The sequence below is a fragment of the Populus nigra genome, chromosome 3 (assembly GCF_951802175.1).
Source record: "Populus nigra chromosome 3, ddPopNigr1.1, whole genome shotgun sequence".
In the NCBI taxonomy this organism is placed as follows: domain Eukaryota; kingdom Viridiplantae; phylum Streptophyta; class Magnoliopsida; order Malpighiales; family Salicaceae; genus Populus; species Populus nigra.
Window position 1 is genome coordinate 25,731,773 of NC_084854.1, and position 139,816 is coordinate 25,871,588.

General features: G+C 33.7%; 18 protein-coding genes, 1 long non-coding RNA gene, 1 other non-coding gene and 1 pseudogene across 29 annotated transcripts in view; 10 read left to right on the top strand and 11 right to left on the bottom strand.

Annotated features, from left to right (window-relative positions):
• The first annotated feature begins 7,021 nt into the window (after positions 1–7,021).
• Positions 7,022–8,744, top strand: LOC133687854 (pentatricopeptide repeat-containing protein At4g16390, chloroplastic-like; annotated as a pseudogene).
• A 3,474-nt stretch (positions 8,745–12,218) lies between these two features.
• Positions 12,219–16,335, bottom strand: LOC133688335 (microtubule-associated protein 70-5-like). 2 transcript variants are annotated; one of them, XM_062107788.1, is made up of 11 exons: positions 15,891–16,335; positions 15,325–15,410; positions 14,969–15,034; positions 14,701–14,871; positions 14,426–14,596; positions 14,183–14,338; positions 13,907–14,053; positions 13,660–13,731; positions 12,969–13,577; positions 12,733–12,880; positions 12,219–12,579 (listed from the first exon to the last, which is right to left on the bottom strand). In XM_062107788.1, the coding sequence occupies exons 1-10, from the start codon at positions 16,006–16,008 to the stop codon at positions 12,746–12,748; spliced, it is 1,731 nt and encodes a 576-aa protein (XP_061963772.1). In that variant the 5' UTR covers positions 16,009–16,335; the 3' UTR covers positions 12,219–12,579; positions 12,733–12,745. The 2 variants fall into 2 exon arrangements, with proteins under 2 accessions (XP_061963772.1, XP_061963773.1); XM_062107789.1 differs by lacking the exon at positions 15,891–16,335 and adding an exon at positions 15,683–15,844.
• Positions 16,336–29,088: 12,753 nt separating this feature from the next.
• On the top strand, positions 29,089–29,713 carry LOC133688225 (uncharacterized). The gene is made up of 2 exons (XR_009841120.1): positions 29,089–29,251; positions 29,358–29,713. It is a non-coding gene; the product is annotated as an uncharacterized LOC133688225 (long non-coding RNA).
• Positions 29,714–32,461: 2,748 nt separating this feature from the next.
• Positions 32,462–32,849, bottom strand: LOC133688161 (uncharacterized). Its single transcript, XM_062107561.1, has one exon. It carries the CDS (start codon positions 32,801–32,803, stop codon positions 32,468–32,470), a length of 336 nt encoding a protein of 111 aa, XP_061963545.1. The 5' UTR covers positions 32,804–32,849; the 3' UTR covers positions 32,462–32,467.
• A 5,907-nt stretch (positions 32,850–38,756) lies between these two features.
• LOC133688819 (TPD1 protein homolog 1-like) lies at positions 38,757–41,312 on the top strand. The gene is made up of 4 exons (XM_062108435.1): positions 38,757–38,971; positions 39,110–39,234; positions 39,837–39,944; positions 40,885–41,312. The coding sequence occupies exons 2-4, from the start codon at positions 39,129–39,131 to the stop codon at positions 41,217–41,219; spliced, it is 549 nt and encodes a 182-aa protein (XP_061964419.1). The 5' UTR covers positions 38,757–38,971; positions 39,110–39,128; the 3' UTR covers positions 41,220–41,312.
• A 68-nt stretch (positions 41,313–41,380) lies between these two features.
• LOC133688818 (uncharacterized) lies at positions 41,381–42,212 on the bottom strand. The gene has a single exon (XM_062108433.1). The coding sequence runs from the start codon at positions 42,097–42,099 to the stop codon at positions 41,503–41,505; it is 597 nt and encodes a 198-aa protein (XP_061964417.1). The 5' UTR covers positions 42,100–42,212; the 3' UTR covers positions 41,381–41,502.
• Positions 42,213–44,634: 2,422 nt separating this feature from the next.
• LOC133689294 (uncharacterized) lies at positions 44,635–50,131 on the top strand. Of its 2 annotated transcripts, XM_062109106.1 has the most exons (7): positions 44,636–44,973; positions 45,129–45,491; positions 47,130–47,224; positions 47,309–47,425; positions 47,593–48,411; positions 48,747–48,963; positions 49,079–50,131. In XM_062109106.1, the coding sequence occupies exons 2-7, from the start codon at positions 45,188–45,190 to the stop codon at positions 49,615–49,617; spliced, it is 2,091 nt and encodes a 696-aa protein (XP_061965090.1). In that variant the 5' UTR covers positions 44,636–44,973; positions 45,129–45,187; the 3' UTR covers positions 49,618–50,131. The 2 variants fall into 2 exon arrangements, with proteins under 2 accessions (XP_061965091.1, XP_061965090.1); XM_062109107.1 differs by having other exon boundaries at positions 44,635–45,491.
• A 603-nt stretch (positions 50,132–50,734) lies between these two features.
• Positions 50,735–56,146, bottom strand: LOC133689295 (transcriptional adapter ADA2b-like). Its single transcript, XM_062109108.1, has 13 exons — positions 55,581–56,146; positions 55,227–55,282; positions 54,580–54,758; positions 54,150–54,215; positions 53,917–54,042; positions 53,755–53,830; positions 53,305–53,368; positions 53,165–53,220; positions 52,954–53,067; positions 52,250–52,472; positions 51,742–51,952; positions 51,264–51,530; positions 50,735–51,020 (listed from the first exon to the last, which is right to left on the bottom strand). The coding sequence occupies exons 1-13, from the start codon at positions 55,631–55,633 to the stop codon at positions 50,829–50,831; spliced, it is 1,683 nt and encodes a 560-aa protein (XP_061965092.1). The 5' UTR covers positions 55,634–56,146; the 3' UTR covers positions 50,735–50,828.
• A 9,631-nt stretch (positions 56,147–65,777) lies between these two features.
• LOC133688963 (uncharacterized) lies at positions 65,778–68,730 on the top strand. Its single transcript, XM_062108638.1, has 5 exons — positions 65,778–66,466; positions 66,549–66,767; positions 67,579–67,674; positions 68,037–68,141; positions 68,260–68,730. Exons 1-5 carry the CDS (start codon positions 65,939–65,941, stop codon positions 68,485–68,487), a joined length of 1,176 nt encoding a protein of 391 aa, XP_061964622.1. The 5' UTR covers positions 65,778–65,938; the 3' UTR covers positions 68,488–68,730.
• Positions 68,731–69,659: 929 nt separating this feature from the next.
• On the bottom strand, positions 69,660–71,615 carry LOC133688878 (uncharacterized). The gene is made up of 3 exons (XM_062108512.1): positions 71,467–71,615; positions 70,589–70,745; positions 69,660–69,837 (listed from the first exon to the last, which is right to left on the bottom strand). Exons 1-3 carry the CDS (start codon positions 71,467–71,469, stop codon positions 69,791–69,793), a joined length of 207 nt encoding a protein of 68 aa, XP_061964496.1. The 5' UTR covers positions 71,470–71,615; the 3' UTR covers positions 69,660–69,790.
• A 1,271-nt stretch (positions 71,616–72,886) lies between these two features.
• LOC133688070 (protein NAR1-like) lies at positions 72,887–77,717 on the bottom strand. Its single transcript, XM_062107457.1, has 11 exons — positions 77,434–77,717; positions 77,233–77,300; positions 76,523–76,676; positions 76,241–76,427; positions 75,844–75,970; positions 75,178–75,349; positions 74,993–75,042; positions 74,717–74,888; positions 74,365–74,491; positions 74,153–74,244; positions 72,887–73,512 (listed from the first exon to the last, which is right to left on the bottom strand). The coding sequence occupies exons 1-11, from the start codon at positions 77,566–77,568 to the stop codon at positions 73,360–73,362; spliced, it is 1,437 nt and encodes a 478-aa protein (XP_061963441.1). The 5' UTR covers positions 77,569–77,717; the 3' UTR covers positions 72,887–73,359.
• A 1,533-nt stretch (positions 77,718–79,250) lies between these two features.
• Positions 79,251–83,525, bottom strand: LOC133688738 (CASP-like protein 2B2). The gene is made up of 3 exons (XM_062108334.1): positions 82,566–83,525; positions 82,327–82,459; positions 79,251–79,846 (listed from the first exon to the last, which is right to left on the bottom strand). The coding sequence occupies exons 1-3, from the start codon at positions 82,787–82,789 to the stop codon at positions 79,595–79,597; spliced, it is 609 nt and encodes a 202-aa protein (XP_061964318.1). The 5' UTR covers positions 82,790–83,525; the 3' UTR covers positions 79,251–79,594.
• A 2,002-nt stretch (positions 83,526–85,527) lies between these two features.
• Positions 85,528–86,422, bottom strand: LOC133690208 (glucan endo-1,3-beta-glucosidase 4-like). The gene is made up of 3 exons (XM_062110433.1): positions 86,263–86,422; positions 85,927–86,178; positions 85,528–85,817 (listed from the first exon to the last, which is right to left on the bottom strand). The coding sequence occupies exons 1-3, from the start codon at positions 86,372–86,374 to the stop codon at positions 85,783–85,785; spliced, it is 399 nt and encodes a 132-aa protein (XP_061966417.1). The 5' UTR covers positions 86,375–86,422; the 3' UTR covers positions 85,528–85,782.
• A 7,811-nt stretch (positions 86,423–94,233) lies between these two features.
• Positions 94,234–94,913, top strand: LOC133688005 (NADH-ubiquinone oxidoreductase 20.9 kDa subunit). The gene is made up of 2 exons (XM_062107372.1): positions 94,234–94,483; positions 94,580–94,913. The coding sequence occupies exons 1-2, from the start codon at positions 94,330–94,332 to the stop codon at positions 94,741–94,743; spliced, it is 318 nt and encodes a 105-aa protein (XP_061963356.1). The 5' UTR covers positions 94,234–94,329; the 3' UTR covers positions 94,744–94,913.
• An 11,342-nt stretch (positions 94,914–106,255) lies between these two features.
• On the top strand, positions 106,256–110,271 carry LOC133690040 (scarecrow-like protein 13). Its single transcript, XM_062110185.1, has 2 exons — positions 106,256–106,364; positions 108,173–110,271. The coding sequence occupies exon 2, from the start codon at positions 108,420–108,422 to the stop codon at positions 110,058–110,060; it is 1,641 nt and encodes a 546-aa protein (XP_061966169.1). The 5' UTR covers positions 106,256–106,364; positions 108,173–108,419; the 3' UTR covers positions 110,061–110,271.
• Positions 110,272–111,034: 763 nt separating this feature from the next.
• Positions 111,035–114,216, top strand: LOC133688755 (uncharacterized). 3 transcript variants are annotated; one of them, XM_062108361.1, is made up of 7 exons: positions 111,035–111,243; positions 111,651–112,044; positions 112,118–112,276; positions 112,451–112,558; positions 112,625–112,729; positions 112,852–112,954; positions 113,943–114,216. In XM_062108361.1, the coding sequence occupies exons 2-5, from the start codon at positions 111,693–111,695 to the stop codon at positions 112,714–112,716; spliced, it is 711 nt and encodes a 236-aa protein (XP_061964345.1). In that variant the 5' UTR covers positions 111,035–111,243; positions 111,651–111,692; the 3' UTR covers positions 112,717–112,729; positions 112,852–112,954; positions 113,943–114,216. The 3 variants fall into 3 exon arrangements, with proteins under 3 accessions (XP_061964345.1, XP_061964343.1, XP_061964344.1); XM_062108359.1 differs by having other exon boundaries at positions 111,043–111,243; positions 111,690–112,044; XM_062108360.1 differs by lacking the exon at positions 113,943–114,216 and adding an exon at positions 113,246–113,610 and having other exon boundaries at positions 111,043–111,243; positions 111,690–112,044.
• A 3,697-nt stretch (positions 114,217–117,913) lies between these two features.
• On the top strand, positions 117,914–118,003 carry LOC133690390 (small nucleolar RNA SNORD96 family). The gene has a single exon (XR_009841424.1). It is a non-coding gene; the product is annotated as a small nucleolar RNA SNORD96 family (small nucleolar RNA).
• A 520-nt stretch (positions 118,004–118,523) lies between these two features.
• LOC133688031 (pentatricopeptide repeat-containing protein At5g64320, mitochondrial) lies at positions 118,524–122,969 on the bottom strand. Of its 3 annotated transcripts, XM_062107408.1 has the most exons (3): positions 120,502–122,969; positions 120,132–120,274; positions 118,524–119,296 (listed from the first exon to the last, which is right to left on the bottom strand). In XM_062107408.1, the coding sequence occupies exon 1, from the start codon at positions 122,681–122,683 to the stop codon at positions 120,509–120,511; it is 2,175 nt and encodes a 724-aa protein (XP_061963392.1). In that variant the 5' UTR covers positions 122,684–122,969; the 3' UTR covers positions 118,524–119,296; positions 120,132–120,274; positions 120,502–120,508. The 3 variants fall into 3 exon arrangements, with proteins under 3 accessions (XP_061963392.1, XP_061963390.1, XP_061963391.1); XM_062107406.1 differs by having other exon boundaries at positions 120,132–122,968; XM_062107407.1 differs by lacking the exon at positions 118,524–119,296 and adding an exon at positions 119,579–119,647 and having other exon boundaries at positions 120,132–122,968.
• Positions 122,970–123,569: 600 nt separating this feature from the next.
• On the bottom strand, positions 123,570–126,247 carry LOC133688656 (thymidine kinase-like). Its single transcript, XM_062108226.1, has 4 exons — positions 125,736–126,247; positions 124,612–124,756; positions 124,211–124,332; positions 123,570–124,050 (listed from the first exon to the last, which is right to left on the bottom strand). The coding sequence occupies exons 1-4, from the start codon at positions 126,050–126,052 to the stop codon at positions 123,795–123,797; spliced, it is 840 nt and encodes a 279-aa protein (XP_061964210.1). The 5' UTR covers positions 126,053–126,247; the 3' UTR covers positions 123,570–123,794.
• Positions 126,248–133,810: 7,563 nt separating this feature from the next.
• Positions 133,811–138,044, top strand: LOC133689567 (heterogeneous nuclear ribonucleoprotein 1-like). Of its 4 annotated transcripts, none has more exons than XR_009841320.1 (6): positions 133,811–134,148; positions 134,254–134,283; positions 134,642–134,864; positions 135,885–137,079; positions 137,518–137,677; positions 137,788–138,044. XR_009841320.1 is itself a non-coding variant. In XM_062109469.1 (5 exons), exons 3-5 carry the CDS (start codon positions 134,643–134,645, stop codon positions 137,799–137,801), a joined length of 1,431 nt encoding a protein of 476 aa, XP_061965453.1. In that variant the 5' UTR covers positions 133,813–134,148; positions 134,254–134,362; position 134,642; the 3' UTR covers positions 137,802–138,044. The 4 variants fall into 4 exon arrangements, 1 of the variants encoding a protein (XP_061965453.1); XR_009841318.1 differs by having other exon boundaries at positions 133,812–134,148; positions 134,254–134,362; XR_009841319.1 differs by having other exon boundaries at positions 133,812–134,148; positions 134,254–134,362; positions 137,518–137,637.
• A 1,209-nt stretch (positions 138,045–139,253) lies between these two features.
• Positions 139,254–139,816, bottom strand: part of LOC133689492 (uncharacterized) — a 1,502-nt gene continuing 939 nt past the window's right edge. Inside the window, exon 4 of the mRNA XM_062109346.1 lies at positions 139,254–139,598. Within this exon, the coding sequence (XP_061965330.1) occupies positions 139,254–139,598 (345 nt within the window). The remainder of the gene's footprint in view (positions 139,599–139,816) is intronic.

The following is a 139,816-nucleotide window of genomic DNA, read 5'->3' on the forward strand; positions in this document are numbered from 1 at the left end:
CGGTTTTTTAGGATAAAAACCGGTTCAAACCGGTTTGACTCGGTTTTTTCCGGTTTGGCTCAATTTTTTTGTTTTGGCTCGGTTTTTTTCCGGTTTGAGTTCGGTTCGATTCGGTTTCAGGCTTATAAAACTGAAACCGAACCGGTCGGTTTTTTTAAAATTTTAATCGTTTAAATCGGTTTATCCATATGATATAGTGAAATTTGGATTATTATTTTATAAATTAGGATTGGACTTGGAGAGAAGAATTAATAATCCCTTTATCAACATACATAATAATCGAAGACCAATTTCCTTTTCATGTAAAGCTCAGCCATGCCTCATGATCCATGTATAGTCTTATGTGAAGCCATGTAAAGGTCTTAATCTACAGATTATCATTGGTTGACGTTATTTGACTCGTTTCCTCCTTTACACATTAATTAATTGGTGGGGATGACAGAAGAATATGCTACCATGGGATAGGTTAGCTTGCTGTCAATGAAAATGTAAGGAAGCAATGGAGATTTTGAAGGGGTTATGGAAATCTCCATTGACTTGTACGGAAGGAATAGTTGTTAATTATACCCTATTGGTTCATTCATAAAATTTTTGATTTAAAGATTGACTCGGTCAAGATGAAGAAAAAACAATATTGATGTGACTAAACTTGATTAATCCGACTATGTTTTTAATAATTTTAAACAAAAATAGTTTTGGGTACCGAACAATGTTTTCCATGGCCCGTGGAGGCAAAATATTTCAAAGTAAAATCACGTTCTTGCACGGTGAGGCCGCGACACTTAGAGCGTATTTGGCAGTGTGGTTGCGGGTGTTTTTCAAATAACTTTTCGTGTTAAAATACATGCTAATGATATTTTTTTTATTTTTAAAAAATTATTTTTGACATCAGCACATCAAAACGACCCAAAACATACAAACCATATTAAATTTTAGTAAAAAAAAAATTCAAATTTTTTGGGAACGCCGCCGCAGCCGCGTTCCCAAACGTAGCCTTAGTATATTTGGAAGTGTGGTTATGATTATGATTGTTTTTTAAAGTATTTTTTTATTTTGAAATGCATCAAATAATATTTTTTTATTTTTTAAAAATTATTTTTGAGATCAACGTATCAAAACGATCCAAAACATATAAAAAAATAATTTTTAGCAAAAAAATTGATCTTTTTGGAAACACGAGTTGGCTTGCGTTTCCAAACGCACCCTAAATTGATAATACATGTAAATTGACAATAATAGGCTATGACGTTGGATTGATTGGATTTTTTTTCTTTTGAAAAGATATTAATTTATTATTTTAAAATTTATTTTAATATTTTGATGTGTTAATGTTAAAAATAAAAAATAATTATTTTAATATATATAAACACAGCATAAATATTAAACAAACACAATTATATATAAAAAAATTATCATTGCATATGAATTCAAACCCATTATCATTGCATAGGAATTCAAACCCAATGATGAGTATAACAACAAAGGATAAGGAATTAGGGTGTGTCAAAATTTTAATTTTTTTATTTAAAATTAATTTTTTTATGAGTTAAGAATAATTAGGAGGCTTAACCTATTGGTTAGCCAATCTTTTTTCTATTTATATGTGTAGGGTAATATACAATAGTAATGGTGATAATTACAACACATAAATATGACTATAATATTTTCTATATAGGTACATTCTATAATATGTCCCTTTAAGTTGAGTGTGGAGGATCGACCTCAAGCTTGAATCAAAAAACAGTAAATAGAGCAGTAGGAAGTGACTTAGTAAAAACATCTACAAGTTGATTGTGAGAGGAGATAAAGGGAATCTAAATCTCTTTCTTCGCAACCTTGTCTCGTACAAAATGATAATCAACCTCAACATGTTTAGTGCAAGCATGAAAGATAGGATTTGCAGATAAGTAAGTAGCGCCTATATTATCACACCAAATAAAAAGAGTAGATTTAGAAAGAATCTGCAGATCTCTCAATAGATACTAAAGCCAGATAACCTCAGCAATGCTATTTGTCAAGGCTTTATACTCAGCTTCGGTGGAGGAGCGAGCAACTGTGTGTTGCTTGCTTGATTTCTATGAAATCAGTGTTTGACCAAAGAAGACAAGATAACCACCTGTAGACTTGCGATCATCAATACTACCTGTCCAATTTGTATCTGTAAAGCAATGTAGAGCAAATAAAGAACTGCAAGTGATATGTAAGCCATAAGTGGCCATATCTCATAGATAATGCAGAATGCATTTAACGACACCCCAATGAGAATCTATAGGAGCATGCATAAATTTTCAGACTATGTTAACAACAAAACAGATATCTGGTCTCATAAAGGTGAGATATTGAAGAGCATCCATAATTTGACAAAACCTTGTAGGATTAGAAAACAAAGGACCTGATAATATGATGATTTTAGAAGTAGAGATAGGAGTACCAATCGGTTTGCAAAAAGTCATATCTGTTTGAGTGAGGATGTCAAGAATATACTTGTATCAGCGTAACATCAGACCTATAGCAGTGGACTGAACCTCAATACCCAAAAAATAGTGATCGACGCCAGGGTCATGAAGCTTGAACTCTTAACTCAGTAACTGTATTAGGCAGTGAAGCATAGCAGAGTTGTTACTCACAAGCAGAATGTCATCAACATAAACTAGAAGATAGAAGATATTAGCACCAACATACACAATAAATAAGGAGATGTCAACCTTGGAAGCATGAAAGCCAATAGAGATCAGAAAATCACACAAACGAGTGTACCATGCCCATGGGGCTTGTTTTGAACCATATAAAAACTGATGCAACCGGCACACATGAGAGGAAAGAGCAGAGTCAACAAAACCTAGAGGTTGTTTAATGTAGACCTCTTCAGCAAGATCACCATTGAGGAAGACATTATGAATATCAAGTTGATAAATCTTCTAATTACGCTAGACCGCAAGGAGAAGACTAATTTGATTGTAGCGTGCTTAACAACCGGACTGAAAGTTTCAGAATAATCAATGTCTTCTTGTTGAGTAAGCCTCTAGCAACCAAACGTGCCTTATACCGCTCAACACTATCATCCACACGATGTTTTATCCTGTACACCCACCAGCTACTAACAACATTCATCGAAGGATGAAAAGGAACCAAAGACCAGGTGTTATTAGAGCATAAGGCCTGAATTTCATCACGCCTAGCATCGTGCCACACCTCATTCTTGTCAGCATTAGAGAATATAAGGGGCTCATAAGCAGGAGAGGACATTACCTCATAGTGAGAAGCAGCATAGGTGCTTGCGGATGCTGTTAGGAGGGTAGTCTTTGGTAGTTAAGGGTAAAGAACCATCTGATGTTAACGAGCAGCATATCGAGGGGTAGAAGAATTTGAACTAGAGAGCTGTTGAAGAGGATAAGATGAGAGATCAATAAAGAGTTGCAGACCTACAAGAGAATATGTCGAAGGACCGGAGCTCGCAGCAGTAGATGTAGGAGAACTTGCTACAGAATTATAGTTGGCTACAGTGACAGACCTGGAAATATATAACTTTGAAGGAGGTGAACTTGTTCCTTCATAATAATCATTAGAGAAACATGCAGATGGTGACATAGAGGTAGGGCTGGGTGGCGTTGATATGGTGGCAGATAAGGGTGGGGGAACAAAGAGGTTGTCTGGGTGGAGCTGAAGGGGCGACAGATCTGCTAGGTGTGGTGTTCGGCAGGTCAGCAGGTAGAAAATTTAGGGAGGTAATTGATAAGGGAAGTTTTAGCATGTATATTTTCCACTATTCATGCTTGATTTTGAAATATTTTGGATGTGTTGGACAAGTTAATTAGAATTTTGGATCACTTTTGAACTAATGACCTCGTGGAAAATTAATGAGTTTTCAGATACTAAATTACTGAGTAGGCAGAATCCGGCAGTAAAACTGAACATTGATTGATTTTGGGCTGCAAAGGAAGCTATACAACTCAGTTCTAGACATTCGTCATAATTTTCAAATATTTGAGATGAAGGTATACAAAACATATGAAGGGCAGAGAACTCAGTTTTGCTGTTTCTAAGCCCAAAGAGCCAGTCGAAAAACAGGGATTGAATCAGACCCGAACTTCCTGCACTCTAAATGTTATCTCGGGTTATGGCCTATATCTCAAGTCTCAGACGTCCAAAAATTGCAAGATTGGTGTTGTTGGAAAGAAGATTTGATTTTCTACAATTTCTCCTGAAATAGAGATCGTTGAATTTGCACGTTTTCTGCCTCAAATCTGGCCCGCCATATTGAGAAAGGAAAGGAATACGAAGCAGAGAAGGAAATTTTCTTCTTGGCAGCTGAGGGATAAAAAGGCCAGAATATAAAAGAGAAAAGAGGTGTTCAGCCAGGGAGACATTGAGACATAGAGAAGCCACATAATACACCAAAAACAAGAGAGGAGGCGACACAAAATAGAGGCGAAAATAGATACAAAACAGGAGATAAAAAGTAGAGAAAACAAGGGATAAAAAAAGGGATAAAAATCAGAGAAGATTGGAGGACACCTATCTATTCTACTACCATTCTTTACTTTTGAGTGATGTTCATCGTATCAAGTTTGTTTCTCTTTAATTTAACTATGGAGTAGACTTTATTTTAGGATTTTTGATGTAACCTTACTATGAATATGTGAACAATTTCTTTGATTGAATTGTTACATTAAGTTGTTGAGTATTTCATTCTATGTTTAATGTTGTGTATGTTTGGCCAGCATCTACATGATTTAGAATTCAATTTGAGACTGAGAAGTGAAAATTGTTTTAGCTATTTTTTGAAATAGCTTAAAAAATCTATAGGATAGAGATATCCTAAGAACTTTTGTAATCATTAAAGGTTTTACGGTACTTAATAAATTTCAACAAGTTTAGAACTTTCGTAGAGTATATGAAGTTTGCTTGTCAAAATAATTCATTGATACTCGAGAGAGATTAATGTTTAAATTAGAATTCTAAACCTGATTATCAACGCTAGGAGTAATTAATTCAATTGAGAAAGTTCATATAGGAATAGTTACGGTAACTTAGAAATCCTATAATCAATAGAATTGAATTCATTAATATTTAATCAATTGGTTGTTTGTTTTTAATTATTAATTTTTGTTTCATAAACTATCTCATTTGATTCCTCATATAGATCATAATTTAAAAGACTTTGGTAATTAGTAGTAATTTTTACAAATCCTCGTAGGACGATACTCTACTCATCACTTTATTACTTGTTACGATTCGTGTACTTGTGAAATTAACCAACAGTAATTAAAAGTACATAGAAAATCATAATTAGGAGTATAATGAAACAGACATTCAAAAGGAAACTGATTTTGGAGGACAAGAGTAGGCATGCGATTGATGAGATATACTGATGATTCAAATGCATAATTCCAAAATCATAACGGAGCACTACATTGGCCTAAGAAGGTAAGACCAGTTTCGACAATATAGCGACGATGACGTTCAACACTGCTATTTTGCTCATGCATATGAGGATAGATTAACCTATGATGAATACTAATAGTTTGAAAGAAACTGTTAACTTACGATATTCACCACTCCAATCAGTTTGAACATATTTAATTTTGTGGGAAAACTAACACCGAACAAACACTTGAAAATGTTGGAATATAAAAAACACATCGGATTTTGCAATAAGAGTATATATATATATATATATATATATATATATATATATATATATATATATATATATTGTATGCACATCAATAAAAATAACAAAGTAACGAAAACCATCAGAGGAAAACATAGGAGCAAGGCCTCAAACATCACTAAATATTAAATCAAGTAGGGCAACAGTGACAGGCGTGAAGACTTACCAAGCGGACAAGCTTGGCACTGAGCAAGAGAAAGTTTAGAAATATACATTATTTTATTTTTGGAAACTAACAAATTGAAAATATAGGAAGTAGGATGACCCAATCGATGATATGAGCAGAAGCAGTACCAACAATAAGATAGGCAGAGGGCTGGTGACCGCTACTGTGAAACTGAGGACGTTGTGGGGTTGTGTGGCTGAAGTACAAGTAGAAGTAGAGTTGACACTTGACGTTCTGCTTAAATGGCCGGTGAGGAGACCACTGCCCAAAACCAGCAGGCCGTTTGGTTTGCTGCCAATGGCCCTACTTCCAGTCCGTGGTAGCAGAGGAATGAGAACCACGAAAATCAGACATGTGTTGGTCGTTGTACCTATTGCTGTTGGAGCGCTAGTTGCCGCGAGAATGACCTTTGTTACCACTAAAATTGAGGTTGTGCTGCTGGTGGGCAAGATGAGCATAAGGCAGCAGAGATGGTATGGGCAGCAAAGACGGATTTGCATAGGATTGAAAGGAAGTCTTATGTAGAAACTCATGAGTAAGAGTATGCTTGTGAAAGTTACAATATGACAGTCGTTAATAACATGTTTGGATAAAGAAATGATTTTTATTTTGAGAATGAAAAATGTGTTGAAACCAAGTGAGTGGGCTAAATTTGCTTGATTTTTTAAGTTATTTTTTACGCATAGCACAATTAGCATTCTTCAAATCAATTAACATATTTAGTCATCGATCCTTCAGATGGAGAGATGGTTTAAACCAATTAAAATCAAGAGTAAAAGGTGGAGTATTTTCGGTTTAATTCGATCTTAGATTAAAAAAACTAACCGAAATAAATTGAGGATTGTTGGTGGAAAATGATGAAGGGTTTTTTTATCTCATTGATGATGCCTGGATTCAATCCTTGTGTGACGATCGCAAGCATAAAATATTTTTTTGACGAGTACGTGAACAAGAAAACTACAATGAAAGAGTTTGCAGAGCGAGAAGCACAAGGAAGCTTTACGGGAAAGAGAAAAGGAAGAAGCTCTTGCTGATTTTAACACATGGAGTAGGAAAACCATCTTTGAAGTCTCCATCGCCATTGAAAAACAATCGTGAACAATCAATACTTACTTTCGAGATCTTCAAGAAGTTCCAAGCTGAAGTTCTTGATGTTATTCCTTGAAAGTAAAAGGTGAAGGCACAATCTCGATAGATATTTAAGGTTCAAGATTTTACTTTGAAAGAAGACTTTGCTATTATCCTGCACAACACAAATTAGAGAAGAGGCATGTTTTTGAGATTGGAGATGGGACTTTGCATATCCTGCACAGCAAGAATAAAAACTATGCCGAACAACTACTTGGTTACAGCACTGCGATAAATTTGGTAAAACAAGAGAGAAGGTAGATAGAGAAGGACGCTGCCACCCCTAAAATATCATTCGTGCTGCTAGTCAAGTTGATAAGGTCCCTCTTCTTTCCCTCTCCAAAACCAAAACACAGACACACAAATGGCATACAACCTCTGCTCTTCACCTTCTTCTCTCTATAAACCTCTCTGCAACACCCCTTCATCTTCTTCAAGATACTCAAAATCAAGAAACCTAAACAACAACTTCTACCATTCTTCGAAGATAAACACTCTCTCTTCTCAATCAAGAGCAACCTCTCTTCAAATAACCAATGTCTCATTGCAAGACGAAGAAATACCACGACAAGAGACCTCAAAAGATTCAAACTTCAAGGAAAAAACTGGGTCTTCTTCAAAATCTTACATCTGGGTCAACCCCAAAAGCTCTAGAGCTTCAATTCTCAGAAAACGTTCCTACGATGCCAAGTATACTTCACTTGTTAATGCAGCTAAGTATCTGAATTCTTGTAGCCCAAATAAACATGATGTCCTTAATGTTTTGAGTGAACTTGATGGTAAATTGTTAGAGCAAGATGCCGTTGTTATTCTTAATAACATGTCGAATCCGGATTCTGCTTTGTTGGCTCTTAAGTTTTTTCAAGAGAGGTTGAAGTTTAATAGAGGTTATTGTTTACAATGTGACTTTGAAAGTTTTTAGGAAAGGAAGAGATTTGGATAAAGCCGAGAAGTTGTTCGATAAGATGCTTGAGAGAGGTGTTAAGCTTGATAATTTTACGTTTTCGACAATAATTAGTTGTGCTAGGTTGTTTAATTTAGCTGATAAGGCAGTTGAGTGGTTTGAGAAAATGCCGAGTATTGGGCTTGAACCTGACGATGTTACCTTTTCGACTATGATTGATTCGTATGGGCGGGCTGGTAATGTTGAAAAGGCATTGAGCTTATATGACCGTGCTAGAACGGGGGAGTGGCGGCTAGATGCAACGACGTTCTCTACATTGATTAGGATTTATAAGGTTGCTGGGAATTTTGATGGGTGTTTGAATGTTTATGAAGAAATGAAGGCTTTAGGTGTTAAGTCAAATTTGGTCATTTACAACATTTTGTTAGATGCCATGGGAAGAGCCAAGAGGCCTTGGCAGGTGAAGAAATTCTATCAGGATATAATTGACAATGGGTTGTCACCAAGTTTTGTGACATATGCAGCTCTTCTGCATGCGTATGGTAGAGCTCGTTACGGAGATGATGCGTTTAAAATTTATTAGGAAATGAAGGAAAAGGGGTTGGGATTGATTGTAGTTCTTTATAACTCCATATTGGCTATGTGTGCTGATCTTGGCCACGTGGATAAAGCTGTTGAGATTTTTGAGGACATGAAGAGTTCTGGAATCATGCCTGATAGCTGGACTTTCTCATCCATGATTACCATTTTCTCATGCTGTGGGAAAGTTTCCGAGGCAGAGAATACGTTGAATGAGATGTTCGAAGCAGGCTTTCAGCCTAATATTTTTATCTTGACATCACTTATCCAGGAAAAGCCCAACGCATTGATGATGTTGTGAAGACATTTAACAGAATTTTTGAATTGGTTATAACTCCAGATGATCGGTTCTGTGGCTGTCTTCTGAATGTGATGACTCAAACACCAAATGAAGAGCTCAGCAAGCTTGTTATTTTTCCTCCTCCTCGTCTGTTTGTTCTTCTCTGTTTCTCTTCGTATTCTTTGTTCTCTCTCTCTTTCTGGTCTTTCGCCTCTCTCTCTTCTCTCTCGTTTTTTTTTGTTTTCCTTCTCTCTGTTCTGTTATGTTTCTCCCCTCTCTGTCTCTGTTCTTCTCCTCTCTTCTTTCTCTCTATCCGCCCCTTGTTTTTTTTCTCTTTTTTCTCCCCTGTTTTTCAGTTCTCTCCTCTCTCTTTGTTTTCGTTCTCTTTTTTATCCTAAAATCCCCTCCTCCTGTTCTGTTCTCTTCTCTCTATACTTTCCCCCATTCTTTCTTTTTTTCCACCCCCTTGACCCTCTCTCTCCCCTGGTATTTATAAGTGGAAAACGAGCTATTATCCCTGTCTAGTTATGGCACAGGGTAGGCGGCTGGGCGGCCACTAGGCAGCCACTTCAAGGCCTCTCTGTCCCCTCTGTTTTTTTTATCTGGTGATAGGCTACAGTTCAGAGTTTAGGCAAGCGGGGGTTATTATCGAGTTTGTCTTCGGGTTTTAGAAGAGAGAGAGAGGGAGAGGAGAAAAGCAGGGGGACAAAAAGCTTCTTTTTCCCCTGCCTTGCGCTTCTAGAGAAAGAAAAAGGCTCACAGTATCGTTCAAAACAACAATGTTTTGACTCTTTTTTTTTTTTAATAGTGAATGAAACAACACCGTTTCATTTAAAAGAGAAAAAGCACTAAAATATTAATTTTTCAAATCAATCCCTTTATTTGTGCGCTTTTTTTTTATTTGGTTCTTGGTTTTAGATTTCTTCAATCAAGTTTTCAATTGGCAATTAAATTTTAATATTTATGCAATTAAGCCCTTGATTTGACCAAATCAACTCTCAAAAATTATAATTTGACCCAAAACTTTAATTTCTTTCAATTAAAACCCAAATTGGCTTCAAAATCATTTTTTCTTGCAATCAAACTCTTCATCAACTCAATTAAACCTTTAATAAATTTAATTAAGTCCATAAACATTTGATTTTGGACATTTCTTTTTCAAATTGAATTTTCTTTGTCAGTCAAGCTTTCATCAGTTAATAATATATTATCAAATTTCAATCTTTGTATTTTTAAACCTCCTCAACCAATTTTTAGCCATTTTCTGGGTGCTTTGGCATTCTCTTCTTACTGCTTATTATTTTTTGGTTTTTTTGTATTTTTTTTGTGTGGAGACCCAAAATAGGTTACAACACATAATCTAAACTTTACTTATCAAAAGAAAACCATTGAAATAAAAAATCACCTGTTTTTATGACTAGAATCGGTTTCAATTAAGACTATTTCTTTCTACAACCTGAATCCAACCACTCTTCCTCTTCTCTCTTAAATCAAGAACCAAAAAATAAGAAAAATAAAGTTTGGGATCGAAATTGAATTTCATAAATTATTAGGAATTGAAAGCTTATAATCTAAAATGTTGGAAGACTAAAGTGTACGTTTAGCCCTAATTTTAGCAAAACTATCTTTTTTGCTGTGTTTTTCATTTTAGTCTCTTATTTTTTAATTTTTCTCTTCCTTAATAAAAGAGTTTTAAATGACCATCAATTTGGATCTATGAGAGTGTAATAAAAGAAAAGAGATCAAAAAAATTCATTAGGGCAATCAAAATGATTTATTTCTTGGTGAACAGTGCCGTGGGGAATATTCCTACGCCTTTTATTAGAATATTACTTAATAGCATTTGAATTTTTGGGCACCAAATGAAAAAAAAAAAAAAAAAAAAAAAAAGAAGGGCAAACCTAAAACATGCCCCCGACTATTTAGGCAGTCTTGATTTTTCCCTGCACAAATTTTCTGTCAACTTTGTCGCCTAAGATTTAAAATTCTCGATCAAGCTTATATTTGATCATACCTTTTTTTCTTGGAGGTAAGAAACGACATCGTTTTATTGGAAAATCAACATTTTTTATTAAAAAATTCTAATAAAGAAGATAAAATTAGGTGTTTTCAGACTCTAAAGTTACAAACATAATCATAGAAAAATCTAGTAAGATTTGAATAATATTTTTTCTAATAAAAACTGAAACACCCCATGTATTTATATTTTGAACAATGCAGGTGATGCACAGACCATTGACATTTTTAAGATAATATTATCAAAATGATATCTTTCCTTAGATGTGATGGCCTGCACGTCAAATTGTCTCCAAGATGAAGTCAAATAAAATCATACTATAAATTGAGGATCATCACAGTACTAGTTCAAAACATCATTGTATATTGCACAATGGGAAACTGCATTGATGTTCTGTCATATTCATCTGCAGAGAGGAGCAAAGTTCTCATCCATAATGGAGGAGAAAAGCAGTTTAAATCCTCAACGCGGGTTAAGAAGATCACATCCGGCCGCTACGGTGGTTATATGTTGGTGCATAGTGCGCTACCTTATGTACCATTGCCGCCTGACACCAGGCTGGAACCTGGGGAAGTTTATTACCTTATGCCTTCCCTTGGTCAACCTTGTAGACTTGAGGTCTCGTCGAAATTGGCCGGACAACAAACTTGTGCTAGCAGGAAAGTCAAGATTGTGGTGACTAGGCAGCAGTTGGAGTTGCTGCTGAGAAATTCAAAGCAGTTCAGGTCAAAAGGAATCGCTGTTCGATTCTCTGAAAGTTTTAAGGAAGGAGAACGAAAGTGGCGGCCATCTTTAGTTACCATTCCAGAAGTGCAGAAGTTTTAAATGGTGGGAGTTTTCCAACTCTTCATTTGCATTATAATTCAGTTTCCAAAAAAAGATGGAGCGATATAGAATATAGCTCTGCCGTAGCCTGGAAAGTATATGAAAGTATAGTAGATGATACATTGTAGGCTCTCAAGAAACTGGAGAGGTGTTTTTGGATTTATTTTCTCCATGTATTGCACCCTCTGGTTTTGTTGTTTTAGAGCAGTCTGTGCTACATGCACATTGTGGTTGTAATCAATCAATAATAGATTTCTTAGATCTTCCTGTGTTTTTTGAACCAAACTAGGAAGATTACTACCTGTACTTGCTATCAGGGGTTAGCTCAGGTGGTAGGAGGCAGAGGTTTGGTTAGAGATACGAGGCTCAAGCCGTAGCACTCTCGATTGTAAAAAAAAAAAGGAAAGAAAAAAGAGTGAAGATCAAGAAATTCTGTACATGTCAAACATGCTGTTCATGTATTGATTTATTTTGTTCAAGGCAGACACGATTATGCAAGTAACCAGTCTCTTAAGAAGGGCATAAAAGTGTCTTGCTTTGAAACTGCAGCAAGACTGGAATTCTAAGTCTTCTGTGATGAACATTTAGAATGTGCAAGAAGGGGGAGTGGAAAGGGAAGATGATGATTTATAACATTTGTTGCAGTTCTTCAGACAATCTCTGCTTTTTTATTTGGATCCAATTTCCTTGATTACAAATCCTCAGATGTTTGCACACTTCAACTTTCCATATACACAAAACCAAAAGCATTCAGGTAATCTCAAGCAAAAGCATTCAGGTAATCTCAAGCAACAATGAACACAACTTTCAGCTCTATCCTAGGATGTTACATTTCAGAACTCCTCTGTCCATTGACTCAGAACTTTATTTCAACTAGCTAGAATCAGTAAAACAGTCCGTATTTACAACGAAGAATCATAAGACATGGTTGAAGAATAAAATGAATTTCGGGTAGGTAGCCTTCAGCTATATCCAATCCAAGCAGTCTTCAAGATGCTCGGTTTCCCTGCGGTGATCCGAAGAACTAAAAGGGTTATTATTATCACAATATCGAAAACTCTATTTCCAAGTACAGTTACTTGCAGTAATAAATGATCGATAGAAATTGAAAAGATTAAGCCTAAAAATATATCATAGTTTTTTGGCAGGTTTTACCAACCTTTTTGAGTAGTTTATACTCCAAATCTTTTTGGTTTATTTGGTTTTGCTGATACAGCTTCTTTTTCTCTAGCAGCCGCTTCTCTCTTCACTTTCCTGGACTCTACTTCAATGGATTTTGTTAGGGCATCAACCTTCTTCATGAGCATCTGAAAATAATTTTCTGATACAGTCAACACCTAATAGAATATGGAATTATGGATTTAAGCCAGAGAGAGTTAGTTGCTATTACTTCACCTGAATTTCTTGATCTTTAGCATTCAAATTACTTTCTTTAGTCTCACAATATTTTCTTAGATTTATGACCTCTTTTTGAAGCCTATCATATAGGAATCCTGAAACAACATCCTCGCTCGAAGAAATGGTACCTCCCTTGTTTTGCAAATCTTCATTTCCACCAACTTTGTTCTTCGTTTCTGCTGAACTTGTTGTATCGTTGTTCTTGTGTTTGTCGATATACGAATCTGTGTTTGTCTTCACTTCTGCATTTTCCTTTCCTCCGCTATCAACAACTTTACTTCTAGACACCCACATACCTTTCCTCAACAAGTTTTCTCCAGAACCACTCTTCTTCTTGAAGCAATCAGCTCGATTTTGGATTCCAGCAGCGTTGGCATTTTCAGTTTCAATATTTGGCTGCTGGAAAGGAGAACTTCTACTGATGGTGGAACCCCTTGGCTGTGATGCAGACCTCTTTCTAATTCCTCCATTGCTTGTTAAAAATCCTAGTATGTTACTGGTTTTTCCTGGTTTAGGGGATCCACAGGATGCATTAGGGTTCACAGAGAAACTCGATACATGCTGTAAGCCCTCTTCCAATGTCTTTAGCCTCAGCTTCAATTTTTCCTTCAGTGACAGAAACATTTCAATTAATAGACCAAGATACAAGACGACATTAACAAAATGGAAGAAATGTCAAAAATTTTACCTTCAGCTGTGCTTCTGCATTAGCTGTTCTCTCTGATATAGCTAGCTTATCTTTTAATCTTTGCATCTCCGCCTACAAATAAAGGGATGGAATTAGAAATAGTACACAAGCAAAATGAATTTAACTTTGTCAAGATTTCATTTTCCGCTGTCAGTGCCAGTGCAAATGTCTAATACATGCTCTACTCTTTCTTGGCGATCACTTGTGAAAACCAAAAACGAAACCAAGTTTCTGGTTATTGAAATACCTGCAGCAGCCTTCTCTCTTCAAGCCATTGCTTGACAGGCATGACCTTGTCATTTTCATCCTTCCACTCGTTAGCCACCACAGTTGCAACTCGGTTTGCTGAAACTCTGGCTCTGGCTAGCTCCCTCTCCAGAATCCTCTTCTCCTCCTGAAAAGTTGAGCAAGTAAAGGGCAGATATCTAAATCAGTCGGGATATGGAGTTTAACAATCAAGGAAGAAACAACAATAATTCTGAACAAAATCACTTAGATGAACTCATATAAGAATGAAACATACATTTAGTTCAGAAATCTGTCTCCGATAGTCACGGATAGTATTGGCCGCAGCTCCAGCAGCTAGAATTGCCTCCTCAAGTTCATGAATGGTCTGGCTAAGCTTTTCAACCTCCAAAACTTTTTGGCGATTCGTCTTCTCTAGAATTCTGTTCTCCTCCTGCATGTGATATACTTCCACATCCGCATCACGCAAAATCTACATAACATATGAAAACAATTAACCAAATATTTTACAGAATAGTACCTGGCAGATTTCAATCTGTCTCTTCAACTCATAGTTTTGGTTCTGAACCTCCTCGACTATTAAAGCCCTTTCTAGAGCACTTCGCAAGATTCCCTCTGCTTCAAGCAGAGCTGATTCTTTTGACTTGGTAAGACGCTCCATTGCCTTCTTATCCTCCTGCAGTACTGCAATCTGGAAATACCAAGAGGTAAGAAAACTACAATCCATGTAAGAAAATGTATGGCGTTCTCATACTCTATTGATTCTTTGAAAACAATCTCACTTCATTACCATACCTCATTTTTATACATTTTAATCTCTGCCTCAAGAGGAGCAATGACCGACTCAATAGGAGGAGAATCGTCATCCTTCTGATTTGCATGGACCCTTCTAAGAGTTGCTTCCGCAGCATACTGTGCTGCTAATGCATCTTTCTTTTCATTTGTTATCTTCCTGATTTCAAGATTCTGCAATGAATCAGGTTTGAACAAAGGTCATTTTAGTCCCACAGATCATGATTCTTTACACCTAACTCTATGAAATTTCAGGAGGAACCTAGCATACCTTGCTCTCTACAAGATTTTCCATGACACCAAGTTTTTCTTCCAGTTTACCAACTCCATTCCTGAACTGGAAAAACCAGGAAACCTCAGAAGTGTCAGTTCTATTAAACTGAACAAAAAGAGTTTGAAACTTGTTATTTCTTGTCAGACAAGATTCCAATTAAACCTTTGATGGAAACATAATAGAAGATCATGTAATGGAATCATTACTTTCTACAAAACATTATCTAAATGGCATAAACTACAATCTCTGACACAGTACAATATAAAAAGCCATTTCATAACAGATGTATGTGCTTTAAATACCGCATGATAGAGATAAAATTTCCAGGCTATGTAGCCACAAAACTTGCTTACCTCTTCGATAGCCTTATCCTTCAAAGCTTCAGTTGCCCTCAAAGCCTTAATTTCTCCTTGTGCAGCCCCCAGCTCTCTTCCTTTCTCTGAAACAATGATGAAAAAAAAAACCATCAGAAGACATTCTAATGCTTATTTTGGATCACAAGAAATGCTAGGAGACAAGAACAGAACAGTTAAAAGAGCAAAAAACAAGAAACCTCAATGGCACTAGAACTTTTACAGTAGCCTAGAATGATAAAAGTCAAAATGCAGGACTTCAATTTTGACATCAAATTACACTTAAATCTTATGATAATGTGCTGTCATTTTCCAAATTACATGCTCCTAATTATTTACACAGGTGAACAGCAATTACCTGTGGTGAGAATTATTACCATAGGCCATAAATTCAGAACCAAAAACCAAACCCCGTGTCATTTTTCACTTCATGTTTTCACAGAATTTCACGACCCCAAAAGAAAATTCAGCCTAACTTGAACTGATAAACTCAGAAGAACTAAACATGTGCATGTCAATGCATGTTTTCATGAACTTAGTTTACTTTAGGATAAGACATGGCAAACCTTTGAGAAGGTTCTGTAATCGGTTGAGCTCTAAGACAATAGGGTCAGGGTGAGAAAGGGAGAGATCTTCACTTCCTACTCCTCCAAGAACTTGTTCTTCATTACCATACCCCACCATCTTTTCCCTTTCTTATTACGACCTTAAAGTTTGAAACAAAATGAAAATGTTTAACAATAATAAAGCACACAAGCTCCAAGAACAACTACAAGATGAGGGGTTTTATTAGACAACATAAGAGGGTTTTGTTAGAGATAAACATAAGATACAGAAAAAAAGTATGTCACTCAAAAGAGTCCATCCCTTTAAGGAATTGACCGCAAAGAGAGGATTGGAGCTTCCCTTCGTGTGAAGCAAAATATGAAAACCACATTTTCCATCACAGGCCGGCCTAGTCGGCTTTCATTATCTCTTCATTCATATTTTGATTGTAACCGTTACTTTCTTTTATTTTCAAAATCCTAATTTTCCTTAACTAAATCATAATCCCATCCCATACAACATTATCTCCTATATATATATATATATATATATATATATATATATATATCTTTGCATTAGTTGTTACGTCTGAAAACTAAATTGGTCCAATTTAAATAGAAAATCCATACATTACACGATGCATTCACGGGTTTTGATTAAATTATAAGCTAATATCTGAAGTAAGTATTATTTATTCTTTTTTCTCTAATATTTTAAGTAGAAAATCCATACATAATTCAAATATGAATCTCTGTAACGAGAGAAGCATCCACATTTCATTAGGGTTTTATATATATATATATATATATATATATATATATATATATATATATATTCAAAGGAGTAATATTTTTTGCTCGAAGTAGGTTTGATTAGTGATGTTGAATCTAAGCTTTGAATTGCTAGAACTACATATCGGGATAACAGTTTTGAATCTTTATACCACCTAATCTTTGACAAGTACAGTTAAGATTGGTGATAGATATGTGTACAAATATTTAAGTAAGGGCATTGGTTGTTGGTGCCCTTTATTCACCATACTTCGAACCCAGAAACTGGCCAATATTAGTAGGAGAAGTGGAAACTAAAGCATGATTAATTTATTAAGCATATATGGTAGGTGTCCTATATATATATATATATATATATATATATATATATATATATATATATATATATATATATAAAAGAGAGAAAAAGGGTCCTGTAAGCTTGACCAACTCCGGCTCCTCACATTACCAAACCATCAATGGGGTTTTTCAAACATAACTTTTGGACCCTATCTTATAGCTTTATTAGGTGGAAGACACAGTTGATTAGCAACACCGATTGTAATAGGTTTTTGTGTTTGATATTGTGCTGGACGGTACGTTTTTAAGTGTATTTTATATTTAAAAATATATTAAAATAATTTTTATTTTATTTTTATATACTAGCAAATCAAAACCGTCAAAAATCATTAAAAAAACATTAATTTAGTGTTTTTCTCAAGTGAAATGTACAAAAAAATAAAAGCTATTAAACCCCGGAACACTCGATATTTTTATCGCAAGAAAGCCGAAGAAAAAAGAAGGTGATGTCTCGGCTAAGGTTCATAACATCTTATTAATGTTTTTCTTAGATTTTTTTTTTTTCTGGTCTTGTCATCGTCAGGTTATATTGATAGAAAGCTCAAGTTTTGGAGATAGTTATTTGCTTAAGCGTTAAACATTGCTTAAACCATGCCCCTTTTTCGTTGCTAGTGAAAGCCACTCAAGGGATTTTGAAAGGAAACAAAGAAAAATGAGGTCTTGATGACTCCAAATCGAAAAGGACCAACTAAAGTGGCTTCGAAGAATAAATATATTTATCATTTGTGTGTCATCTTTGCTTGTAAGTATGATTGGATACAAGAAAAAAATACATGAAGATCCAGCTGTTATTTGACACTCTGCCATTTGGCAATCTTTAAGCTTGTTATTTGGTGTTTCCATTTCATTTTTTCATTAGACGACGAAGGAAAGAATCCACCCCCACCACCCCCATTTCCTTACCACCACCACCACCACCAAGCTAGCCCTAAAAAAATAAGAGAGGCCATGACCAAATCCTACATACAACCAAAACTTTCAATTGGGTTTTTCATTAACTTAATGATATTGTTGGGTTCTCAATTGTTAATTATTACTTAACTGAAAAGGAGTATTAAGCTTCTCATACAGCTTGCACTCTGCGCATCGCTTGTTTTGCTTGGACCCTTGAAATAGGAAGTTCTGTTCTTTCTTTTCTGAATGTATAAGAGGTGGAGATCATATTGGGCTAGAGGCTGCTAGATTTGAGCTATCCAGGCCCCAAATGGTGGAGAGGCTAAGGTAGATGCAGGCCTCTGTATTAGTGAAGTGGGCAGTTTCATTAGACATTACTTCAACAGGTTCTAAGAAGAAGGTCCAAGTTGCTAGGGGAATGGTAGTTTACTTTGTTTTTTTTTTCTTTCTTAGTTCAAATGATGCCCAAATAAAAAAGCACAATAATGGACTCAACTTAGGTGCTTCATAGGGGATAGCTCAATGTAAAATGATCTTTAGATTTAGAGTCAGACTAGTAGTATGGTAGTTATTTTTTAAAAAAAATTTTACTTTAAAATATATTGAAATAATATTTTTTATTTTTTAAAATTTATTTTTGATATTTATATATTAAAATTATTTAAAAATACTAAAAAAAAATTAACAGGGTTTTAGATTGAATATTTTCATTCTTGAATAGCAGGCAAATGCTAGAAAGCTTCATTAAGTGATGATTTAAAGGGTTGAACCTAATATTGAAAGGTTGCTATAAATTAAAACTAAAATAACTATTTAGCATAGTTTTAAAAACTCGGATCGATATTACATATCAATTTAAGATCCAAGTGATAAAGAATTGGAATAATTTGGATTGAAAGAAATAGAAGAAGAAAAAAACAAAACTAACCCTCAACTTAAAAAAATAATAATTAAAATAATATTATTTTAGTTATTTTTATATTTTTAGTTAGATTAACCTCATCAATTCATAACCTAATTATTTTAATATTTTTTTTATAAAAAAAAAAAAAAAAAAAAACTGTAAACGGCAAAGTCCGGACCAGATTTGATCTCTGGCTAGCTAATCTGTTCTTGAAACCCATGAGCACATGGGAGGAAAAAACTAATAATTGCTCTGTACACTAATCTTTTTTTCTTGAAAAAAGTCATAAAGTAGCCGACCAATTCAAGAAGCGGACAAAGAACATATACCAAAACATTCTGTCGGTTTTGGTGGTAATGACCAATGTGCCCCTTTGCCCTTGGCACACCAACTATTTACTGTTTAGCTCTTCATACGAAATGAAGTAAAAACAATTTTAACCCATTAATATATAAATTTCCAAAATTTTAACTGCCCACAAGTGTCTATTACCTTAGGGGATAATTACATTTTTAATTTCTGTATATCTAAATAATATTAATCTTATAAGATTAATTTATCAAAAAAAATATCAATCATGGCATGGGTATTGCTTACATTAAATAAATGAGTTTTATTACAATATTTACAATATTTATAAGACTATATATTATATTTACATTTTATTTATGTCCATAGTCTTAAAACCTAATATGTAGTAAGGGTCAAGTCTTAGATTGATATTAATTTTTTTTAAATAATATTATTTAATTAAAAATCAACGAGTTAATGATTAAGTTTTCATTAGATTAATTAAGTTTTTTATTTTTATTTTTATTTTCAATGTAAACCAATCTAGTTCATTAATAAATTGAATCTTAAATAAAACAATGATTATAACCACATTTAAGATTTAAAACAATAATTATAACCCTATATAAAGAATATAATGGTCAACTACTTGAAAGCTTGGAGTAACATGACAATCAAATACTAACAATATATTTTAGCTAAAAAAAGTAAAATGCCTTTAATTTGAAATCTGAAAACATTTTTGGCAGATAATTTAGCTAAAACTAGTCTGGTGATGAGGTTATTTCAGTAATTAGAGATGTATGAAAATGAGAGAAAAACTTAAAGGCTACAGAGAGGATGATTATTTGTGAAAGAAAAGGAATCTCCCTTTGACAATTATTCTCTATCAATGTGTGAATGCATGAATGTTGAAGATTATTTCAATTAATTTGCACTTGTATCAAAACAAGGACAAAACCATTCTCTCCTTGCTTCCTCCTACTCTCTGCCTCTCTTTCTCTGAGCACTTTTCTTAGTAAATTTTCTGGCCATATGGATATCCCAGAAAGGCTTTTGCAATATAGACATCACTTTGCTATAGCAATCACCGCTTCAGTTGTTCTATCTTTATTGTTATATGCTGCTCCTAGGCTAGTCACCATTCTTGCTTACTTCTGGCCTTTATTGGCCTCAACAGCTGTATTCTTGATATTGATCTTAGTCTTTGGAGGTACTGTTACACACATGGCTACAGATTCTCATGGTGATCAAAAAGCAGGCGAAGGGCTTCTTGATTATGTTGCAGGGCAACCAGAAAACGTTGAGCAGTCCCAAAAATACGAGTAAAAGTTGAGGTTCTAGTCTTGATTTCAAGAGCTGGAGGATTAAGGTCTAATCTGGTGCTTTTTGATCTCTATCAATGCATGAGTGTTTATGCATAGGTTTTCTCATGAAAGTTGGAGAAGAAAAATGAAAGCGGCTTCGAAGATGTAATATCCAATAATAATAAATTGTAAAGGATGTTTCTGTTTATATATGTATATATCTTTCTTTTCACTTCCTCTTTGAATTTGATAGATAAAGATATGACTCTAGATATCGTTAATTAATTATTATCATTTTCTCCATCGAATAAAAAATGGATTTGTGTGACGTTTAACAAGCAAGAAAAAAAATACTGCACGGAATTATAAATAATTTTAGTGATTCTTTATTTCAAGTAATTGAATGTTGAGGAAAAAGAGAGAAATTCTTCAAGAACGGGATAGGAGAGGGAAAGTATTTTGATCAATTGGCTACATTATGTCCCCAAAAGAAATCAAATCTTGATGTCAACTGGCTTGTTTTAAAAAGGAAAGTTTAATGAAGTTGGTTTTGCCTTTAAATCATATATTTATCGGGGAAAAAAAAAGACTAAAGTCTATAAATTATTTTTTTTAATTTGGTTTGATTTTCAATTTTCAAAATGATTTTAGAATGGTTTGGGATTGAAAGTGAGTTTATTAATGTTCTTATTATTGTACGTGTATGGCATCACGATGAATGTTCTTCTGGTATAATCCAAGTGTATGTGGTGTGGGGAAATAGATAAGACAAAGAATTCTTATTCTTTATCGATGCAAAGAGAGAATGAGAGTCATTACCTAATATTTTTATCACTAGAAATCCTAATTGATCTCAGAGATCGGGTACGGAGACTAGTTACGTAAAGAAAATATATTAACATCTCTAATACGTCTTATCTAAGATAAACTGTATTTTTAATTGTTTGATTAAATTAGTTGTCTGATTGTTGGGTTGTTTATGGTTGAAGACAAATTCTTCTCAGTAAAGAGATCCTTATTTTATTAGATAAAAACCTAACCGTTCTAATTAATGTCAATAAAAAAAATACTTTTTTAATATCAGGAATAAGTCTTACGTATAAGTTCGTAATTTCAAAAACTAAAAGAAAACAAAATAATTTTTTGCTATTTTTAAAATACGGATCTAGTTCTCATGATTTTAATAAACTAGTTATTAAAGCTCAAAATGCATGCTAACACATTTATTTATTTTTAATTTTATTTTGTATGAAAATAAGATATGAGATATTTTTTATATTTGAAGAGATTTTGCCATATGCATGAAAATAAGGTATTTTTTTATTTTTTCATATATTGTTTTGCAACATTTCAGATAAATCAGGTATTTTAATACTGAATTTATATTTTTATAGTATAAAAATACAAACCAATATTAATAAAAATTGATAGAAAAATATACAAGAAAACCATAAATTTTTTTTTGAAAGGATTTTGAAATTTTTTCAGAATTTTTTTGTTTTTTGTTTCCTTTTAATTAATTTATTTTTAAATTTTAATTTACATTAATACTCTTTCTCTTATTTTTTTTAAATTATTTATTTAAATTGTTTCTATATAATAATTAGTCTTTTAGATTGTTTCTATGATTTCATTGTACCCTAAATAGATTATTGTAATTTAACTTTATATTTTCCCTATTAGATTTTAGTTAGAAAAATTGGATTTGTATATGATACATTTATAGCATACCTCTATAAAAAAATTAAAAAATTAGTAGCATAACTCAAAATAAATTTTATATTCACCATCTAATCCAATTATTTGCAAGTCTCGTTTAAAGAGTCAAGGTGCAGATAAGATTATCGAAGTTGATCCATACACACACACATATAGATATAAATATCATGACGTTTTCCTCTCTTTTTTTAATTTTATAAAATATATATCTAACATACATTATTTTAAAATATCCGAAATTGCCAAATTAATGTGCAAAATCTGGATTATTTGTCGAACATGGTTGCTAAGCCTCCACGAATCCTATCTTGAATCTTGAAGTTTTTATTTCTTTTAAATTTTCTCCTTGTCTTTTTCAATTTTTATATTTTAATTATAAACTTTATTTTTATCACAATTCACTCATTAAATGTTAAGGAAAGAGAAAGAAAATCTTTGAAAACTAATTAGAGAGAAAAGTTGTTTTAGTTAGTCACATTCTATCCATAAAAAAATCAAATCTTTATTTCAATTAACTTGTCTTAAAGAGAAAAATTTGATGAAGTTGGTTTTGCTCTTTAATTATATTGGTAAAAATAGATTGAGATTCATAAATTTTTTTAATTTAATCAAATTTTTAATTTTTGAAATGACTTTATGATGTTTTAATTAGAGTTGAAATTGAATTTATTGATTTTTCTATAATGTTTCCAGAGTTTTTTAAATAAAAATGAGTTGAAATTTGAGTTCTTGCAGTCCTAAAATTCAAACTCTAATTTTTCAATCAACAAAAGTGATCCAAGAATATACCAACGAGTGATACGTTGTATATCTATATTTATGTTTAAAAAATAATAATTTGTTTCTTTTTTTTGTTTTTTTCTTTTAATTAATTTATTTTTAAATTAATACCTTCTCTTTTATTTTTTAAGTTATTTAGTTTAATTTTTTTATATATTAATTAATCTTTTATATATATTACTGTCACCAATGCCACAGACAAAAATGTTGCTCTGACTGTTCATTGCAAATCCGGGAACGATGACCTTGGTGAAAAGCTGCTCCAACGCGCGTGGAGTCAGTCACATTTGATTTTTGTAAACATATCTCTGGAAAAAACGTTGTTCTATTGTACTTTTACATGGCAAGATTCACCAACCTTGCATTGGTTCGATATTTATGAAAATGGAAGGGATGCGGACTATTGCGATTGGTCTGTAAAGCCATCTGGGCCATGCAGGTAGCTCTGAAATTTATTCCTTCTTATATATGTTTTGAATTAATGGAATAAGTAAATCAGCTACTAAATTATATATATTGTTAAGTTTTAATTCTCACATTAAAGCCAAAGTTATTATGTTAAATGTGCTTTATATAGGCAATTGAAATAGTAATAGCTTTATTGCTAAGTTCAATTCGATATGAATTTTATGCACTCCATATAAGATCATAAGCACGAATTAAAAGGCAATGTTTATCTTCGATGGAGCGTGGAGATTAGCTTGAAGTGAATCTGAACTCGTTGAATATTGTGAACTCTTTGAATTAAAATTGGCAAAATATATCAAGGATTACATTGCTGGGAATGCATGCGATCGAAACCTGCTAAGTTAAGATATCATACAGATTTTGCTCTAGGAATAACTTATTTATTTTCTAATGAAGTTATCGTTTTCCCTCTTGATGAATGTAAATGGACGTGGGTGTTCATCCACTGTAAATTAACGTCATGGGTTCTTTAAGGCTATAGAAAATGAAGTTTCGAGGAAACACAGTGTTTCAAAATGATCACTACCAGATATGAAAGTGTTGGATCATGTTGATATTTTTATTTTTATTTCCAGCTTGCCCCAATCGCTTCACTGATCAAGACACAAAGTGTTAGAGAGATATCCTCTGCTGATTGTGTAACTGAAGAGAGATTTCCTCTTCTCAATCAAAACTGATTGAGTAACCGAAGATCAGTTTTGATTCTTAGTAATTATAGTTTTTAATGCTATTTATAATTCTTGTAACAGTCAAACAAACTCTGCTATATATATAGCTGTATATTGTAAACAGAGGCAATAAGAAAAACCATTTTCTACATGGTATCAGCCTAAACCTAAGATCCTCACCTATTTCTCTCTTCTTTTAGTGTTTCTCTTCCTTTTCTCTTTTTCTTTCTCATGGCCACCATCTCTTCGGTTCTCTCTCAAAATACTGCTCAATTCACCAAACTTACTGAAACCAATTATCTCACCTGGCTTCGGCAAATCAAGCCCTATCTTCACGGTGCCAAACTTTGGGGATATGTTGATGGCACCATTCCTGAACCATCTCTCACCATCCTGACTACTGACACTCAATCTGCAAGATCCATTCCTAATCCTGATCATGCTAGCTGGTTCATCATCGACCAACAAATTGTTAGCATCCTCACCACCACTCTGACAGAAAACATTGCACAGCTTACCATTGGTTTTGACACATCAAAGGCAATTTGGGACTGTCTTGAACGTCACTTTTCTCAAAAGTCTGTAGCAAGTGCAACCAATCTCAAAATGCAACTTCTTGATCTCAATAAAGGCACTCAATCTGTTGACACTTATCTTCGTCATGCTAAATCAATTGCTGATGCTTTGATTTCTATTAACAAGCCTGTTCCTGATGAGGATTTAGTCATCGCCACTCTTCATGGTCTTGGCCCTGATTATCTCATGCTTCGTACTGTCCTCACTCAAAATCCTCCTCTCCCAGATTTCACTGAACTTCGGGCTCGAATTCTCTCTTTTGATGCTCAACAATCTCGTCCTGCTGATTCTCCTACAGCCATCGCTCTTTTCAATCACAATCACACTCCTTCTACCCGTCGTGATCACCGCCCTAATACCAGCCACCAATTTCCCACCAGTGGTCGTCCCAGTAATGGTCGCTTCAGACGTGGTCGCTATTCTCAGCAGCGCACCACTCCACAGTCACAGGTTGGGTCTTCTTTTCCTATGCAACAGCAACATGTGCCTTCATTGGGGCCATTTACTTCACCAGCTTGGGCTGCTCGTCCTCCACCAAATGGTATTCTTGGCCCAGCACCTCAATGGTGTCCCAATTGTCACTCGAGTCACCATGGACTTTCTCAATGTCCACATAGATTTTCTGGTCCAAACACTGCCACTCCATTTGCTGGTGTACATTATGCTGCTGATCCAAACTGGTACCCGGACACCGGTGCAACTCATCACATGACAGCCATGCCCATCAATAATTCTCAACCTTATGGTGGGCCGCATAATGTCTATATGGGTAATGGGGACTCAATGTCTGTTTCCCATACTGGTAACCTTCCTTTTTCATTAGGCTCTTCCACCTTCACTCTACAAAATGTCTTCCGTATTCCATCCATTCGTAAAAATCTTCTATCTGTTGCTCGTTTCACTAAAGATAATCATGTTTTCTTTCTCTTTGCACCTGACTTCTATCAAATCTATTGCTTACGCACTGGATGTCTATTGTTTCAGGGCCCTTGTAAAGATGGTTTGTATCCGCTTAATCTATCAAGCGTCTCTACTTCTCCACAAGCCCTTGCTTCCGTTCACTCCTCTATCTGGCACAATCGTTTGGGTCATCCGTCATCAAATGTCTTCGCTCGTCTAAGTCCTACAATTAATTCCAAATTGTCCTTTCCTTCTTTTTGTCGAGACTGTGCACTTAGCAAGTCTCACCAATTACCTTTTAATTCCAACAAAGAGACTGCTACCACTCCTTTTCATATTATACATAGTGATGTCTGGTCCTCCTCTACCATTTCTATAAGTGGTTTCAAATATTATGTTCTATTTACTGATGAATTCTCACGCTATACTTGGATTTACCCCATGCGTCGCAAAAATGAAGTCCTCACTCATTTTCAAACTTTAGTTGCCAAGATTCAAAACATATTTCACCACACCATTCAATTTCTTCAAAGTGATAATGGGACAGAATATGTCAATAATGCCTTTTCTCATTATTGTAAAGCCTTGGGAATTCAACAAAGATTTTCTTGCCCCCACACACCACAACAAAATGGCCTTGCCGAACGTAAGCACCGCCATATTGCTACAATGACTCGCAGTCTCCTTCTCACTTCTGGTACTCCACATAATCTTTGGGTTGAAGCTGTTTTGACCTCTGTTTACCTTATTAATCTTCTTCCTACACCCACTCTGGATTGGGATACTCCACATACTCGTCTCTATGGTAGCCCACCTTCCTATTCCTCTCTTCGGGTTTTTGGATGTTCCTGTTTTCCTCATCTTGGGTCTTATGTCTCTGATAAACTTTCGAGTCGTAGCATTGAGTGTGTCTTTCTTGGTTACAGTTCTCAACACAAAGGTTATCGTTGTCTAGATCCTACCACCGGTCGTGTCTATATTTCTAGGCATGTTATTTTTAACGAAACAATTTTTCCTTATAAACAGTTGCAGGCACATTCAGTTTCCGATGCTGGCTCATTGGAATTCACACTTTTGTCTAGCTCAGAACTCCCACAGCTTGCTCCTTCTGCTCCACATCCACCTGCTGAGAACAACTCCTCTCCTTATCTTGTGTCTCAACCAGAGCAGCATGAAGTGGGTATTGAATTCCCGATTACAGCATCATCGGCTCCATCCCAGTCTCTGGCGCCCACCGCTGCCCCCATCCTCACTTATCAGCGCCGACGTTCATTACATCCAGTTACTTCACAGATAGAGTCCACCTCTCTTCAGCCATCTGCCCCTGATGCAACTATTCCACAGCTGGTCTCAAGTGATCCTTCTCCTGTCTCTAATCCTCCAGCAACATCCACATCTTCATCACCTGCTCCTCCGTCTCTTCCTGCGCCACCTTATTCACCCAGGAGGACACGTTTACAGCATGGTATTGTGCAACCTAAAATTCACACGGATGGAACTATCAAATATCCAATTCCTCGTGCTCTCCTCACTGCCATTGAAACTACAGAGCCTACATGCTATACTCAAGCTTCTAAACATGCGATATGGCGTGCTGCAATGGCTGATGAAATCAATGCTTTGCTGAAAAATAAAACTTGGACATTGGTTCCTCCTTCTTCCTCTCAAAATCTTGTTGGCTGCAAATGGGTATTTCGAGTAAAGCATAACCCAGATGGCACAATTCAACGTCACAAAGCACGACTTGTGGCTAAAGGATTTCATCAACAACAAGGTATAGACTATACAGATACCTTTAGCCCTGTTATTAAACCTGCAACTATTCGTGTTGTGCTTTCTCTTGCTGTATCTAGAGGCTGGTCACTTCGTCAATTGGACGTGAAGAACGCGTTCCTTCATGGCCTTCTTAAAGAAGATGTCTATATGACTCAACCACCGGGATTCATCAATCAGTCACGGCCATCTCATGTTTGCAAGCTCCACAAGGCCATCTACGGCCTCAAGCAAGCTCCTCGTGCATGGTTTCACCGAATGACATGCTTCTTATTATCAATTGGCTTTGTTCAGAGCTTGGCTGATTCATCTCTGTTTGTTTTCCAACACGAGTGTCATACAATTTATTTTCTCCTCTATGTTGATGACATTGTGGTCACCGGTAGTGATGATCGACTTTTACAAAGTTTTATTGATGCTTTAAGTCGGGGCTTTGACATCAAAGATCTTGGAAATCTACACTACTTTCTTGGTTTGCAGGTTACATCCCACAATAAAGGTGTTCATATCAGTCAACTCAAATATGCATATGATCTTCTCGTGAAGCATGATATGCTGCTTAGTAAACCTATGAGTACTCCGATGTCAGCAAAGGATACTCTCACTTCTAATGATGGTGCTCTCCTTCCCAATCCATCGGTCTTTCGGGAAATTGTTGGATCTTTACAGTACTTGACAATCACTCGCCCTGACATTGCCTTTGCTGTTAATTCTATTGCTCAGTTCATGAGTCAACCACGCATCCCTCACTTAATTGCTGCTAAGCGCATACTTCGCTACATCAAAGGCTCACTTGACCATGGCTTGTTCTTTGGTCCTCAGCACCATCCTACTTATCTTGCTGCCTATGCGGATGCTAATTGGGCTGGTTGTTCAGAATCTCGTCGTTCAACGTCTGGTTATCTTGTTTATCTTGGCACTAACTTGGTCTCTTGGTGCTCTAAAAAGCAACCTACCATTGCTCGTTCCAGTGCTGAGTCTGAGTATCGTTCTCTTTCCCATGCTAGTGCAGAGACTACTTGGTTAGCCTACTTGCTCTATGAACTTGGTGCTTGCATTCAGTTTCCCATTCTCTTGCATTGTGATAACCTCAGTGCTACGTACATGGCTTCTAATCCGGTATTCCATGCCCGCACCAAACATATTGAACTTGATTATCACTTTGTTCGTGAGAAGGTTGCACTTGGAAGCCATCGTGTTTGCTTTATCCCTTCCATAGATCAGCCTGCCGATCTGCTCACCAAGCCTCTTCACAAGAATCGTCATGTTCTTTTTACTCGCAAACTTGTTCGTGCAGGCCCGCCAAGTTTGAGGGAGGGTGTTAGAGAGATATCCTCTGCTGATTGTGTAACTGAAGAGAGATTTCCTCTTCTCAATCAAAACTGATTGAGTAACCGAAGATCAGTTTTGATTCTTAGTAATTATAGTTTTTAATGCTATTTATAATTCTTGTAACAGTCAAACAAACTCTGCTATATATATAGCTGTATATTGTAAACAGAGGCAATAAGAAAAACCATTTTCTACACAAAGTATCTAGCTACTGTGAACAAACGCAGATAGTTAGTCTTGGAAACTGGTAATTAATGGTCTAAACGTACAGACCATGTCAATAAATAATACAAGCATCTTTATAGGCACAATACATTATGGTTCATGCTACGATGGTATATCAAAGGTGCCGGTGCGGAAGCACATGCAAAATCACCCCGTTGCTGATATTATAATCCATCGCGATGCAAACAGCTTGCAGTTGCAGTATAAATAGGACCTCGCAGAAAAGGCTTGAATGTACCCTTCCATATATATACATATTGTTGTAAAAGCAAAGGCAAATTAAGAAGATGATGAGAAAAGAAACTCTTCTGGTTGCTTTGACATGGTTCCTGGTGGTTGCATCCATTACCATGTGTGCAAATGCAACAGCAGGTGCTCGTCTGCTCGCTTCCGAGCAAGTGGACTATCCTCAAGGTAAACTAAATTTATCGTGCTTTACGGGTCATTTGATTCTGTATGTCTTTAATTAAGCTTGTTGCACTGATATTATGAGCCATGTATAATTCATGATTTTTTGAAGGTTGTCGCTGCTGCTTCTTTATCGGAAGGATACCGTACATGACATGCGGAAAAATGTGCTGCAGTAGTCCCGCAGGAGAGAATTGTTGCATCGCAACATAGCAAAACAATGAGGTTGTGGATTTGGCAGCATCTACGTGCTTGCTTACATTGTCTTCTGTTGCAGACGAAATAAATTTACTATATGCTACAAATAATTTGAGGAATATTGGAGCATCATTCTGCTAGCTAGATGCAGAAGTTCTTCACACTCTTCTTTTACCTTTCTGAATGAGAGGCTCTATCATTTGTAACTTTACCTTTTTGTAAGAGTTTACCCTAGTAATAATGAAGACCTAATGCAAGGTGAATTTCCAATGGGAGGTCTCATCACATATAAAATGGTTTAATGCTTTGTACTACCCAAATTATCCCTTCTCCAAAATTTTATAAAATTTGACGACGAAAAATGGTTTGAAAAACCCAGATTTGTTTCCAAATTAAGAATGCTAACCTACCGACCTAAGAAATTAGACAACCAAGTAGAAAAGGAGAAGTTTAAGAGCGTGCATGGAACGGTGGGGGACATTGCAGAAATCTAAATTAGAAGAAAAGAGAATGATAATATTTGATAATTTAATTATATGCATATATATTGCATTAATTAACTCATATATAGAGTTTATATACAGTCATATATACAACAAGATCTAAATTTAAAAACCGACATGCTTATTAATCAGCCCAAAACAGAATCATACAATTTTTATAATTAACAAGTACTTACTAATTAACAAACACAATTTTCTTTTTTCTTTGTAATTTTTTTCAATGAAATTTCTTTTTCTAGATTAAGTATATCAACTATAATCAGACGTCCTTTAATTGCAACGAGTTTGAGTAGGCTTTTCATGTTGATTATTTTCTCATTAAATCTCTACAACTTATTTATGGTTTTTTAGTTGGTATGTTCATGCTAAAATGAGAGATGATTTTGAAGCAAAAATCATAAACTTCGAGGATGGAGCTGCGCTAAAAGTTCAGAAATGGCGTTAGTGTCGGTGTCCTGGTATGATAGGTACTTGCGATGGCCTTAAATCTCTATTTATACCAAGCAAGCCACATGCTTGGTAGAAAAAAGGCTTGTTGATATACATGGGAAGAGTACACAACGTGGACACTTTCTAAACATTTAGGGGAAGAGTAAACTTTCCCTTTTGAAAGAAAAAGTGGGGTAAATTATAGATTCATCAAAGTTCCACTTCGATTCCTGTAGATTTCGATTTTTGAATATTAACCTTTTAATTTTAGAAAGTTTCAACCTGGCTCCAAGCATTCAATATTAGTAAATGAATATTGATCATGGAGAGCTCCTTTTCTTTTTCTTTTTCTTTTTTTCATTTTTCATGTTATTTTGTTCCTTAGAAATTAACTTATATATACTCGTGATAAATATATCCCAAAAACACTCTTAAAAACTAAAATAAATGTATTTGAAAACGGGGTTCGTCGAACCTTTGGGAAACTAAAATATTGTTCAAGTTATAGGAACTAAAATCCCAAAAGTACTTTTGCAAGAATCAAATGTTACGAAATGCAAGAACATACTTTCAAAGAAAAAGGACAAAAAGAAAAAGGCACGGTGATCTCGTGGTGGATTATTTTTTGTGCTTGCATAGATTAATATTGTAGATGTAAAACCCGATTTAAAGTTAATTCAGGCTAAGATTCAGGTTATAAATAAAAAAATCAACTAAAATCGATTGTTATTTTAAAAAAAAAATGAAAAATTCATTATCTCGACCACTATTTTTTTTGAAAAATAATCAACGAGTTTATATTCGAGTTTTGATTAAATCAATGGATTAATTTAGGTTTCTGACCAAGTTAATCAATCTTTTACTTATAATTTTTTTTAATCTAGATTGATCTAAACTTCAAATTAATCGAGTTTTAAATTAACCTGCTAGACTAATTCAAGTTTTGCAAACATATATGGTCAAGCCATTACATAGACTACTAGATTCATTATGCACAAAAAAAAATAACAATACTGACAAAGTGAAACAAGTCATTTACATTACAATAAATTTAAAAAATAGAAAATCGTTTACAGCTAATTAGCATTCATGATCAGTTGTTTACTCATGTAGGTTTAACCCTTTTTTGTTTTTAGTAATGGCCAGCTTGAGTTAGTTAATTATCAATTAATCATGCTGCTGATTGCATGCATGTATCTTGTTTGTCAATATTTCTCTAATCAAGACTCGATTAAGTGCGATCCAACAATATCACTAATTAACCTTCCGAAACGATTCTTGTTTTGTTGTATGAGAATTTATGGCTTCTTTTTATTTTATAAGTGGCACTTTACCTAACCTGGCGAAATGATTTTATTTTTTTTACAAATTAATTTGTGACTGCAAATTTAGTCATGAATTCCCATAAAAAAAAATCAAAATTGTAAATTTGTGATTGGTTATAAATCTTAAAACAATTATGATCCAGTTCAGTAACCCATGTTTTTTTAATAAATGTTTTTGGTTACAAAAACGCATCTGTGACAATTTTTTTGCTATATAAGAATGGTTTTTTGGAAAAAAAACAAAATACTAAGGGATGCCAAATTTCAGTAGACGATGATATGATCATGACTTCACAAAGAATATTCTTTCGAAAAATCTTCTTGAAGAAAATCTGTAAAGGATTCAAGTAATTAAACATTCCCAGGGATTGATTGATTAATATATATATATATATATATATATGTTTTACTTGCAATAAGTAGAAGTTATTGCAAAAAAAAAAAAAGCAAAAAAAACGAAAGAAAGCAAAGCATATATATGATATTTATTTATAATCATAGAGCCATTTTTCTAGCTAAATTAAGTGATTTTACATACTCGAGCATCGAAAAGAGAAAAGAAAAATAATCTTCTGCTCTCCTTACGATCCAAGGTTTGATTTGATCCAAAATCTTTCCCTTCAGATATATGTGCCTCAAGAGCACTTATAGGACCGTATATTATATATAATCAAGAAATTAGATCAAGATCATAATATTTATAGCAAATATATATATATATATATATATATATATATATATATATATATATATATATATATTCATATTCAGTATTGATCAGGCCACAAGAATGCACCCATCGCATATGCCCTCTTCTCTTCAAGATTGCCCTTGAAACTTATCCCGTATTCTCTAAGCAACATGTCCACCTTCCACTCCTCCATCTTCTCATAGTCAGCCTTTGTGTAACGAGGGTAATGAAGAGGCATTTGAAATCCTGTGCAGGGATTCATTTCCAGCCTTGAATTCTTGATCATGACTCCATTTGCATGCTCATTAGGGCACCCTACAACTTTGTTACGTGACGACTGCATGTTATTGTCTTCGTTAGGGTACCCTAAGACATGACATGCTGAGTGAACAAGCCATCTCAAAGCCGCCATCGATCTCCCTTCCTCTCTCCTCCTCTCTTTCTCTTAGGAGAGAAATATTTTCTTGAATTTTAAAGCAAGGTGTAGAAGGATGTACATGTCTATATATACAAGGGTTAGGCATAAGAAAGGACAAAACTTTGCCCTAATAAATGCGCATTCGGCGAAATTTAGTAAATTAAGAATCCCATACGATTGTTCTTGAGTTATTGTTCTATGGTGATTTGGCATGCCAACGAAGGCCATTAGCTTTCTTGCTGAAGTTATGTGTCTATTTTTCTTAATTAGACCTATATTTGAGTTGCGTGTCGATGATATTTTAAGGTGTTTGATGTCATGATCAATAATGCTGTGTAACTTTACATGCAAGTTTTCCAAGACCCACTACATGCCTAATCAATCAATTGGAGTGTGACTCATCATATTTATTTATTTATTTATTTATTTATTGAGCCAGGCCTTGCTAGGCACTTAGTTATTCAAAAATTAAGATGGGTTTAGAGCAATTCCAAAGGTTTCCTACATGGAAAGACAAAAATAAAAATAAAAAAATATTATGTTGATTTTTCATTCTTGTATGTTTTAGATACTTCAAAGGTAGTGCTAATAAAATATCAAAATAAATAAGACCAATAAAAAAATAAACCAATTAAATAAATTCATATAAAAAAAATAACATCAAACTCATTAAAATAAAATAAAGCATTAATCTCTCTCTCTCCAATACAATTTACTTTTTAAATGATTTTTTATTTTAAAGTATATATAATAATAAAAAATCATATTTATTTATATTATTCAGAATGCTATTATACTCTTCGTGATAGCATCTTCGATGCTGTTAGTGTCAACAATTAAGTATGGATACAAATGTAAGAGGACAAAAACCTCAGTCAATAATACAGATGCGGGTCCTGAAATTCATGGTGTTTGAGACTCAGTGATTTACGCGAAAGCTTATTTATTGTAAACCATTCTACAAGTTTCAATGTATTGCATTGTTTAGGTGCTTAGATGGGATATTTTTGGTTAGTGACATGTGCTTTTTTTTTTAAAATATTGGTAAAATAAAATAGTTTAATTTTTTTTATGAAATAATATAGTTTATACATATTATAATTGAAAAATACAATATTCAAATTTGTTGCTATTCAGAAACATAATATTTTAAAAAATTTATAAAATTGACCGTATAAATTATAATAAAAAAAAAGACTTTAGAGGTACATTGAATCTCTGATCATGACATCATTGATATCATCAAAAAGATAATGACGAGATAAATTCAATGATATCAAGAAATATCATTAATGGTGACCCATTATTTTTTTGGTATTGTTAGATTTATCTCATTAAGATATTTTTTATGATACCAATAATGTCGTAATTGAAGTTTTAATGTGTCTATAAAGTTTTTTCTTTATTTCTTTCTTCGTCTCCCTAATGTAATTCGTGAAGCTCATTTCATATATTATTTTCTTAAAATATCATGTTTCTAAATGATAACATAAACAATATTATTTCATCTTTTTTTTTAAATTGTGTTATTTGTTAATATTTAAAAAAAACATGCTAATTTGAAAAAAAAAATCATTTAGATGTTACTTCGAATTTGTTTTACATTTCAATTTAAATTTTAAAATGATCATCATTAAATGAATATTAAATGAATGCACTCAAAGTATGGGTTGTCAATTTAAAATAATAGTTTTAAAATCCAGCCCAACTCAATGAATTGACCCAGAATCTTATTGATATGGGGTTAAAACTGGGATGAGTTTAAAAAAAATAAAAAAGGCAAAAACCTAGGTAACTAATTAAAAACTCATGTTGACATGATTACCTTGGAAGACCCGGTTAAAAATCTATATACAATTCATTGACTATTTATTTTTTAAAACAAAATATCATTTTGTTTTATAAAAAAAATAAAAGAAAAATTAAGGATTAATCTGGAATGATCTGGTAATTTTATCAAAACCTGGTAACCTAATCAAAACCTATGACTCGGGTCTTGAGCCTGGTTGATCACTGAATTTGGTTAAAGACTATATTTAAAACTTGTGAAAGGGAATTTAGATTTGTTTCTTAAAAAAAGAAAAAAAACGAAAGTGAATTTTGTTTTAGTGTGTGAAAATAGAATAAAAGGTATGTTTATTTTAAAACCACGAGAAAAACAAAAATCAATATGGTTGATTTTGCCAAGTAAAAAGTTAGAATTATTGCTTATACTGGAATGTGGGCTGAGCAGTCTCTAAAGCCCAATTGTGGAATTCCGAATGCACATATCTAATTGATTTTTAACTGGATTTCAATTGAGTTCCAAAATACCATAATTACTAAAAAAAAAAAAAGATTTTGATTCAAAGCTTTGATAATGTGAGATTAATCCCACTCAGAATTTTGGAATGGACCTCTACAAGTTTTTTTAAAAAATTATTTTTAATGGGCCACTAAAATGATGAGCGATGCGTTTTATAAATTGTCTAAAAAGATTTAATTTAAAGCAGACACACTCATGCAAGGATATGGGAAGCTAGAAGCTCAGTGGCCACGCACTTCAAGATTAAAATCTACGAACATGACTGGCCCTGCGGTCCAACCTTATCCCTGCCACGAATGAACCTCGAGGTGTGTAGTGTGTGCAAATGCCCTAAATGCTGCCAGTCTACCTGGTTCCGAGCTTAGAGGGTGTTTTTACCCGTGTTTTCATATATTTTAAAAGATAATTTTAAGTTAATATTTTATTTTGTGATATTCTCTATTTATTAATGTTAAAAATAAAATAAAAAATAATATATTTTTAAATAAAAACTATTTTATACCATGCACACATGACACCAAATTCAAGTGCAAGCGAGCTACTGAATTAGAGACCGGTGCAGTGGGAGTGCAGCCTTTTGGGGAGAGGATCTGTGTTTAATTGATAGTGTTGATTAACATTAACTAAAAAAAAAAATTCCATGAAAATCAATCAATTGATAAAGAAAAATAAGCAACGAACTAGGAAGTGGCTAACAAAATTAAGTACACGGATTAGATTTAATTAGCTATTCGTTAGATTAGCTTAGAAAGTTACCTTTTCCATATATTTTGATCATTTAGAGTTCGACTGGATATGATGTACTGATAAATGTTTTTTTTATTCGACAATATGAAGTTTTTGTACATTGATTTGCGCATCAATTGAACGTAAATATGTTTAAAAAATCCATTCAGCTTAAAAAATTCATTAAAAAAAACTCGTTTATGAGCATGGAATGAATCTCAAGCAGCTCCTCTACGTACTCTAGCATGATAAGAAAATTTTAAAGCTATAAATATATAGTGAACTAGGTAAAAGATTTATAATTTCTTTATTTTTAATATTTATGTATATATATTTTTAAAGTATCTTATTATATTTTTTATCATTACAAAAAAAATATTTAAAATATTTAAAAATCTAAGTATATTTCTCAAGTCACAGGCATCATCTGCATACAATAAAATAACATGTACGTAGACCCCTAGCTCTCTACCGAAAAAACCACAATTTACATACCGGCAAAGGTTTTTCAGCAACAATTTGCCAGTTTTTCAGTCGCAACCCAATCCCAACTAAAATAATTAAACATAAAATACATCTACATCCATGTTATATAATGTAATCAACACAAAATTTCAAGCTTCAAAAATAATTTTATATTATTTTTTAACAAATAAAATGGGATATACATGGCGCTCTCATTTTTTCTAACCACTAAACATTTGCAAACAAAATCTTGATTGTTGTTGCTAACGAGGCAGAGAGAGATAAACTGATGAAGTTGTGGATGGGTGGTGGAGCAGGGGTGGCGCCACCAGAGTGGGTGGACAGACAGACAAGTCAATAATAAATAACGCCGCTCTTGAAAAGCCACCATTTCTTGCTTTTCAATGGATCTCTGTGTATGACTTGTGTCTTTCTCAATTCTACAAAAGTCTTTCCCTCCTTTCATTTATTCCTTAATTATACTTCTGCTTCTTTAGATTACCGCTGCAAAGCTTCTGTCCAGTATTAATTACTGACTCCTCTTAATTAATAGCCCTAGCTATGATTGCCTAATTCAACAATAATTTCTTGAAAAATACTAAAACTTTACCCCTCTCCTCCACTGCAAATTAACTGTATTCGTATCACGTTGGCTTTACCTGCAAACATTTTTCAATTCAATCCAGCGGTCTAACTTGAATCAATACTATGCTAATTCCATTGTTCGAACGTTTTACTGGTGAATGAGTCGGGTCTTAGATTAATTAAATTTGACCAGGTTAGTTTCTAATTTAATTCAATATAAAATATAATCTTGGTCAATTATGAATTAATGGGTCATTGAAGGTGTATCAAGTTATAGATTAATTAAGTTAATTTCTAGTTCAATTCAATATAAAATATAAAATCAACAGTTTATTGAATTGGCTAACCGAACAAAGCCAAATTTAGTAACAAATGGCTAATTGTGTTATTACAGGCTTCCCCAATGTTTTTGTTGTCAAAACTCTTAATGTTTTAGAAAAATGATAAATAGCAAGAAAAACAATTAAAAAAAATAAAAAGTATTTAACAATAATTCGGTTATAAATTCAACAATAGATCTTACTAATGTAATTGTTGGTGTATATCTTAAAGTTTTTTTTTAATATTTAGTACCATATCTGTTTTTTTTAGATTAATGTGGGTATGCGGGTCAACTTGTGTGTACCTGACTAATCTTACGGGTTTTGAAATTAAAAACCATATAAACTTCCAGTAATCTATAAGATTAATAAGACTCGAACCGGTGAGTTTTAAAAGGTAAATGCAATACTTAACCAATTAAGATATATTTCTCAGAAATAAAAAAAAAATCCAATGGTTTTCTTAACACCAATGGTTATGGGATAGAAAGACAACATTGCATAATCCAGCTCCAAAGCATAATTAATTATTTTTTTGATTAATTCATGAATGGTAAAAAATCGAATTTGGATGGACAATTAATTAGTAGCCATCATATCGAAGTCTAAAATTTACTAATTGAAGTGTAATGATGGAAAGGTGAAGCCTAAAAAGAAATAGAGTGCATGGGGCGAGCGAGTGGAGCATCATTTGATGTGACCTTAATTTCCTCCTAAGTTTCATTAACATTGTTTCTAGCATAATTGCACCTTTCTCATCATTATTCAACTTTAGTAACATGATTCCCATTTTGGCTCCTCGTCACCATAACCTTTTTTTTTTTTTTAAGTTTAATATAATCCATTTCTAAGAATAATCTAATATAAAACCTCATCAGACGATAAATTTGAAATAAAATTAGGATTCGGTGAAATGATTAGCCTTAAAAACAATTTAAAAAGGTTTAAAATGATTTTTTTATTAGATTTTACTTAAATTCATTGACTCGCGGGTCCATCTGAATTTTGAATGAGTTCACCAGATTATTTATTTTTTAAAAAAAAAATTGGATTAAAAAAATCCTGGTTAATCCCTTATTCTTTTCAACTTGAATAATAAGAGTCCTAGTTAACCCACATGGCTAGCTTTAATATATGTTATTGGACAAAGGATTACCTTAAAAAAATTATTTCAAGTTTGTACAAAGTAATAAGTTTTCTTTTCATCAATTAATTAGCCAATTGAAGTTCCCTGCTTTAATTTTCCCAATTTTATACAGACGATTAAGAGTTTAGTTAATGGAGACATTCTAAGAAATTTTGTGCTGAACATTGGCTCTGGTAACTCAAGGTCTCTCTAATCAATTACACCGCGTAAGGACTGGATTCACGTTCATATAATATAATGAAATATAAACCAATCTTTTTTAATGCATGATTCGAGTAGAAAGCCATTGTTTTCATACAGCTAGTGAGGTATCTTCGGATTGATTTTGGACTCTGTGTAAATACTGGCGTGTTATAAATTTGGTTCAGCTCCCTTAGATTCACGTCCTTTCCATCCCACTCTACCATGGCTGTAAATGAGCAATGTTGTGTGTTCCCCAGGCTCAGACACATCAGTTCACATCATAAACTCACTGCTTGCTCTATGCTAGCTAGCTCTCTCACATGTTAACTTCTTGCTTTATTTAGTACCAAAACGTCGATCCTGAACCCAACTCAACACTCCATTTTGTCTAAGTTTTTAAGCTAACAATTCGATCTTGATCTTCCTTAAGGGTGATGTTACTTATCCATGCAGGACCTTAACTTCTTCTTCTGATCTTACATAGTACAAGCATATACTACGTATATCTAATTCCCCATATAGATTTCTTCTATGGACTTTCAATTGATTTTATATATATGAATATGCAGGCTCTTGGTTTCAGCATATATGGAAGGAGAGCTCAAAATGAGAGGTGGTGATCTGATCAGGCCAGGAAGATCTTGCATACTCTCAGTGGCTACCATTAGTAGTTCTTTGCTTGCTGTGTTCTTTGGTAATACCAGCTTCTTTTCCCTCTTCCATGTCTATATATACATTTACACATATAATTTGTCAAATAGTGTCCCTAAGCCTAAAAGAATTTAGAGCTCGTGCATGTTATGTCAGACAACAATTGGGAAAAGGGATCATGAAACTTCTGGGCATGCAGGTAGTTTCATTCGCAGAATTACTTCATTATAGCCAGAATGCTCCTCTTTTTTTTTTTGTTTACAGGAGATATCTACCATAGTAGCATGCACGCAAGCAGCCTTGTAAGTCTTTTATTAAACCCGGTCCAAACCCAGTCATGTAAACACAAAGAGCTTTTTTGTTTTTTTTAAGAAAAAAAGAAGGGACACTATTTTAATAAAAATAATTAGTTTAGGTTAACAACTACGATTTAAGAAGCCTTGCTAGTCTTTTGTTGTTCCACTTCCATTGTCTTATAAAAGCATGTCCTGTGTCAGAATTAAAGAGATCGATAAAAGGGCAGAAAGAATAACATTTTTAATTCATTACCACCCTTAATATCTTAATGTTTTGGTGAAATTAATTTTCACTTTTTGTTCTATATATCTAGATTTTGAATTGTGTAACATTTTCATGACAATGCAGTGACTGAGTTGTTTCATTTGAAAGCTGTTAGTGAAATTGGCTCTAAAAAACCAGTCTTCTACAAGGAAAACAACACCAATTTTGCCAGGAAGCTACTGCAGTTACCTGGTAAAATGTCTCCTCCTCTATGTCCCAATCCTAATTTTCTACTCTACTACAATTTTTATTGCTGTTCTGTTCTAATCCAAAGAGTTAGACCATTCATCATTTTTTTGGTGGGATATTCTGATCAGCACATTTGTGATAAAAGTATAAATCTGGCTCAGTACATTTACTAGCCTACAATTAATTATAGCAGCAAGCTACTCAATAAATTTACAAGATTCATGAAAGCATGACTCAACTGTCAATCAAAACGACATCAATTCATTTTTTTAAAAAAAAAAAATCAATGGTTTTGATATGGTTAGATTTGATTATATCATCCAGATCATCTGTCAACCCTTAAAATATTCAAGTTTGGTCAAGTTAATATCAAACCAGTTCAAATTGAAATATTTTCAGCCCGCTGAGCCGCGTGAGGTTTAATAACCATAGGAGATTTTCCCTTTTTATCCTATTTCTTTCATTCTTTTTTACCATGGAGTGTTAGAGATTTCCGTTTTCTCTTGTGAAAACAAAAGGTGTGTTTCAATTCCCATGCCTACCTTCCTTTTCTTCCCTTTTCGTTTTTTTGGTCAGGGGCTACTGTGCCCTTTAATTACAATGAAATAGTTTAAAATCTAGGGATAAGTTACCTTGACTTATTTGAAAATCTAACAAGTCAAGGCATTTAAATTGTTGGGTTTCATCGGTTCAAAAAAAGAAAGAAAAAGGAACCAATGGTTTTCAAGCCCCCAACTAGGCTTATGCTTGAGGCCTCTTAAATCCTCAAACAAATGGTGTCTTTAGACAGGGCAGGCTCTTTCATGGAAGCCCAGCATCATTCCAAAGCCTTCACCGTTAAATTTGGTCTATCATGTGGCTTTACTGAGCTAAGCAAATAACATCTTGATGAACTAAACAAAACTCAAGTGACAAATCTCTTGCAATTTGTTATCTTAAACAGATGCTGGGAGTACGAACCGCATAGGCGCAGCTTGTTCAAAGGATGGCATTGATATAGTTCAAGGCTCAACAGCTCCTCTTCCAAATGGCATACCATCATACACGGTTCAAATACTGAATGTTTGTGTCTCCGGTTGTAGTATATCAAACATTCATGTCAGTTGTGGATGGTTCAGCTCAGCCAGACTGATAAATCCTAGTGTGTTTCGACGAATTTACTACGACGATTGCCTTGTTAATGATGGAGAACCTCTTGGCCCTGGAGAAACCCTCTCCTTCCAGTATGCTAACAGTTTTCTGTACCCATTATCCGTCTCTTCTGTTGCCTGTTGTTAAATCAATGGATTGAGTGTGGAATATGTTACTTAATTTTGTTTTACTGTGGTATTAGCCTTCTTTTCAATATAATTATCGTGTCTGATTGTGTCATGAATGAAGCAAACGATAAATTGGGGCGATGCTATAATCTTTGATGAAAGATAGTGGATAAAAATGTGTTTGCATGAGAAGATGAGGTTATTGATCAAAAGATAAGGTGAACAGTGCAATATGAAATCTCTTGAAGTCAGAAAGATTTTCTCATCTTCGTACAATTCAACAGAAAGGAAAACCTGTCAATCTAGTATGAATAATCATAATTAAATTCAGAGACACCAAGCATGACAGAAAGCACTTGAGAAAGAACATAGAAACTGCCTCCAAAGATAAGAAGAATGAGCACTGCAGTAATGGGGTTCTTGAGCAATTCCCCTATAGGTTCGAAGATTGTGTAAAGAGCACCTGTGCTTACAGTTAATGCATAAAGTGCATACCTCCTCACGTTCTCCCAAAACTCTTCCATTAGAGGCCCTTCAGGACCTAAAGCCAATGCCTTCTGATCATCCATGGCCATCAGAAACCACACAATTCCAACAGACACAGCTCCCAGAACAAGAAACCTTGAATGCTCAATTTTTGGGAGTTCCTGTTTTATAGGTGTGAATTCAAGCAATACTGTTGACTTGTCTATGCGCTTTGTTGCAGCATAATTTCTCGTAGGACATGCTAAAGTTTTTCTTGATGTACCTGCAGCTGTTTTCGCAAGTATTACGGATGGATACGTGGGATGCTGAAGATGGGGTTTGGCTCTGATTGGAATGAAAGCCGGAGAATTTGAAGTTGGGTGGGTGAGATTGGTGCATCCCAGGAGGTGAAATTTGGATCTCATGGTCTTCATTTTCCTGATTTTTTCTTGAACTTTAGACCGTACTGCTATGCAGCCATGGAAGACTACAGAGCTCTACAGTAATGCAGCATTGAAATTCTAGTGTGTGGCTGTATTTATTTATGAACACACCTTATCCACTGCAATCTCTTATGGCTAGAATGTAGGGGTCCAAATCCAATGTGGATGCTAACATTTTTACACACCTAGAGCACCTATCATGTATTTGTCAATTAAAGAAAGGGACTATATATCATGCCATTAATTAGTTCTTAAAAAAAAAATAAAAGTCATTCGGTTTTCACTGTTATCTCAGAATCATAGAATTGTGGATTGGAAACAGTGTTATAATGTCTAAGCCTTTCTTCACGAAACTTAAAATGTTGCTTTTGAGGATATTTTTGTATTTTACAAGGATTCAAGTGGCATTTTTGAATTTTTTGGGGGCAGATTAATCTTTACATAAATTGTTTGTAGAATGTAATGATTTTTTAACCCCAAAAAACAAAATAATTATACCTATCACTAGGGGGTATTCTTTGCGTTTTAGATTTGATTGTGCAACGCCGTGCGGCCAAGTTATGTGCCCAAATGATGGCTTCCAAGGCGGTGATGAAATCCTATCGGTGGTTCCTACCTGACCATGCAACGCGTGTTTGTTCTTCATCTCTAATTTGTTGTTAACAACCGTTTCTATTTTTTTTTTATTTTTTCTCTCATCCTAGAAAGCTCAATGTCCATAAAAAAAATTCAATCCATCCTTCTAATTAGTTTTATCTTCATATATGGTCCCCACTCCCTGATCTTTTAATTATTATTTTTTTATTTTAAATAATTTATAAAAAAATAAATTCCTCAATGAATTTTTTTTATCTTTAAAATTTGATCCTTACAAAATTCAATACAACCCTTAGTTATTTATGTTCGATCTTATTTTTTAAAATTTTTTAATTAAATTAATTTATCTTACTCTCCAATATTAAATTTGTTTTCTATTGAACTTTTTAGTTGAGTCTAGATGTAAAATTTAACGGTTTGTAGCTTTGAGAAATTAATTTGGGTTTAGAAAGTTTACCCAGATTTGTTTGGTTTTTTCCTCTTTTTTAGCTCATTTTTTTAATTTTATCCTCAAATATTTTTATTTTTGAATTAAATATAAGCATCAAATATTTTTTGTCACTTGATGTAATTTCTTTTGAAAATTAGGTCATCCTAAGCCCTAGATCCTCTGAATCATGAGTCAACTTGTCGAGTCAAGTATAGTTTTAAAATAGTGTATTTTGAATTTTTTTTTCAATTGTTTTTCTTTTTTTCAAATTGTTTCCTTCACTCTCTTTGTTTTTATCTTTATTTTGGATTATTTTTGTGAAGTTGTGGCCTTAGGAATTTTTAATTTTACCATTCAATTCAATATTTGAGATTTTAATTTTCAATGTTTTGATTTTTAATTTTTATTCTTCACCTTTTTATCAATTTTTCATTTGTTTTTAATTTCATCGCTAGATACATAGTTTTGATTTTTTTTTTCAATTTCATCATTTGGGTATATTGATATCTTTTTTCTAATTTTATGTTTTGATTATTGAGGATTGACAATTGTTATTTTTTTTAATTTTTTTATAATATTAATTCGTTATTTTTTTCAAAATATACTTACATTGGTTAAGTATTTTTTTTTTACAATTTAAAAAATTAATCTAACCAATTACGAAGAACATGCAAGTTATCTAATGTTAACTATATTAGATTATTATGAGTTACTACGCTGATAATTTCAATTTCTAATTAAGATGTTGAAATTTGATGAATGTTTTTTCAATAAAAAGTGACTGTTATTCAACAAAGCCTAGTTGAGTTGACCCAAAAACTTAAATGACTTATTCTCTAACTTTATTGTTTTTTTAAAAAAAATTAAATTAGAGTTAATTTAATTTATTGACTTGATAGTTCAATCCATAACTATATTATTTTGGTCAAATCTCTTTAAAAATTTTTTTAAAATTTAAATATATTATTTTTTTAAAAAAAATTGTTACCTTGAATTAATTGAAGTTCATCGTGTCAATTAACATTACCAAAATCTGAATTCCTCCCCCATCTCTCCCAGCCTAGCTAAAGGAAAGGGCATATCTTAATTAATTATAGTAATCAAAACCAATAAGGGAATTTGAGAGGTCTAAATTACTTTATATATATAAAGTGAATTATTATTTATCTCTTTGGTTTTGGAAGCTCAATATTAAATCTCTATATCTTTATATTTTCTTACACGGTCATTGCATTTTTTTTCATGAAAATTTAATTGTTTTTACTAATCAATTTAAAATGCATTTTAAAAGGGATAAATTATATATATATATATATATATATAAACAAATTAAGTTGGCCAGTGAACTAACTTATAATTTTCAAAATAAAAGGACTAAATTATAAAATTATTAAACAACAGTGATTAAATTATAATTCACTTTTTAAAGGGGATTTCCTCGGGTTTAAATAAAAAGTGTTGACTTTTTTTTTCTCCCAATTACAACGACATATTACACTTGTCTCTTCTTTTATTTTTTCATCAATTTTGTTTGCACTCTCAAGTCTCTTCTTTTACCCTTGTTTTTTTAATCTTTGCATAGCAATCTTGAACTCGTCACTTCCTTTTTTGGCTGCATTGGTGCCCCTGACCCTAAGCTCTTTGTAGCTTCTCAAGCTGAGTGAGACCGGCCCTCTTTGTTTTTTGACTTGGGTTTAGGATTTAAAACTCTAATCTTCTCTTTTTAGTCTCTTTTAAGCTGCTTTGCTTGCAACCCATTTGCTGGCTGCTGTTTGTGTGCTTGATAGAGAGGATAGTTTGGATAAAGTTTGTGTCTTGTGGGAGATTTTTAAGCAAAGGTGAGTTTTTTCTCAAATGGGTTTGGATTATTTTGTGTTTATGTTTATTGTCTTTAACTGGTTTTTTAAAGTTTTTTGGGTGGCCATTAGGGTTTTTTGAACTGTGTTGGTTTAGTTAGTATCAAAGATTTATCGCTTGAGTTGGTGAATTTCAGGTAAAAATGTTGATAGAAACTATAAAGTTGAGATTTTGAGCTCTTTTGGGGGGCTATTTATGGTCATTATGTCTGTTAGTAATGATGTTTTTGTGGCTTGGGAGGAGCACATTATATGCCATGAACGTGGTAGCCGTGTGGTTCATTATCACTTGAAGGATACATTTGGGGGTTTAGTTCTTGCTGTTATAGGGACTGAGAGGAGTATAAGGCACATGACATATGTAGTTTCTGACGAGTTTTTGGAAGCCTATGGGTCCAATGAGTCCATCAATGCATCTACGAAATGGAGAGCCCGGCGAGAAGTTGTGGACTGGTTGACATCAATGGTGTCAAATGAAGGATCCCCTCTACATGTTTCAAGTACGTACTCTATGTGTTACTGGTTACTGGTTATGATTTTGTAGGTTTATATGGAATGATATTGAGGGATTACAGTTCTTATTTTGTAGTTGTATTTGTAATTACATTAAAAGCATTGCCTTGCCAATCTAGTTTTGAGGGTCGAGTATAGCTTTGGGAATAGACTGCATGTGATGTTCTGCTTTACTAATGACACCGGCATGATTTGAATTTCATCTTTACATCTGTGTTAAGTCATTGGATTATGTCCTAGCCTTATCTATTTTGTCGGAGTTGGTCAAGCATTGCCATTTTTGGAGATTTAAATTGCACATATTGCAACTCAATTTCTCAAGGTGGAAAACTAATTATGTTGAGATTTTTGTTAGTCATTTGGAAGTACCCTGTGATGTAAACCAATTTTGCATTTTATACCCAACTGGAGCATAGGAACCATGTGCTTAGTTTATCTATTGGTGTAGCCAATATCTTAGGCCATAAATGTCCATTCTCTGCCTTCACACCAGGGTGGATATCATGCCCTTCTTTTAATTGCGCATCCAATTTTTTTTTTCTAGATTGTGTTACACATGTGCTAAGACATATAGCTTTATGTGTGCGTGAACTCACTCGCACAGTCAAAAAACAAAATAGCTCGATTTGTCATGAAGCTAATGGGTTACTCTCATAAAAAGCAGTACTCCACTACTTTATGAAACTTTCAATATAATTACATTCAAATGGTTTGTGAGCAATGACTTATGGAATCTGAACCATTCAATTTAAAATTAGTTATGTTATGAAACTTAGATTGCCAGCACCCTACTTCCAGTCTTACGAATTTAACGTATTTGGCATGACAAGGAAACTGGCATCTTATTACCTTTTTGTTATGGAAAGCTGAATTATAACAGAGCATCTTTCCATATATGCAGAGGTTGTCTTTCACGTGTCTTCATGTGTTTGTTTTCATAAGCTCTTCTTATAATCCCATTCTCCATCACATCAGGCATCTCTTTCTTTTTCTTTCTCCCCTTATCTGTCTCGATTGATTTCACGTCAGGGTGAATTCAAAAACTAATGGAAGGCTTCTCAGGTGAAATTATTGTTTTATGCTTCAGAAGTATTCGTGATAGCTTATGTTAAGATTTTTTTTTCCCTGTAATTATGTTTTTTTCACTGAATGCACATACATCCTTGAGTTAATAATGAGATGTTATAAGAAAAATTAGATGCCATAATTATGGGCATGAGTGTGTGATTCTGTGTTGCTTCGTCTAGTAATTGTGTGTATCCATGAAATGGGTAAAGGCAAATATGTGGAAATCACATAAGCATAGGCAGCCCCTCACACACTGTATATGATATTTGTAAAATAATGCTGTTTTCTGGATTGAAGGATATAATTCTCTGGTCCTTGAGTTTGCGTAATTCATGCCTGTCTTTTGTTTACTAGTTTTGATGTCCAGAGCACAAATTACCATTCTCACTTTTAAGCTCTCCATCTACATATGGTCCTCTTGGTGCATTTTCTTGCATGTATCTAATTCTTTTAATTTCAAAGGGCTCGAAGAGTTTTATAAATTTTCTCAGCAGTGGTGTTCACTTTCAACTGTTGGATTGGAAATTTTTGAGAAATGCTAAAATCTCTTATGGCAGATGCACAGATAAATGGCTCAGCTCAAGGTTCAGGATCTTTTGGAGTATCAGTGACTGGATTCAATGCTTCAAAAACCTATTTGCCAGTTCGGATGGTATCCACTTATTGTAGTTGTTATGCATAGTTTTAGATTTTTCAACATTCTTTGTAGTTGTTAACTCTGTCACTTTGAATTCAGGCTCGAAGCAAATTGAAGGTTCAGAATTCACACATTAAGTGGTTTGGTGCGGCATGGATATGTGCTAAAGAACTCAAGCACTACCCAGCCTTTTTCAGAAATGGGACTACCATAACTGTAAGTGTTAACCCATTGGCTAGTTATTTCTTTATCTAGTTGCAAACTTATCTTTGTTGAGTGGTGTTACTTTTCTTCATCCTTCTGCACATTTGTCCTCATAAATTATTATTATTATTATTAGCGGTAGTGGTAGTAACATTTTTTAAACAAAACTTGATGGTTAGGTCCATTCCTTCGTATTTATAATGGCTGAAGAAAAAGGCCGCTACCTTGGATACCTGGAAGATATGTATGAAGACAAAAAGGGGCAGAAGAAGGTAAAGGTGCGGTGGTTTCACCATAACCAGGAAGTCAAGGGTGTAATTCCTCAACTGAATCCACACCCCCAAGAAGTTTTCATCACACCTAATGTCCAAGTGATCAGTGCAGAGTATATTGATTGCCCAGCAACAGTCTTGACGCCCCGACATTATGATAAATGTATGGCTGGTGTTTCACATACATCAACTTCCGGTGTCCACATGTGCTTTAGGCAGTTTAAAAACAACAAGATCCAGCCGTTTGCTCTAACTAAATTGCATGGATACTTCAATCAAGCAATCCTCTCTACTTTGGATGGATCTATTGTCCCTAAGAAAAAGGTTAAGTACGATAATCTGTACAAGGAAGACGAGGAAGAATTGACCCATGATAACCCTACCAGTGTAGGTAGCAAGAGAAGTAGAACATCCAAGGAGCAAGACAGACTTGAGAGTGGATCAGGTCTCAGAAACTGGGCCTGTGGAAACCAGATAGCAAAATGTAAATCAGGATACCCGAAACTGAAGCTACGGTTATCAAAGGTTTCCATGGGAATTGAGTTTGTTATACCCCAGTCCAAATGTTCTGCTCCTTTCAAAGTGAATGAAAAGATAGAGATGCTCTGCCAAGATAGTGGGATTCGAGGCTGCTGGTTTAGATGTAAGGTGTTGCAGTCCTCTCAGAAGCATCTGAAAGTTCAATATGAAGATGTCCAGTATGTGGAGGGATCTGGAAATCTAGAGGTATGCAAAGTCTCTTGTATCTCCTATTTGATACTGACAATCAGTAAATTTTGGCAGTGGCAGGTGAAAACATTTGGTAGGATCATCGCATTGCCTAATTCTACACTTCTTCCTCGAAAGAAGAGGTTGTATGTTTGAAATTTGAATCTCCCTCCCCAAATTATCAGAACTTTCTATTAGACCCATGCCTTCGAGTGATCATCAAAAAATCATTTGATTCTTTAATATTGTCATATTGGAGTGCATTACTTGGTCATAAAAATCATAACATTTTTCATTCTCTTTGAAGCTAACCTTTAATGGACTTAATTTTTGGAATTTTTATTGTGTCATAGGAATGGGTCCCTGCTTCCAGAGTGGCTGCTCCTGATAAACTTGGCATGAGATGTTTAGGTCGCAAGACAATCCGGCCACATCCTCAAAATCATTCTACTGACCATATTTTTGAGGTTGGAGCCCCAGTTGATGCATGGTGGAGTGATGGATGGTGGGAGGGTGTTGTATCGGGAGTTGACATCTCTGGGAGTGATTGCCTGCAAGTTTACCTCCCTGGTATGGTACTGTATGGCAATATTATTCATCATCTGGCATGAGATGCACTCGCTCATGCATTTGCAGTTCTATTTTAATTATGCTTGTTAGTAACCATGGTTAATGATGCTTTTAGGTGAAGGCAAGTTCCTGACTGTCCCAAGGAAGAATGTGAGGAGTTCCCGAGATTGGGTTGATAACAGATGGGTTGATGTAATGGCAAAGCCTGATATACTCCATCATCTATCTGCAGATGCCATTTCTATTATCAAGCTTGAGGCACGAGGTTGTGATACTGCTGCATCACTGGAGCACAATTTTGTCAAAACTTCCAGACTTGAAGCTATTGAAGAAGATGAACCCTTACCTGGTTCAGTTGTGTCTGGTGATCTCAAAAATGTTAAGGAGGTCTATTCGAGACAGAGGCATGGTGTAAATGAGAAGGATGAACTAAAAACACATGGAGCTGTTGATGATGATGATGTTGGTGGTGATTTTCATCATGAGGAGAAAACGAACAATGTTGCTATCGCAGCTTATGTTGACAATGGTGGTGAAGATAGCTCTGGCAATAACACACAGTTTCTTTTGGACGAAGATCTTAAATCTGTTAACAAGATAAGTGAAGCAGCAAAAAACTTTATAAACGATCACCCAAGTTCCATTAATAGATGACATAGCTAGAGTGAAGTTTTTACTGTGAAGGTGGGTTAGATGGCTTCCTGTGTATAAAGATAGAGAAAGGGTTGTCACAGCTACAAGAGTCAGATGACCTGCAAGTCTTCTCCAACTTCTAGAGAGTTGGCAGGTATATAGTAATATGAGTACCAACTTTTACTGAAATCAACTTAGTGTCAGAAGATGTTGGGTTTAGAACTTTGATGGAATCAAGTCAAGCTAGACAGTAGCTCAGTTCAATCATAGGATAGATTATGAGTTGGTTTCAGTTCAATCTTAAGATAGCTTTAAGTGTCGGTTGGCACCATGCAGTGAATGCTGGTGATGTATGTGCAACTTGAGAATTGCTCTTTTGTGTCGTATAGGCGTATATTACAGTATGTGTTTGCAACTTTATGAACTGCATTTCAGTCAAATAGGCTTATGTTTTACAGTGTAGTTTTTAAGGTTTAGCTGTAAAGGTTACAAGGTTGTTTTTGTTTGGAAAAGAAATAGAAATGTAGTTATTTCACCTGCCTTTCTTCATATGTTTTTGTCTAGGCATTTGCTTCATTTATTTTGTTTATGATACCCAAAAACCCATTCCAGATTTTGCTGTCCAGTTAGCTCTCTAGTCCATGTTGAACGAGAGAACGGCTTTCCAGCACTGCTTGGATAGGCCTAATTGGGTTTACTCCGTAACCTTCTCAGCACTGCTTGGATGTGAAAAAATGCCCTAATGTTGATTTTTTCTTTTCCCTAATTATTGTCGTGTGCGTTTTTAATCCTTCATTTTATGTGATGCAAGGTTAATTTTGTCGGTTTGGCAATTGAGAACATAATGATAACGTAGCAACATTCGTAATCTCTATTTATTTCCTCCATTTTCAAGAAAATTGTACTCTCTATTTTGGCTCTTTGACCATGATGTGCTGTAAAACTTTTGAAATGAAATCTTTACCCATAACTGAGGGGGAATCAATATTTTTATGCAATTGATAAGAGTTAGTTAGCAAATGACTATCATGGAATTAAGCATGATGGGGGTATGGTTTTGCCTTCCAGAATGGTATGAATTCCATGAATTGGTACGCTAGTCTACATGGTACACGTGCACTGGCGAACTTGATGCAAGTTTAGAAAGGCTAAGGTAAAGCATATTTTTATTTCTTTAAAAGAAAATGAACACAACATAATTAAAGAAAATTGAGGACAAGCATTAATGAGCATCAAGGTTGAGCAATCCCCTTCTTCACAAGTATATCATACACCCTATCAACTTTGCTTGCTTCAATCTTGAACAAGGGGTGAGCATCCAATTTCTTAGTGATGTTACCGCTGAAGATCTCTTTGGTCATGATCTCTTGCATCTTGAGGTAGACAGGAGGAGGTAGGTGAATCTCACGGCATAGCCGTTTTTCCTGCCGATGCATTAAAGTTAGCAACCTCAATGGCAATCCAAAAGACACTATACTTGGGAATTCACAATGAAGCCTCAAGGGCAGTGCATGACATCGTTGGACAATTCTTTTGCCATTTAACTTGAGGAATGATAAATGCTCAGCAATAAAATGTTTGTTGTTGGTGCACAACAACGAACCAGATCGGGCATTGTTTACAAATGTTGATGAAGAAAAGCTACCAACCAGGGATTTGATACTTACAGTTTCAGATAGTAGCTGCGTTTCATAAAAGCCTGTTGTGTCCAAACCATTGGCATAGCTAGCAGAGCCCTGTCCTACAGGTCTAGTACTCGAATCCTTCCTAACAGACTCTGAAGGAATAAATGCATTGGGAGCACCATGATTGCTAGGACCAACCAGAGCATTGTCTTTCAGTCTACTGGAATTTTCCTCGGCTTCTTTTTTCCTCTTCTGCTCAAGGTACCTGTCCGCCTCAGCTGCTGTGCGGCAACCAGCTGCTTGAGCTTCCTGCATAGTTACAGCAACATGGTTACAATTAAGCATATTAATCATTCACATACAGAAGTCCATGTTCTTCAGTGCGAGTGGCAATTTTTCTGTTCAAATCGGTGCCTGCCAAATCCTGTTTATACAGGACATAGCAGCCGGTATTATTTATTTCAAGGGAAAAAGTGAATCAAGTAATTATAAAGGTGCATTTTCGGAATGAATCAAAAACCTTCAGCTCTTCGATCCTTTTCAGCATCCGATGCTCTTCGACAACAACCTGAAGCAATTCCTCATGCTCTTCCTTGGAATGAAAACGCATGAAAGGGTCATAACGCCGACATAACGCCCTCTCTTCTGGAGTCAAGTCCTTTTCAAAAGGACTTGGTTGCAGCAGATTTCTTTCTAGTATGAAATCTTTTCTGCGCTTTCTCTCATCGAGCCTGTCAATATCCAGCAAGGTTATATAATTGTGAGATGAAATTAAACAGAATGACAGATATATTTGGTATAAGCAAGCAACTTGGCAGTATATCTTTTAACATTCAAAACAAAAATTCAGCATTAGAATTGTAGGTCAAATATGTTTGCTCTGTGATTTCATTTTCATTCCCCTTTAGATTATGCACCTTTTACCTTTATGCCTATATGTATAGCTCCCTAATCCTCCCATGTGAACAAGCATGATGTAGCAAAGTTCATTCCGACTAACAAACATTGCCAATTCGTTTACTACCTACCGCTTTGAATATATATGCAGCACTCGCAATTTCAGCTCCCGCTCTTCCTCAGTGTCAGTATCTTTAAATTCCATCTCAGCTAGCAACTGCTCAGCATCATTATCATATTCGGGATCAAACTCCTGCCTCTTGGGGTTATAACCGCTCAACTCCATTAAAGATGGACCCTCACTCCCAGAGGAATTCGGTTTCTTCCCTTTAGCATTTCGGTCCACCTGAGGATCTGCCACCAACAAAAACCATGATGACTAAGAATATGTTTGGGAACGCGGTGCAAACCGCGTTCCCAAAAAAATTAATTTTTTTTTGTTAAAATTTAATATGGTTTGTACGTTTTAGATCGTTTTGATGTACTGATGTCAAAAATGATTTTTAAAAAATAAAAAAACATCATTGGCATGTATTTCAGCACAAAAAGTTATTTGAAAAGCAACCGCTACCACACTGCCAAGCACCCTCTAACTGATCCTCCATAGAATTGTTCACACATTGAGTAAGAAGACAATAACATAGTACTATCCTACAAATTAGAAGTAGGGAAGCAACAAATTTCAATGAGCAACAACATCCAAATCACATCAATTTCAATTATATCATATGAAAGAGATTATTTTCAAAACAATCAAGCATCGAGAGGACAATGACAACAGCAACAACAATCACCTACTAAAAGCAATTTGGATAAGAAAAGTCATGTATCAAACCTTCCACTTTAACAACATTAGGTCCATCTTTAACCCGAGCAATGCTAGATGCCTTCTTATTAGCAGCTGTTGCTGCAGAGTTTGTGGTAGTAGGACGGCCAGCAGATTCTACCTCTGAAGGTTCAAAAAACAAGGATTCATTGCAGAAATGAGATTATTTCAATTCATCTTCATGAAACATCTAGTTATTTGAGATATTATTCAAACGAACCTGAGTTTAATGTTGATAATCGGCCAGAGGAACCTCCTTTATGCATATCTTCGACTCTAAGTTAATCAAGGAAATTGGTAGAGGCATGTTTAATAGGTGATCAGATATAAATTATTAAGAGAGAAGAATGGAAACCGTACTTCACTCTTGAAGGAGAAAATGGAGATTCTTCCTTCAAAGTAAGATCCCCAAGCATAGCAGCACCTATAAATCATACATAATTTGTGATTAAAATTTCTTTTCAAAAGGTCATAGTTCAAGAATGTGTATAGCAGCAGTAAGTAACACAAAATGACCGCAAGTGGCTTGTTCACCACTGAAGTAGGTTTTGCTTCCTACTTCAGCAGAAAATCCATTGCTTTTATGCTAGGAAATAACAAGTTGAAACTAAGGCACACTAGAGCACCCTGCACAATGTATATCAGGAACCACAGTTACAAAGAAAAATTCTAACCAGTACTGGGGATCAAAATATTAGCCTCACACCAAAGAACAAACTAAAATAAAGTTCCACCAAGGAAGCAGAAGTAGAAGAAAAATACAAAAACAACTATTGTTAGAGATATATAATGGTAAGCATTAACACAAACCTTTTTTGTCCTCACTATATCCCTTGGCCATAGCAAGAAGTTCCTTTCTATTTTTCCCAACAACAAGCGACATGTCCTGGAAAGAAGAAAAATGTTCAATTTTATCTTGTTCTACTTAAATCAGAAACAGCTTGAAAAGAGAAGAGTATTTCTATATCATACCGGGAGAGGGAAGTACTGGGATTGCATGTAAACACTATTATAGTGTTCAATACATGTGTCTTTACTCTTTGTCCCCACGTGCTCAGCAATTTCAGCCCAGTTCCCCAATCCATACATTTCAATTCCCTAAAGATCAACAGCATATCTGAATTACCTTGCAATGAACACTAAAATTCCAAACTAAAAAAAAAAAACCTTTAAGAAATTGAAAAAAAGAAAGTTAAACCAAACACCTCTAGAAGCAGTATTTCTTCATCTGCATTCCAATCAGGGCAAATAAGCGGGAAAGATAAATTATCCTGTAGAAATGAAAATACATAAAAAATCATCTTGCCAGCTTTCTAATGTTATAGGTTGAACGCTATGCCCACATAAGAATTGAGACTTATAGGCATTCCAACTAATTAAACCATGAAGAAACAAATGCAATAAATAAGTGAGCATTTGCTAACATGAGAAAGAACAGTTCAAGTATAGTAGAGTTATTAAATACTAAATAGAGATGCAACAGGAAAGCCAAAATTTCCTAAATATTTCATCAAACAAACCAGTAAGGTTCCCATGCTGATACAGGGACAAGCTTAATGCCAGATTAAAAAGGAATAATGAACAGAACCATGCAAAATAACAAGTTGGCAAGTTGTTAGAAGGAGAAGCACTGACCATAACCCTGTAAGGGTGATTGCTTTTATGAGGTGTAACCTCAGCTCCTACAGAGAAGCACTCTAAGCATAGGTCAAAATCAGGGCACATAGCGCATTTGATACGGGTCTTCCCTGTTATATCTTTATTGCAATAATTGCAATGGTATAATGCCCTTTTCCCATCACCACTTCCTTGGCCTGGGCACATTAAAAAGTAAAGAAGAAAACAAAGAAAAAGGTCATCAAGATGAGGAGGAAAACAAAATCAATCATCCTTTGGATGCATAGAGATCATATGCATGATGGTACTTAGAAGAACAAAGAATTTGAGTAATAACAGCAGCATCAATTTTCGTGACGTCTTTGAAATATTATTCTGTAATCAGTACCACCTTAACTATCCAGAAGTCTCTGTCAATTACAGTTTTTAAACCCCCTATTAGATAACAACTACAAGACAATCATAGATTTCATGTTCAGAATAGGACTCTAACTTGTATTTTCTATTCTACGAACTGCTCATGAAGTAATTAAAGCTTTAGATGAAACAATTCTGTAAGATGATCTATTATACTGTGCTACAGGTAATCATGAAAAAAATTGCTGTGAAAGTTCAAATCTAAAAAAGTTATCATTTTTAATTTTCCAAAAGGATGGAAAAATTACCAGCCAATAAAGATTCGGAATTATCTCCACTTGCCGCATTCTTCTTCCTTCTTGATCTGCAATGCCAACAACGAAATTCAGGATATACTACACTCATATAGCCAAAATTGATACTCAGTAATCACATAAACAAAAGTAATAAGAGACCATCTACATTAACCACCTTCAATTATGCAGAGACGAATTCTACATTACTAAATTCTATCAAATGACACTTCAAATTCATTTCCATTTTCCATCGTACTAATTAACATTACAAAACACGCAAAAGTAACACCAGCAAAAACAGAAAATAAAACAATCTAAAAACTGAATCAGAAACCAAGAAAGCAAACAACTTCAAAAAACACAAACCTCTGAGAAGGGTCTTCATCATTAGAGTGAAAATTCCCTCGAGAACGACCCATTTGTTTCTGTAATCGAGTAAGCTCACGAGTACCTGTATATGTATTGGTATATAAAACAAGACAGACCAACCAAAAACCTGGTATTGATAGACCCAGAAAAACCCTAACAGTGTACACCTCAAAAAAGGTTGAACATCCAAAATTAGCAATGAAAATCAAACATGTAAGGATAATTTACGAATGGGAAATAATGGGTTAGAATCAAAATTGAGATAGCACAAATGGGTTGGTGTCAAAATCTAAACTTTTTCAGATTTTTTGCATTTTCTTGAGGATTTTGGATAAAGATAGTTCTGATGATGATTTTAAAATTGTGGGCGTTGTATAGTTTGGTAAAATCTGGATAGTCCTTGCCATGTATGTAAGAAAAACAGCTTGGAATAATCTGTGAGTGTTGTAAGTGAGGTCTACTATCAGTTCTGAGGTTGTATTGCTATATATTTGCAATACTGGCAACTATGACAGGTCTGTTTGTTTCGCGAGAAAATTAAGTTGCCGGTCGAGAGAGAAAATAATGTGTGCTGTGTGTTTTTTTTCCCCACGCCTTTTCCAAGGTGGGGTCTACATGGTCTGAAAAAACTATTATATTATAATTATAATTATGTTATAATTATATTATAATTTATATTTTGCTTTTATAGGAGTAAATTGATAGAAATTTAAGATTATGTTTGTTTTTGTGCTTTAATTATATTTTTAAAAAATTAATTTTTTTTTATTTTTGAATTGTTTTGAAATGTTGATGTCATAAATAAATATTAATTTGATGTATTTCAAGTAAATTTTTTTTTTTAAAGCAATTCAAATACGTTTTAAATTAAATTGTGAAGAAAGAGAAAAGTCAAAGAAATAGAACTAAACTAGAAAATCATAATACAATGGGAGGCATTTTTAAAATTCAAGTGAAAAGTTGACTTTGATCATTTTAATTTTAAATTAATATATTTTCAACCCTCGATATTTTAAAATTTTAATTATTGTACAAAACTTCATTTAAGTGGTCAAATTTTGGTTGTAGAGAGAGCTTCAATTCGATTGACACGGTCTTCTATTATAAAAAGATCAATTTTAATGTCAATCTGTTTCATTTAATGAGAAAAGTTCCACTTAGGTATTATATGTCTTTCTCATCGTCTACGAGGATAGATTTGAACTCAAAAAGTCTGTTATTTCAAGTTGATTTTAGATTTTGGGACTATTTTTGGGCTATTTGAGGTCATGGAAGGATTTGTCAATGTGTGTAAGGTGTTTTTCTAGGTATTTTAGGTTTATTTTTGGGCAAAACAAAACTCATGATCTGAATTTTTAGTCTTTGGTCACCTAAAATTGATCTGACAAGTGACACGTCACCTGTTTTTTTTTTTAAATAAGAAGCAAATGACAGGTCTACTGTCTCTTGAAGAAAAAAAATTAAAACACAGCCTAGGCACAAGGACCCGAGCTTAAAGGTTGACACGCCTGGGCTTTTCTAAGTTAAAGAGCGTTGAGCCACCCAAGCCAGGCATGTGTGACATGATTTTTTTTTTCATTGGTTTTTTTCATTTTATTCTTCTTTTTCAATTTTCATCCTTTGATGTTGGTTTTTTATTGGCTATGTTTTTAATTTTGATAATTTTTTAACAATTTCTTATGATGTTTTTAATATAATATGATTTAATTTTTACTTAGTTTACAAATAAGATTTCAAAATTTTATATATATATTAGAAGACATTCTTTCTACGTGGCAGCACATGAATGTTTTTCTTTAATTTTATGCAATTGTTTTCCTGGGTGTCTTTTTTTTATGATCGTTTTTAAATAAAACATTGATTCCAAGAAATAAAGCCATAATCAAGACTATAACCCATATTTTGATATTAAATATCTACATTCATATCCATCTCTCAATTTTTTAACTTTTTCTTCGGTTAAATAGCGTTTAGTTTTTACTTGGTTTTTCATATAAATTGATAACATTTTTTCTAATATGCGCAACCTTAAATAATATTTTTTTTTCTTTGATCGTTTTTATATGTATCTATTTCTATTATGAATTGATCTAATGAAAATTTGATTCTAATAAACAAAATCATTAAATACAACTAGATACATGGTTTGTATTACGAAATCAAATATCTTGATTCACATCCATCTCTTAATGTTTTCAGTTTAGTATTTAGTTATTATTTTTTTGTATTTACATGGCTTTACTATCCGAATATACATTCAAGAGGACCACACACTGTCCAAAACAAGGACAAGCTTCTTGTAGACCTTTTTTTTTTCATGGTGGTGGTTATTGTATTAGACATCCTAATACATACATGTACTAATACTACTATACAAGGATTGTATGCTCGATTTAAGCCATTTATGTTTCAGATTATCTTCGTCATGCCCCTAAGCATAAGCTCTTGGCTCTAAGTGAAGATGCTTATGTTGTATTTATTTGGCTTCAGGCCATTGCCTGGTGTGAATTATCTAATCAATGGATCACAAGCTACGTTGATTTTAGCCAAGTATATGTAGTTAGGGATAACACAAGTGGAAATTTAGTTCATCCGGTACCAGCTCGAGTCGAGTTGGATGACATTGAACCATTAAGGATAGATCATTGAGGATAAGTGGTTATGTGGCTATGCACCTGGGTTCGCATTGAAACAATTGTTAAGTGAATCTTTTTTTGAATTACCATAAATCCATTATAAACACGTGAAATGGAAAACTAGTTCATGTCATTTGCTTTGCTTATTGGTAGCACCATAGCACTAAAAACCATCCAGTTACGTGTTCAATGGGTCTAAAAGCACTACTACTAGCCACTTTGAAGCTTCCACCAATGTTGGTTATAGTGACGAAGCTAGATTTGCTTCATGATGGTGAATTTGAATATTGTAAGGAAATGGAAAAAAGCTGGCAAGGAAGTTGAGGTTTTGATGAATCATAGAGTGGGTCATACATGAGAGGAATATGTAGCAACTTTGTGATGAAATGAAAGAATGTGCTTGAGATGTGTTAAATATTGTTTTTCAAAGTATTTTTCACTAGGAAAGATATCAAAATAATTTTTTTTATTTTTAAAATTTTATTTTTAATATCAACATATCAAAACGATAAAAAAAAAAATTTAAACCTAGAAAAATTTCAAAAAAAATACAAAAGCACGATCCAACCACAAAGACAAACGCGACCAAAGTTGTCATCTTGTAATGAAAGGGATATATGCATCATTGACACTATGTTTCTATATAGGGCATATATGAGATAGCATTAGCATACAGATTGCAAGGCACATCTAAAACTAACAACACAATTAACAATTGCATTTCTGTAGAGCACAAACCTAAGTGGAAACAAAACAAAGTAAAAAGAAAAAAAAACAAATAGAGGGAAAAAATGGAAGGACTGGCAGGTAAGGAAATGGATGCCTTAAAGTGAATCAATAAATCATAGACATGTAGAAAAAACCTTTGCCCGAGACCAGCCTTGCATGAAAGGAATAAGCACAATTAAAGAACAACCAAAAGCTGAATCGATAAATCGTATGTCAAGGGAAGGCAAATTGCTTTCCTAGTAGGATCATAAAAATAAAAAAAGAAAAAACTAAGAGAACCTTCAATCACAAATACAAAAGAACATAGAGATCGGAAAAACAATAATTGAAGAACATAACTTAAAAAAAAACCATAAAAAAGGAAGAAAAAAAATATCAAATGAGTAAGGCTCGATAATAGACATTCATATTTCTCTAAAAAACAAAAGGTGAAGAAAGAAATAATAGAGAAAATACACAAACATCAAGACCTCAACTCATTTCAAATAACATAAGACAATCAGAGCTACAAAGTAAGGCATTACTTCCTCCATGTAATTGAATTTTCCAATGTCAAAGAAAAAATTCTCTTTCTTTTAAATTAATAATTGAACCTTACAAGAATCACAAACAAGATAACATTAAAAAATTAGGTCCATAATTTGTAATTATCTCTTTAATTTGATTGAAATCTCATCGATTGACTATGAGGGCCTTGGCATTTTTTTCCTCTTTAATAGATATTGTTTGTATCCAAATTTCCTTTATATTTCTATAAGGAGGCCAGAAAAATAAAACAGGGAAGATGGAGATTCAACACCTACAACTAAACATACATAGCAACAAGATAAACTGTTAAAACTTACAAAGTATATGTTTTGTCTTTCCAGATGAAAGATAACGATGTTATTTATTTCTGTGGTTGGGCAACGCTTTTCAAAAAAAATGATTTTTTTTCTTTCAATTATTTTTTATGTTTTTTAGATCGTTTTGATACATTAGATTTTAAGCTTAGTTCAACAAACAATAATTCATGTTTTGAAACTTGCTAAAGTTGGATCCTCATAATTTTTGTATAAAAATATTGTACCTGGACAAGTTTAATATTGCCTGACATAACTTGATTCCTTTCTATAACCATGGAGGCCATGATTTTTTATGTGCCTTCCTAATTCCTTCTTGTTTCTCCTTTTCTTCTCCTTATTTTTTTTTTATTTAGGTGGATTGCATAAAATCTAAAAGTGGGATTTAAAATAAAGCTTATTCTAAGGCATATGAAGTTGCCTCTCATAGGAAACCTGCACAACTTAACAGGTTCAACACTACCACACCATGCCTTTAGAGATCTAATTAAACTAAGGTTGTCAATTCTGTTTTAGTAGGTGTTTCGTTTTATCAATTGAAATGAAATGTTTTGGTTTCAAAGCATTTCAGCGTACCGTTTCGGGATTGTACTGTTCATATGTATGTGTATATATATATATATATATATATATATATATATATATATATATATATTAAATTTAAAATATTTCTAAATAGTCAAGATTAAATAGAACTTTAACATAAAGTAATTCAACTTAAATAAAATACCAAAATATTATGAAAGTAAAATATTTTAACACAAAAGAAACATAAATCAAACCCGAACTTTTCACTTCTAAAAGATAAAGGCAAACCACACAAGTCATTCATGTCAAAATGCTACGACAATTAATTCTTGAACGAAAGTAGAGGGAGTTGGAATCTGAGTGTCACATTTCGGTTAACACACAAATACCACCCAATTAGTACTTTTTTAACCCTTAATTAAACTATAAGTTTTGTTTGTCACCCCTTTAAATTCCCTTTAGTTTACTCATTCAATATCACGACTAAGTCATGCTTTTCTTAAGGAAAATAAGAAACAGTCCAGTGCTTTTTATATTATAATCGTATTATAAAATATATTTTTATTATGACATTAATATAGAATGATTTTTTGATATCTTAACATTTTATAAAAAAGATGTGCAACTCATATTTTATTCAACTAAAGAAATGGAAGGAATGTAATAGATATTGGTGTCAATGAAGGTTTGTTAGGAGATGGGAGTTCAATGAAGATGAATTTGCCCTTTGACCATGTCAAAAAATAGATTAGGGTCCATAAATTTATTATTATTATTGTTTTGTTTGATTTTTTTATTTTTAGATTGATTAAAGATTGTTTTGTAATTGAAAATTGAGTTATTAATATACATACATATATATATATATATATATATATATATATATGGTATTTTTAGGATTTGTTTTGGTTAAAATAAGTTAAAGTCTAGGTTTGATTCAATGGTTTCTCAGGCCCGAAACGAAACATGTGAAATGAAACCGGAATATTCTGACCGAAATTTATCCAGAAAATCTGGAATGGATCGAGATTTCAAATGAGATGAAAATTGTTCTATTTTTTCTGTTTTTTGAATTGGTATGAAATGTTTCGGCCATTCCGGACGAAACGGAACGAAATTGACAACCTTGAACTAAACATGGGCCTTTGATGCATCTTCAACTAGGTGAAAGTTATGTGACTGTAATCATTACCAAAGATGGTTGGAGAGGTGTTGAAGACTCATGATATTATCTTTGCCTAGAGGCCATAAAGATTTGCCTCTAAAATTTTAAAATTTAGGATAAAAGATATTGTCTTCTCTCCACAAGGTGGTTACTGGAGGCAAATGAGAAAAATTTGTACAATAAAACTCTTAAGCCCTAAGATAATTCTACGTTATTTGACATGATGAGGTTTTGAAACTCAATAAGTTCATTCAGGCATTTATAAGAAAAGCGATGGATTTTAATGAAATTTTTTTCTTTTTAACAAGTGTAATAACTTGTAAAACAACATTGGGGAACTAATGCAAAGACTAAGATGCAATGGCATCACTGACTAGAGAGGGATCTCATTTGGCATGAGGTTTCAATATAGTAAACTTATATCCTTCACCAGAGTTTCTTCTAGCCATTGGGATAAAACTTAAACTAAAGAAAGTACTTGATTAGATAAACACGATCCTATGTTCTATCATTAATGAGCAGATTAGATAAACACGATCCTATGTTCTATCATTAATGAGCATAAGGAAAAGTTGAAAGGAAACATTGACGCAATGAAGGAGGATCTGATTGATGTTCTTCTAAGATTTCAAGGGAGTGGAACCCTGAAGTGCCCTATTGAAAATAACTATATCAAAGGTGTCCTTTAGGTAAATGCTTCTATTATTTACTTTTTTCTACAAACTTTCCATTGTAACTAAGCTTTGTGTAGGGTAATTGTTGGTTGTTACTTAGGTAACGTCTGGTTATTGTTCTAGGATAAAAGTGACAAATACAGAAGGACAAAAAAATGTCTAGTTGAAGGGACAAAGATTTATGTCATTATGAAGGTTTTTTAGTGAATTTATATTGTTTCAAAACATGATAAGCAAAGAGACATGTTTCCTCTGTCTCCACTATTTTTATCTTTTCTATCTTAAATAATAATCAAAACCTATCTTATATTTAACATCAATACAAATTACTTCCAACATTAGTTCAAATCTAAATTCTTATCTTTTTTTTTCCATTTTTATTAAGGATATGTTTTTTTTGCTGAAACTATTAGTTCATCAACAATAGTAGAGTGGGTAATGACAGGAATGATGAGAAACCCTAGAGTTTTAAAGAAAGCACATGTTGAGATAAGGCAAGCCCTCAAAGAGAATAAAACAATTACCGAGGCAGACATTCAGGAACTAAATTATTTAAAGTCAATGATCAAATAAACTATGAGGCTACATCCTCCTATCCCCTTGTTACTTCTAATAGAAAATAGATAAATATGTTAGATTGATAGATATGTAACACCTATCAAAACCAAAGTGATGATCAATGTTTGGGCTATAATGAGAGATCTTGAGTATTAGCAAAATGCTGAAAACTTCATCCCTGAAATTTTAAATAGTAACACTACACTTGATTTTATAGGTACTAACTTCACATATATGCCATTTAGAGCTGGAAAGAGGATGCTGATGATGTCCTAAAATCCAAGATACATAAATAATAAATTATTTAGTGTTTGAGATAGTGGTTAATTAATTTGTTCTGATAGTTATATTTCTTCTCTCTAGACTAAGGAATTTCAGGCTTATGATAAAAGCTTGAGTACCTGCAAAAACAATCCTAATTGTAGGGACTTAAAGACCCTCCGATGATAAAATCAATAAATTTATGAGAAAGACAATAAATGAATTAAAAGAGTCTTAAATTCAAGAAACAAAGATATTTTTCTTGAGTTTTAAGCTAGTTAATGCTTTGAAATCGATTAATTTATCTTGAGAGATAAAAGTTCTGAACCCTTACCTAGACGGTTCAAGAGGTATTTATACCCCGTGAACATTATCGTTTTTAGATAAAGAAAGGATTGAAAAGCCCTTTGCTTTCAGCGACATTAATGGGAGATACATATCCCTTACATATAATTAATGAGATGGTAAATATAGTAGGTTTATTAAGAGACCTTGCATTCACCTATTAGCATAGGAAAATAATTGCATTAATATGAATGACAGCCTGAGAATTTAGTAATGGTTAAATCCAAATGTTTCGAGTTTGACATGTTTGTTAGACCCATATTGCCTTAAGCATGAATAACTGTCAAGTCTAAGTGCTTTGAGTCTAGCGTGGTTGCCAGACCTTGGGTGTGGCTAACTGTCAAGCCCAACTAATTTGGGTCTAGCATGGTTGCTAGACTCATGCTATTTTGAACTTGACTGATTGCTAAGTCCAAGTTTTTTTTGGTTTGGCGTGTATGGTAGATCCACGCTACCTTGGATTTGGCTAACTACTAAGCCCAAGTTGTTTGGGTCTTGTATACTCGTCAGATCCATGTTATTTTGGACTTGGCTCACAGCCAAATTCAAGTTCTTTGGGTCTGACATGTTGGTTAGACCCATGCCACCTTGGGTATGACTGACTGCTAAGTTCAAGTGATTTAGGTATGGTAGGTTTGCTAAACTCATGCCATTTTAGACTTGGTTGATTGCCAAGTTCAAGTTCTTTGGGTCTGACATATCTTTAGACGCATTTTATTTTTAAGATGATTTTAATTTATACAAATCTATGAAAAAAGTCAACTCATGATATATGTCATGGTGAATCATTTGGTGCAACAAATATTGAGCTTCCTTTTGCAAAATTACTCTTATCATTTAAATTGCGAACTTCCAGATGGGATCACACCAGAGAATTAAGGTTTGGAGAAGCTTAAAAAGAGGATATGGACATCATGATATATAGTTGAACTAAGTTCATTGGTAGTTCCATTCATGAGATTAATGTACATTTTCTCCGTTAAATATTTGAACCGCTTAAGACAGATTAGGATAAGCCTCTACTATACAATCTCAATATAATGAGTGAACTCAGTTCAAACACATAAAAACCCTTGTAAATTTCAAAAATCATCCCCTCTCTTCTTCTTCTTCTTTACTTATCTAGAGTAAATCATAAATTAATATCCTTAGTTTTGTAAAAAAAATTAAATAATATTTCTCACTTTTAAAAACTAGTTAATTAGTCTCTTAACTAAGTGTTGATACTACTTAATTTAATATTAATTTGTTTTTTTTTTAAATCTTATTTTTTCATAGTATTTATCTATTTTTTTTTATCTTTTTTATTTCTTAAAATAAAATAAAAACGGGATAAATAGGAAAAGGACATGAAATAAACAAAAAATAAAAAAAAACTAAAACTAGATGGACTCTTTAAACATTAAGCATTTAGCGGAGTTTGAGACTTAATTGTATGATATTTTTTAAAATAATTTTTATTTAAAAATATATCAAAATAATTTTTCATATTAATACATAAAATCCATAAAAAAACTAAAAAAAATATCAATTTACTATTTTTTTCAAATCAAAAATATTTTTGATAAGCATTTAAAAACAGAAGCTCTGCTAAACATTTTTTATGAAAAAAAAAAAGAATTATTTTCAGCAGAAGGTGCTACTTTTTCTCTGAGAAAAGTACATCAATCCTCTGTACATATTCAAAACTTAGATACCTCACATTTTTCATCCTTCTTAGCTATAGCTAGCACACGGCAATAATCCCATTTTTCTCTAACATGAGAATCAAACGGAAAAAAAGTTGTCGTTCCTCTCTCTCTCTCTCTCTCTCTCTTTGTTTTTTTTCCAGTTTAACGTTTGGATTGAAGTATTCAAAGGACAATTTAATAAATGAAAACTGCATTTTTTTAGATCAAATCTTAACTACGATCATTGATATCATAACGAGTAATTTATCAAAGAAATTTAATTTCTTATTAAATTCGAATTCAAGAATATTGAAATAGAAACCAAACCAACTACTTGAAACTTGTTTAAAAAAGCATTATATATTTATAGACACACACACCAAATATATATTACATTACAAGCAAACTAAATTAGTAAATTCAATTGAATTAAAATTTATATCACAAATTAAATAAATTAGCTCAAATCAATTTAGAGCAATATTATTTTAAGATTTTTTTTAAAAAATAAAATGATATTGTTTTTTTCTAAACAACAAATGAAGTTTTAACCACTAAATTAATTAAATTACATACATGTATTAATTTTTTTGGATTTAATTTAAAACTCTAACTCAAAAGTTTAATTAATTCAAGAAATTATTAGATTAACCAGTCAAATCGGTTCGAGTTTAATAGAAATTGAAGTGCAATTATCAAATACCAACAATTCAATTATTGAATATCATTAGAGTTGAATATGCTGAAACAATTGGTAAAACATGCCGCGCTTTCCAAGCTAAAGCAAAAATTTGAATTCAAACAGCGCCTCTCAATCATTCACTCCCACTTTGCCATCTGTCCTTAATCTTTCAAAACCTCGAACACAGCAAAAACCCCAACTTTTTTTTTTTAATCTTCTCTGTTCTTCTCCTTCTTCTCTCTCTTTCCTAAAGATTCAATCTTTAATGGCTTCTCGCTACAATTCCTACGATTCAAGGTCCTCAACCACCTCATACTTCTCAGACCCATCTTCATCCGCTGAGCTAAGCTACAAACACTCAACTTCACGCGCAATTGTCAAGTCCAAACCAGCAGATTTGTCAAAAATCAAGGTAAAAAACAATGGAAATGATCACAATTTAAGCAAAATGGTGAAGAAATTCATGGAGAAGAAATCAGTATCTTCTGCGTCGAGTAAAGGGTCATCGAGTAAGGCTGTGGGGTTGGTGATTCCATCGGATCTAATAGCTGAGGACTTGAAAAAGACTGCGAGGAAAGGAACTGGTTTTATGGGGTTGCAGAAGAAGTTATTTGGAACAGAAAATAAGAAGGAGAAAAAGGAAGTGAAGGCGTTGACAGAGGTGAAAGTGAATAGTAATACAAGGACTTTAGCTATGGTTTTGAAGAGTGAGAGAGAGCTTTTGAGTGCTAATAAAGAACAAGAATTGGAGATTGATAAGCTTAAGTTGATGCTTGAAGATAAGAATAGAGAAGTAAGTAGTGATTTTGTTGATTGTTTTTCCTCTTTGGGTTTTGGTTTTTGAGCTTATTGCTGGGTTTTTTTTGTTTGTGTAGGTTGAGAAGTTGAAAGATTTGTGCTTGAAGCAAAGAGAAGAGGTTAGGTCATTAAAAAGTTCATTACTTTTTCCTGACGCAATGAATTCTCAGCTTCAAGAGTTATTGAAGCAGCGAGGATCAGAATTGAAGCAAGCCAAACAACTCATTCCAACTCTTCAGATGCAGGTCACTTCCCTTACAGGACAATTGCAATGCCTTGCAGAGGATCTTGCTGAGGTATTAACCTGAAAAATTATCAATTTTTTGGATTTTTGAGTGGATTTAAATGTGGCTGGAATGAAATCTAAAGATTGTGCATGTATAAGTTCCTTGCTTTCTAGTCTATGGGAGAGTCCTTGAAGATACCAATGAAAGATTTGGTTGCATGAAGGGGCATTAAGGTTCTCCAGTGATTATTATGCTAGCTGTATGTAATTTTCCATCTTAATTAGTATCTTCAGTTTTAGTGTAAAATCAGATTATCTTCAGATTATTAAAATCAATGTTGTTCAAATTATAAGGTTTGTTATTGAACTATATCAAGTATAGTTATAATACCCGATCCAGATCTGGACCTAAGGCTTGAAACCCCAGGTCAAGTCAGGGGTAGACCCATCAACTTGAGCATTGATTTTTTTTTTTATATATAAAAAAAGTCTGTTTTGGTAAAAAAAAAAGAAGGTTTTTTCACTTGACTAGCCAGGGCCATTCCTCGGGGTTGGTGAGTTACCAAGTTGACTTGTTGAACGTTGGTTCTCAAGCATATCTTTTGATGTCATATATAATGAAATTATAGATCATTTTACATGTTGGACGTTATTTGCATTATTGTGTTTCTTTGCAATTTGTTGGTATTTCAGGCAGCTTGTTTATTGAGAAGACTGCATTTTTGTTTAAAGTTTGTTTAAGTTGGTATAAGCGTGTGGGGTTGAATTCCCCAGTTATCTACCACATTTGTGTCGATAAAATCTTCAAAATTCAAACAAGGATGGCTTTATGATAGTATTTGGGGTGTACAGTTGTTTATTATATTTTTCTTCTTGAGAAGGTGAAGGCAGATAAATATGCAAGGGCACATATCCAATATCATGGCAGCTCACCAGGGACACCAACGTATGATCATGAAGAAACTGCAAATTCCTTAGTAAGCATGCCATTTTCCTACCCACATTTTGCGCTATAGTTGACAGTTGAACAACAAATAAGTTACTGTTTTTGTCAGAATTCTCCTGTGTGCTCTGTATTAAGAAAGGTCACTGTTCAGCTCCTAGGAAAGAGTCACAGTTCCCTTTATCTATTTACTTTTCTGAGAATGAATTTGATGATTGTTTTTATAGGCCATCATTTAATAATTGTTGAAGTTTCCTTGTGGCTTAAGCAATGAAATGTTGTGTACTAAAGTGCCATGATCTTCTAAGTTCTGCTGTACTAACTTTATAAGCTTGTCGAGTCAAATTTTCTTTCCTTTACCTCTTCTTCCGTGACAATCTGTCTATAACAATTCAGGAGTTTAGCTCTTGCGACGGTGCAACCCCGGGTAGTCCAGATGACACGTTTCTTAAGGATTTTAATCCATGTTTAACGCCCTATTGCGCCAAGAAAAAGTCCAAGGTCAGCAGATAACGCTCCATTGAGTTTTGACAATATCCAACCCAAAATGCTTGTCCTATGACATGCACTCTTTGCAACCTTTCAAGGATAATACTGACAGAATGGACATTTTTGGTAGGAATTCGAGGCAATGGGCTACGAGTCTTCGCTTGATGGGAGCTTATCCGGGAGCAATACACAAATGAGCAATGAACTTAGCTTCAGCTCTCGTGTCAGGAAGTTATCCAAAAGTTCAGACTGTTACCAGAATTCCAACACAGGAAGCACAATGACCCGGGCAACTCGCAGGTCAGATGAAAGCAAAGGAGCATACAGAAAGCAAATGCAGCAGCAAAGACATTTCTAGCATCTTGGTGGTGATTCTGCTCTCACGAAGCATGTCTGTCATCAATCGATGCTCTTTTGTACTTTTTATGCTGATTATGGATTATAGTTGTACTGTGGACATTGCTGTAATGTCTCCTAGATGTAAATGGTACCGTCTAAGCACTTGAATAAAGGATGGAAAGCCATGTGTGAGTACAAAACATGTTATAAGAAATGCTGCACGGTTGTGCTACAGTATTAATCAAGTGCTATTTGTTTCAAATATGAGCTTCCAAGAGAGTATTTTGATGGTGCAAGCTATTTTCTTCATTATTACCAAGATTTTGGTGTTTGGCGCTTTAATGGAGAAATTTAGGAAAAGATATGGGATTGTTCGGAAATATAGTAAAACTAGAGTAAGAAAAAAGACAGCTCGAATTATTTTTTTAAATGTATTATTTCTCAAAATTGAAAGCTGGTTTTTCAGTTTTTTAAATTAAGATGAAGTTTGAAAAACATATTTTATAGTTTCTATAATTTTCCTTTATCAGTTTTTCAAATAAAAAAAATCATGAAGACTATAATTTCTTCTATATACAAGTATTTTTTATATTTTAATTAGTATTATAAAATTAATTTTTATTATAAATTTAATATAATTTCTTTAGTTAATAATTCAACCTTTTATGATATTTCTTAATTTGAATAAATAAAATTAATATTCTATAACTAGATTATCATACATACAAAATATTAAGATTACTATTATAAATTATAATTTTTTTTTTAAATTATAATAATAAAGTATTTTTATTTTTTGATGGAAAAAATTATTCTCATTCTCAACTAAAGAACCTATTTTTCAATTTTTTATTGAAAAATAATTTTTATCATTAAAAATATTTAAATTTATAAACCACCGTCAACTAAAGCAATGTTTAGCATGGTAATAGCACTTGCTTTTCAAAATACTTTTTACTTGAAAATATATCAAAATAATTTTTTTAAAAAAATTATTTTTGATACCAACACATCAAAACAATAAAAAAACACAAAAAATATTAATTTAAAACAAGAAAAAAATTATTTTTTAAGAAAACCACAGTGCCACCTAACCATCAGGATGTTCTTGGGGGTTTCTAGAAAGCCAGTACACTATTATGCAGAAGAAGCTTTCGAAAACTTGGAAAACGGAACACTGTACAAAACTGGTGGTAGAGAACACAATTTATTCATCATTTTGCATTAGAACTTTCACACGTGTTCTAACTTTACATTTTGATAGTAAAGCCCTAGCTCATTACAATGCTGCAGATTTCCATCATAAACATAACTCCAGTACCTTAGGCCATCCCACCACTAGATGCTGTCCTGATTATCTGAAAAAGAGCTGCCACGCAAAAGGAGTAACAAGAAATTCAGCGGTGAATGCATAACATCAAACACAAGTTATAATTACTGCACTATAAAACACAGTTCTGAAACAGCAAGACACCGAGGTGGTATTATTTTTAACAGCTATCTAAGATAAACATTTCTTTCAAACAATTTGTTCACCTTAACATTTCAGTACTTTAAACAAGGAGTTGCCTTTGGGTCCATTTGGGAGTGTAATCTCAAAATTGATCATCAACTAGATGGAGGTTTAAACAAAGTTTACAAAGATAACTTTCATTCGATGCTGCTGAAAACAAACTCCAGAAACTAAATGGCACAAATCAAAGTGAGACATTCATATAAATATATCAATAGTGTAAAAGTTTAGAGGGAAAGGGGGAGGAAAGACTCAAATCACCCACAATATCTCTCCACCTCTCACTTCAGCAGTGACCAATAAACTTGCTGAAGATGACACATATACTTCAGCAGTGACCAATAAACTTTCTGAAGATGACACATATCATTAGCTATACATCAAAGTTCTTTTGATACCAAGCCAACAATTGCTCACAATAAACCCACAACAAAAAGCACCTCCAAAAATTGACTGGTAAAAATTTCACAATAGATAATGATAAATCGATTCCACAAACCCATGACTTTCACGGATGGAAGATCCAAGTAGCAAATTCATAAAAATAACGCAAGAAACAATAAGATGGACAGAATTTAAAGAGTTCAACATGGTAGAAAGAACATACATGATCCAATTACCACAAAGACAAAGAATCCAAGTAGTATTGGCCCAACTGGGTAGTCATATCCTTTCTTTGTCGAAGTTTCAGGAACAGATCCTCTCTTAGTGATATTCTTGTGAAACTTTGCCACTTTCCTCTCCGAAAGGCGCTTGGAAGTTGTCTGTCAAATCCAAATGATAATCAAAACAAGTTTCTATATATCCTATCTAACCAGGAAAAGAACATAAATGCTAGACTAACAAAGCTTGACATCATATCAACCTTCAAACCACGACAAACAAAACTGCAAAACTACTCCAAAATCACAATAAGAGATGAATTTTTTTGCTGCTATAGTGCTATCACAAGCTTCTTCAGTGAAATGGTGAAACTAAAATCAAACCATTCTGTGACACAACTGATATGAGCAATATCCATTTCTAATTTTTCCTTTACATGCCTTTTATTTTATTTCTTTTCTCCAATTTGAAACTTTCATTTTCCTATTTAACAAGCAGAAAATTTTATTAAAGAGAAAACATGTTAAATAAAAACTTGATCAGTTTTAGCAAAAAGATCCACTAAAACCAAACCCTTTATTCAAGATTCAACAAAAGGAGCCTCCTTTCACATTCTTTTAGACCCAATGTATTAATTAAACTGAGACAGAACAACTGATCCATCAAAAACATGCAAGAGATGATCAAACCAAGAACACGCAACAAGATCATGGATTCAAATTTAAGACTTGTACAATTTAGAGCAAACAACAATAAAATAAAATAAAACTAAAAAAAAACCGATAATTGTTCAATGAAAAAACCAAAACAGAAAAACCCCACAAACATTTATCTTCATAAAGCACAACAGAAAAACAAACAAAAGAAAAGAGATTTCATTACCATCGTTTTGGTCTCTCTGTGTGAGATGCAGGGGTTCCTCTTTTCTAACAAGGAGTAGATGGTGGTTGATTTTAGAGGTGAGACGTGGCACCGAACAGCTGTCTGTTTCTTATAAGCAGTATTTGACTTTGACTCCAGCTGGTTGGATTGGTAAGAGGGGACATAAATGGAAATGTTGATTTTTCCTTACTTTTTTCTGGAAATTCTGTTTCTAAAATTGGAAATGAAATATTAACTTGCCAATATTTCATGAAAAAAAAAATATATTCCCTTCATTACAATGACTTGATCCTCGTATATTTGGAAAGGAGTTTGCGGTTGACTTGGTCTGGTTTGACTACATTAATCATGTCTTATCTAAATATCTTTCCATTCCTGTATTTTTTTTAAAAACAAAACATGATTGATATTTTATTAAATAATTTTTAGCATGAATTCATAATTAGTCCTAATATTATAAAAAGTAATTACAATCATAATATTATACTCTTTGGTGACTAATAAATATTTATGTTCTAATTTACGGTGAAATAATTGTTGGTCAGTAGGTGTCTCATGGTAAATCAAAATAATCTAAATACTATATGTCAGCTATTCTTTTAATATAACTAAAAAATTCAGCTCATTTGTTTATAGAAAAAACTCTTCAATATTTATTTTTTAATTTTGTTAGTGTTAATCTTAGTTGATTTGCAACCACTCACATTTATAATAATTTTAATGTCCAAGTCACCTTTCTATCATATAAACATAATTATTAAACCCTGCTTCCTTATTTGATGGGTTGGCTTGAAAAATTTAGTACTCGACTCATGTTAAATTTGCTGTTAAAGTAACATAAATACAAACCACCTACCATGACCAAATCTCACATAATCAAAATCTTGTAAAAAAATATTCTTTATTTTTATATTTTAAAAGTATTTTTTTAAAAAAAATTATTATTTTTTAATATTTTTATATCGTTTTAATGTGCTGATGTTCAAAATAAATTTTAAAATATAAAAAAATATTATTTCATTGCATTTCCAAATAAAAATATTTTGAAAAATAATTATTATAAAAAATCAAACAAACTATAAAAAAAACCTAAAATTTAGTTAAACCTAAAATTTAGTTAATATGACCAAACCTAGCATAGATAAATCTTGTAAAAAAAAACCCAAAACTCAAGTTGGCTTGATAACTCACAAATTAACCTAGCTCTTTTCAGATCGGAACTATCAATTATGAAAACAGGCAATGTTTTTCTACTTGAAAATGTCATTGTTAGAAGTTGTCTATTAGTCTAAATAATAAAAAAGGAAGAAAAAAGACTAGTAAAAGGACTTCCAGATTCAGAAACTCAAGCTGAAGGTAGATAAAAGAAACGAAACGCTCAAATGAACTTGTAGCCCATCAGCATCCGCATAACAGAGAATGGCAAGTAAACACAATTTGCTTTGATTCCTCAATCTTGTATTTGTTGCTGATACAGAAGAAATTATTTTTGTTTTCGAAGGAGGGGATCATAATTCCCCAAACCTGTTGAATTATACAAAAATGAGAACATTATTCAACGAAGATATGTACATGAACTGAAGAGAACAATATTTGGACCCAGATGACAAAGGGAAACAGATTACAAAAGCATGAAATCGATTCTTTTATCTATCTAAAGGGCTTTCTAGGATAGAACATATACATGAGTAAGAAGGGTACGAATAACAAATCTGTTTACTCTATCAAAATTGAACTGTGTTTTGCAAAAGGATATCCCGAGAACAAATATTCAGCCAGCAGTGGTTGGTGTTGTAAACGAGACCAGGCCCATGCCTGGGAGAACCGAGACCAAGGATGGTAACCTCGTGAAATTGCAACTTATTTGTAGAATGGAGAGGAACTGGAAAGTGGTTACCAGTTATGCAATTGAGCAGTTACGCTTTTTACCACAGGGTGATATTCTGTATGCATGTGCCTTTTAGCTTTCTCCGAACCAGGTTGGTCAAGCCACTCATCGTATAAGGATTTAACAAGAGGATTCTCAAAAGGATCTTTTACCAAAATCTACATGTCCAGAAAAAAAAAATTGTTAAATTATGGAAAGATTAAAACAAGCGTTGTACACAAAGACAGAACAGGCAAAGCATGTGCATGAAATAATCCCCGTTCAAGTAACCCTTTTCAGGGGGGCTGGAGAGGGGAAAAGGCAACCGCCACAGCTTGAGTGTATTCGAGACGATTTGTCTCATCCATCAAAACAACAACTGCACACCTAATGTAATTTACTTTCAGACCATCAGATTTTTATGTCACTTTGGTAATCTACTATGTTCAGCAATCTCAAGGAGATCTTGCATGACAATAAATAATCTAAGACACAGACCAAAACAGTCGAGCTTTAGAAGTGGCTCAGCCATTGGGTAGCAGAATTCAAATCCCTGAATAGATCAGGTTTGATATCTTCCTTTTGAGAACAGCTTTTATGGTAAGAGTACCTCATAAGCACAGATACATATGGTCGAGAGCCATAAGCATTAAGCTGAAAGTTGCAAATGGTAATGTGTTTGATTATACTTAGAGCAAAACAATTAAACATGAGCTCTAGATTTAAAAGAAGAAGAAGAAGAAGAAGAAGAAGAAGGCATCAAACCAATCACAGTATGCATAGCCCTACAAAAATATCTGCAATGTTAGTGAAACTCACATTTTCCATATAAATAGTTTCTAGCGACTGAAGCAGCTCCCTTGGAGATTGTTGAGGCTTTGGCTTGATTTGACCACCACCATTCAGGCAACCTGTTCAATCATAAAGCTTAGTGAGTAAAGAATGTGTCAAATTTCAAGTGAAAACTGAATACCAATTAGATTAAACTGAAAGCCCCAATCAAGTGAGGATAGAAAGGGAAAAAAAGAAACCTGATGGGCATGCCATAATCTCCACAAAATGATAATCACATCTTCCCATTTTGACTTTTCTTACAATATTTTGTAGGTTTTGAAAGCCGTAACACAGGGCAAATTTCAGCACAACTTTTCCATCCACCTACATTAATGAGAATATCACATCAGAAGCAATAACCAAATGTTAAAGTATGTACATAGAATTATCAAGTGTAATTAAGGCTTAAGTTATGGAACTAAGGTAAACATGACACAGAAAAGTAAGTATTTTTTTAATTGTGATGATTATCACTGATCCATGATGCATCAAGAAACTGTATTAAAAATTATAGAAGAAATGTACCAGATAGGAGAATGCATAACTTACTTCCAAAGTAACTTCACAGAAATCCTTGTTTCTAAGACTTCTGAAGGCCACAGGCCCTTCAATTTCTCTTCCAAATACCATTCTAGCAGCATACCGAAGCACTGTTTCAGCATAACCACCAGAACTTCCAGGTACTCCATAGAGATATCCTTCTTCACTAACATTTGTCAACCTGTAGAACGGTCAACACATTATTTTTACATCAGCACCTCAACCACATGGGGATGGAACCTCAGAAAGATGATTGTGGTTCATAGGACAATTGAGAACTCTTACATTTTATCTAGAGGTGAGTCATCTAAGGTTTCAATATCCACTGCTTTTAACTGCAATTTGACCCCAACAAACAGAAGGAACAAATACACATCAGTCACCTCTCAGAGCTTGGGTCAGGAAGAAAAAAAGCAGAACTGAACAAGAAAGCTCACATAAACTACCAAAATTGGAAATCTCAATTTCACCTTTATCAAATCTAAGACTTCTCCAGTTGTCAAAACTGAATCAACCTCTGTAATCCTTAGACTATTCTTGTTTGCATCTTCTTGTTCCACTTCAAAAACAAAGTCACCCCTTGCTGCCTCAAGCTTCTTATCATAACAAGGCATCACAGTCACATGATAAACCTCATCTGGCCTATCAAACAAGTTTTTACCATTTACATAATTCAAGCACAAATGAAATCAGTAAGGTGACTCAATTTTTCTTCAATATTCCTAACTCTTTTTTTTAAAAAAAAGACAGACTACAAGGTTAGAGTGGTTGGGGGGGTTCAGATGCAGTTAAAGTTCTTTTAATCTATTTTTGCATCGTCTTCATTAATTTATTTAGTAGCACAGAAACGGGGTAGGGGTTGACTAAAGAGGAGTGAAGGGGATTGGTCCCCTTGTAAGCACAAAGAAGACCAAGAATGCATAACCAATGGTATATAATGACTCCTGATCTTAAATACAGAGATTAGCCATTATAGGGCATTTGAAGATATAGGTTTCCTCGCAAAATAAAGTAGGTTATTCCAATGTTAATGTTTAGAAGGTACAATTTCTTACAGACCTGTAACTCCCAACAAAACCTGCTTCACAAAATAAAGCTTAAAGCAAGAATAGGAAAGCACTAACATGAATGGTTACCTGAGGCCCATTTTTTGGCAAATGTGATGCTTAATGGTAGCTCCAATTGTTTGTTGTGGGCTCTTCACAGAAGATACATAAGGCAGAATGTAGGATCCTAGTTGCTTTTCAGCATAGCATATCCAACCTGCAATTACAGAGAAGATATAGGTAAAACAAATTTAAATCAGAGAACCCTTCCTCCCACATGGCCCCACATTCCACAGACCCGTACATAGCCACATTCCATCACAGATTATGCTATTGGAAGCATTCTAAATTTTAATCATGATTTTGTATGTTGGCAGGGTGTTTCAGTTTTTTATTCTCTTCCTATTCTTCTTTCCTTTTTCTTTTCTAGGGTAAAGTACAGGAGATGCTATTTATTTTCTGAATTATAATAGGCTAAGAAATTAACCTGGACATGCTGAAGAAAGCATAGGCAAAGATGGATTAGATTTTTCATCAATGTTCAACTGGCTCTGTTTGTAACGACAAAGAAACTCATTACAAGTCTCTACAAGTGTTAAGTCCCTGCTGCAACTTGTATCAAATACAGCCTTCACTCCCAATGACTTAAAAAACGTTGTGAGTTTCTTAAAAACCTGCAAACTCGAAAAACATCTTGAGTCATTAGAATTTTGCAGAAAAGAAACACTATGTTATCTCATATCCTATCAAAATACAGCCCCGTGACCACCTGAAGTGGAGAGATGCCAAAATAAACAGCGAGAGAAGCTCTTGATTGTGGAGACAGAGAAACAATGATAGCTTTTCCTTTGTCAATATTGGATAAGAACTCATCCAAACTTTGCTTCTCAAGCATAACTGTCTCTGCTGATGTTATACACCCGCTGCATCATCACAAGAAAAAAAAAAACATAAATCCTAAACCTCTACTCAACCAGTATTTTGACAATAACAATATACATGTCAACACTAAGCATCACAAGATTTCCACAATTCCCGTTAATTTCACAAATAACCTTGATCAATAACTAAACATCTCCATATCATAAATATTTAACCACTACTTATCACCAACTAAAAATAAAAATAAAATCCATTAAACCCTACATTACTTAAAATTTTCAAAACCTCATTCATCCCATATTCTTCTGCCTTCATCAGTAACAAAATTTCCACATCTCCTTCATTAGTACTGAGCACCTCTGACTTTAATCATAATTACCTAGACCTCAACTTAACCAACCAAATTACAAATAAAATACATTTTAAACACTAAATATCATAAAACTTCCACACTCCCATTAATCCCATATTTCATTTACCTTCATTGGAATCCCAAAATTTCCAAAATTCAACAAAATCCATACTTCATTCTGCCTTCAACAACAACTACAAGTCTCTAATTTACTGTTCTTAACAAAATCAACAACAAGATATTACCTGCAAGCCAAACAGTCCTTAAGAGAAATTTTAACAGGGTCATTCTGCTCTCTATTAGCAATAGCAACCTTCAAAACAAAAACACAGAAAACAAAAATCAATATTTTCACTCAAAAATGCAAAAATTTTCACAAGGTTGAAAACTTTAAGCTCAATTAACACTAATCTGCTAAAAATAAACTCCAGAACTTGCAGAAATACCTCAGGTTTGTCGCGTTTTCTGGTGTTAGGTGTTGTCGTTTTGAGACCTTTCAAAGAAACAACACAAGCCTGAGAAGGAGCGATAAAGTCACTCAGATCTCCAATTCTCAACGTCGGTGAGAATTTCTCCGACATGTCGTTTACTCAGTTAGAGTTTTCGATAACCCAAAGAGAGAAATCGAATATCAAACACAGAGAGATTCCAATTAGGGTTTTTCAGAGAGATATATATACATGGCGGTGATGATGACTGTTATTTGAGTTCTTACGGAAGAGAAGTATTATAATGTGGGCGGGTATAGCGTTTGGAGGTTGGTTAGCGAATAGGATGTGATGGTTATGTGGAAAACGAAAGTAAACGATCCTACGTGTTAAGGGTTGTTGAATATTTGTCTTTATGGCACGTGCCGACCACATGCCATAGAATATTCCTTTTTTAATTATTATTTTTTGTTAAGATTCTACTTCTAGCATGTACCAAAGAGGAGAATCCATGTGCATTGCCGATTTGAAGAATAAATTCTTGCTTCTTAAAGTTGAAAATGAATATAATTTTAGTTTTTTTAATTATTTAAATAGCTACATTGATAGATTGAACATGTAAGTATCATATTTTATAATTATACATGCCATTAAATCTTTATAAATTAATATTATTTAGACCCTGAAAATTCATTAGTTAATCAAGATTATTTAAATTTAAGTCAAAATCTAATAAATATATTATTTAAAAATTCTCTGATTAGAACATATTATATAAAAAAGCTCACTATTTCTTTTTGGACTACTTTTGCGTACAACTTGATTTCTTTATACTCTAGTGATGTTTGGTGAAGTTTCAATAATGGGGGTCAAATTGCATAGAATTTGATTTTTTTGGACTAAGTTGTGAAAATAATCCACTCTAGTGATGTCTGGTAAAATTCCAATAATAGGGCGGGGTCAAATTGAAGAGCATAAGAAAGTTGCCATCTCAAATTATGATTTGGCCAATTATTTAGGGGTTTTTTTTTTTTTTTTTCATTCTAAGATGAGTTAAATTCTGTTTTATATAGCTTTTAGGTAATACCATAAATATTTTATAATACTTTCCTGTGGTAACCACTAGAGCTACCTCTTTTCTAGCATGTACAATATGGAGGGATGAGGTAAGTTTGCTCTTTTTTGCTAATCCTTCTTTCTCCAAATAAAGCATTATAGAACAACTTAATTAATTGATAAACATATTAATTTAATTAGATGATCTAATAAAATTTTGTTAAATCAATTAAATCATTAAAAATCAAATTGATTATGAGTTTTATCTGATCAATATCTTATCTGAGTTAACTACAAATTCAATTTAAATTAGATTTAGATTGAATCAACCCATCAGATAAGTATTACCACTCCATAGAAAACAATGTCAAACCACACCCCAAATAGGTTAAACTTGTGTGATGTAGATAATAGATGCATATGCATGTTAGGAAAATGTACTCGGAATGAGATTCTAAAATTTCGAAGTTTCTTCACCATGCTTGACCAGGAATGATCCTTCTCTTGCTATTGCCGGCATGCTTTTCTTCCATATTCAAAGCGAACCCTTCCTTGTCCCCGGCTAGAGAGATTTCATTCTCAGTCCCGTGATATTTATTTTTTTATAAAAAAAATAAATACTAAAGAAGGAGCCTAGTTTGGATACATTGGGAAGTGACTGGTAAATCATGGGCAGTCTAGGATCTAAGAACAGCCGAAAATCTGAGGATGTAATGGATTAACCAGGTGTATGACGACAAGATCTGCATAGGAGGGAACCATCTTGCTGGTAATTAAGATTAAAAGAGTGCAGATATTAATTTGACATTCATATATAGATGCGAAAAATACAAGAAAGGTAAACTATGACAAGCAGAATGAACAATCCTAATTCCTAATCAAAATCCAGCACTCTGAGTCATAGTGAGTTGATAGAGGAAGCATGCTAAAGAAACAAACTATAGATGTATCCACAGAACGCAACGTTGATTTATTTGTGAGCATTGAGGTCACAGAGCATACACTAGTTTACTTTGCATCTCTTCATATCTAAGAAAAGGCCACCATATTACAGGACATTCCGAATCACATATATATGGTAGAGCAGGGTGGTGCAATGACCAGAAACGGTAGTTCTGAGAACCTACCACCTTGCACCGTCCTTGCCCTTGTTGCCACCGTACAAGCGGAAGAGACTGAAAGAAGAGATACAAGACAAGACAACCATGCTAACACTGACCAACAGCGCGCTTGCTATCCCCTCACCAACTTGGTTACAGAACTTTCCGTACATGTTGCATATCTTCATCCATTGGAGATCAGGCTGTCCCAACTTCGCAAATGATGCCGATTGCACAGCAGCTGCCACTGCAGACAAAGTTAGGTATGCCATCATCTGCACAAACAAGTTGGTGTGGAAACATTAGGTGATTACATAAACATGTTCTGATCTCATAGTTTTCCATGGATAGCAACAAGTACACCGTCAAACACAAACGAAAATAGACTCATTCTGAAAATTTATTGATTTCTTTCTCTACTCTTATATTTTAAAGAGCTTCATAAGAAAAATCAATTCCTCCTTAACAAGCACTCCAATTTCTTTAAATTCATCGAAGCAATTTCATCTAAATATTTTTCAGAGGTTATTACTTCTTCAATGCCAAAAATGTTTCACTAATTCCAGAACATATTCATCATTCATAATGAAATTAATGTCTTTGTTATAAGTTCTTCCATGGAACCACATATAACCAGAGTATCTCTGAGATGACTAATTCATATGCTTAGTCTGGTCCTATCCTGATGGCTCCAGGCACGTGGAAACCCCATGAAATATCATCACCAAGAGTTAGGGTTAAGCATAAATGCCACTTTCTCTGTGAGTGCCCAGTTTACTGCCGGACAAACCCATTGTATTCTAATCAATACGTAAGTTTCCCAGTAGCTTATCAATACTACTTCTAGGATCACTTTCAAGATGGCAGTGTCAACCCAGGAATTCTGGAGTACTCAAGCTCCTACTCCAATATTTAAGGGTCATTGCCTACTTCAAAACAAAATTATTTTATTATATCTTGTTTTGGAAAACTGCCCTACCGGAGTCCAGCATTAGTTTGAGATTCACAAGTGTTTCTCATTCTCAAAAAGGAACAACACTACATCATTGAATAATCATAAGATAAAAGCCTAGTAATTATCCAGAACATTTAATTTCCACCACCTAGCATACCAACTGCTGAAAGATACAGATGCTCTTGGGAGAATGGATTATGAAATCCTCTCCTTTCCATTTCTATATAGGTTGGCTTCACCATTTTTTTATTGAATGCATGTCACATGGTAGATATTAATCCTAACCAACTTTGCATAACAAACACTATCCACGCCATGAACCTCGAATTTTCAGGTAGCGTACTCCTGAAAAACACAATTGCACATGGCATCTGTTGATATAGAATAGAAAGACCTATATTAAAGAAATGGAAAGGAGTTTCACCAGCAATTGGGATGGCAGATATTAATGAAGGCTAGTGACAGCAAGAATAAGGCACCACTATAATTGGTACTCAGTTCTCCTTGCTCACAAGGAAGGTTGATAGGCTCAGTTGTCTTGCTCTGGTCGTAAATTAACTAAACCATACTGAACTAACACTGACATTTAAATCCTAAAATCAGACCCTTAAACCTGTTTGAAACATGTGACACTTAGAACCCATTTGGGAATGCGGCCAACCACACAGTTGGCCGCATTCCCAAGCAAAGCCTTAAACAAGCAAGAACAAATTTGCTAAACCTTACTGAACTAGTAATGACATTTAAATCCTAAAATCAGACCCTTATTAGCTGTTCAAATCATGTGATACCTGAAAAACACCAAGTCCAACTTGACCAAGCCATCACAAATGAGAAATGATTTCCTGCAGCAAGTTATGAAATGCCTTTCCCAAACAAAACATATGATCCACCGATCACTTGATAGTCCTAACAAAGGATGGTGTTGTATTGAATGAACTTAGGTGGGAAACTGGGAGCCATTATTGCAAGAAATCATTCTGTGACATGTCATTCAAGGAATGAAGAATCTATTGGTGGGGTCTTATGTGGTTTCAGGTTTCCCAAAAATTAAATGCGCTTCTTGCTCTTGACACCAACCACCATAAGCACACACTAATTCTAACCAACACATTAAATGCAAACAGCTTCCTTAACAATATTAACTCTTATAGTTAAGATTGTTTTTGACAAAATTTACAATCTAGGGCAAAGTTTTGAATTTTTTTGAAAAATTAGTTAGACGATTGTCTAACTGGAGTAGTAAATGGTAATTGGGACAGATTGACATTAACAGGAAGAGCCTAGAGATTGGCACAATATGGATGAAGGCATTAATGTTAGTTGCCAAGTTGGCACTAATATACAACTTAAATGCGCTTCTTGCTCTTGACACCAACCACCATAAGCACACACTAATTCTAACCAACACATTAAATGCAAACAGCTTCCTTAACAATATTAACTCTTATAGTTAAGATTGTTTTTGACAAAATTTACAATCTAGGGCAAAGTTTTGAATTTTTTTGAAAAATTAGTTAGACGATTGTCTAACTGGAGTAGTAAATGGTAATTGGGACAGATTGACATTAACAGGAAGAGCCTAGAGATTGGCACAATATGGATGAAGGCATTAATGTTAGTTGTCAAGTTGGCACCAATATACAACTTGCTCACCTAAAAACAACATGAAACTGGGGCAAGTGTTAAAAACATCCCATAAGAAAGTAGTTAATTGTGAGTATAAACCTTAAACCTGGTACTAGTGAACAAAAAAAAAAAATGGTTGCCCAAAGAAGAAAAAAGAAAAGAAATCAACACCTGATCCCCAGAGAAAATAACCCAAGCCAAGGGCTTGCTAAACAGAACACTTCCTTTAACCATGCCCACAACACAGCGCACCCCTTGAACCAATGAGTAGGTTGCTGCTATCCCATTAGCCACCACCAAAAAGCTGCATCAAAACAAAACCCAAGTTAGTAAACTTATCATCAAACAGAAAGATTCAATCTTTGGAGCCATTTTTGAATGAAATTGAGAGGGGTTGATCAGAATCTTACACAAGAGCTTTCATGTCAGTGAACCTTGCTTTCTTTTGAATTGAGAAGATTTCTTTAACTTGAGTATCTGTACCAACAAGAACAGCAGCAAGAACTCCTAAAGCACAGATCACACACCTCAAAACCAACTCTGCTAGCCTCACTCTCCTATCAATAACCTTCAAGTTCATGCCATGATACACGGGTACATTTCCAGGACTAACACCAACACCTAAATAACTCATCTTTTTCTTTCTCAAAAGAAGAGGAGGAGTCTAAGAGATCGCAAGTAACTCTCCAAGTCTCTCGAACTCAACACACAAAGCACTATCTCACATCTGAAGAGTTCAACTACTTTAAATAGACATCCCCACGACAACAATATTGTGCATGCTTTCTTTCTTTATATATTGGTGGGTTTGTTTCAAATTTCCAAATGTGTGATCAAGGTCCCCAGGTGTTTCCGGGTCCCATAGAAATTAAAAATAGTAGGATCTATCTAACTGAAAATTAACTGATTTTTTAGTAATTAATGTCTTTTTTAATTCAATTTAAAATATAATTTGAGTCAAGTTTAGAATCATAAATTTTCTACATTGATTCTTCTGGTTAGATCATATTTAATAATTATAGTTTCAACTGGAGAGTTCTCCGCTTAGTGTTTGATTTAAAAAAAAAGTTATTCATATTATATCCACATTTGAATAGATCCATCTAAATATAATTAAATCAGATTAGAAAAGAAATTAGTTTAGATACATAAAAACTTTGTCCCGAGCAACCCCATGTTAAGAAAAGGGGGGAAAAGGACAATGAACCCTTTGGTGCGATGCAAGTTCATGAAGATGCCAAATGGTCAAATGCATGAGCCATACAGACACCAGTAGAAAGAGCATTGGATACATTTAGGGCAGCATTTATGGCCAATGTGAAAAGAAGGTAAGATGTGAGACTCTTTTTTTTTTTTTTTTCTGGGGAGAGGCAACAGTTGCTTGTCCCCAGGGAAAAGGGTCAGATAAGGGGTGATGCGGTGATGCCATCTTTAAGTTTCTTTTGTATTCAAGCATTGAATGAAGGAAGGAAGAGGTCATGGTGGGATTTTATGATGGCCCATTTCTTTGTTTTGGTCCTCAATTTACAAGAAACAGCAAAATGTATACTACTCGGTGGAATGGAAGTACGAGAAAGATTTGATTATTGTTTTGAAATAATAAGAAAAGAAAATAATAAAGATAGAAAGGGTATGTTTTTTTATATCTCTTGTTCTTTACATTTGTAAGATAATGAGATTAAAGCTGAATAAAAAAGATTCAAGAGTGTAAAGCTGATCAAAATGATTAAAGTGGTATATCTGGTGACAATCTTTCATCTGGTGGTGGACCATTGTGGGGGTGGCAAGTTTAGGTATGTATTGGTTTCACATGTATTTTTTGATTGATTTGGAAATTTATCTTTTTTGAACAAGAAGATGGGTTTGGAAATCCTACCTTGAATTCAAGTCATGGAATTGTAATGATTTTCATTCACTAAACGTCAAAGGATAAAGACATTATGCAACTCCCACTCACTTTAATTAGACTAATATGCCCTGTAAAACATGGGCTAAGCTCAGTATTAACGAAACCCAGTTCACGGTGGATTCATTTATCTGGTGACTAACTCTTACAGTAATTAGTCCATTCTTTAATTAGACTTATAGGACACTAATTACTAGAGATAACTATGACACCAACTACTTAATTAAGGATCACAATGGTGCCATGGATGACCCTCTAGGATGACACCAACTACTTAATTCCACTGAGTGTGGCAAGAAGAGCAGCAACTCCCACTCACTTCTCCATGAAAGTTCATGGACTTTTGTACATGATAAAAGCTCATGGCGTGTCTATCTGCTAGATTATAATCATGCAGCCATGAATATATTCATAGTATTCCGAGAGACATCCATATATATATATATATATAACTAAATTATGTCATGTGATTATTATTATTATTTCATTTTTAATGAATTTGTTCCTGTAAAAGTTTTCTTCTGCACCCTTCTGCTCAGAATCCATGTTATAATATATTAATTGATGAGAAAAGTCATTATTTAATTTGATTTGTAAGAAGTCATTTCTTGCCATTTCTTGCTATTTTTACATGGGATGAAAGAAACTACAGAATGAAGATCGTTACCGTAAACTATAATTGTGTCTTGTATTTCTAGCCCAATTACATAATTAAAATTAATGTAGTTTCACTTGGCACCATTGATTAAAAGAAAAAAGGTTACAAAACCCTATTCTTGCTGAGAGGTAGATTTGTTATTCCGATTATCAATTTTAGAATTCCAATTCATCTATATAAAAAGAGGGTGTCAGGGAAAAAATCATTATAAATATATCAATTTATATAGGTGACGTTTAGTAATTGTTAATTTTTCTATCTACTTGTTTTAAAAAGACAAGAATTCATTCTAAAATTATTATAGAGATAGATTTATTTTATAGTTTTAATATATGCAGAAAGTATAAGATTAACAACAACATATAAAACACATGATATTTAATGAACAAAAACGATTACAAATATGAATTTTAAATTCATAATTTTATTCCATGAAAATAAAGTATGTATATGGTGGTTGTTTCTGGAATCATCCGGAAAAAATTGAATCTGATTCAACAATTAAATTTTTTATTATTTTTATTTTAAGTTGTTAATTCAATTTGTTGTTATCATATCTTTTTTTAAGCCTAGATTTATATCTTTAGTTTATAAAAATATATGCTAAATCATTTATATAGTTTATCTAGATCAAATCTTGTATAGATCCCAAATTTCTCGAGTCGTAAGTTAACCTACTAAATCAATATGAAAGCACAACACTATATATATATATATATATATATATATATATATATATATATATATATATATATATATATATATATATATATATATATATATATATATTGTTACAGACATCACACCGTTATGAATATAAATTAAGGTGTTCATTTCAACATTGCTTTCCTAAGGTCACATGAAGATCAATGTGGGACATAATTTGGATGCAACAAGTAACAACACTTTCTCAAAATGGAAAAAAGAAAAGCAACAATCCAAAACTAGTACTGGAAAACCTGTCTTTTTATGACCAAACCAAATTTTGCCGGTCTCATTGCCATGAAATAATCCACAAAATATATATTTGATCCAAAATCTTCAATTCCTTGAATTGTTTCGCTCAGGGAAGATAATCAAATTTGCAAGAGTGCTGACCTGCCATTAATTCAATAAGAAAAATTATCAGAGCTTGGGGATCACATTGAGTATCAATACAGAATTGGGGGACTAATTTTGAAGTTTTCAAGTAGAAAAATGATCTTACTTGGATCAAGATCGGTGATGAGAGCAGCAGCGTTGAAGTAACAAGTTGCTCCTTTATGCTTAAACTTCTGGTAATAATCATTGAAGGCATAAGAGGCATGATCCCTTATTGTATTTGGCATATAACAAGGTTGATTCATTTGAATCTTGCTGCAATCTGCACCTCCCTTCCCACATGCCCAGTCCATGGCCCTTTGCAACTCATCATCTGGTGTTTGCTCATCAGCTATGCACCATTCCTCAAATTGACCCTCTATAAATTCACCAAAAATCACGATTAAAACAGACATTTCCTTGCTCATCAGGGAGAAAAACTATAGCCTTATCAATGATGTACCTGATTTTTGCAGCATTAAAGCAAGGAAGGACAGAGCTAGGAGAAGAATCCTTGGAAAATTTGGTGACATGATGACAGAAACTTGCATCGATCCCTTGAAGTGAAAACTCATATAACCACAAACAGTTCTGATTAGTCCTTTATATTTATGAAGTGAATTTGCCAGATCAAAGATGATATCCACTTTTTATAAAGTCGAGATTCCAATCTATCTACATTTCTTCGATCTCACGGCAAGAATTCAGGATTTGTTTAGAATACCTGTATTACCCTGAATTTTCTTTTTTCTTTTTTCTGTTCTTGTTACATATTCTGCAGTACTTTCTTCCATATTATTCTGATAGAGGATCGGAATAATATGTAATTATGCATGCAGCAATACCCATAAGCATGACCGTATTTTAATGGCCAGCAAGTTGCTAGCTAGTTTTTAGTGATCCAATAACAATATAAAAACCTGATTAGCTTAATTATTGGGATTTTGCATGAAACATTTAACCAAAACTTACTTCATACTCACATGGAAATTTATTTTTTCCCAAAATCATTGTTTTATTTTTTTGCTCAAAAAGCTACAGGCATCCAATGTGCATTACCGAGCCTTTAATCTTTTGTCATGTGGACAACAAGAAGACTGTATTGGTGAAGCAAACTAAATAAAAGTGAAAGGAGGCAATCAGGCGATTCCCTTTTCGGAATTCCTGTCAAGCTCTTTTTCCAACAGGTTCTTGGTGTACTGATGCAGCAAGCCAAAGAACTTTAACCTTCTAGGAGTGTCAACTTGAAACAAATTCATCAGATCATTGTATTTTTGCAGCACAGGAATGGTGTGAATCATAGACATTCCATGATCATTCCAACTTCTTAGCTCTAAAATCAATCTGCCAGGTAGTTGGCTAAGGTGCAGGCCACTTGCATGAGCAGGTTTTGCTGTTTGCTTACGTTGTAGCAGAGATAATACCATTTCTTTATCGGTGCCATTTGGACACAGGGAAGGTGAAACATTAAATTTTGATTTCAATTTTAAGCACTGGACTCATGTATAATCTACTTTCAAACTAATCTGTGGTAAGGAATGTCTTGAATTACCCCACTTGGGGCCAGACACCTCCAGCCCCATCTCCACTTCTGCAAACACTCTTAATCTCAAATGGATCTTTGTATTTTGTTCAACCTTGTTTCTCTTTTCGAAGTCTCTCAATCACAACCTGTCTTAACCTCACTGATATACAAGCAGCAATGACTGACATGAGGTCAAAGAATTTCTTTGGATTGACTTTCTTCCTTCCAATTGATCAAGAATTGACGAGGCACTCGATGTCACCAGACCACCTTGAAGACTTCATGCTCAGCCACTCAATCCCAATGCCACTCACATTCTCTGGCTTGAATCATTTTCCAACAGGGACCATGGTTCCATCAGGGCTTGAGCATCAGCTGATCGAAATCAAAAACCGTGGGAAAGCAGATTTTTCTGTTAACAATGCCCAAGTTATAAAACCAAACCTTTGCGTAAATTATACAATCAAGTGCCATGGCATCGATTCAGTAATCAAGTTTGAAAATGATTGGCATTGATTCAGTAATCAAGTTTGAAAGTGATTACTCAATCAACAATAAACTAGATGAACTTCCTTAAGTTAGAAACTATATATAACTAATTCACCTAGTGGCGGTCTCTGCAGCTAAATGCATCAACAAAAACTCTCAGTATCTTTCTCTATTTGCCCCTCTTAAGATGTTCTCCAGTGATTTCTTAATTACTACTTCTAGCAATGTTGATTTTAACTTTTAAGAAGGCATATGCATCTCTGCATATTAGCCACTTCTCTCAAAAAGCTTCAAGAAAGTCATCCTTAACAAGTTTATCTATGCATTACTACCAGTTTCTGGGAAGGTTCACAACAATCTGACTCATCAAGGACTTAATTGGTTTAAAAACTTGTGAGCAATGTTTTAGTTTGATGCCTCAGTGATGATTATAGTACATTCATTTTCTCATATGTCCAAGGAAAATCTTGTTTACTCAGTTGATCACTGGATACAGTTTCATTGGTGATGAGCTCCTTGTCACCTTAGAGTTTATCGAAAATCATTACAAAAATCCTGTCATTTTCTTTTTGTCTGATATTTGTACTTAAGTTTCCAATTCCTGATTCCTGGAACTTGCTGATCCTGATAGTAACGTTTCCTAGCTACATGTCTAAAAGGAAAGATAAGCAACACTGGCCATGGAGTTCGTTCAGGCAATTGAGAGAATTACGATAAAACCAAGAGGAAAGGTAAGCTTCCGGATGGCATCAATTACTGTATCGTTGGTGGGAATGCAGGAAGAGTTGCCATTTCTAATGGCTCTTTGTGTTGCTTATTGGAAAATGAAGATTATGTCTAGAGGCGATAAGAGTACAGCCCAGAAATCCTCGGCTTGTCTTACCATGTGCTTTGTCACAACATTCTGCACTGATCTGACAAGAAATTCATGAAAAGGGGTTGGATAAACCCAAACCGCACTGTTTATTCTCAATCAAGATTTAATCTGCGAAAAAGAATTCCTCGAGAAAACGATGTGATGGACAGGATTTATTAGTACTTTTAGAAAAATAACTTTTAATTCGCTCGAGCCTGTTTTAACGTGCCTTGGACCCAAACATAGGTCCTGGGCCTAGTTATTGGGCACATACGAGCACTTGTGGGCTTAGTCAGCATACTCGAGCTCAATGCCAGCTTGGGTAACACACCTGGACCCAAGTATTAAGCGCACGCCCAATGCTCCGTTGGCTGAAGTCCCTCGCTTGAATCCAAGCACGTTGCCCAACATTTAGAGCCCGTTTGGCTACAAGATAGAAGTTGCGTTTGTTTAAAAACGCACTGAGTAAATATTTAGTTAAGAAAAAAAAATTTGTTTACTATGCATGGATCCCCCAATTTATTGCGTGCGAGACGGAGGGAAATGGAAAGCAGCAAATTGCTGCTTTCTGTGCAGCCAAACTGAGGCTATTGTTTAGTGAACATTAGAGCATGCCTCTACTATTCACTAAACAGTTTTTTTTAAAATAATAAAAGCATGCCTCCACTGTTCGCTGAATAGGTTTTTTTTTTTAAATCAGTGTAGTTAATTGATTTCACTCGCATTGTTCACGTGAACGTGAACAACAATTTTTTTTGTTTTTTTTAAATTAATTTAAGGTGAATTAAATTTACTCGTACTGCAATCTTAATTTTATTCTTGATAATATTTTATCTAATTTTTTAGTTCTTGTCGGATGAATTTTGTACGTAATGAAATTGTAGATAGTTTTTTTGTTAAAGTAATTTTTTTAAGTGTGATCTATTTCATGATGTAATAGCAATAGTTAAATCCATAAAATTTAAATTAAAAACCATCAATATTAATATATATTTTTTAAAATTATTTTATAACCTCAATTTCAAAAGCATTCTTAACCAAACACATTAAAACTATTTTTTAAAAAAATATTTTATAACCTCAATTTCAACCACAGTTTTAACCAAACACCTATTTTTTCGAACAAATCTCAACTAAAATTACTTTTTATAAAACAACTTTTTTCAAATCACAACCACAACAGTTACCACAATACCAAACACACTCTTAATGTGCACTGTTAAGTTTGTTAGGTTTACAAGATTCTTTTATATTCTATCACATTTCTTTCTTATTAATATATATATATATATATATATATATATATATATATATATATAATTATATTTATTTTTTATTAATATTTATTTTATAAATATTTATTTTTTTATTAATATTTCAAAGGTGAAATAACTCTTTACCCCTTTCTTTTAAACAAAAATATAAAGTTCATAAATATATAAAAAATCCATGAATCATTTAGATAAGGGATTCATAATTTTGATTATTAACACACATGTATCATTTTTTTTACACAGCATTCATTCTATACTAGGAATAAAAACAAACAACTTTGTTTTAGAACTTAATGTTATTTAGTATATTTATTACTCTTTCACTTTATAAAGATACTAATTTAACATACAAGAATCTTTAAATTCGAGGTCTTATTTTTTAGGTATTGAAATTTTTTTATTAATAAATTATCTTTCTTTATTATGAAATATTTTATTAACCCATAATTTAATTATAAATAAAACCTTATTTCTAAGCATTTGAATTTTAAAATATTGTTACGAACAATAATTTAATATATAACTAATCTTGACTAGAAAGAAAAAGAAATCCTAATCAAATAGGAAAATAAAAGTTAAAATCCAAAATTAAAGAGAAAAAAAATAAAAACTGAAATAACAGCAGCTTCTTAGCAAGGTTTTCTTGTTCATTACTTGTTATATTCAACAGTTCTACAGAACTGAGTTTGTAAATTTTACTAGTAAATTTTGAGCACAAGTACAATTATCAAATAAAAAATCATATCTATTTCCATCAAGTAGATCATTAGGCATAACCAGATTTATCTAGTTCATGAATATATCTGCTACGCTTTCCATATGGTTTTTTTTCATTACATCCATATCTACTGTTAAGTTCCTGGTGCATCAAAATCACCGTAACAGGCAACTGTCTCCCATCTGATAAGCTTCTTCTGTGGCAGTGCTTGAAGAAGAAACGAGATGAGGTTGCAGTGATTGTAGCTAATAATCTACATGAGCATTGAGACAAGCAGCAGACATTGGCCTTGAAAAGGCAGACTGGGGAACAAGAATGGCAAGAGACCACCTAGACCTCATGTTATGCGATGGAACTTGGAGCCCATTACCGAACATCATAAAATGCAGTCGATGCGCATCCGAAAACATTCAGAAATTCATCCAACCAGAGCTAGCCATGATTGTTTCCAGGTTATCGACTGCTACCATCTTTTCAATATCATTAGGACAAGCTCTTACGACACCAATTCACTTGTCTTGGAGTACTATCATGCATATGCAATAATGTTTCATCAATAATTGTCACCAACTATTTTTTTCTGAGAGGTGATCATGCATGCCTTATTAGACCGATCTTTGTTATAAATTAATGTATAATCTTATATGATATTACATCTCATCTTTGTTAATCATTTTTTTAATCTCTCAATATTACCCATGAATTAAAAAAAAAATTCATCCATCAATATGTCTATAGATTATGCTTACCCGGTCACCTGAAAAGATGACAACAAAGACATGCCACAAATCCACCTACAATGTGCCCTTTTCATTTCTTTATTCCTGATGCAAAAGGGCATGCAAACATATAATAAAAATCCCCATTTGCACGCCTTGGCTAAAAACTCTAGAAAATGTTTTGTCTTCTCGATTCACCCTTCAAATTTCGAAACAACAAAAGAAATAAAAATAATTCAAGGTGGGAGGCTTGATGTTGCAAAAAAGAAGCATCCAATCTATCACTAATATATATTAGCATCTGCAGCTTTCAGTTTTGCATGCCATACCAATCCAACAAATTGAAGACAAAAAAATATATCTAAAGAGTGAGAATGTTGGGAACCTTGTTCCTTGCGCCAACACATTATTGTTCAAATCAAGAAATTACAAGCTCCTAAAAAGATTATTCCCTCCTCTAATCCTTGTCTTGTACCCTTCACACCCCTCCCATTTCTTTCCTTCAACAAAGGGAAGCGTTCAAAAGGTAGGAGAAGTGCTTGTGAACCCAAATGGTAAACATCCAAAACCCCATCAACAAAAGAGAAAAGGGCTCCATCATCTCCAAAGCTAAAAAGGGTTTCTAGGGCATGCTGACAGGGTATCATACAGCCTCTTATTCCTCCAAACATACCCTTCCATTTGCTAATTTCAACATGCTTTTGGACTCTTCTTTTTAGCCTTTTCTACTTTGCCTCTACCCTCATTACACTTAACCAAGAAACTCCTCCTCTTAGATTGGATTCGCAACCTTTTCTTTTTGGATTTTGCAACTTGGCTGCCGATTCTCGTTCTCCTTTACTAAATCATTTAGAATTTTATTGAAAAAATAAATGTGTCATATATTAATTTATACATCTCAATAGTAACCATGCCAACATACTATAAATACACACGTAATGCTTTTCAAGCCTCCTTAGACTTCATCACTTCCATCGTCACCACACATTTCGATAGCTAAAAAACCCCAAGAGAGCCAAAAACAATCTTTCTTCCCAAATGGGCAAGGAAAATACTGATCCTATTGTCATTCAATCCTCTATCGCTTTATTGCAAGAGAGATTTAGGCAATTACAAAGAGTGAAAGCAATGAGGGAGGAAAAGGAGCTATCAAGAAATATACATGTGGAGAGTACCGAGCAGTCAAGTCCCACCATGCAATATCATGAGCCAGCAGCAGCCAATAACAGGCTGTTCTTTCACCCTGAATTGATCCTTCAACCAAGGTCACCACCCCATGTATGTCTCTCTCTTTGGCCAAACCCACAGAGCAAGCAGGCCGGCTTTCGGTGTGAGGAGACCCCGGCCTTGATGAGTTTATCTTCTACGAAAACTCCTCCTAAGCTTGGTGTACTAGATAAATTTGATGCTTCTGCAACTGATGATGATGATATTGATACTTCTCTTCATTTGTAAACATTAATCTCGTAAACTGTTTAGTAACGTAATATTAGAAGAGTTACTGCTATATTATTATTAGTATGATCACTAGCTTACTTTCATCGAAGAGTTTTATACACATTCTGAACCCTTCCCAACATGATATTCTTAATATATATGATTAAATTTGAAATAGTGGAATTTGATATTCTGAATTACACCAACGTGCAAGACAAAAGGAAAAGAAAGTCAAGTAGAGAAAAATTGAGTTTTTAATCAATAATTATTAGCTAAAATTAATCACAATATAAATTGCTCGAGCACTCTTTTAATGTCGATCTTTGAAATTCCTCCGATCATTGACTTTTCTAGTTAGAAATTTTGATAAAATAAACAATTAATTACACATTTGGTATTTTATTTTTTATCCATTAAAATCAAACATATATCCATAAAATATATTTAAACTCCAACATAAAATATGCATATGATATTAAATACCACAACATATATATTAAAGTAAAAAAAATTATAACAAATTTTGATTGATTTTAATTCCAAACTAAGTTAATTTTTAATTGAATATATTAACTTGATGAAATTCAATTGATCTGTTTAAATTTTTAATCACATGCATGGTTGACCAGGCTAATTTTATTTTATTTTTAAAAAATAATAAAAAAAAAAGCAAATATGCTATATCATTTTAATAAAAATAATTAACTCAATAACTTTTATAACTACTTAAAAAAATTTTCAAGTAGGGTTTTTAATTAAATTTGACAACTATGATTTTTAAAGGATTGAAGAATGAAAATAAACTTAATCTAAGGAAATCTTAAGCTGAGCTTTCGGCAATTAAAATTAAATTTGAAACTTAAATGGTACATTAAAAGGAAAAATTATTTCTCTCAGTCTTTCTTATTATTCAAACTCCTGAGGTAGCCCTACCATGTTCGGAATATATCCCTTTGACACATGAAGGGCCTAGCTACACGATGAACTCATCCACCATGTCTACACTGGCCCAATTAAGTTCTTGAGTTCATTCTTTGATTCTAAACACTGTTAACATCCCAAAGGCCTAGGTCTAAAAAACACTAGAACGTAAGCATTCTTGTGAGATTTGGCTATTTGTGAGGAGGAGTTTTGTTGATATGCTAGCAAGAGTTAAAAATATACGGATAAATTTTTCTTTAAAATTTTTTTATATCAGTTTTATTCCTTAAAGATATTGATTTCTCAATTAGGGATTTTTTTAGAATTAATTAACATAAAATGTTAATTTATGGAAGAAAAAAAACGTTGTTTCTCACTAAAAGATACAATTGGGATGTAATCCTACAAGTATGAATGGAAAATTGGGGGATAAGATTTAAGAAACAAAAATGTTTAGGATTGAAATTGACACTATCTATATAGTTGGGGGCATTCTTAGGTTTGCCCAAACACACTTGCATATAGAGAGAGAGGGAGCAGCAAACAACAACTCAAGCAAAGTAAAAGAAAAAAACAAATCAAGACCGGAAAATGAACACAGACATCACAGCATCAGCAAAACCAGAGTACCCGGTAATAGATCGAAACCCAGAATTCACCAAGGTTGTTGGCAACTTCAACACCCTTGATTACTGTCGTTTCATCACCCTTACTGGTGTCTCTGTCACTGTTGGCTACCTCTCAGGTACAAATCTCACATCTTTAGCTCTTCTTTTAGCTTATTTATGTCGAAATTACTCATATGCAAATGGGTTTTTGTTTTTTTGTTTGTTTCTAATAGGGATAAAGCCAGGGATTAAGGGACCATCAATGGTGACAGGAGGATTGATTGGTTTAATGGGTGGTTTTATGTATGCTTATCAGAACTCCGCTGGGAGACTTATGGGTTTTTTCCCTAATGAGGGTGAGGTTGCTCGTTACCAGAAACGTGGTTTTAGCAGTTAAAGATTTCTACTTTTTACAGTTCTTCGATGGAATGTGGCATCTTTGTTATGTTTTGAATCGTCTCGAATGATGACGATTAATAATAATTGGAACGTTGGAGGACTTATTGCATTTTTATGCTGTACTTTTGGTATATTTTAATGACAGCTTTGATTGATTTAGAGTTCAAATGTGTGTTTTTGGAACAAGATTGGTGGCTAAATGTTGAACCTTGATGGGTTTTTTTTGTTCCTTGAGTTGAGATTTCTGTGTGTTTGATGCAATTTGGTGGGGGTTTTTTGAGAAGGATTGAACTGCTATGTGAGTTAGGTGTCCCTGACTCATTTGTTTAAGCTCTCTTTAAATGAAAGCAAAGATCTTGACACCATTTGGAATTTAACTATTGATGTTTCATCATCATTTAGATGATTTTGTGCGTTATCTACTTAACAAAAACTTCTTTTTGCTCTCATGGGTGCCTGTCATCTCGTCTGATTTTGTTAGGGTATTTGCTCAATTTCTTTGTCAATGAGCTTATGCGGTTGGTATGTAAAAAATTCAGGGGGGGGGGGGGGGGGATGTTTTTTCATCTTGTCTGAAATGTCACGTCTAGGTGGTCCAGGAGAAAAGGGTACTTGATGCCAGATAATCTAGTGGGAGTTCTAGGATAGATGATGATATTTCAGTTAGCTAGCTATATCTTCGACATATGATGATTTATTCGGTGCATGCTAAAGGTGTGCTAGTATTCAGCCACTACTTTGTTCAATGCTTAAATCTGGCCAATCAAGTGCTGTTATTTGGATGTTTTTTGCTGCAAAGACCTCAAGAATTTTTCTTTATACATGAATAGGCTGCTTAATTTAAGAGTTGGGCCATTCAGTATGTGTAGTTTCTGTTAGGTTTCTTAAATGTTGCATTGATTTATTATTATTATTTTTTCCAGTCTGGACTATTTATAATGCATTGTATAGGACTTATTAGTTATTATCCCTATCGGAAAGAGGTATAGATGTTGTAGAATTTCGCTTGACAATCATACTGATGTTGCAGTATCGGTTTGAAAATATGAATGCCATGATAACCTCTGTCAAGACGTGGAAGCTGTCTCCATCATGTATGCATCTGCTAACACCAGTGTTAAAGCTGAGATAGGATTTGCCAAACAATAGTGGCGGAGAGATTGTAGTAAGAAAAGGAAGACAATGGATGGATGCCATGTAACTTAAGTCAGGACCTGTAAGCTGTCTTCTTTGATAACAGCAATATTAGCACTGAGATAGGATTTGTCAAACAATAGATATTGACAGATTGTATCAGCCAAAAAACAGTGGATGGACCAAATCGATAGAATTGAATGGCAAGTATAAGTGTGTTATGTTGGTATTTTTCAAAATAGCCTGGGTATTGGTTCAGTACACTGTCATGTTGTGTTTGTTGGCAAGCAAAGATAGGCGTATAGTTGATGGCCATCGACGTGTTTTGGCCATGGCATGGCAGATGGGTTACAGACGATTATGGGCTAAGTTGAATTCTTTTAGATGCTGTAAATCTTATATTTCATGCTGCTGTGTTTCGCCTATGCTGGAATCTGGTTTCTGACATTTGAAAACTCTTGATAGGAATTGGCAAGTTTGGTTGTCTCGTGTTCTGCGAGAGGGATATTATTGTGTTGACTTCCTAGCTAAACTTGGTTCCAGCCAAGCCGATAATAGTGTGTTGGTGGAGTGGCTTTTCCCTCCACAAAGGTGACTTTCCAGCCGCCTGCAATTCATGACTTTGCTGATGTTGTTAACTGGAAGTCATGCGTGGTGCAGCTTAAAAGTGTTGAATGTTCTTATTCCTTGTAGCCATTCACAGAAGCAGTGCATCCATCTTGATGTTGCCTTCATTGCTTTGGAAAGTATTGTATATTTCTAAGGAATCTGTTGGTAGGAGCGTGTTAGATACTGCTCTTTTGGGATATGAATCTGTCTGTGAAATCCAAGTATTAGGTCTTTAACAGGGTCAAAGGAATTACATAAAACTCTTAATGTAATTGTCAATTTAGTTTTTGATCCTGGGGAATGAAAAAAAGAACAAAAGAATAGGTAGAGGGAGAAAAGTTAGGACCATATTTGGAATTTTGGGGACCTACTCATTGCATTATAAAGGGGGACTGCTATGATGTTTCTATCGAACAATGCTGACAAGATTGGTTTGTTTTGTGCGGTTTGATAAATAGTTACAGTTCTGGTTAGCGATCTTTTACGGATTTAGAAGTTCCTAGATTTGATCAATTACATTGAGAGTGGTTTGCTTTGCATTTTCTGGTTCTATCAGCAGGTGTAGTAATTTTGATGTATCCTCAGTTGTTGGTGGCTTGATGCACATGCCGTCAGAGCTGTCTATGAATTGGAAACCTGAAAGACCTTTGGTACACATTACTGTCTCGCACAAATTTTCATGGTTTATTGCCTTTAGTTATGAATGTGATATGTTTTTCTTGATAAATTGCTCCTATGAAGAGAGATCGAGTAGCCTGTCTCATGGGTCACAGTCTTACCAAATCTTTTGTGTCTCCAATCATGTAGTCTTACTGCGTAGCTATGCAATATGGGGATTAAGATTGTTGGCCTTATCAACTGGCTAATCGCAATCTATGCTTGCTGAGCCACTACCGTGTGAGGTCAAGCAGAGTAGAAAATTTGGTAGCTGTTGACTATCTAGCTAGCTGATATCCTTGTGGGTAATGGGCTCCAGAAAGTGTGCACTGAGTGGGATTGTGTTGCTTTCCTTTTATCACTAGCTTTGGGCCCTGAAGCAAAGTGCTCCAGTCAAGAGCACTTTATGGAGGGAGTAGCTGACAGGGTTAGATAACCTTTTGGTGACTAGGGAAGTTTTGCTACCGAGGGAGTGAACAAGGAAGGGTAAGGAAAGAACTTGGCAGGAGTATTTCCATGTTAGCAACAATGGTCCTGATGGATTAGCGGTGCTGTGCAGGTCTTGCTGTTCAAGTGAAGTGGAAAAAGCTTCCCAGTGGTTGCAACTTAGCAGGTAGTGAAGTGGGCAGTTCAAGTGGAGAATCTGCAAAAAAAAGCACCATTGCCAAGAACATAAGATTGGGTTTGGAGTTGATGGATTAAGAGCCCTTTGTTATCGCGGCCGATTGTCAGCCGCGATATTGTTGTTTTTAACACTGTCGGCCGCAATAACAAACAAATCCTTACAGGATTCACATCCCAGAAAAATAATGTAGTGGTAGTTGAAAGCAACTTGCACATCAAATTAGATGGTAACAATCCCGCTAGTCTAAATCCGTGTGTTGTGTGACACCAATCAATACTCTAATGTTTCTAAAATATAATATAGTTCAGTCAAGTTGTTGTAGTGTATCCAAGAACAGAGAGTGGAAGCAATTTCATGGATATGCTTGGAGACGAAAAATACTTGTGGACGCAGCAATAATTCATTCAATTATCCTCCTTAACTCACTTTTTGTTCAGCTGTAAAACTTACTTTTCTTTTCTTGTCAAGTGGTAAAAGAAGCCAGTGACCTCATCCCACCAAGTATTGTTTCAAAGCTTTTCTAGCCCTTTATTCTTCTACCAAGAAAGGTTTTTTTGTGGGTTTTATACATAAATTTCAATCCCAATTATAAAAACAAATATACCTAAAATAAATATAATTGTTAACTCAACTTGTAATCTAATTTGATAATTATTTTTGGATTACTGAATTATGGAGTCAATTATAGAATATCGAGATCAATTATTTTTTTATTTACATGATGACATGTTATTTTTTTAAAAAAAAAATCTTGATAATCATCTCATCGTATTCGGTAGGGTTATCAACTTATAGGCCAATTAAATCCGGCTGAATTCATGTTTTTTTTAATTTAAATTGAGATTCTTTCAAGTTAATATACCTAGATTGAGGCGGGTTAGGTAAGGTTGAAGAACAGATTACATAGAATTAAAGATATTCTCGTGTGTCCTACATGTAATAAAGTCTCTTACAGCATCCACCACCAAATTTTCATGGCCGTGAGATTTTGATATGGTCTGTCCCTGCATGACGTAGTTGATGACTCGCCCAGGTCCCTTTTTGCTGACGTCAATTTAGATGGAAATGAAGCAATAATAATAATTACATGATAATGGAGTACAGATTTGATTGTATTTCTTTTAGTTCCCATCTGATTTGTGTGGTGAATTGTTTGAGGGTTGGACAGCGTCTTTATAGTATTTATGATGCAACTTAAACACGTTTCAGCGTAGAAATTAGAATGATTGTGACTGGGACAGTGATTAATTTTTAAAATATATTTTTGTTTAAAATATATATTAAAAAATAATATTTTTTTAAAATTATTTTTAACTTCGATATATTAAAATGATCTGAAAATATAAAAATATATTGATTTAAAGCAAATAAAAGAATTTAATTTTTTTTATTTTTTAAAACAAATTAAATTAATAATTTTTTATTATTTTGATATGTTGATGTTAAAAATAAAATAAATTCTTCTAATATATTTTTAAATAATTTTTTTAAAAAAAGCAGTCTATGCAGTGATCATGTACAGGCAGGCTCTAAAGCATGATTGAGTTGGGGTCGAGTGTGCATGAAAGCTCCTTACAACCGTCTTGATTTAGAATTTTTTGTAATTGAGATGGTTTTGTTTTCGTCGTTGATTATTTTTAGTTTGAATTTTGGAATTGATATTTGATAATAAAATAAAATAAATTATCTTAAATACATTAAATCAATATAAAAAACATGTCTTTTAATTTATATAAGAATCAATATGCTTAATTTTTTTATGCTTTAATCGACATATAATAATGCTTTTATTGTACTAATTTTTTTTTTATCAAAATCTATCTCGAAAATAATCTAACCGTTAAATTATTTTGAATGACTTTATAAGAAATTATGCTTCAAATTGGAGAAGGATTCCGATTTTTCTCATTTTAGAACAGGATGTTTTATATTTATTATATCAAACAAACACTAATATACTATCAATAATAAAATATAAAATCCCACTTGCATCTTCACGGAGTGTAGGTTGTAATTAAATAAACTGACTTCTTTTATGTCTAATCTTAACATGTGATTGGTACCATGGTATTAAGTATTTATCAATTGAAAATATATTAAAACCATACAATTTTTTTATTTTTAATATCAATTCATCAAAATAACTTGAAAATATCTAAAATATATCAATTTAGTTTTTCTTTACGTAAAAAAAAGGAGATTATAACGTAAAAACAAAAACTTACAAATCCCTGAAGCTACATTTTCTTTTTTTTTTAGTCTATGGTCTCACGAATAACATATTGGCTATTACTCTACTTATAAATTGACAAATTTAATCCCATCAAGATGTACTCAGGATAAGAAAGTGGGCCACTAATTTTTCTTTTTATCGCCAAAGGTTCTCCTTTTTTTATCTTTTCTGTTTTTTTTACAGCTTGATTTCTGTATCGAAGCTGCCCCCAGAGAGATTACCAGAGAAAGGTCTGATTTCTCCATGCTCGAAATCCTAAAGGCTCGAGCTTTTCACACGAATAAAAATCGTCCTTGGGAACTGTATCTGTCCTTCCAAAATCTCTTCTATTGTCTCCTCTTCACCTGTTGTTTTCAGCTTTTCTTCACCCTTCTGTTGATGAGGTGACGATGCTTTGATCATCAACATGACAAGAAGTTAAAAATCATTATGTTTTAATAAAAAAAACAAATAATTAAACGGAGATTGAGGATAAGAAGATGTTTTTCATTGATATTTTTTAAGAAAAATAATTTTTAAAACTAGTATAAGATCCAAAACATAAAAAAAAATCAAATTTTATTGTTATTCTAGTGCAAACATGGCTCCAAACAGTCTTTTAGTTTAGATATTTGATGGTATATTTGGAATTCAATCATGTATTAAATTGAATTAAATTTTATATTTTATTTGAATTCAATTAATATTTTGATAAAAATTTTATATTTAAAATAAAATATTGAAACATGGAGGATGAGAACAATTAAGCTTCACCCAATGAGAGAATCAAGGTTGAAAATCCAAGACTTGAGATAACCCGAAGAGAAATATTAGTAATGAAAACAAAAGAGTTAAAATCAACTCCAGCAGGAATATTCCACACACAGGACAACAGGACCATCGTCCCAGTGTCCCTGTCTGCAAGAAGCTGCTAGAGTGGGGGTTGGAAAAAGAGACACTGTGAGTCTTTTGAAAAAAAAAAAAAAAAGAAGAAGAAGAAGATTTGTGCTGTTAAGTGTATTTTTAAAATATTATTTTTAATATTAATCCTAAAAGAATTATTGTCTTCACTCTGATTTATTTTTTTGCTATTTTTTAGCAATTGAAATTCATGTCAATATTGTCTTTTAAATTCCAAACGTAGAAAATTGATTTAATTCTATTATAGCCATCATTTGTTGATCATCAAAGCACCGGCATCATATCAAAACGGGGGATGTGTTTTTAAAATTATTAAGAAAAAAATTAATTTTAATTGACTTGTTAGTTGATGCGAAGATAATTATTATCCTTGAAAAACAAAAAATAATAAGGAGAAAAAAAAACAAGTGAGTGTATCTTTTTAAAATTAAATTTTTTTCTAGGATGAAAAAAATCTTTTAGTTATAAATAAAAAAATAATTATAGCCATATACGTTTAGCATTCGTGATTGTAAGAACCTTTTGAGTCTCCATAATTTACCTGAAGCTTTTTACATAGTAATAAAATATATTTGATGAAAACATTCATTGTAAAATTAAAAAAGTCATTGTATTTTTAAATACAAGATTTAATCGAATTATTTCTTTAACTAAATTCAAACTTAAAATTCAGACCAAACAAAAAATTAGTCTAAAATACAAGACACCCAACGTAGTTTTAAAACCTGGAATGGTTCATCAGGTTATTTTGGGACCTGATTGAACTGAACTGAGACCTGAGTTGATTCAAGTTAAGAAAATAAAAAAAAATAAAAAAATCAATTGTTTAAATTAAAATCCAGTTATCAACCAGTTTACTTTTTTTAATTTTTTTAAATCGAAACAATATTAATTTATTTTTTTCAAAAAAAAATTAAGATTCAATCCAAATGTGTTTGGTATTGTAGCAGCTGTTGTGGTTGTGATTTGAAAAAAGCTGTTTTATAAAAAGTATTTTTGGTTGAGGTTGATTTGATATTTATGTATGTTTGGTTAAAACTGTGGTTGAAATTGAAATTGAACAAAAAGTAGTTTAATGTGTTTGGTTAATAATACTTTTGAAATTGAGGTTATAAAATAATTTTAAAAAATATATATTAATATTGATAGTTTTTAATTTAAATATTGTAAATTTAACTATTGTTATTACATCATGAAATAAATAACATTTTATATAAAATAATTTTTATTGTTCCATTAAACTATCTACAATTCTATCACATATGAAATACATTTGACAAGTATTTCAGTTTTTTTGGTTTCTTAAACGTGCAACAACATCAGGTAAAATATAATCAGGAATAAAATTGGAATTGCGATCAAATTCTGCAAATGCTATGTCATCAAGCGATCTCTATCTAATTTATATAGTATTATTAAATAATGTTAAACACTAGTTTTTCAAATAAAATATAATTAAAAAATAAAAAATAATTTTTTATATTTTATTTTACTGGGTCAGATCTGATTCAATGCATTTTAAGTTTTGAACTGGAACTGCAGAGCTGGCTACACTGTTCATGTTAATTAATTAGCATGAATAGTGCACAAGAAGTAACATTTTACGGCTTTTTTTTTTCCTGCATCTGGAACGTAAAAACATGCGGAATCTATACACAATAAACTATATTTTTTTACTCACCAAACAGATTATATCTATATTTTAAACAAAAACACAAACACAATCTCATTACCGAATGGAATCTTTATGTATAATACAAGCCTTACCTGGATGGGGTTCTAACACCGCTGCCACCAACCCAAGAGCGAGGTAACGTTAAACACATGCTACAAAAATGCCGTCTTGTAACTGGTTGGTTATTCACGCGTTTACTGATCAAACGCTAGAATCAATTTACTCGTTTTGTGTAATATTTATGATGTGATGTGATGTGATGCGATGCCTGATGAAAATGATTGATGAGGATCTACATTAACGTCGTGGTCGTAGTCCACACGTTATCTTTTTTTTTTAGTGGAGTGGAGTAGGAGGAGATGCTAAATGTCATATCATCATCATTATCTATCCTACCTTTTCTAAACACCTCTTAAACATAAATTATTAATATCAATAATTTCTAAATTAGGGATTAAGAACCATGAAAAAAAACTCAACATATTTTTAAATTAAAAATTAATAATTATGGAAAAAAAATATTATATTTATTTTGAATAAAACAAATTCAATTACAAGCAACTCAGCAACTCCGATGTCGTAGAAGATAACGTTACACTACTATCTTCAAATAAAAAAAATAAAAATAATTAACACATATGAGATATATTTATTTATACTTTATATTTTGAAAAAAATAAAAAATCACTCTAAAATTAAGGTAAATATAAGTTTTTTGTTATTTCCCTTTTTTTTATAAAATAAATACTTTTTATTAATTCATCCCTACAACATAATTCCATACTTTTTATAGCTTTCTATAATCTACAAAAAGAGCGTGGAACAAAGGGGATTAGGGAAATAAATAAATAAAAGAAGGCAAAATGTAGGCTCAAATATAAATAAATAAAAGTAGGTTTGCCAAAAATTAATAATAAAAGCAAGTAGCAGTTGCTTCGTAGAATGTGAAGCATTTGATGGCCTTCCAGGTAGATGCACCCTTTAAACGACTGCCCTTGGAAACTTGTTAAATTACTGAAGATGCCATGAAGCCGCGTCTCCTGACGCGCTCCTCGTTTTGCTGATGGTTACGCATGACGGCAGCTGCTCCCACTACATTTATTTGAATGTCAACTACTTCAAAAAAAAAAAAAAACAATTATTTTATAAAATAATTTATTGAATACAAGTTTTATTTTCTTGAACTTTGAAAAGTTTAGCATTCAACTCTTTGAAGAAAATAAATACCATAAAAATCTTACGTAATTTGAGAAATTTTGAATGCTGCATTGGTTGTATCTTCCATGGAATTATATTTAAATATATCTTTTTACTATAAAATTAAGCATAACCTAATAACATAATTAATATAAAAAATTAAATATTATTTGGTAGCTTGATGAACCTGCAGTTGGCTGTGATATCAATTAAATACTAAATCTATAAATATATGAATAAATTAGTAAATTCATTTTATTTTTTATTTTATTTTATTTAAGTTTGATTTAAATTCTAAAAGTTTTAAAAAATTACAATTTTACTTAATACGCAACTTCTTAATTTTTATATTGATATACTTAAATTAAAAATATTACTCATAGAAGTATTATAAAAAAAGTTCATTAGTAAAAAAAATCAAGGGAAGTTCATGTTTTTTTTATCTCTACCTCATGATTTTTATTATTATTATAAATGGAAAGTCTTAACAGGAAATTTTTTTAAAGAAGAAAGAACATTAATATTAATAATGTTCGTATGGTCTTTTGATTCCATGTTATCAACAATCAATATTCAATCAACCAAACCCTAATCCATCTCAGAATGATCTCTTTCGTTAAATCTTTACTTCAATAAATTAATAATGTTATTTTTTTGTGTGGAAAACATATATAATTAATTTACTTAAATACCTTACAAGTTCTAAGCCTTAGTTATATACCCGCGAATTAATTATTTTAAGGTCAACAACTACTCATAGCACCGTAGAAGAATTCAACAACTTTGCTCACAATTTTTTATCTATTTATTTGACCACGTTATCATTATGTTGAAAATAAATAAATTAGTCTAAAACCCATGATTGATTGCACTTAATTCTAGGGTTTTTCCTCCTATCCATTCATATGTCACCTTGCATGTTAGCATTGAAGGTTCCCTAGCTCCTTGCTCTTGAAGATTTAAGATATAATTTTAGTGAATTCAAACGATTTTCTTGACTGGTTTATCTCGAGTTGGTGAGACTTGTCAACACTCAATCACACATTAGCATTTATTAGATTTGAATTGGGTTAATTTATATGCATGCAAATAAACATAATTTTCTTTCAATGATGAAGTAATTTTCATACTAGTTTTTGTATCTTGAAAATATTTTTTTTATAAAGCTGAACGGGTAACTAGATCGAGGGATATTTTTTCTGGAGTTGAGAAAATATTTTCTAGAAATAAACACAGAAAAAACTGAAAAATATTTTTATATAAATTATTTTATGGAAAGTAAACAAACCTTTATCCATGTTCTCTAAATGTGCCTATGGCACCTCTCTAATATTGTGCAAACCTTGAAAGCATATTCTGTCATCAAATTATAATGAATATAACATGTAACAATACATGTGTTGCTCCTAATTGTTAAACACAACTTGAATTCATGGATTGATTAAAATATTTTACGATTGCGAACTTGAATTATATAAGATATTAACTAGATAAAACTTGATTAATTTTATTAAAATTCTAATCAAATGATCGATCTAACTAAAACCGTTTTAAACCTAATCAGTTTAACATCAATAATTGTTTAAATTACTCATACCCTTTACTCACGTTATTTCTACAACAGAGTCTTAACGTCTACGGTGTTGAACAATGTAAAATGGGTATCAAAATTGATCAATTAGACGGTAGAATACGTAACGCTAGACATTAATATTGACAAGCACGACCTAATTTTCCATTTCAAGAACTCTACTCGCTCTGAAACCCGACAGGACGACAGCCTCCCCCAGGGAATCCAACTGAAGCCAAGGAAGACAAAGAGTATCATAGTACGTGTGCTTATCGAAGTGGGCATGCAGTGCAAACCTTAAGCACAACAAGCCAACATTCGTGGCAGGATGGTTGATCAGTCCATATGCCCAACAAAACAAAGCTAACAAAACCCCATAAGCTCCCCTAACTCACACGAAGAGAAGAAGTTTCGGATATCTACTTCCATATGCCCAATGGCGGCAACAAATACCAAGAATATTCCCATCTCAATACGTATTTTTTAACCATGCTGTACATGTATACCATCATTCTTGACCAAGTTGTATGAATACGTAAGGATTCATTCATTCTCTAAAGTACGACAGCCACTTGAATCCTTCACGTTAGAAAATACAAGTTATAATATTTTTGTAACGTTTATGATGTTCTAGAATTTGTTTTCCTATATTAAAATTATTTTTTTTTTCAAGTTTTAACAGCTTGATCATATCCGAGTTTGTATTTTCTTTTTTGAGAACTACCTATTGTATTTGAATACAAAATAATTGTGGGTTGTTACAAGCCATAAATATAATATAATATTATAATATAAGCTCGTTAATTCTAGGAATTATTGTAGTCCAATCATCACTCTTTACACGTTTGGTTGGTACTAATGTAAATAAATAAAATTCGAGGGGCATTTGTTATTCACGTTGGACAATAAAATGCCAATAGATTTCCTCTTCCTTCAACCGCGGTTGCTGCTCTTTGCTAGCTGTGCAAGAAAGAATCAAACACAAACTGAAAACCTGAGAAAGCTTTGGAGAGTTTAAGGTGTGCAAAGTAAATTCATCATTTCATTCACACCAAAAATATATATATGCATACTCGTCATTTCATTAAATGTGATGATTAAGTATGATTTTCTTGATGGGTTCTGTCTTAAATTGAGCTTGTTATGGTTCTTTTTGAGGTTCCTGTTTGTTAACTGATGTTTTGGACTGAATTTGAGGTCCAAGTTCATTTATTTTTTAGAATTTATGAGTTTAAGGATGTGGGTTGGTGTTAGAATTCATGGAAATGACTTTTCTTTTCTTGTTTGAATTGAAAGTTAGCATCTTTAAGGGGAGATATAAAATTTAGTTCTTGTGGTATAGCTGTACGCATCCTTTGAAAAGTTTTACTACTTATAGATATGTATTAACTACCATGGATTTTAGCTATTTAAGGAGTGGAAAAGGCATGTTTAGGTTGCTTGATTGTGCTTGGAAATTAGTGCTTTAAATTGTTGAAAGATTAATTAGATTTGTCACAGAACTAATTCAACTGCACTTTTTGGCTTTTAAAGTGCCTTTTCTGCTTCTTCTTCTCCTTCTTCTTCTTCTTCTTATACTCGGTTGCTTTCGGTGTTTTCATTGAGTGAGTTGAATTAGTTCTAAAAGTAATGGTTTAAATTCTAGGTAACACAATGGAATCTTTTTTTTCGGTTGACGATATAGCTTCTGATTCTAAGGATGGTCACTTTTAGCGGTTGTTGATGATCAATTATCATTATGGAATATATTTTTTTCCCATTTATTTATTTTTTTCGATATGGAGAAGCATGTGTTTATGAATCAGTTTTCATTTTCTTTTGGATCTACATGTAGTTGATCATGCTTCAACCAAACTTGATGTCTGTTCTTACAAGATTTGCGTATTTCTTCGTTGCTGCTTTTAAATTATTCTGCAATAGTGGGTTGAACTGCATAGGTTGATTGATAGCAGAAACCGGATTAGGGAGAAGGGATTCATAAGCCCCACTTCTAAATGGTAGATCTTGTATTTGTTCTCGGAGTTTTTTTGCTTTTCCACTTTGTTTTCTACGGAGTTTGATCGAAAAGCTTTTTTTAAAAAATTGATTGCTCAATTATCCTATTTTGTACTGATAGAATAGCCATTACTTAATTCTATCCAGAAATTTTTGCATTCGTATTTCTTGGACATGATATACCAGAAGCTAGAATTTATTTCGAAACAAAGATGTAATTTTCTTGCTTCTTGAAATCTTTTTTCTTTGCTGTTTCCATCAACGAAACTGTCAATGATCTGTTTTTTCTCAAGTCTGTTTCTCGCTCGTTCATACTCCTCGAGGATTGACTGACTTTATGGTCAATTGTTTTTGTATTTTTTAGTACTTTTTTAAGTGACTATGGCCATCTACTTTAGAAGTCAAAAGGAAGGGAAAAAATGGTACAGAGCATTGATTTTGCTCCTTTCTGGTTGTCATTGATGATCAAATTCGATTATTTTTATTAAAAGTTGACGGATCAGGTCATCCCGGAGATGCAATGACCCACAAAGCGACTTTGCTCCTTAGTATTATCAGCCCCAATCCAAGTTAGAACTTCCTCACTTCTTTCACGTACCTGCTTGTACAGGTTGCCTTGTTGCCAAGTCCATGATTGTGCTAGGGTTTCATTTTCTGTTAAATCTGGTCACTTATTTGTACCATATACAAGGTTAATTTGGCCCCTTTGTTATTTTCTTGGATGTTCTTTCTACGTATAGTGATTATCACCTGCTCTCACTTGTCTGTTTCTTTTTTAATCAACTTTTCTGTTGTCAATACGCACTGATCATGTTTTGTGTCCTTGTAACAGGTTGTGGTGGTCTTTTAATGCATTGCCGAGGATAAGGATGCATTTTGGACAGCAAAGAGTTTTGTGGTGACGAATGAATTTAGACTTGGCAGCTGCCTCGCTGTTTATAAGTGTTCAGTGATTATAACATGTGGCATTCTAAAAGTCGTTGCGTTGCCAAGTGAAGGTGACAATTCTGATAGAAAAGGCTAGTTATCAATTCCACGATCTCTTGTCTGAGCTAAGCCCACCAGTGAGCTAGTTCTAGATGCAAACCTCCCAGAAACACCGATCAGCTGGCATCCATGGGTTTTACCACCAGCCAGTGCAAGAGATTGATCCATATGGTTTGTCTCATATCCAAATTTTAGACAAGACTATGTATTCAGATGCTGGAAGCCAAGGAACCAGTGTTTCCTTTGAGACATGTCTAGGACAATTCTTCACCCTGGAATCATCCTCAGCGACTGCTGGTTTCGTTGTCTATGATTCTCCTGCTGCCAGCATCTCATCCAACAGAAGCCCCTTTTCATCCCAGGGTTCACATTCATGCATTTCTGATCCTCGTCATTCCCCTGAAAATATATATGGATCTCCTTTGAGTGGATCTTCCTCTGCTGATGACGGCAATATACTGAGGCAGAAATTGAGGGAGTTGGAAATTTCATTGCTTGGGCCTGAATCTGATATTACTGACAGCGGCAGTTTTTGCTTTGTGAGTGGAGGATACCAAGCAGAACCATATGCAAGTTGGGACTGGAACCAAATGATGGAAATGATCCCTAGGTTGGATCTTAAGCATGTGCTCCTTGCCTGCGCTGATGCAGTATCAAATGCTGATATACAAAGATCAGCAGGTCTAATGCATGTTTTGGACCAAATGGTGTCAGTCTCTGGAGAGCCAGTCCAGCGGTTGGGTGCTTATATGTTGGAAGGGCTTAGGGCAAGGTTGGAACTCTCAGGAAGTAAAATCTACAGAGCCTTGAAGTGTGAAGCACCAATCAGCTCAGATCTGATGACTTACATGGGCATTCTGTATCAGATATGCCCTTATTGGAAGTTTGCATACACATCGGCTAACGTTGTCATTCGAGAAGCTGTAGAATACGAACCCAGAATTCATATCATCGACTTCCAGATTGCACAGGGAAGCCAGTGGATTCTTCTAATGCAGATGCTTGCTTGCCGGCCAGGTGGACCCCCAGCAATTCATATAACTGGTGTTGATGATTCTCAATCAGCTCATGCTCGTGGTGGAGGGCTTGATATTGTGGGACAAAGGCTATCAAAAGTTGCCGAGTCCTGCAATGTGCCATTTGAGTTCCATGATGTTGCCATGGATGGTTGTGAGGTTCAACTGGAACATCTTAGGGTCCAACCTGGGGAAGCTGTGGTTGTGAATTTTCCGTACGTGTTGCACCACATGCCTGATGAGAGTGTGAACACATGGAATCACAGAGATAGATTGATAAGGATGGTGAAGAGTTTGTCACCAAGGATCGTGACCCTCGTCGAGCAAGAATCCAACACTAACACCAAACCATTCTTTCCAAGATTCATCGAGACACTAGATTATTATGCAGCTATGTTTGAATCTATTGCCGCCGGTGGCTCTATGGACATCAAGCAGAGGATTAATGCAGAGCAGCAGTGTGTGGCTCGAGACATTGTCAATATGATCGCTTGTGAGGAAGCTGAGAGGGTTGAACGGCATGAACTTCTTGCGAAGTGGAGGTCTCGATTTACCATGGCAGGATTTAATCAGTACCCACTGGGTTCTTCAGCGACTACTGCCGTTAAAGATTTGTTGAAGGAATACCACAGGGACTATAGTGTTCAGGAGAGAGACTGGGCTCTTTACCTTCGCTGGCGAGATAGAGACATGGCAACTTCTTCTGCCTGGCGGTGAAAACCGAATAGCTTTAGCTCCTTAAATGTAATCTGTAAATGTAATCTTACCCTTTTTTTTCTCATTTAGAGAACGATCAGTAGTGATGTTATCATTCTCATAGAAATGGGATTAGCTTTTTTTGGGAGAATACAGCTAGTGTTGAGACAACCTCAAATCATTGTACATGTCCACCATGGAATGAAACAAGAGTAGGTCTGTGTTATTTGCAGTCTCTTAGTTCAAAGTATGCACTTTTTGAACATTGTTAAGAACAGAAACGATGAATTTGCTAACTTTTCATTTTGAGATGCATTTTGTTCTCAGTGTCCAGGTATGGAGAATGGAACAATCTTGAATTTATAGTTATTAGACTCCGCACGGTGGTATCACAAGTGTAGCTCTGGTTTTTTTTCAAATTGAATTGAAAGTTTTTTTCCGAATCGAAACTTGCCACTCCAATCAATCCCCTTATACAACTCTTCTCAAAATTAATTGTGGTTACCACATACTTAAAAAAAAATGGTTAAAACAATAATTATTTTTAAAATATTATATGAATTACACGTGAATGTACATCTATTCCAAATCCAAAGAGAACACTGGAATAAGACTTTGTCTTTTCTTAAATTGTTTTGGGTTTTATAAATTATTTTAAAATTTAATTTAGAATTGAATCAAGACAAAAACTGAATAACGAATTAGAAAAGTCTACTTAAAAAAGTAATTAAAATAACATTATTTTGACAATTTATTTTTAAAAAATCAATGAATTAATGTCTCAGTTTTATTTATGTAATGTCTATTTATTTTTAAAAAATCAATGAATTAATGTCTCAGTTAATTAGATCACAAGATTAATCAAGTTTTTTTTTTTTACCCAAATAATTTCAAGTTTCTGATCAGCCTGGCCTGTCTGAATTTTAAAACAATGGTTTCACATGACAATGGCCCATGTTACCCCGTCCTAATTAGATGCAAAAGGAATCGATTGATTAGGCCTAAATTATGCATCAAATTACCCACTGATTTGGCAAAATTTGGTATTAACAATTCACCACACAACCCGGTCGAAACAAAACAAGAGCAACCTCAAACCTTATTTATCACTCTCTCCGTCTCTCTCTCTCTTCTCCTCTCTCTCTTACAAATCAAGAAGACAAGTAAATCTTGGCCCCGACATTATAAAGATCACATTTTTAAGGTTAGTTTGACAATTTTTTTGCATTGTTTTTTGTTTTCTTGTAATGTTTATCTTGTTCTTACAGTGCTAATCATGAGATTACTATGATCTTTTGGTTTCTTAATTGGATGAAATGAGTTATGGGTTCTGTTTTTCATGAATTGTAGATGATAGTGTTGTTCCAGTTTTTCATCTGGAGCAAGAAAATGTGAAAGTTACGGTCTTTAATACGTTATTTTTTGTTGCATGTTGAGGTTGTTTTTGGATTTTTAATACTTGAATTTTGATGCCGAGGAGATTTTGATTAATGGGTTGGTGGTGGTTTTGATTATAGGTTTAAAAAGCTTGTTGCTTTATGTATCTGGGTTGGTAAAGAAATTATCTTTTTTGGTTTATTTTGTGTTTTGAGTGCTGAATTATTGGTTCAGATTGTGGGTTCATTGAGTTTTTTTATGAAATAATTGAAGAATATGAAGGAGTTAACGGAAAGAGCAGTGTTGAGGAATTTGCAAAAGGAGCAAGAAAGAGAAAGGCGGCGATTACGAGACAGACAAAGAAGGCAATCAATGAGTGTTGAAGAGAGAGAGAATCATCTTGCAAGACGACGTAGAAACTATCAGTTGAGGAGACAAAGAGCACAAAATGTGAGAGAACCTCAGATCAATCAATCCGATCTTGTGGATAGTGATGAATCGCCTATGCTCCTGAGTGATGAAAATCATCAAACAGCTATCTCGGTTCCTGTCCAATCTAATGGTGTTTGTCATGCTGATTTGGATCAAAGACAAGGAAGTTTTAATGCAGGCAATGCAAATTCCGTGGGTGAGGCTTGTCATTTTTGTAATGCATTTGATATGAAGGCAGCTTGATACTTACTAATAGATTTTTTTAACAGGTTTAGAAGTTCCAGCGCATAAATTAGCTAAATTACCTATAAGGTCACGTCTAAACCATATAAAACACCTTGCTCGGTCACTGGTTGATACCCTGGATATTGGTGATAGTCACAAAATTCCAGCAGATTTGACGATGAAGGGGGAGACAGCTTCCAATTGTAAGCTTAAATATTGTTATTTTCATTTGATCCTGTATCATAAATATTTGTTCAAAATTGCTTGCTAATCGAGTGTCTCATGTGAATCAAATTGTTTGTCAATCGAGTGTCCAATGTTGGTTATAATAGAGACATTTATGTATGTTCCACCTTCTTATTGAAACCTTGGTTCAGGCACACCTCCAAAAGCATTACGATTGAATCGTGTTAAGCATCTTGCACGTGTGTTAAGCTCTGATATAACAACGACAACAGCTCAAAATCACAATCGTGAAACAGATGGTAAGAAATACATATTAAAGTTAGCTATCTTCTTCTGAGTCTGAATCAAGGAATTCTTTATTGCAGGAGAACATAATCTGCCAAGGGGAGAACATCTGATGAACAGCAATCTGCCAAAAGTTGTTCAGACTAACAATGTCAATGGTGGAGATGAATGACTCTGCCCCAATGGTAATAATCATGAATATTTGATTTGTTTTAACATGGTACTTGCAGCTTATGGCACACTTTTCATATACAAGAGAACTATTACTAGAGATTTAATGAGTTTTTACCTATTTATTTCACTATAGTTTCGCCCCGGGGAATTGAAGAAATGAAGCTTTTTCTCAGCCACACACACAAGGGATGGAATTTTCCAAGCTCCACCTTAAAGTTTCTCAAATCGAATATAATGTGAGTTAGAATATGTTACTAATCTTTATTAGGCTTGTATCTACTTGATGTTGTCTTGCTGTAACTAAATGAACAATGACTAGCTTTGCTTTTGTTGTGCATATTTAGGTGACTCAATACTTTATAATGCAATCCTTTTGCTATTAATATCCGCTTTCTTTTATCTATGATCATTTGGACCTCAGAAAAATTTTCCATGGATGATTGCTGCGATTTTTACTGGAAAGTTTACTTGCAGTGTGTTTCCTAATTTTAAAATGGTTTATTAATTTATCTTATACACTTTACAAGATCTGGAGAGTACCAAATAAACAGGACGGTGAAGCCTTTGTAGTACTTCCCATGCAGTGAACAAGATCTTGAGTTTTGTCGCGTGTACAGACACTAGTCAAGTCGACTGCCCTTCATTGAAATGGTTCATGTCTGTTGCAAGCACAAAAACCATCAAATGAATGTGCCAACTCAAAGAATAAGGGTTGAGCTTATGTGAGGATGAGATGGATTAGTTAGCCAGCTGAAACATTAAAGGGTGAAGGGATGGGTTGTGATTTCTCCCTTTTCCATTCTTTGCATGTGATTGATCATATGACCTAATGATTAACCTTACCTTTCTACACACATATATAGTTACAGATACACGGCTCTTGCTGTGTTGAGTAGGATTGGTAGTTTTTGAGTTTTCAAATTGCAAAATAGATTAATTAATTTACAGATAAATTATACTAAAAATTCAATTGAGGGTTAATGAAAGAAAAAACAAAAGAGAGTGGGAACAATCATATAAAAGCAAGTTATCTGTTATAAAATTCTTTAGTGGTTCCATGAACTTGATTATTGACGCCTGCATGTTTAATTTTCAACATCTCTTTAAATCCGTAGTTGTTTGGGCAGCTCTTGTTAGAGACTAGTGCCATAGGGAGTATAGTAAGTTCATCAATTCTTCTCCTTCTCGACTCACCATACTATTGTTTTTCTTGTTATCCTGTAGATCGAGGGCAGAGGAAGCAAAGGACGCTGCAAAAGAGCACTGTAGATAACTAATTAGCTGGAGTTGGTGGATTTTAGATTAGAGGATAGTATAAAAGGCTTAAAACTGGAGCTGGACTTCTATCTTTTTTCTCGGTTGACGATATTTAGAAAGAAAAATATTTTAGAAGCCTTAAACACCATCTTCATGTATGTTTTTACTGTACTAGGATTTGCTTTGCAAACCCCGAATTCGGGGTGCATTGATTTTTTTAAGAAAATATTGTTGTCATGTAGTTTTGGCCTTTGCTCATGTCTTGTTTGTAGGCGATGCATGTCTTTGTTTGCTCTCCTTGTACATTAGGTTACAAATAGCACTTAGAGCTTCATTTTCCCATGTATATAGGTAGTCTTCTTACAAACGATAGCTGCCTGTTAGGATTGTCATTAACATGACCCATTGCACTTCCCTGGCCATGAAATTTTTTATTTTTGATTTTGATATTTACAATTAGCATAGGAGAGTGCTTTTGAGCCACCACAGCTAGTTCTTCATGACTTCAAGGGGGCATCCCTTTTTTTCAGGTAGAGTTGGTGATTCCAAAGAGTCAGAGACTCACGAGGATAGGACTTGAATCCATGTCCTTAGCATATCCTAAACTTTAACCACTTGTGCTAACTATTGAGGGTTAATGATAAAGAAGGAAGTTTTGTTATGCTAACTAGCACATCCCAACTCTTCTCCAGCAGCTTTTTTATTGCAGTAAATCAAGGATATCGAAGCAAAGAACTTGCGGTTCCGTTTCAAGCATCCATGAACTCCTCAACATGATTGAAATTCTTTGCCCGCATAGTTGCACAAGCTAGACCCGTAGTTGTCAGATGCAGCCTAAAACCCAGGTCATGGGTTGCCTTAAGTCCACTCTTGGGTTATTAACAAGTTAACTCGAATCTATTTTAAATCGAAGCTGTTTCTAGTTCATGTCCTTAATAAAATGATATTGTTTTGAATAAAAATTAAAAAAATAAAAATTGTTAGAGTTAAACCTGATTAAGTTAACTAAGTTGTGTGATTTGTTAAATTATTTAGGTTTGACAATATCAATTTCCAACCTGATTTACAAATAAATCCAGCCAAAGTTTGATTTAGATTCTAAATTACCCTATCACAAAATTAACTCATTGAGTTTAATAATGATAGATAAACTAGGATCCCCTCCGACTTTTGTCAAGGAAACAATTTCTTTTAGTAGACATGGATTGCTGCTCTCCACCCACCTAGCCAAACTTTTTTTTGTGAACTCCTAAAACAAGTGGTTTTGACAATCTTTCCAAATCTTTTAAAGTTCTTAGCATTCATGATGATGGTTCCTCTTCGAATCACAATTCCTTGGAGTGGTTTTTCAACTATAACTCAAGAAGTTATGGATGCTACACCAAGATATGGAGCTGCACTCATGAATCTGGAGGATTTCTTTCGAATACTACACCTAGAATAGTTTGGCAAATCAAGGAAACTCATTATTGGTCAATGAAGCTAACTTTGCACCACAACGAGAGGGAGAGGCTTCTTCTTTGAAGTCAGTAATCAAAATCCTTTCTTTGGTCCATCGAATCAACCAGGGCCTTCTAATGTTTGGTCTCATATTGATTTCTTGCCAAGCTATGGTTTTCTTACTGATCAGGTTATGAGTGAAGGACTTGCAGACCTGCTGCAGCTAAAGCATCCTAGGATTATAAGAGATGTATTTGTAAAGGTCTCATCTTTTCCCTAATGAAAGACCGATATGGATGACACGCCTTTATACATTTGATTAAAGCTTGGAAGAATCATCAACTTGAACTTATTGAAGAAAGATCAGCTTAAACTCCAACTTGTTTCTCGACATAGCAATATGTAGAGTCGGGTAAATCCTATATTCCCATAACATTTTAACAAACAATCTTCTATGTCTTTCATGTTTATCTTTATTATAAACTCATTGCTTGGCAATCTGGATAGGTCAGAGGCAGTTTGGAGTTATATTACAGTGCCTAGATGTCCTTCAACTCGAGCAAAATGAGGTAAATTGATGCTCTCCTTTTGAGGTCTTCTTCTTATGACATAGAACATATAAGCTGAAACTTAATAGACGTGATCCTGCAATATCTTGTATCTTGGTCTTCTTAGCAGATTCAATCCACAATTACAATGATAAGAGCCAGTGATGGTGTGATTGCATTCGGACACTAGCAGCTAATTGTTCCTCTTGGTTCAAGTATTTGCCAGTTAATCAAATGTACTTTCATGTTAAACATAATACAACCCTTACGCGTTGTCAGACAACATACTGAATTTAGCACAAAATTATGTGTATTTGATGTTAAACAGTTCACATCACCCTTTTCTGAAAATTAACACCTCGATCTGTCATTTGTTGTCTTGAAGTCTGACTGTTGTTTTGCAAAAACACAATATGCGTAAAATGATTACAGTTGCTATTTAGACAAGCCATGGAGTATTGTCCGAAGTTGGCAATGGATCAACGAGGATGTGTCTCCTTGAAACCTTTCATCCTCCACAGCAAAGGTTACTACAAGAACGCACTTCTAGAACTCATCTGCAGCCATGGAGTACACCTCTCACAAGACCCTCTAAGGTAAGAATAATTTCTGTCCTACAAAGTATGGCACAGTTGTATGCAAGGATAACACATATACTATCCAATTATCCTCTGATTTTGTTTTACAATTCCAATTGACGGTGTAAATTAACAGGTCATGTCATACACCAGCACTCAACACATCTATTGGAATCATAACACAAGGAAACTTCCATAGCAGTTGGGTTGATTAGTGTTTTAGGATAGAAAAGATAGATATCGGAAAACAAAAAAACAAAATAAATATATTTTTGAGATAGTAAAAGAATACATCTCTTTTATTTTTACCTTTTGTTTTTTTACTACGAGATACTAACTAAACGCAAATGAGACTAACATGCTATCATAAATTGAAAGTAGAACGTCTAATTTCATTGAAAAAGAACAGAAAAATGACACTCTTAAACGCAATCAAGCATTTGTTCACCACTTAAGAGTTAAGATCATTAGAGAGAATAAAACTGTATTTTCTAGTTCATGACCTTTGTTTATGAAAAATGAGTTGGGCCCTGAAAAAAGGGGTACTAGATAGTAATAACCAGGCCCATCGTTGGCTAATGCAAGCTGGAAAACCCTCATGACACTCTGTCGGCTATCTTCTAACCCTCACATCACCATCAGCCGCACGATATCCATCCAACAGTCCAGATTAATCCACAAACCTCTATAAGTTGTCCCAGCCACTAGGGTTTTAGCCATATGCTCATCTTTACATTGCCTTCTCTGCCTGCCTCTCAGCTGCAGCCTCCCTCGCACTTGCTTTCAACTCCTTTTAGCTTCATACACTTCAAAGTTCTGATCTTTTTTTCGTGATTTTCAAAACAAAACCCAGTTCTTTGTTTCCATTATTTAGCACGTTAAGAGTTCAAAGATCTGATTTTTATGCTTGATAGACTTAAAAGGTTTAGACTTTTTACTGTTTGGTAAATACCAGTTCGTTTTTTTTTTTTGTTGATTAGCACTTGAAAACTTCAAATATTTAATCTTGGTTAGTTTTATGAAATTTGAATTTGTAAATCAAAGTCGTGTTCTTATCGTATTCTTTATTATCTTGGTTAGTTTTATCATGTTATTTTTTGTTAAACGTGACGGGGATTTTTACTTCAAATCCTTACTATATAATTGGAGCAAACGATTTAAATCAATGTTTGTATATTCCAAAGTAAAACGTCACAAAGAAAATCCCAGGCATGTCGAGGTCCTCCACCGTGAGCTCCTCCGTGTAATGGGATGGTCTCATATTCCATTGCCTTGTGTAGCGGCGTCGCTGCCATTACAATTTGGGACTGGCCATGAGGCAAACATTTATATTTATTATTGTTTTTTTTTTAACTTAATATTAATTAGTGTGTTGCCAATGATGAGAATTAACACCGTATTACCATCTTTCGGGACTGAATGGCTTTTAAAGCCTTGCTGTTATTCTGCAATTCTGAGGCATTATTATCTTTACATCTAAACAGTTTTGTTCTTTTTTCTCTTGTTTTCCCTTATTTTAAATCAAGTTATCTTAGATTTGCCATTTTAAGACTGCTTTGGATCGCTTTGAGATTTGGGCTCGCGAGGCTAAATTTCAGAAGGGCACAGGACTCAGTTCGGCTTTGTAATCGGAGAAGAGATGTGTTTATTACATGGCTTCCAAACAAGTAATAATGTGTTTCATGGAACCTGTCATGTTCGACAACAAAAGGGACTACCTACTTTAACTATTCTATTGAACCTAAAAGAATTAAGAATTTTAATGCAATATTCAATGATTTTGAAACAGGACATTAAATTGTGAATTTTAATTTGGAAGAAGGTTAAACAAATATTTAATTCAATGATATTAATGTGCTTTATCAATGGAGATAAAGGGAGAGTTCAACACTTGAGAGATTGGATGGGCAACATCCTCGTAGAGAATTGTGTATGTGAGGCCTCTGGCTGAAGTGCCTTGTCCAGCAATTCGAGAGACCATCGGCATCTGAGCTTCTCGAGCATCCTTTATTTGATTAAAACCAAAATCTGGAATGTTTTCAACAAGCAGCTAAGATATAAAGATCAGTTCCTCTCCAAGACATACAACTATAGAACTTCTGTAAACCAAAAATGTTCCTCAATAAGGTCATTCATTTGTTTTATCTTTCAGAAAATTGTGATGTAGAGTGGATAAGAATGAGGGAGAGGAATCACAACACAAATTGAGAAGAATCTAAAACTTGCATGAAAAAGAACAAAATCTGGCAGTAAACTTGGGGGAATGAGGGGGCGTGAAATGTTCTCTATGATGCGCTCCAAAATAGGAGGCCCAACCCCTTTTAACAAGAACCTAGTCTTGATTTTTATTGTTCCTTGGCCACCCGCAAAAAATCGAGTCTTAACAGTTCAGCTGACCTCAGAGCCAGTGCTGTCTGCTAAAAAAAAAGCTCATGTGCATCGCTGTAGCTTGCCTACTCAAGAGAATAATGACTGACCAGCTTGCTATGGTTGTGCTCGAACGTTTCAGCTCTGTCAAGTTGCCCAACTAATGAATCACGATGTCCTGGCATTTCATAGCTGGTATGCACTCAAGCTTAAGCAGCCAGCATGTTTTGTTAGGAAGTGTTGCATCAGGGGCAAAAGTCAAGGATATGGAACCATTGAGGAAATTATGAATAAGCAGTCTCCAAGCATCAAAACAGTGCAACAGTGTTCACATTTGGAGATAATGGTTGGTCTGGTACCTTTGGTGCCTAGAATTTCATCTGGTGTCCTGTTACAAGACAAGAGAAGACAGGAAAACTTAGTAACATACAAAAAGGGGAAAAACAGAACAAAACAAAAATAGAGATTATGAACATTAGCCAAATCAAAAGGTTTAGTTATAAGTGGTTTAGACGAGCACTTGGAAAGGGGTCTTTCCTCCTACAATATTTGGCGCCTTTTTTTTTTCTTCTCTAAAGTATTTAGGTAGAGCAAAACAGGAAAGGCAATTGAGGAATTGCATTCTGCCTAGCCTTTCAAAGGCGAATAGAGCATTCAAGAAAGGCAGTCACTTGCTAACTAAAACACAGAGAAAGGAGAGATCCTGCTGAAACAGCCTAGACAGTGGTCCATATAAATACTGCAAAAAATGAACAAATAATTAAAATAGAAAAAGAAAAGAAAAGAAAAGAATTCTATCTAAGGCAAAAGAAATGAACCAAAACAAAAGGAGTATAACTTCAAGTTTCTTCAGAAAGCAGCAAGTTGAGGTTGTTATCCAACCGATGTCCAATAACCAAGGAAATAAAGAAAAATTACGTTCAAAGCATATAAAGTCTTTCAGTACTATTGCTTACAAGCAGCGCTCATAAAACAATTATCTAGTATAAAAGAAATTTATTAGTTGTAAGAACAGCTTGACTACAGAAATATATCCTTCCAAGTTATTCTGATATTTAAAAATTTAATTATCTCCTTTCTTTGTACGGAATGCTGCGCAACTAAGACTTAAAACACAGCTTTAAAGGATTATGAATGGGGGACTACCAAGTACCAAAGACAAAAATGATAAGCAAATTGTTTGGCAGTAAATCAAAACTAAGAGATGAATATGGCATCTTCACCTTGAGTTTGGACTATTAAAGATTTTTGTTGGCAGACATTATTAAGGTGAAGCCTTCCACCTCATAATTACTGGCTCAAACTTGTACCTATCTCCTTTACTTGTATCCAGCCAAAAATCCCACCAGCAGGCAAAGCATGACCCCTTTGACGTTCAAAAAAATCCAAAAGTGAACAAAACACAATATGATCACTACAAAATGAATGCTCATTTCTTTCACCAAAGATTATTTCCAGAGCCCATAAATCCCAGTGATTCTTAGCAGCCAATGGCCTATCCAAGCAGAAATTCTGATGTCCCAACTGGGATATGTTTCTTTTAGAATATAAAGTAGGCCAAAAGAGATTCCATCTTTCAAGAGCAGAAGCTACCTTTCTGTCACGAAAACTGAGCATAGACGATGGTCTGACACTCTGAGTTACTTTGTTTACTGAAATTGTAAACCAAGATATTCCATGTCACATCATTAGGTACAAAGCCATTCTCAACACCTCTATAGAGAAGAAAACACGCATCATCAAATGCTCCCTCTCTGCAGAGCCAGCAAATCAGAGTGTTATATGTAATAGAATCAGGTTGTATTCCTTCAGCCTGCAATTTCTCAAAGAGATTCAAAGCCTCTTGAATGCGTCCTGCCTTGCATAAACCATTAATTAGGCTATTGTAAGTGACTATGTCTAGCGAGAAACCTCGATGAATCATGTCTCTCATAAACTCTAGTGCATTATGTACTTTGCCAGCTGTACAGAAGCCATTGATCAGAATATTACAAGTGATAATGCTGGGGGTTAGCCCCTTCCTGATCATTTCTTCAAACAAACCCAATCCCTTCTCAACAGCCCCAGTTTTGCAGAGTGCCTTTATTAGACCATTGTAAGTGATTTCATCAAGAGGGCATCCTCTAAATAACATATCATTTACAAGCTTAAGGGCTTCTTGGATTTTACCTCTCCTCAAAAAAGCATGAATCAATGTGTTGAAAGTTACGCTGTTAGCAATAACACCCTCTAAAACCATATCGCGGTAAAGAGCCAAAGCATCCTCCATCTCATCAACCCTGCACAGACCAAAAATTAAGGAATTAAAAGTAAATATGTCAGGCTTGCATCCTTTACTTGACATTTCACCAAACATGTCCAGGGCTTCATGAACCTTTCCATGCTTGCACAAGGCAGATATTAGGGCATTGTATCCCACTGTATTCAGACTAAGTCCCTTAGTTAACATCTCACGTAAAATAAGACCAGCTTCCTCTAGTTGGCCTTTCTTGCAGAACCCATCAATCAAAATTGTATATGTATTTAAGTTGGGCTTGCACCCCTTAGCATCCATGTCATTAACCAATTCAAGAGCAGAACCAAAAAGCCCCTTCTTGCAAAGGCCATTAACAAGTGTGCTAAATGTGAAAACATCAGGAACATAGCCATTGTTTATCATCTTGTCATACACAAAAGCTGTGGCTTCATTCAATCTTCCATTCCTCACAAATCCATTAACCAGTGTATTGAAATGCACAACATTTGGACCAGGGACTTTGCTCAACAATGCCTGAGCTTCATCGATTCGACCTGTTTTACACAATCCATGCATTAGGTATCCGTAAGTCATGTCATTAGGGGTAAATCCCTTGAGAATCATCCGGTCAACCAATTTTGCTCCCTCAAGAACTCGATTGAGCCTACAGAAACCATAAATAACAGTATTGAAGGTGTTGACATCAGGCGGGCAACCCATCAAGAACATTTCCTCCAAAAGTTTCAAGGCCTCGTCGACTCTATCTCTCTTCGAAAGTGCATCTATCAAAGTCTGGTAAATCATCGAATTCGGCACACAACCATGTTTAGTCATGTCCCTAAGCAGCAAGCAGGCATTATCCACCTCATTAACCATACAAAGTGCTTTCATCACCAGCCCAAATGTATAATCATTTGGCGAAACACCCTTACTCAACATGTCATAGAAAACATTGGATGCAACACTAGGACAATTACCAACTACTAATACATCCAACACAACATTATACGACCTAAAACTTGGTTCACAACAATAAACACCCTTCATATCCAATAACAACCTAGTAGCTTGTCCAGGCAAACCAGCTCTTCCATAATATTTCATAATCAAAATAAAAAGGGACTCTCTAAAAACAATCCCCTCTTCTTTCATTTGCAATAGCAACCTATCTATAACCTTAAAACCCGCAGCTGCCCCAAGCTTATCAATCAACAAATAGTACACACTAAACGAGTGACAATAGCCCTTTTGGGCACCAGCCCACTTGAATATCTCCATTGAAGTTTCCACATCGAGTGGCAATTCAAGAAGTTTACAAAGTTGAAATGGTGTAATCTTATTGAAAGATCTTCTAAGTTCTTTAAGGTCAAATGGCTTGAGTAATCTTTCCCATTCAGTCTCATGTGCCGACCCATTATCTTTTGAGTTAAAACCACTGAATTTTCTAACAAATCCAGATGGAAAAGGTGATAAAGACTGGGTTTTGATAAAAATTTGAAGGGTTTTGCTCACAGGGGCGAGCTTTGGTCCCTTCAACATTAGTGAACAAGAAAAACTAGCATAGGCTTTTAAAGACAACTAATAAAGATAGCCTTTTGAGAATAGTAACTGAGCATCACGTACCTTGATAGAAAGACAAGAAGAGAGAAAACTGAAGATCAAATGATGTTCTGTTTCTGAGACAGAAGCTGAAGTAGAACTAGGAAACATAGATGGAGCCAAATTTTCATCCGAGCTATCGGTCTTTAAGTGACAGAGGAGGTGGGTGGGTTTTTAGCCCTGGCCTATATGTTCTTCTGGGCCTTAACTTCACACCATTTTAGGTCTTCCTTGAAAATCTTCAAATTTGGAATTCTAAAAAATTATTAGGTATTTCATCGATAACCATAGATATAAAATCTAAACCTGTACATTACCTGATTTATGTAGTTCATGGGTTAGAAAGATTAATTTAAATTAACTGAGTTAATTTAAATGATTTTATTTTAAGATTTAAAAAAAAAAAATTAAAATAATATTATTTTAATTTTTTATTAAAATCAAATTAGATTGATAGTATCATGGATTAACTTATCTAGTTAACTGGGTCGGCTCCCACATAGCTCAACATGAAACTCCCACATAGCTCAACATGAAACTCGTACCAACATATTTTTAAAGTTTTTTCTTGTTAATATATTTTTTTTAATATTTAGCATAGGCAGAACAATTTACTTGATTTCTAATCGAGGTAAGGGTCATTGGTTAGTGGTTACAATGATTTGCATGGCAGATTCGAGTAAGAAATGAGCAGACTTCTGTTAAAGATATCAGTGACAGTGATGGACACCTTAGTTTGGTCCTTGTCCATACTTCAAAAGGCAACTTGCCATCCGAAATACTGCACTTGGTCATTCCATACGTTTTCATCATCCACATAAAGTAGTAACAAAAACATTTGTGGCTTGAAGCCTTTTTTTTTTTCCTGATTGCAAATGTTCAAGATCCCACATTCATCACAGTACAAATTTTCCCCTTTCAAAAGATCTAAGCTATATGTACAATCCTGCAGGGGGAACATGATAGATTAACAATTCAGTTTTGAACATATTTGCAGCGACCAGCAGCACAATAGCGGAATCAGAGTATGGTGATGGTAAGAATAGATGAGCTACATACAAGAGCTACACTGAACCTTCTGCGATCCCAGGACCATTCTTGCAGCTTCAACTGCAACTTGTCCGCTGTCATAGTGCTGGCGACATACAGGCATATAAACATCAGCCCCGCCAATCAATTCTGTCTGTGTCTCCTCTGTCTTTCTTAAGGTGAAGAAAGCACGTTTTCCACAAATCTCACACCAAGCACTTAACTTAGTGACGGAATCAGCAAGGGGAATTATATCGAGCACAGAACCAAAACTCCTCCTGTGAATATTTTATTCCAAGGTCAAAAGGGACTTCATTGAATTTGAGAAGAAGATTATAATATATGAAGTTGTGAAACACATGATTAATAAAGTAATGGGCAAGAATTCTGGAGAAAACCACAAAATCATTGAAACAAAGTGGTAGGCTTGAAATATACCTCGGATAGTCACCATCCAGGCCAGCAACTATTACAGTTTTGCCATCATGATCAGCAACTTCACGGCAGAAATCATACAAGTCTTCAAAGAACTGTGCTTCATCAATACCGATCACATCTAGCTGTCATCAAGTAGCTGTTGTGAGTCTTTATTACCAAGTTTACTTGCAAAAAGCTTGCAAAATGTATATGCTCAATCATCCAGTGTTCAAGTATTTTCCAGTGTACATCTTCCAAAAGCAATTCACCTTTCATTTTAAAGACAAGAACTAAAATTTGAAAAGGATGTACGGGAAACTGACTGCTTAGCATTCATACATTAGAGTTCAGACAAGTTACTTAATAAACGCTATGGCAACATTCTATACAAGACAAATCACCAGATTTTGACATTGAGATACCTGGTCATAAGCATCCTGACCGAATTTCTGTCTGAATGATGACAAATTGGGCAGCGCACAACATGGCAATTTGACCCCATCATGTGTCGCTACTGAATCCAATCCATATCTATTATCCTTGTTTGATTTTATAATTGCTACGTTTCTGCATGACAGGTAGAAAAGGAGAATGAATGAATAACAAAACAACAATTCTGTTGATAATATGACATTGTTTAATTCCCCATGGGACTCTACTTTAAACCATCTCACCAAAAGTTGATAATTGGCAAAACCTAAATTCCAAACACTGTTGGATATATGCGTAATCTCCTTGCTAAAATTTCAATTTTAAGTATCCCAACAGAATCTTTTTATTTATTTATCTATTTATTTATTGACAAGCATCAGGACAGAATCTTAATTTATAATGAAAACCAATTCTGAATTCTTCAAGCCCCTTTTGCACATATCCAGAAACCTGTGTATTCCAAGAAATCAAGCTTTTATCCATCAATGTATCGAACAACAGACGCATGATCTTCAAATCCCCAGATTTGGCATACAATATTGTCAATTTAGTCTTCAGATAGTTGTTTGGAACAAACCCAACAACAGTCATTTGTGCATGGATTCTTCTCCCCTTATACATTTTCCTGAATATGCATTCTTGAAACAGGAGAGCACAGCTCCCACGGTCCAGTTCCAACCCCAATTGCCATAATAGCCACATGGCTTCATTCATTCTCCCTGTTATACAAAGAAACTTTAATGTTTTCTCCAATTCACGCAAATTCCTAGCCTGAAAGCTGGCAATGTCTACCCATGATAATCACACTCCTTCAATCCAAAAAACATAGTCAAACTCCCACCTTTTTAAAGTTCAAACTACACCATCAATCCATTTGTAATGTATCATACTAAAATCAAGTCCATAATGTACAATAACATGCGTGTTTCACTTTGTCTAATATGTGTCTCAAGACAGCCACTATATCAACAATAAAACTAAAATATGAAGCCAAACCGAACAAAAAAAAAAAAGAAACCCAAAAATCCAACATCACACAAACAACAAAATCAAATTCTAACAAAAACCCAGATCATAAAAACACAAAACTAAGCCAAGGAACAGAAAATCAAACCTGCCGTTAATGATTTCAGCTTGAACACGGTGAAGAAGAGTGGTAGTTTTGCCAGCAGACATAGGGCCAACAATCACATGAATTTCACCAGAAGAAGTAGAAAGAGAGGATTTTGAATGGACACACCGAGTCTGAATTAGAAAATTTGAAGGCTTAAGTGAAATCATAATGCGTTTTAGAGGTGAAGAAGAAATGGGGTTTTGAGTTTTCGAGAAAAGATTGGATTTTGAAGCTAAAGAGAAGAGATTGGAAGCTAAAGGTGTGGCCTTTATTGACATAGGTGAGAATAAGACTGTTGGGGTGATTAGTGACTTCATTCTTGAAATAGTAATTGTTTTGTGATTTTCATGGTTGTGCTAAATTTAGGGTTTAAGGGTTTCAGAGAGACAGGTTTTAAGCTTTCTGCTCTGTGTGTGTGTGTGTGTGTGAGAGAGAGAGAGAGAGAGAGAGAGAGCCATAATAATGTTTTGCTTATTTTTGTAGAGTTCGAGGTTTCGAGTAGTGTGGTGTCGTACTGTCGTGTGTTTTTTTTTCACCCACTGATCATCGAGTGTCTCGGACCAAATTCTTTCTCACTTTTCCTTTTTTATCGGATGGTAAACATATCCATGGTTATCAAATCCGATTTGAGTTTGACCCAGCTCAAGATTCATGGATACTTTTGGATGGTGGTTGGATTATATTTGAAAAGGTTTCAAATTAATATTTTTTATTATTTTGATGTGTTGATATAAAAAATAAAATATATATATATAAATTATTTTAAAAATTTTGAATTTTATTTTTGAAAAAGTTTCAAATTAATATTTTTAGTGTTTTTTTATTATTTTGATGTGTTGATATCAAAAATAAAAAAATATAAAAAATAATATTATTTTAATATATTTTCAAGTGAAAAACACTTTAAAAAATATCATGCACCACAATCTCAAACATAACCTTAAATAGGACGGTTACTAGTAACCTGGTCAGAGTTAGGTTACAAGCTTTGTTTAGTTATATAGGTTAACTCTAGAATAATATCAACTTATTTTTAAGTAAAATGATATTATTTTAAATCAAAATTTTTAAAAATATTAAAATTAACTTAATCGAGTTTAATTACTTCAAACTTTCTAACCAAATTAAAATACAACTTATCTTGATTCGAGGTTTGAGTTAATGAGTTACTTAGTGAATCCACTTTATTTAATAAGTATTAGTATATTGACCTGCGTTTTGTAGCGAATCAAATTTTTTTTTTAAATGTAAGAAAAATATTAACAGTATAAAATTTTTTTTAAGTATTTTGGATCTAGTAGTCATGCTAGACTCAAGAGTCATGGGTCTAACACTCAAGTAATTTGGGTCTTACTTGTTTGCCAGTCCCAAGTAAATATAGGTCTAGAGTAACTTTTTCAATTTAAAAATAATAAAATCAATGTCAGGCCCATGAGTCTGGGTATTGCTGCTAGACCCAAGTCGCCTTGGTATGGTCTGGTTATTAGGTCCAGGTACTTGGGTCATGTCAGACTTAGATATTGAGTTAAAAAAAAATATAGTTAAAAAAGAGAGAGAAAAGAGAAGATAGATTTTCTATTAAAGGAATAACAAATTCTTAAACATATAAAAAAATAAACTATTTCAATGGAAATATATGATTTGAATTTTTAGACCTAAAACGTTAAATTAAATTTTTGTGATGATTTGTTGTTTATAAAGAATTTTTGAACTTGGATTTTTGTTTAAGATACTTCAAAGATAGTTTAAATGTTTTTTTTCATCAAAATTTTTTTTTTATAAGTCTTAACATTTTAATTATCACCTGTTTAGACCCACATCGCTTGGATCTGACATGGTTGCTAGGCCCAGATGCTTGGGTCATGCCAAACCCAAGCATTAAGTTTAAAAAGAAAACGAAAACGAAAAGAAAAGATAGAATTTCTATTAAAAGAATAACAAATTTATAAACATAAAAAATAAACTATTTCAATAGGAAGATATGATTTAAATTTTTAAATTTAAAACGTTAAATAAGATTTTTATGAAGATTTATTGTTTATAAATAATTTCTAAACTTAGATTTCTGTTTAAGATACTTCAAGAATAGTTTAAATGTACTTTTTAGAAGAAAAAATTATAAGTCTCAATATTTTAATTATCACCTACTCAGACTAAAGTCGCTTATGTCTAATATAGCTACTAGACCCAAGACTCTTGGGTCTGACATGGTTGCCAGACCCAGGAGTGCGGATTGGCAAACCTTGACTCGCGAGTTTGGCATGGACCCAAGCGTAGTGGGTCTGGCAAACCATGTCACACTCAAGGTGCGTTGGTTTAGCCTTGGATCTAATAGCCATGCCTGACCCGAGATACTTAGGTCTAGCAGTCACGTCAGACTCAATGTGGCCATGTCAGATCCAACGTGCTTGGGTACGACACACATGTTTGATCTAACAAACAATAGACAAAAATGATAATTTTGCATTTTAGTTGCTAGGAGAGAGATAATAAAGAAAACACAAACAATCGATCATCAATAGCAATTCAACCGTTATCTGTCTATACGCGTCATACCATGTGGAGCTAGCACAACTGTGTATCTAGTGAAATGACGAATGACCAGATTTGATCATAAGAAAGCATCACACGCGCTTTCTTAATGACATGAATGCCACCTACTCACTGGAAATGAAAGAGAAAACCAAAAAAATATCTCAAAAAAAGATTTTTAAAAAATACTATTATAATCTATAATAAAAAAAAATATTTTAATTTACAATTGTTTTTTAACACCGTTTAACTTTTATTATAATAACCAAGATACCAACTTCAAACGAGTCAAATAAACACGAAGTTACTTTTTCTGAACAATATTAAAATATTATTTTTATATTGATTTGATGTTTTAAAAGAATAATATTTTTCAACATGAAATTCATTGTTTAAGATTAAGGAACTGTTTGGGAACGCGGTGCAAACTGCGTTTCTAAAAAATTCAATTTTTTTTGCTAAAATTAATATGGTTTGTATGTTTTGGATCGTTTTGATGTGCTGAAGTAAAAAATGTATTTTAAAAAATAAAAAAAAATAATTGGCATGCATTTCGTCACGAAAAGTTATTTGAAAAACAACCGCTACCACATTGTCAAACATACTCTAACACGTCATTTAACTACCAAACCAATCTTTTTATCTTAAATTCGCTGGTCAGGAATTGATTTAGAAATTCGTTGGGTTTTCTTTGCATTCATCCAAGGTATGATCTCAACCATCCATCAACATTTAGCATTTTCAACATTAAATGTTGATGTTTTTATTGCTAATTTTATTTTTAATTAACCAAGTATTATTTAGGGTGGGATGTGATCCAAGTTTTTTTTAAAACTTTCTTGCTAAGAGCACCACAATGTTAATTTTAAATTAACCTACATTAACTTATCTACCTTGTAATTCAAACCTTAAATTAAGTCATAGACTAGGTTGAATTTTACAACTATGACTTGAGCAATATAATTAACAAAGTAAAAAAGTGTTAAATTTAGAAACAAGTGATGTGAACTTCTTGATTACATGGTTAAGCAACTCCTAACAAAATAGATAACAACTCGAAAAATAAAAAACCAAGTTTAATAGAGCCTTGACCCAGAGATAATTCTGTATCAAAGAACCAAATGTATTGGAAAAGAACTTAGATACAAAGATAACCTTGTATCTAAGAATTCTAAGTATGTGAATGATGCCACGAAGTCAGTTAATCTTTGATAAATTAGTGTATTATCTTTATCCCTGCAAAGAAAGGTTGTTTTGCCACAAAAAAAAAAAAAACTCATGTTTATTCTTCAAATTGATACTGAAATTTGCAGCAAAAAAAATAATATAGTCTCCTCTAACTAACCCTAATGGATTTTTGTTAGGCTGCAAGCTAATGGTCATAAACTAGTAATTAATTAACATTAATCTAATAATAAAACAAACCCCTAAACAATGTCTAATGAGCCAGAACAAATCTAAATTAAAAAATATTTATTCAACATTAAGTAAATAAATAAAATGAGATAATAAAAACGAAGTCTTCATGCCAAAGTTCCTTCATGTAGCCTGCATCTCTAATTTTTGCATATTCTTGGCAAATTTTCAGTTACAACTTTAAACATGTTGTTCTCTCTTGTCTGGATGAATTATTGGGCTTCCCATATATGATTGGAAAACTTGAGATATCTAGTTTCCAGACCAACCTAAATCGCAACAAAATTTCACATACAGCTCCATATATGCCCCAAACAGTACACAGAGATTTAGTTTGACAAATTTGTCTAGTAACTTCAACTTTTAAAATAATATGTTTATGAACTTCATTTTACCAAAATATAGTTACATGTGTTTAATATGTCCTCGTAAAAGTTCAGTTTGTTTCGATATATAGTTTAAGAGATATACTTGATCTCGTAATTTTAAAATCAAATTTAATCCAGATGTTGTTTGTATCAACAAGGCTTTTGTGTATTAATTTGATCTTCCTTAAAAATGAAAAAAATAAATAAATACATAACACATTAAATTTATTTCATTGTTGTTACTGCAATCACCTAGTTGTGCATTAAACGAAACCCTAATCTTCAATTACCCTTTCCCCCCTAAAATCAGATCACCTTTTGGTTTCACTTTTCCCTTGCCCTTTGTGGAGACTTTTCAAAGAGATAGCAGAGCTCTTTCATTATATCATCTGGTCCACCATGATAGCAACAAACCAAATATGAGGGATTGGGATTTGGTAGTTTCACATCGATGCTAACAATGCAAACTTGTATTTCTTTGCCATTAATTTCATTGTAAATATAGTTCAAACCTTTCCCATTTATGTTTGGTCTATTTTGCGAACCCTAAGCACAAATTATAGGGTAAATCATGCATGGCTCTATTAGTTTGTATATTTAGCTGAATCAAACCCTCTACTTTAAATTTGATCAAATCAATCCCTGATTTACCCATAAAAGGCAATTTGAGATTATCCAACATGAAATATGTGGCGTAAATGGCATAAATTTGCTGTTTAGTTAGTAGTTAGTAATGGAGTTGGAGAAAAGGGCTTAAATCACCTCAAATTGAAAGTAAAGATATCGATTCGATCGAACGAGGGACTATATATGTAAAATTAATTTTAGCCAAATAAACGGTACTGAAAACTTATCCTATCTTAGTCATTTTTATGTCATCTACAACTTAGAGTTTCAAGTATTTATCCAAAAAAAATATAAAAAATAATTTCATGCATCCGAGATTTGCCCAAGATTGTCTTGTCCATTGCCTCTCAATTGATGGCTCTTTAGCACCAAAGTAAATAAATGTTGATTAAGATTTTCAACCTCGGCGTTCCCTTATTATCCATATTAGGTAAAACAGTAAGGAATTAAACCCAAGTTCTTGGAAATTGCAAGTGATTAGATCACTAGATGCACAATCTTCTACCTATAACAGATAGCAATATGTAATATATATATATATATATATATATATAGACACACACACACACACACACAGAGGATTGGTGCACATGCATGATGTCATTGGATTACAATTCCATTGCCTTACCCTCTACTTGCCTTTTTCCTTGATCAAGAATATCACAATAAAAAACCACCTCCCGAGCCATTGATTATGCTTAGCATTTCCAGCACCATAACTCATCTCTCTCTCTCTCTCTCTCTCTCTCTCTCTCTCTCTCTATATATATATATATATATATATATATATATATATATATATATATATATATATATATATATATATAGGATGTAGGCACCAAATGAGTATTAATGTTGATGCATCTATCTGTTCTTTGGATGAGTGGGAAGACAAGGGATCCCTTCTGTCTTTCACACATCTCCAGCTTTATCGAATATTATAATTAAAAGTTGTGCCCAAAGTTGTTTTCATGAAATAAGAAAGAAATAGCCATCTTATCTATAGAAACATTCATTCTAAGCATCACTTATCAACTCATGGACATATTCAAAGTCACTTTTTATTTATTTATATATTATGATTTCTTCCAAGAACATGTAATGGGTTAGGAATTAGGATGAATAGTTCAAACCCTTGCCTCTGCATCAAACAATCCTTTTACGTGGAACAAAACAACCATATTTGATGTTTCTTTGGCATCATAAATTGAAAGGATTATGAAGGGACTAAATTTACAACACCTACCAAGTAACACTGCTTTAGGGATATGCTACATCATTAGCCCCTGTGAATTTTATTAATTTTTTTTAACGTAAAAAGAATTTTTGGGTGTTATTAACATGTTTTCTAATATAAAAATAAATAAATAGTTTAAGGATTGATCTTTTTGACCCGGTCAACTTTAAGGTTTTAAAGATAATTTGAATAATTTTTAAAAGTATAGTTTAACTAAAATAAATTTCAAGATATTTTTTTTAAACATTGAGACGAAATATATTTGATTGATCCAGATTAACATGTTAAAATTCATGACCTATATCATAAGACTATAATAATCTCATAGAAAAAATAATTAAAATAAATTGTGAAATTTAATTATTAATCAATCCATATATTGAAGGTTGAAATTGAAAAAAAAATTAATTAAAAAAATCTTAGAAAAAAGCAACAACTTGAGTCAACTTGCCAAACTTATAACCTGGATTATGTGACTGAGATAATTTCATAGAAATGAAATTGAAACAAATTATGAAGCCTATTTTCTAATCAACCCAATGTTGAATGATGAAATTAAAAAAAAAAAAAAACGATCAAAATCAATCTGGTTTAACTCGCCAAACCTGTAACCTAGATAATGAGATATGGATAATCTCATAAAAAACAAATAAAAAAAACTATAAAACCCGATTTCAAATCAATCAAATATTGAATGATAAAACTAAGGGGAAAATTCAATAAAAAAAGGATGAAAACCCCCCCGAGTTAATCTATCAAATTTACAACCCGAGTAATGAGACTAGAATAAAAAATTTAATATTAAATGATAAAATTATATAAAAAAAACAAAGCACTATTCAAGTGCCCAATACATACTTATATCAATAAATTCCTCTACTCAATTTGTTTTTGTTAGTTAGTTAATGTTTGTAATAAGCTTTTGTCTTCTTTTTTTCAATTTTGGAAGCCTTTAAATTCTAAGTTTTACAAAATATTCATCTAATTAATTTTTTTTTATAAAAAACATGTTTGCAATATAAAAACACAACAAAGTAACATTTCTTTCTCCAAAAGTAAAGGAGCCAAAAATCTCATCTTTATAAAGATCCTAGATGCCTAAGATATGGGATGATTAATGGTAGTCTTTAACTATTTCTCACCTTTTTGATAATTTACAATACAACTCAATTAAAAGAAAATAACAAAGGTTAAAAAAAATAACAAGGGCATCAATTTTAATCATCATTTACATTTTAATAGTTAGATGTATTTTTTTATAAGCAAGATTTGGAATACCAAAAACATTTTTACATTTCAAATTCAAATAACACTAGTTTTTCATCGGTTCACCCTGATTTCGGTCTGGTAATTACTCCAATCAAATAAGTTATAAAAGGATAGAGAAATCCGTGTCAAATCAATACCTTCTCAATCAAATTTTAAACAAATCATCCTCTCTTAAATAACTATATTTACAAAAAAATTCTTTCTTGTCAACTCCAATTTAATTTAAACCCCTTCATAAAAAAAATTTAAAATTAATATGATACTATAAAAATCAAACCATGTGTTCATTTATGAGGTATCACCAACAATTTAACTGCAGAAATATAAAAATCATACTTTTAGGGCAACACTGAAATACCAAATGTAACCTAAAGAAACACCTCACCTCAAGGCTAAAGCAATTTACCAACCCTAAAAATGTTTTCAGTCACGCACCCAAAAAAACTACCAAAAATTTACAAAAACAAATAAGTTAACCCCAAAACAGCAGGGTCCTAATTGAAAAAGGCTTGAAAGTACAATGGTGAAAACTTACTAATAATAATAATAATTAAAGAAAAAGGTAAAGGTGGCAAAATTTAATTCTTTTAGTTGTTTAAATCAAAATTTGGAAAGTCACCATCCTCCCCATCGTCTCCTTTGTAACTTTCTTACACGAGAGGATAGCCAAACCTCTCTCTATCTTTCGCTATATATACATACACACACACACACAAGACACAAACTTAGGAACCCATTTTTTTGTTGTTGGAAACAAACCCATTTTCTCTCTCTGTCTTTGTGTCTTTCTTTGATAAATTTTAATCATCAACAACAACGACAACAGTAACTTGCAAAGAGAGAAAGAGGGAGGAGAGAGAGCAAAAAAGAAAGGGTCTCTCTCACCCTCTCTTATTGTTATGTCTCCTCGCAGATCTTAGATTCTTTCAGTTTCCTATCTGGGTTCTTCTTTCTTTTTTTTCTGGTAAATTTCCAATAAAAAAAGCAATCTTTTTTGTAATGAATTCTGGGTTTTGGATCTTGTACTCATTTTCTTATCAAAGTTGGTATCTTTCTGTTTGTTTGTCAGGATTCCTGGATTGCTTTTGATTGCTCAAAGGTTGTTTCTACTTTTGGATTAAATCCAAGAGTGACCTTTTGTTGTAAATATCTAAGCTTTGCTTTGTATTTTTGACAAGGTATTGTTTTTCTTTGTTTAATCTGCATTACGACATCATGTGTTTGATTGTTTTTGTTAACATAGTATTGTGTTCTATGCCGACTTAGACGTTTTGTGGCAGTGAATATTGGATTGTATTTTGCTGTAGTGGTGTCCAATTCTGTGTTAGAATTAAGATCTGGTGTTTGATTGGTATAGGATTGGAAATGATTTATTTTTTGATGAGATTATTAGTTTTATGTTTTGAATTTTTTTTTAAATGTTTGTTGGTGATTTTGTTGTTGGGATTTGTGTGTAGAATGGAAATGGAGCTTGGAAAGTTGTTCATTGGTGGGATTTCATGGGACACGAACGAAGACCGTCTTAAGGAGTATTTCCGGGCTTTTGGTGAAGTTTTAGAAGCTGTCATAATGAAGGATCGGGCCACGGGTCGTGCTCGAGGATTTGGTTTTGTTGTTTTCGCAGACCCTGCTGTTGCTGAGAGAGTTGTGATGGAAAAACACCTTATAGATGGTAGAAATGTAAGTTGTTACGTTTTAATTCTCAATAATTTGGATTTTGACCGATACTGATTTATTGCTGGTTTAATCTGATCATCATAAATTTCTATGCTATGAGAAAAATAAATTCCATCCTCGTGAATCTATGATGGTGTAGAGTAGATGACAACAATGGATTGTTGATTGTCCTGTGTATTGTCTAAACAAATAAACATTTTCTTTTCCTTGAAAGGTAGATGGGGAATTTTTTTGTTCTGTGTGTCAATATTGAACAATTCAGTTAAGGCTCAGAGCTTAAATATTTAGAAAGCCAGCTGGCATTACTCCCTGTGATATAGAATGTAGCGTGAGCATTGTCGATGTTATAGTTCATTTTTTTTCTTTTTGCAAACTTAAACAGCAATCGGAGATTAGAATTTCACAACATGATACGAATATTCCATTATTAGCACTGCTAGATGGTTCAGAAAATTTTATTTTAGAATAAAAGTACACATGCTTAGGGATATGAGAAATGGCTTCCATGAGAGTGAGGTTGATTGGGGGATATAAAAAAGACAAACTGTAATTAATGCCTCATCAATAGCTGATGATAATGGAAAAAAAACATTGGTGCAAAAATTGAAGCTGATAAAAAAAAATGAGGGAGGAGAAGCTTATCTACAATAAAGTCAAGTCTCTGCTAGATACTTGTTTTGATAATTTGTTGTGCTGCGGAAAAGTTATGACTGCTGTAAATAATATGCAATATGAACGAAAAATTTTGCAAAGTAAAGAGATGAAATGTGTCGATATACTGTCCCAGTTCTCATGCAAGTACCTGCTTTCTATACAAACAGAGCATTCTGGGGAATGCAAAATCTTGCAACATCGTCAGGAAAAGAGCGGAGTTAAAAATTTCGACCAGTTTCTCAATTCCAAGTGCCCATTGCTTACATCTGACAAGCAGAAAATGTTTTTCTTCATCATTTATTTGAGTTATGAACCATTGGACTATTACTTATGTAAACTTTCATAGTCCTAATCAATCTTTCCATTCAGGTTGAGGCAAAGAAGGCAGTTCCTAGAGAGGATCAGAACACCCTGAACAAAAACAGTAGCAGCGTTAATGGTTCACCTGGCCCTGCCCGAACAAAGAAGATATTTGTAGGAGGTTTAGCATCTACAGTTACAGAGAGTGACTTTAGGAAGTACTTTGATCAGTTTGGGGTGATTACAGATGTGGTAGTCATGTATGATCACAACACTCAAAGGCCAAGAGGTTTTGGATTCATCACCTACGATTCAGAGGAAGCAGTGGATAGAGTATTGCACAAAACCTTTCATGAACTCAACGGTAAAATGGTTGAGGTCAAGCGGGCTGTCCCCAAAGAGTTATCTCCAGGGCCAGCTAGGAACCAGTTAGGGGGGTTTAATTATAGTCCTAGTAGAGTCAGTAGCTTCCTCAATGGTTACACTCAGGGATACAATCCAAGTTTTGTTGGAGGGTATGGCGTTAGAATGGATGGCAGGTTTAGTCCTGTTACTGCTGGGCGGAGTAACTTTTCTCCATTTGGTAGTGGTTATGGGATGGGATTGAATTTTGAGCAGGTGTTGAACCCAGTTTATGGGGGAAATTCAAACATCAGTTCTAATGCTGGCTATGGACGAGTAAGTCCTTCATATAGTGGAAATGCAAGCAGGTACAGCAACCCCATTGGATTTAGTGGAGGCAATGGAGGAAGTAGTTCTGTCTTAAATCCAATTGCTCACTCTTTATGGGGAAATGGAAGTATTAATCATGCTTCTAACACCACAAACTCCAGTTCTTTTATGAGCTCTGGAACTGGGAGCTCAGGAATGGGTTCTTTTAGCAGTATGGGAGCACTTTGGGGTTCCTCTGCTAATTCTGAACAAGGTGGAGGAGTTCGCGCAGTCAATAGCAGTAATCTTAGCTTTGGTGGTGGAGATTTTGATATTGGTCTAGGAGGGGTAGGGTATGGAAGGAACAGTAGGACAGGTGTTGCACCAGCATCATCTCATGCTGCATCTAATGGTGGTTATGATGGGGCTTATGCAGACTTTTATGAGAAGGGCTCATTATACGGGGATAATACCTGGCAATCTTCACCTTCGGAACTGGATGTGTCTGGCTCATTTGGTTTTGGGCTTGGAAATGCAACTTCTGATGTTATGACTAAAAATTCTGCCGGTTATGTTGGTGGCTATAGTGTTGCTAATAGACAATCAAATAGAGGTAAGTGTTTTCCCCCTTGTTTTTGTTGATTTCTTCTCTGATCACCAACGCTGCCTATCTTCATACAACATTACATTTTATATTATTACCAAGCTTTCATAATTCGGGAGTATGATTAACATAGGCAAAATTGCAGAATATAATTGCATTAGTCTCTTGCAGTGGATTTCCCCATTGCAACTGTATAGTAGTACTCCAACTCTCCAACATCACGACTGACTGTTCTGATTAATTGATTCAACAACTATTCACTGTCATTGATATGAATATTGATCATTAGGAATGTGGTCATTTTGGTTGGTTTACATATTCCTAAATTGCCATGTATGAAGTAAATGTGTTTCAACTGTACCAATTGTTTCAATAATTGCTGAAATACTCGAACATGTACTTGATCTTTACCTGCATTCCTGAAAATTGCATTTCATCCTGTTTCAGAAAAGTGTAGGAATAAAAATAACCCATGAGACGAATTTCTTGGCGCTTTGCTGAACGTTACTCGATACATTCACTTTATCCAGATTATCATGTGCAAATTATCTGATGGAGATTGTCTGAGTCCGTACTTCTTTATCACTTAGTTCTTACTTTCAACTTGGTTGGTACATGTAACCAAGGCTGATTAAATTCTTTTCTTGGAAAACCTTACACTAGCAACACTATTCTATATGGAACTGACATGGTCTTCTTGATTTTCATCTGTTTCAGGAATTGCTGCATAGGATGATTATGATATAGGTGATGGTGAAGTGAATTTCGTACACTGTTTCAACTTTGCTCATCATATAGAGCAGTCACAAGGAAATCTGTGTATGGTTTGAGCTTTTGAGATTTTTCTAATATAGGTTTTCTTTCTTGGAATTTTATTAAGATGTAAAATCACATTGTGGGGTATACTCAACATGATTGTATGATGCATCTTTGGTGAGAGCTATATTAAAAAAGGAAACAATTTTTTAGCATTATTTTTGGGGTTTTCTACTTGTTAGTATTGTTTTTGGGTCAACTCTTCATTTATCTTTTTCTTTTTTAGGGTTTTTTTCACTTCACAGATTGTGTATGATAACTTGTATGGAAAATCTTGGCTTGATAGTTGTTTATAATTTTGTGATTGCTGTGAGTAATAACCTGGCTTATTTCAAAAGATTCCTCTAGAAAAATTAATTTTAAGTCAATTGTACTAGTGATCTTTGAAGTTTTTTAGAAGCCAAAACTAGGAAACAGCAGAATATGGGTCAATTTGGTGACCTAGAAGGAGTTGGTGAAAAAACCCTAAAGTTTTTTTTTTTTAAAAAAAAAAATATTAAATTGACAAAGGTTAACTTGCAATCCAAGCCTTGATAAGTTAATTTCTGGATTGGGCTTTATAAATATGCTTTACCTATCCAACTAGACTTGGGATATACAACTTATTCGATTATGTGATTATATACATTAGGACAACATTGTATATATATATTTTTAAGAATGATATAACATTATATTATTATTATTATTATATGATGAGGTGGTAAAAAAAATTATTTTTTTATCTTTTTACCTCCAACCAAACACTTTTAAATTTTTTCGCCAACTAATATATTTTTACCTCTTATGAATCTGTCTTTTTTATAATACAAGCCGAAAATTATATCACATGGCCATGGAAATAGTGCTAAGAGCAAATTGATCATGCCGAAGAGAAGCATTCAATCAATTTCCCTTCCACCTACAGGTTCATCTTGATCATACATATGTATGACGACGAAAGCTGAATCATCTCTTCGTTGCAGGTTCGGTGAGCTTCTCATGATCAGTTGCTGAATCCATTTGGCAGCAACCAACGACACAAATAGAACTTACAAGTTCATGTAAAAAGGGGGGGAACAAATAAATTGTTGAGTTGTTCTTGTCCTTTGTATCTGTGGAGGAAATTTCAGTTAAACCACTAGTAAATCAGAGGCAATCCAACTTCTCAGAGGCCAGAGTGTAAAATATTTTGAGAAAAAGAAAAGAACTTACATTATGCTAGCAAAGTTCAGCAAGCATTCAACTTTTCTGTTATCAATGGCAGATATATTAGCATAGAATCATTATCAATGTCGGATGGACCATCATTAAGGCCTAATATATCTGGTTCTTCTAAAACCAATTTCAAAACATCTCCGGCCCTCCTTCAACAGCCCACTTTCTTCTTACCATGGATTTGGTGTAATCCATATAGGTGGATACTTGACTGAATGCTCTGAATTCGGCATGAAGGCTCCATAATTTTCCGGGAAAAACTCCTCTTTAACTCTTCTTCCTAAACCGTATACTCCCATGTCTGCATAGTCACGTTGATCCATAGGAAGCACACGAAAATGGTTCCATAGGTCACATGAGTAATAGACACAGTTTCCTTCAAAGCCTGGAAAATCAATGGCAGGAACACATTTGGTGTGATTTCTTCCCAGGAATATAATCTGATTGCCTATGTTTTCCAGCCTAACCCATTTAGCAGGATCACTTGTTTCATCATCAAGCTTAAAAACTATGAACTGTATGGTAAATCCATGATCCCTTACTCTTACAACCATTAAAAGCTCACCATTATTAGATTCTACTAAATACCTGACATCACAACGCCCTCTCTCTTTCTTCTATAGGTTCAAAGGTAATGTGTCAAATCTCCTCCATGCAATACTACCATCCCTTGCCTCGTCACATATATAAATTGCATTATAATATGACATGGCATATAATTTTCCTCTATAAA

Coding starts and splice junctions, on each gene's coding strand:
- LOC133688335 (XM_062107788.1), bottom strand. CDS start 16,008: ATGGTGGGGTATGGTAATGAAGAACAAGTTCTTGGAGGAGTAGGAAGT. Junction 15,035..15,324: donor AGGATAAGGCTATCGAAGAG/GTAAGCAAGTTT, acceptor TGGTTTTTCCAG/TTCAGGAATGGAGTTGGTAA. Junction 13,732..13,906: donor AAGAGAGAAGGCTGCTGCAG/GTATTTCAATAA, acceptor CTTTATTTGTAG/GCGGAGATGCAAAGATTAAA.
- LOC133688161 (XM_062107561.1), bottom strand. CDS start 32,803: ATGGCGGCTTTGAGATGGCTTGTTCACTCAGCATGTCATGTCTTAGGG.
- LOC133688819 (XM_062108435.1), top strand. CDS start 39,129: ATGGAAGGAGAGCTCAAAATGAGAGGTGGTGATCTGATCAGGCCAGGA. Junction 39,235..39,836: donor TTTGCTTGCTGTGTTCTTTG/GTAATACCAGCT, acceptor ATGACAATGCAG/TGACTGAGTTGTTTCATTTG. Junction 39,945..40,884: donor GAAGCTACTGCAGTTACCTG/GTAAAATGTCTC, acceptor TATCTTAAACAG/ATGCTGGGAGTACGAACCGC.
- LOC133688818 (XM_062108433.1), bottom strand. CDS start 42,099: ATGAAGACCATGAGATCCAAATTTCACCTCCTGGGATGCACCAATCTC.
- LOC133689294 (XM_062109107.1), top strand. CDS start 45,188: ATGGTCATTATGTCTGTTAGTAATGATGTTTTTGTGGCTTGGGAGGAG. Junction 47,225..47,308: donor CCTATTTGCCAGTTCGGATG/GTATCCACTTAT, acceptor CTTTGAATTCAG/GCTCGAAGCAAATTGAAGGT. Junction 48,412..48,746: donor AGGGATCTGGAAATCTAGAG/GTATGCAAAGTC, acceptor ATTGTGTCATAG/GAATGGGTCCCTGCTTCCAG.
- LOC133689295 (XM_062109108.1), bottom strand. CDS start 55,633: ATGGGTCGTTCTCGAGGGAATTTTCACTCTAATGATGAAGACCCTTCT. Junction 52,473..52,953: donor TAATGTTGTTAAAGTGGAAG/GTTTGATACATG, acceptor TGTTGGTGGCAG/ATCCTCAGGTGGACCGAAAT. Junction 51,953..52,249: donor CTGCATATATATTCAAAGCG/GTAGGTAGTAAA, acceptor GGATATTGACAG/GCTCGATGAGAGAAAGCGCA.
- LOC133688963 (XM_062108638.1), top strand. CDS start 65,939: ATGGCTTCTCGCTACAATTCCTACGATTCAAGGTCCTCAACCACCTCA. Junction 66,768..67,578: donor TTGCAGAGGATCTTGCTGAG/GTATTAACCTGA, acceptor CTTCTTGAGAAG/GTGAAGGCAGATAAATATGC. Junction 68,142..68,259: donor GCGCCAAGAAAAAGTCCAAG/GTCAGCAGATAA, acceptor CATTTTTGGTAG/GAATTCGAGGCAATGGGCTA.
- LOC133688878 (XM_062108512.1), bottom strand. Junction 69,838..70,588: donor CTTTGTGGTAATTGGATCAT/GTATGTTCTTTC, acceptor TTTGCGTGGCAG/CTCTTTTTCAGATAATCAGG.
- LOC133688070 (XM_062107457.1), bottom strand. CDS start 77,568: ATGTCGGAGAAATTCTCACCGACGTTGAGAATTGGAGATCTGAGTGAC. Junction 75,971..76,240: donor GCTTTCTTCAGCATGTCCAG/GTTAATTTCTTA, acceptor CTGTAATTGCAG/GTTGGATATGCTATGCTGAA. Junction 74,245..74,364: donor GATTATGGCATGCCCATCAG/GTTTCTTTTTTT, acceptor ATGATTGAACAG/GTTGCCTGAATGGTGGTGGT.
- LOC133688738 (XM_062108334.1), bottom strand. CDS start 82,789: ATGAGTTATTTAGGTGTTGGTGTTAGTCCTGGAAATGTACCCGTGTAT. Junction 82,460..82,565: donor ACTGACATGAAAGCTCTTGT/GTAAGATTCTGA, acceptor GTTTTGATGCAG/CTTTTTGGTGGTGGCTAATG. Junction 79,847..82,326: donor TTATTTTCTCTGGGGATCAG/GTGTTGATTTCT, acceptor TTGTTTGTGCAG/ATGATGGCATACCTAACTTT.
- LOC133690208 (XM_062110433.1), bottom strand. CDS start 86,374: ATGAGTTTTCACTTCAAGGGATCGATGCAAGTTTCTGTCATCATGTCA. Junction 86,179..86,262: donor TTTAATGCTGCAAAAATCAG/GTACATCATTGA, acceptor GTGAATTTATAG/AGGGTCAATTTGAGGAATGG. Junction 85,818..85,926: donor CATCACCGATCTTGATCCAA/GTAAGATCATTT, acceptor AATTAATGGCAG/GTCAGCACTCTTGCAAATTT.
- LOC133688005 (XM_062107372.1), top strand. CDS start 94,330: ATGAACACAGACATCACAGCATCAGCAAAACCAGAGTACCCGGTAATA. Junction 94,484..94,579: donor CACTGTTGGCTACCTCTCAG/GTACAAATCTCA, acceptor TGTTTCTAATAG/GGATAAAGCCAGGGATTAAG.
- LOC133690040 (XM_062110185.1), top strand. CDS start 108,420: ATGCAAACCTCCCAGAAACACCGATCAGCTGGCATCCATGGGTTTTAC.
- LOC133688755 (XM_062108361.1), top strand. CDS start 111,693: ATGAAGGAGTTAACGGAAAGAGCAGTGTTGAGGAATTTGCAAAAGGAG. Junction 112,045..112,117: donor AGGCAATGCAAATTCCGTGG/GTGAGGCTTGTC, acceptor TTTTTTTAACAG/GTTTAGAAGTTCCAGCGCAT. Junction 112,559..112,624: donor TCACAATCGTGAAACAGATG/GTAAGAAATACA, acceptor TCTTTATTGCAG/GAGAACATAATCTGCCAAGG.
- LOC133688031 (XM_062107408.1), bottom strand. CDS start 122,683: ATGTTGAAGGGACCAAAGCTCGCCCCTGTGAGCAAAACCCTTCAAATT.
- LOC133688656 (XM_062108226.1), bottom strand. CDS start 126,052: ATGAAGTCACTAATCACCCCAACAGTCTTATTCTCACCTATGTCAATA. Junction 124,757..125,735: donor GCTGAAATCATTAACGGCAG/GTTTGATTTTCT, acceptor CCTGTCATGCAG/AAACGTAGCAATTATAAAAT. Junction 124,051..124,210: donor CTGGATGGTGACTATCCGAG/GTATATTTCAAG, acceptor AAATATTCACAG/GAGGAGTTTTGGTTCTGTGC.
- LOC133689567 (XM_062109469.1), top strand. CDS start 134,643: ATGGAAATGGAGCTTGGAAAGTTGTTCATTGGTGGGATTTCATGGGAC. Junction 134,865..135,884: donor ACCTTATAGATGGTAGAAAT/GTAAGTTGTTAC, acceptor CTTTCCATTCAG/GTTGAGGCAAAGAAGGCAGT.